This window comes from Patiria miniata, unplaced genomic scaffold, assembly GCF_015706575.1.
Source record: "Patiria miniata isolate m_02_andy unplaced genomic scaffold, ASM1570657v1 HiC_scaffold_20, whole genome shotgun sequence".
NCBI classification, from domain to species: domain Eukaryota; kingdom Metazoa; phylum Echinodermata; class Asteroidea; order Valvatida; family Asterinidae; genus Patiria; species Patiria miniata.
The window spans coordinates 18176615-18299201 of NW_024037059.1; the positions used below are offsets into that span (position 1 = coordinate 18176615).

Here is a 122587-nt window from a genome sequence, read left to right on the forward strand (position 1 = left end):
TCGTAAGCTCGCGATTTACCAGCCAAGACTGAGGGTCATTATTACTCGCTATGGCAACTGGGTAAGGAGTGGGTGCCGAACGATGACGGAAACAGCAACAGGGGGATTTAAAGAGATGTGCTTTGAGGGGAAATCCCTGATGATGATATGACCTATCAACGGAGCTACCTGTCCGATATAATACTGGCCCACCTGCATGCGGATTTCGCCGAAAATAGAGATTCGTTATTAAACCTGGAACACTGGACACATTCGGCACTTGTCACCATCGCCCAAGTCGATTCCCTCTTGTTTCCTTTTCTTTAGAAAGCATGGCAAGCCGACTTTGGTTTTTACATTGCAGACTTTAAATTACAATTGGGGTTTAATTAACATACATGGTGTCGTTTGAATGCATCTCTAGGTTTCGCAGAATACAAGGTTTCAAACCCTGTTTGTCTTTTGCCTCGGGGACATCAAGTATTCGATTCATATCCAAGCATCCACGATTCAGGTTAACCATGGCAGCCGAGACAGAGAGTGCATACCTTTTTTTCTCCCTTCACCCGCTGGTTCAGATTACATCAGTGAATGGAAAACCCGCAATCGAAGCGTCCCTGGCCGTTGTAGTGGCAAACGGTTTTGAGTATCGCCATATCCGATAGACCGTTGAGACGAAAATCGGTGTCGGTTTTCCAGTCGATCGACAGCCCTCCCTGATAATTATGTTGGATCTCTAGTGAAGTAGCGCGACAACTTGCGATGCCCTGATATGAATCTGTGCCAGTTCAAGAAGTCATTCCCTTGGTTACAGGACTTAGAATGAGCCATTTTGTGCCGAAAGAGCTGTTTGTAGCTGCCAAGCGCCTTAGGCACCCATAGATGTAATTATTTCTCGAGCGGCAGAAGATGTACCCGCGATAGACTGATCTACACTATCCGTTTTGGGCAATTCCAGCACTGAAAGAAAGTGCATTGTCAGTGAAAGAGCCAATTAACCATGATATCTAATTAACGATTCAGAGAAATGAGCCAAAACTCCAAGTCTATGATGATAAACGTATTTTTTAAAGCAGTTTCAGATTTGTTCACTAAGCTTTCAAAAGCTTTGTCATGGATATTACATAACGCTTGAATCGCTAGATTCGATATTTGACCGTTGGATTGTTTTCAGACACATTCTCTCAATTTGCAATGCCATGCACCTCTCTTTTACCGAGCTTAAACTTGCAAAGTTATTAGGATTGGATACTTATTTCAGAGAGTTAACCAGTTACCCAACTTGGTGATTTTTGTAAAGGGTAAATCACAAATCGTGGTTTTGGGTGGACCTTACCTGTTGAAGTGTTAGAAATTAAGGATCTATGGCTTTACCAAACGGAAGGTTGGCAGAGTAAGTGTTGCGAAAAGGTTGACGATAAAGTTCGCGCTAATAGGATCAGATATTAACTCACTTCAACCTTTGCAACGAAGATACGACTAGCTTTTAGCAGGTCACCATAGGAAGAAAATTGTGGTATCTCTAGTTTTTTCCTTCGGAGAGCGGAGATGAAAGTCACCCAGAAATATCAGCTATGCAAACAGCCAGGGTAAAGACTCTGAGAGCTCGTGGCGGTCATTATGCTTCGAGTGTTGGCGAATTGGCGCCGTGGATTCACGTTAGGAAATAAGAAAGAGGAAAAAAATGGCGGGAGAGGAAAAACATAATTGATTATTTTCGGCAATATTTGCTTTCCCGATATTGAGCTTAATGTGATGTTTTGTCTCCAAATATTGATGCTGACTATTGTGTTCGAGCAGCATTACATTTACCTTTAAATAGGATATTTCTTTAAGGTTCCCGTTGGGAAGACGGCAGAATAATGCATTTCGGGTTTGTGTATGTACATTTGAGGTTTCTCTGCTAAATCCAGTTGATGTGGGTTTTTTTGTAAATGATCCTGTATTGCCAGTTTGATCTGATTTACGTATACGGACCTACAAACCCGGTCGTCCCCAGTCCATTTAAATTTGTCAGAGTAATATCTCATGGTATGTACAGCTGAAGTGACAGTACAACTGCACCAATCGGTGTCTTTGCGTTGATTTGAGCTTAGAAGAGAAATTTGTGTATAATTCCTCGGTGTGGGTTAACGGCTTGGCAGTGCAGGGGCCCGACAGCAGTCAAATTAGATTCATTAGGCTTGCTAGATTCCGCTCGACCCGTTCAATTCACGGGGGCAATCGGGAAGGGGGAGAGAGTTTGCGATGGCGGGAGATTTATCATTTCATCAAATTAGATTTGAGCGGTTGGAAAAGAAGAAAGAGAAAAAAAGAGGAAAGAGAGAGACAGAGAAGGGACCGATTGGGGTGAGATTGTGTAGGATAGAGTGACTCCGGGGGAGGGTTCAGAGGTCTTTTTAGAGGGTTTTTTTCTTGGTTAGCGTGCGCAGCGCAACACGGGCACGCGGGGAGGGGCCGGTTTGCGCAGGGGTCGAGACACTTCAGCACTTATCTTCAGTAGACGAGAGCATATAGGCTTATGACGCTCGTATTATCAGCATACCATTGCAGCGCGCGTGGTGGGAGGTTTCTTGATTTATCGCACCGTCCATGCACAGGAACACGACAGCCCTCACACTTGATCAATTTATCATTAGCGAATTGTCAAACCTTATCCAATTTGTGAAAAAAATATCCCATTCTCGAACCATTAAAATCGTGTTGGCTATGTTCATTAAAACTCCTGGCGGAATTACGCACCGATGACCAGACCAAATGGTGTGATTTTACCACCGATCCTGGGTGGAATAACCACACCTTGACCCGACTCAGCAAGCCTGCACATGTCCCCTTCGTTTATTTATAAAACGCGCCAAAAAGGATCAACACTGTCAAGTGTGAGACCTTGGGAGATATAAATATTTATTCCGAAATCCAACTACTCCTAATTTCCCCGCAGTCGGGTTCTCCGCCGGAGATACCTTTCATCGCGCGTACGGGTTTGATTAAATTTTCTCCCTTGGAACCGTGCTTGTGCTGCCAGGGTCGGTAATTGTAGCCAGCATTATCGGCGGTTTAGGTTTTCTTGATGGATCTGAAGTGATCTTGTGTGTGATAATAATATCGCATCGAAAGGTGTGAGTCGTACTTTGCGTTGGATAAGTACCTATTTTAGTTTGGTTTTCATCGCCTGATTAACGTGTAGGGTTTCACAATCTATAAAACTTTGTTTTTCTTTCTGTGCACAGAACATACAACTCGGGGAAGCCATTTTGGGGGCTCGTTCAAACCGTTGTAACCTGAAATTAGTTTCACTAAGACTCATACGAATACTCATTAGCCAATGGAGAAGTCAAGTTGCCTTTTAAATATGACCTGCATACAAATGTGCTGTATGATTGACTATATTGACCATATTGAATGAATGTCAGTCGGTAAAAAAAAAAAACGAACAAAAATCACCGGAGGTATTTTCGCAACACTTTTCGGTCGCATTCAACTTTAAATCTGTGATGGAGTCATTTTCACCTTCTCCCCTGACTCCACGAGGTTAATGCCCGAACCTGGGCCATTCGCACGCACCATATATCTCATGCAGACTCGATTTTGATTTCATAATTCAATTTTCTCTCCTCGACTCCAGACGGTTTGGCGGGGCAGTTACAATACGATGATGACAGTGATGCTTTTGGTTACCATAAACTGGGGCCCTTTAATTAAATTGCTCGGGTGGTGGTTTTTACGGAGAAAGATCGAGGTCCCCAATGAGATAATGTGACATAAGGTGGACATCTGGAGTCGTGACAATAATGAAACATGAGAAGCGGTTCTTTGTGAAAGATAGACTGATGTTTTGATGTAATAATGGTGTGGTTTGTAACTGCGACATTGATTTGCAGCTGCAAAATTCTTAACCCAAGCAGGAACATAATAGGTCTCGCAGGCTGAGATTCTTTGAAGTTGTTTTCGTGTAAAACTAACAATTTCAGCTAGAGTTCTTTAATACAAATTTGTGATAAGATTATCATAGAATTGTAGTAGCCGATAAAGGCAGGCTTAGCATAGCATCGAGAAAGTCAAAATCTGTTACTTTTTTAAAAGTAACAAGAATTTTTAGTCAGGCTCAGTTGAAAATATTAGGATGAGAGACCTAAAATGAAAATCAGAAGGCCCTAACGAGAACTTTTAAACTGACTTTCTCGTCTCGTTCCGGTAAAATTTATTTCAGTGCTTCGGCATTGCTATACCATTATGAGGGACGACAAAGAAAATTAAATATCATCAAGTCATTCGAGAACCTTAACAACTTTCTTTGAGTGGTACAAACGATAAGCCTACATGAACCATTTCTGTACAAAGTAGCTGTTTTAAAAGTCAGAAATCCAATTGAAGACTGAGTTCAAATTGACCGTTTATTTTTATGTTTAATTCAGAGATCGTAATCTCTCAAGTGATGGAACCTCTGCCTCTTGACTACAATAATTGGTATCTGTCTGATGTAATAATATAGCTGTTACATCAAAACTCTCTTTCGTCCGATGCTTTTGGATTTATTATTTCTTCGTGATAGTACACTCGCATTTTCAAAGAAGAATTCGTCAAACAATCCCGCAAACTTAGGTATGGCTGCAATTCTGAAGGAACTGACAAAAACGAATGCGATCGTTTATTCTAGAATTCTAAGCCCTCTGTAATCGGGCTGGGTTTATTTTCACTATTCCAATAACTGATAACACGAATGGGAATTCATCTATCAGTCGCTGTCAACGCAGAGCCGTTGTCTCGTTCGCATCTTGTCATGCTCTGTGAGTCGTCTTGTGGGCTTGATTATTTTCTTGCTCGAAGTCAACGTAACATCTTTCCTGTGGTAATGCGGGGGCATGGTGGGTGGTACTTAGACCTTAAGAAAGATTTCCTCCTCGGCTTGTCCTGCTGTAGAGAAAAACCTCCGAATTAATGTTTGAAATAAGGAAGTCTAGTAAGGTGATTAAACAATTTTTCCATGAATTCTTACTCATGAGAAGGTACGATCGTCATGCAATTTATTATAACACCTTCAGGATGTCGGGGTGCAAATTGATCGTTTCTTCGGAGGAGAAAGATTAACCAGAACTGTGTTTGTTGAATTCCAATGCATAACGCTCAAAATGACCCCCCAAAAAATATTTTTAAGGGCTGAAATAAGATTTATGCGAAAACAATTGTCCTCCCGGTGCCAAATTTAATGCATGCTTTCTACGAAGTTAAAATTCCGAGCAGCATTTTAATCGTCAACACTGGCCTGCTCAGTCCATCTCTTTGTTGTTTACATAAACCGATATCGTTGAAAACATCCACCAGACTAGAAAAAACAAATTAGCGACCGGATATTGTGGATCAAGCGAAGCGCAACAGAAACGCAATGGATCATCGGAAAATTAAAATTGAGGTTTCAAATTCCAAGTAGGAAGACGTCCACACATGCCCGTATTGTTGCAATTAAGGCATGTGGTTCTTAAATGTCAGCCACGTTTTTACAAGTTTTAATATGATGGATGGACGAAATAGTCCATACCTGACATTTAGAGAATTTTGAAGTTGTAATGTAACTTACATTCAAAATACATCATATATCGTTTTTCAGCTATTTTGTTTTTTACACGAGGCGGCACATTCTCAAGATTTAGGCGTGGACTTTGATTTATCGTTTAGTGACGTACTTTGCCTAATGACAAACATATTCCGAACGGAAAAATACTGATGTTGAAGTACCACAATCGAACAAAATGACGTAAACAAAATTCACTCATTCTTCGAGAAGTTCAAATTAAAAATCATATTTATTGTGTGAAAGTTAAATTATTCAGCATTTTACTCTGCATTTAAAATCAGTCCGGTGCTGTCCGTGTGACACCATTCCCACTCAAGGATCGACTGGAAGAGAAAAGTGCAGACGTTACCGTAAGAGTGGCGTTCCCGCCACTTGACTAATTCCTTCATCCTTAATCACAAGGCACTGGTGCGGAAAATTGCCAGCCAGACGTTGCCAAGGGACACCCTTGAAAAAGGCGCGAAAAAGAAGCGTGCCAAATTTATTCCGAAAATGTACGAATACTAAATGTGACTCAGCGAGTAAACAAGGCTAACACAAGACGAATTACTATAAACAATTGGAATCATCTAAATTAAACAAAATTCTACTTTGCATTTACAAAACAAATTACATTTCGACATTTCGACTCCATGTAATATTCCATCCCTCCTAGACCTCGTGAGATTGATGAAAGTTGTCTAGAATGGGAACATCCCTCCCTGTCCTTCAAGCAAATTCCTCGTCTTTGATTTCAGCAACTTACTTTCTTCATTCACTCTTCTGACACCTAGTATTTCATCGGTCCATTCCATTCATTCTCTCCATTTTTGAGATTCACACACAAAAAAGTCAGCGTAAGAATGACCACAATCGAAGTCGTTGCCAATTTCACCTTGGTCAACTATTACACAAGCGGCTTTTCTAAGCTGTATGAATTTAGAACTTGGCCCCAAACTAAAAGGTCCAATTCTTTCTGACGCAAAGAGTCCAGCGTCCATCCTGATTGACCGTTCAGCCAGTATCCACTACCAATACCAAGTCCGTTTCTCCAGGGGTCGCAACGCTATACCAGGCTTTGATTAATACAACAGTGATGAGTGACGGCGACTTGATGGCCGTGTTTCTTTCAACGGGAGACGATCGCCTGGCCAAAATTCTTGACGGGATTTCCAGGCATCGGCCAAGCGTTTCGGTGTTTACGCCGTTCTTGGGTCACGACGCGCTGGACATTCGCACGTCACCGGCCGCAATCCATCACAATTGTTTGGCAATTCAGTGTTTGCCTAATGGTCAGCCAAGACAGAGACCGCTTACTAAAGTAAATGACAAGTGACATCTACTATTAATAATGAAGCAGAATCGTATTTGAAGCGGGGTTTTTTTGCGGGGGGGGGCGAAGAGTTTTAAAACTGTTTTAGCCGGCTGGCTTGTTTAATTGTTCGTTCTAATTTCCCGACACATGTATCCGTATCAAAGATTTTACACATATCACGTGAGCAAGATCTGTTTGGTGGAATTCTACTCCTTATTCATCCTCAACACCCTCTTTGGTTAAGAAATATTGTCCAAATTCAAGTAGAAACGTGTCCTAACCTATCTCTACTGCAGGATTTTTAAAACTGTTTTACACCTCTACAACTTATCATTAATCTTTAAGTGCCTCCTTACGACAATGGACAATTATTCCACATACTGACATGTTTAATATAGCAATAATGTGTTTTCATAAGTATTGACAGTACTTAATAATGTTTTATTTCATTACGAGACTATTACGCGAGGCCAGAGCCATTACTCGCACGGTGTGTGGTTAATAACCCGACCATCTGTACCTATTTCCATCAATCACTGCTCATCAGTCAAAGGGAGGAATGAGCACAGACCACGGTATACCACGCACGACCAGCTGGAGATGGTTAGAAGTCAAGGTTACCATAACAGATAACTGGCCGATGACTATGTTAACACATTCTAGGATACAAGCTTGGTTTAATTTCCCCAAATGAGAAACAAAATAATTGCTTTGAATTACTGTTAAATTTGGTTTGTTTAAAGGTCTGTGAAATACCGGTTCTTGATGTTGGGCCCCTAGCTTCTTGGTATAAAGAGTTTCACGAGCGATTCTCATACATTCAAACTGAAAAATAAAAAGTAGTTCAAAAGGACATTTTTATTGAAGAATTAATTTAAGTAAACTTTCATTGAACGGCAATCCATTTTATTTAGTTAGTGGACAATTTAACCTTTACATGTAGCCGAATACTTGGCAGAGTTGTGGAAATGTGATTGACTACAGAAAACTTGCACATTTTCGTGAATATGATTTAAAATATTCCCGGTGCCAAATTCGGAATACGAGCATTGCAAATTTATGACATACCACTCGGCCAGTGCAGCTTGTGTCCCTTGACGATCGTTTGTGAATACTAAATGATATTTATGACATATACCATGACCTTGACCATGACACATTTCTAATGTATATCGCGGGAGAGACGGCCGTTCGTGTAGTCATAACATAAACAGGATTGGCAGTGTATAATACAAATTGTAGGGCTCCGATACTATCCAGAATGGTACAAATACAGCTTGGGAAAACTTGTTTTGAGGACACCAAGCCACTCTGAAAGAATCTGCCAAAAGTCATGGCCTTCCAATGGCATTTCCATCAGAAACATGTTCCCTGCTGTCATCAAGGCGGATATCCTTGTCCTCGTTATGAACATTACAGCGCGATACCCACGGGGATACATGTCATATCAAGATACGATTTGCGAGATGTAATCGGATCGGATTTGGTAAGCCTTGGTTGATAAGGATACGTAGCCTTGAAAGTTGAGGGATGGATGCGGTTCTGCAATAATGTTCCAGTTCTGTTTCTTCTGCAACATAAAAAGCTGATTCCTCTGCGAATAGTGGCTCTCAATTTGCTTCTCGCCATTATCTCTTACGTGATGGGGGTGATGACTTCATTGTGCCTTAAACAATTGACCAATCACGTCCCTGCCTTGAGCCACGTGTGCACCTTTTCCAAAGGTCACGATACAAGGTTTCCTGATTTGTAGCATGTTAGATTGTTCGAGTTCAGTTTTTACTGTCAAAATCCCCCCAAAAAATGTTCTGTCTTTCTGGAGGCTTCTTCAATCTAAAGTATTAATATTCCCTTGTAAAAAAAAGTATTCGTGAGGATAAATTGTATTGCTAAACCGCATTATTTGAATTATTTAGGTCGTTCTGCTCAGTTGTCCTGAAAACGGCGTCCACGCGTTGAAGTAAGATCGAACTTTAATTTTGGTGGGAGAGAAACATTTCGATCTTCCTCAAAATTATTTGGTTTTAAGTTCACTTAGCGTGTTGTAATGGTACCTACTTATCCGATGCCCGTTTATTGGGCCAAGTATATCTCAAAACAAGATTAATAGGTTCGTCCAAACACGACCATCAATATTCGTCCAAGTATGTGCGGTCCCTCGACATTCGACCGGCCGGACCACAATGAAATATTCCCCGGGTCGTAGATTCCAGAATACTGGTCTCTTCTTCCAAATATTGGAAGTGTTGACTTCGGAAACGGAATTCCTGAGAATGAAATATAGCGTGAAGACTGTGATAAAATTTCCGGCAATTGTAATGGGCCAGAACTAGATGCATTACGCCCGTTTCTGGATACTATTTACGCTCTTCATTTTGGGCCCTCTCAAAGGAGAGAGAGAGAGAGAAAAAAAGAGAGAGCGTTAACTGTTGAGTAATATTCTTTGTGTTTGTTGGTAAGTGTGCTTTGGGACATGATGAATGTGTAATTACATTTAGAAGTTACGCATGGTTAATGTGGAAGGTATAAATGAGTTACGTGGCCTCGGTAAACATTCACCCATGAAACAGTGGGTAATCAATGCACTGAAGCACATGGACAGACCTATATACGGCTGAAGGTTATCCTGATAATATTACTATATTCTTTTTATATCCCAATAAGATGCCATTTTATTACTGCTAAAACTAGGCTACCATGAATTTCAAAAGAGTTACCTATATTGGTTATTTGTCCTAATTAAAAAAGACGCGATCTCATTTATAGACGTGTCTTAATTACATGCAGTCTTCGAAGTATGAACGCTGTCAAATTTTCAAGGTCATTAAGATGACTTTTTGACATTACGTCTCAATCATTATGCGTTCTATAAATGAAACTTGACGCAACCTTATTCCGTAACACGACAGCGCATTTTGCTATCTTCAGTAGATAACACATTATCTCTACGCCACAACATACCGCGCTGTGCGACACAGATATACACGCTCCAGCGATAACCATATACCAGGCTAGCCTGGTATATGGCAAGGACAGATATCAAGCAGAGACCAGCAGCACATTAGCCGGTTCCCATTTACCTATTAACCGCTCTGCTACCTCGGCCAGCCGCCAGGGACTTGCCACGCGAGTCCTGGGGACCGAGAAGCTAATCCCAGCGGGCGCTCATCTGCGCAAATATATAGCCACTGCTCACTCACACGAGTAATATACCAAGACCAATTTAACCGCCTCGATCAAAACACGCAGATAATTTGAGTAAATGGGGTGCGACAGAAATGACCGGTTTCGTTTTGCCTGTTTTCTGTTAATCGGTTGGGATAGTTGACCATTAGTGTAACGCTTCTTGTTCCTCTGTAGGTCTAGCGGATATTCCTTTAATTTTTAAAGTGGGGGCTTGCTTCGTGAGGAGCACAAATCTATTTTAAATGAAGATTGTTGAGGACGTAGGATCCACGCTGTCGGTGATACTACCGATTACCGAGACCCGAAGACCGATGATTGAAGTTGAACTGGGGCGCCCAACGGTCATTTGCTTTAATGGATTTGAAGAGGTTGCTGGTCCGACGGTTGTATTATGGTTTTAGGTTCAATTTGAATTAAACAATACTAATGAAAATTGAAATACAGTCCGCAATCAGATATACAGGTATGGAAAAGATCTCGATCCAAATCCACATGGATCAACTAAATAACATGTCGCTATGAATGACGATTATGCCAGTTTGGTGTTAAAAGCCATCAGTAACGTATGACAAAGAATATAAGGCAATGGATTTCCCATTTAAAATGAATAAATACTTTGCAAATTCAATTACAACGAAGCCCTGCAAGACTTCGTTGCAAATCGATATTGACATGATCCGCTGAGCACAGCCCATACACGACTGCCTGGAAAAAAGAAGGTCACAAGTAGACCTACATTTCGAGTGACCCTCTTCCAAGTACGTCCTAGTTCTTGATACTCAGGTCATTAGATGGTAACACCTCCCTAACACCTCCAGTAACAAATAGTCAAGGGTATGTTGTTCCTCAGCCCCCCCCCCCCCGACTTTGTTCCGGTCTGGTGTAGAGGGCACGGGAAGGTCACCAGTCCCATAGGTGATGTATTCTTTCACATTGCGTGTCGTGGTATAATTAACTCATTTTCTGCTTGATCACTTTTTGTTAAGGTAAAGAAAGGCCACGACATTAATGCTTTTGAAATTGTATTACAATGTATGCCTAGTTGTCGCACATTGACGATGCTGCCTTCACTGTAGTCTGACTGACCTAGAGTTCAAGTACGCGTGACCTGAAAAACGTAGTGCCTACCAAGAGTGTGTGACTATGTAAATGAGTTGACCCTCTGTCAGAGGTCATGTGGCTACTGACGCGCTGGCCGTTCTCGGACTCCATATCTGAATCAGAGATAGCCAAAGTCCGAATTTACTCGGCTACGGCTCCGGAAGACACCACTCCTCATAGACTTGTGTGTTACTGCCTGACGTTGCCAATCTTGAACTTGCTTTTTGTCTTGATCTTTTTCAGTGTCATCCTGGGATAGCTGCAGACGCCCTCTTTGACCAGCTCTATCGCAAGCCTCCGATGACCATGCTGCTGGGCAGCCAGTGCTCGGAGGTGTCCAAACACATCGCACAGATCGTGCCCTACTGGAATCTAGTCATGGTAAGTTCCGTCGTGAAATCACGAGATTTGACGAAACATGGCGAAAATTAAGACATATTCATAAAGATTTGTTCACTCTCACGCCAAAAAGAAAAAACAGCCACAACGTTTTAGTACAGAGTGAAGCAAGCAATTTCATGCATGATGTTATCGATAAGGTACAAGAATTGATATGCTGATACCAACATTTTGACCAGGAACATCGCGTAACTTGACCAATCAGGTCGCTTCGCTTTTGACAATTTGTCCAATGACACAGAGGCAAAGAGTCCTATGGACTCACGCTGACCGTAGACCGGTCTCCAAGACGTAAGTATATGCGTTGAATTTCTAGGATTCAGGTAAAGGCTATGACTGAAACAGAGGCCAAACAAAAACTAATTTGATTAGTTGGGAAATCAAGGATAATGCTTAATGATTATTTCGTCTACACAGTCGGTAGAACCCGCGGCAGAGTATTTGCCGATTCTCCAGACTCTTCTAAGTACATATTGTCTTTGGTGAATAATTCTTGCAAGTGACAAATACTCTGCTTGTCAAACTCTGTTTGGTTTGATCTCGACTTCATTCACTGCATCACTGATCGTACCCAACGATCCATGGCCAGCCGACTGCACTATCAGAGACAATTTCCGCGTCAGTCGCTCTTCGTGAGCTGAGTTTGGACTCATACCGTCAGAGACTCTCTGCTGGTGCCCGATTCGCGGGTAATCTGCCGGCTGTGTCTCATCCCATTCCAGTTGTACGGATACATTCGTCCTTGTCCCCCGTAAATGTTTCGTTGGTTCATCGAGTTTAAAAACATTCGTCTGTCACATTAATATTGTATTATTTATTATCACATTTATTATGTACAATACAAAAAAAATCCAACCAAATGCTATCAAAGCAGTATAGCTGGTCATGAAAATTACAAAAAGAAGGGAAAATCATCCCAGAAAAAAAAATCACAGAGCATGACTAAAGAGATGCCCGAGTGTTACAAAATTCCCCGGTACCCTTAAAGTCACCTGATACTTTTTCAAGATGGCAGGTTATATTCATCATGATCTGTTTGCATGCCCCGCATTTCAATGCATGCTGTCTTTAAGCAGGAGTGACGTGATTTGTGTATGCGGGGATGCTGGGCCACGACTTGCGCTCAGCAGTGTACTAGTTGACAGAAACTGGTTCCCGTATAACATGCACCCCGCGTCTTTCCAAACAACATCAAGACTGGTAATATTGTACATTTGTACATCCACGCGCAACATGGTGGAATGCCTTCGAAAATCGTTACATAGGTCGGACAGAGAGAGCAAGAATTTTGAGTCGTGCCGTGCGCCGTATGCATTTCATAACACCAGCTATATTGCAATTTAACAAGGGGCTATTTAAATATTAGGGTTAGTTATCTCTGAGAAAATGTGGACATTGTGTATTTAAAGAGAATGTTATGGATTGAACTCGATGGCTCATACTGAATGTATTGATAACAGTGATAGATTTCGATGTCATTGTCTAACTATACGATTTTTTTTTTGCTGCCATGTGGCCCAAACCAGTTAATTGGTAGCTTTACCCCAGTTTAAAGTAAAGTACCGCGATTCTTTTAAACAAAATGATCCTAATCTATCTTTTACAGGTGTCCTACGGCGCGACGTCTGTCACGCTCACCAACAGGGAGTTCTACCCGACATTTTTCAGGACGGTGTCCCCCGATTCGTCCCACAATGCAGCCAAGGCGGCCTTCTTGGAGTATTTCGGATGGTACGAGATTGCAAGTCTTATAGAAGAAGAGGAGATGTTCTCCCTGGTGAGTCGAAGCACTGGGGAAGAGGGTGATTTTGCATCATAAGGGAGATCAAAGTCGGTGTACCCAGTTCACTTAAAAGACTGTAATTTTTCAAATGCAGCCTATGCCATCGAATATTCTAGGTATAATTAACAAATTAAGCCAACAGAAAACTTGCAGATTCCGTGGAGTAAAACTTACTACAATCCTTATGGATACGAATTCAGGACAACTTTGACAAAGAAATGTTCCTGCGGCTCGAACTTCACAGGCCCTCAGTTAACAAAGCCGCCCGCTTATGTATCTGAGCAAATTTACCGAGTGTTTGTGTGAGATCCAGGATATCCCAGGGAGACTGAGCAAGCATTTTAGCCATTCCACAAACCCTCTCAACCTTTCCGCGCGCAATTTATAATCCCGCCGCTTTTTATAGTTCTCTTCATATCAGCCCGGACCCTTACCGTGGGAAATTTTGATTGATCGCCGTACACAAGGCATTAATCTTTGTGGGAAAAAAGCCATAACGTCGGTGATGTTTCCTAATGCGTGACAACAACATAAGGGTTTTGCCAGATGAGAATAAACCCAGGAACGGCGAAGGATTCTGCGAGTGCGTTATGGGCACTTACGGTTTTACTTTATCTGTACTTTGATCTTTAATATTACGTTCTCTGCTTGAGTTTATCTGTAATGTATTAAACGTTCTGCTAACACTGAAATACTAATTAGACAAATGCACTGGAGCCTACTTCACGCAGATATCAGATAAAATAACACTGTTTCAGTTTGCATTTAACATGAATGTTTTAAAGAAACCTCGCGCGCATGCTCAATAGTGTAGAAAGGGCCAAAATGTTTGCCGCCACCAAGAGTTGAAAATAACCTCCACTTCGTTCAAGCTTGGCCCGCGGTACAGCAACCTATATCTGATGCGCGCCCCAACTTCATACCTAAACGGAAACACAATGTCTGCAAGCCCTTAGTCCCAATCATATCAATTTTTTTCAATTATGTCTTAACCTTTACACCGGGCCTAAGGAGGGGCTCGGGGTATCTATTAGCCTACATTCCCGCATCAGAGAGTTCCCTCCTCCAGGTTCTGTTGAGAGGACGATAATCTTTCATTCTCGTTTTTCGTTTTTTTTTTCTCTTTTTCTCCCCTTTGTACCTGCCAGGCGCTTGGCCAAAGATTGCAAGCAATCCGATACAATGAACGATCCAAGTTTAGAACGAAATTAGCCTGCTTGGTGCAGTTTTGTCCCCCGGGCGGGTATGATATAGTCAACTTGTTGTTGCCGTCTGCTACGTCTTTCATTTCACGCGCTTTTCTGGCCTGTCTTCTCTTTTTCACTTCAACCGGTGTCGGTTCCATTCTCCTCGTCAGTGACCCAGTTTTCTGCGCGCGAGGCAAAATTCAATAAGCGAGTTGCATACAATATTTCCTAACAGGAGTTGATATTATCTAACATTTCAATTGACGATGGCAGTCAGTAATGTTTAAACTCATGTAGCATTGAAACGCTATGATTTCCCCCTCGTAATTTTCCTCACTAGGCGTCATTCTTAAAAAGTAACGTGAGAGACAGCACTTAGTTCAGTCATAAAACGCACGGAAAGTTGTTGCGTTTTGAGATGTTTAAGGTTTGACCTGTACCAAAATGTTTCTCATCAAAATCTGTCACCTTTTGTCAAGAAATACTTTTAGCTAGCTGCAAAGATTGTTGCAGTACAATGAGTTATAAATGCCTTTTTATGTTTCATTGTTTTCAACAAAAACGCTGAGTCTCCTGTCTTGCGATTCTTGGGATGTCATTTTGTTTGCTCCATACGTCAACTGACACAAACAGGCAGTGGCAGGTGGAGGACAGTTCATGACACCCTGATATCAAAGTAAAGATTATTTTGTTTTCTTACAAATCAAGCTCAACCATGACCAGGTGTTTGAGGTGTCACGTCGTTCGATTTTCCATTCACAAGAGTAGTGAATCGCCAATCCTGTCCGAACCGACCACAATGGTTCATGTTGTGACTAAAATCTCTCTCTCAAAGCATAGATTTGACCAGACTCCGCGCCAGGTGTTGCTTGGCGTTGCCCAGTTCGATTCTAGCAGACAGTGCCTGCAGTTCTGATGAGACTGTCAACTTTAGCACCACACAATCAACATCACTTTTTTTAATGCATTTTGACGAAGTAAAAAGGCTTTTTTTTTAAAAGTAGCTTGCTTGATAAAGGACTCACATGGAGTCATGCATTTCAGTAAAATGCCTGAGTCCCTTGTGTGAGGATGAGCATGGTCAACAACACATATAAAGGCGAAGACATTTCGCAACAAAATTTGCCGTTTTAGGTCCTATCATGTATATTGCATACAACATATTAATAACAAAATGCTACCAATGCCAACAAGTGTAAAGCAATTAGCTCGTACCAATATTACTCACGCGTTAAAAGGCTTCGTTAGTTTAAAAAAAAAATTAAATCAGAGAATAATGAATCATTTACAGTAAATTGAATATCGGATTGTGTTCTAGTTAAAACTGGTCGTAGTTCGCTTCAAGCGTTGACAAGTCTCGCCTGAATTCTCTAAATTTTCAGGGTAAAAATGACGCGAGCAACAAGAGCGAGTCAATGCAATTTCAACACCTTGTGAAGTTTTCCATTTTGTCCTCTAGCGAAAAATACGCAGGGCAAAGGAGCTTTTCAGCAAGAAAACCTCAATCACTGTCAAGGATTATGGCATTTGGCTTGAAAAAAAAAGGCGATCACAATGTCACTCGCAATTGTATCCTATCCCTAGGGGGTGGGAATTAAAACACGTGGGGATTGTATCGAATACAGTCCTACCTGTGCAGATGTTTGCGTGGGCTAGGGTATTGCGTAGGCCTACGGGGAGTTTCTGAGTGTGTCAATGAATAGACACGAGAATACCATTTGTCTCACTCGAGCCGCGTTCTCTCAAATTCCCACTTTTAGAACGATGTGTTTTTAATGGATTTCGTCCACACATTTTTGCGGGCATTGAAACCATAAATGTTGCGCTTAATGGGGGTAGGCCATGTTGCCTGGTGTCATGATGATGAACGGCCCGCGTGGGATAACGTTCGCAGATGTGGCGGGCTAAACGAGTCTGCCATTCCATAATGAAAAACGGATTCATTTCAAGCACTTAACGTTCAGTTCAGACTGGGCGAAAAATGACAACGAAAAAGGAATGATTTCTTTGAAAAAATAAACTGTTTCAGAAATGTCTGTGTTCGATTGCGTCATCAACATTATTTTCCATGATTAAATGCAATGCGTTTGTTTTGGTTTTGTTTTTTTGTTTTGCTATGCCTTTTCACATGAAATTGAAAGATGGTTACAGATAGGAAATTCCATTAAGTCGGCAGAATTCCCCAAATCACATAATTTGACAGCTATTAAGTACAACCACATGTCTGGGATAAAAACAAAGCAGCTATATCTCTACAGCATAACCAATGCATTAACAAAACATGTTACCAAATTTAGTTTCAAGGTTTTCATCTTCCTTGGCTCGCCCTTTGTGGCACTTCATACTGACACTGATATAAGTAAAAAAAAAAAAAAAAAAAAAAAAGATGACGAGTGCTAGAGGTGCTAAAATGTCGATACTTTCGATCGTAAATGTTGTAGCCATTAACACGGCATTGAGGTGAATATCCTCACATGGCAGTCGCCCGTCAGGTTGAATTTCAAAGAGTCATAAAACTGTAAAGATTGGTCTCGTCTGCCAAGTTGTAAAGGTCAGAGTCTGAAATGATGCGGCAAGAAAATGCTAGGGAAAAATTGTGCGTGTGTTCGTGCCATTCACTTGCAGAATGTATCGTAACTTTTTTTTTCAATTCCTTTCCTTGAAGGCACTGTCGGAGCTGACACGCTACCTACAGTCGTCCACTAACATCACGATCTCAACCTCACTCAACACCGAAGACGACCTAGCGGCTAAGATGCAACAACTCCAGGTGAGGAACAAAGACCCAAAGCCCGATGGAGGAGGCGGGTGCTGTTCTCATATGAGATTTTGACTCCTATGAAATGTGGATTCTTGTCCCTTAATATGGACCCTCAGCTTCACACGTGACTTGTCACTCTTCTACTTCTCTAAACCGAGACATGCGCAGTAAAATCAAGGAGTCCGTACATATTTAAATTCAACAGCACTCTCTCTTCCAACGAATATCATTGGCTGCAACTTCCAATCCTACACGACCATAATTTTACTCACTACATGTACACTGAGGCAAATCATTAATGTATAGACATATTTTCTTGATGCAAAAATTTGAACATTGATATGATACGTTTATACATGAAAAAAAGTAAAACTGCTACGTTTAATGATACGTTTATAGTTAAATAAAAAGAATAATTGTAGGACACGGTACTTCATTCCGCAATAGGTCTGCTCAAAGCAAGAAAGACATATAGGTCCACTAACACAGGGATGTTATTAAAGACTGAGTTAAAAAGAAGTGCCCCCAAAAAATAATAACCGCGTATCAATCATGTTGCCGTGGACGCCAGCACAATTTCACCGGAAGTTGTCATCGTCGAGTACCAGCGAACATCACGTCATTAACCTCGTTCACAGAGTCCGCGACAAGACCTCTTAATCACCGTGGTAATAATCAAACGGGTAATAATTACTCCAAGAACGGGCTACCGTGTTACTAGAACACGCTGCAGAGTGGTGGTCGAGGGTTGCCTGGTATCGGCACGTAATCCCCCGTCGTCTGATTGAGCCCTATCCGGTACTTCTCGTAGCACTTCTCATGCTCTCGTGTTGCGGAGTAGGGGACCGTGCCCAAAGGCCCGCCGTGGCGTTATCAACCGTGCTTAACTGTAAAGCAAATCGTACCTGCGCCATAGGAGGAAACCGAGTGCGAATGGAAAGCACATATCACCTTGGGTGGTTCTTAATTGGGTTGAGTTTTGCCGCGCTTTTTTTAGGTAAAAAAGGAACCATCCATCAACTTTGAAGAAAATGTTGAAGCGGCAATATTGAGATGTACATTCCTGATGAGCTTGCATGATGTGCATGGGTAAAATTGCTCGAGAGCAAAACAGAATGTCGATTTGTGGATGATGGATGATACGATCAAAAAAGTACACAATTTGATTGCGTCTACATAATAGCAAATCGTGAGTGAGCAGTTTTTGATATAAAGTGCAACGATAATAGCAGTAGCAAAGGTCTTTCCAGTAATCACGGGACGTGGATTTGGACATACACATTCTAAACCCATTACGTTATCGGCCTTGTATGGTAAAATATCATAGTTCTCACAAATGCTATTATTTTATTATTGTTAATCTCGGTGTTCTGATTTCATTGATATCTCCGTTTTTATTTCTGATCAAATGTTTGTACAGGAACTAGATGCACGCATTATCATCGGAAGTTTTCAAGAACGAACGGCCAGGGCTGTTTTCTGTGAGGTAGGAGGCTAAGTCTATGGTTGAAAGGTTGAACGTGGCCGCAAGCTCTATAAGAAATGCCAGGGACAAAATCTTATAAGCATGGCAAAGACCATGAAGCCTTGAACCAGGATGAATACTTGGTAGGAAAAGGTTGCGAATTTACTCACAACACTCAAAGGGACAATGGAACTATTACTATGATTCTATCTATCAGAGACAAAAACGCTTGACGAAAACAGTTTGGTAAAACTGGACTTCCCGGGTGGGATATATTTTATCCAACACTTACACCTTCAGCACAGAGGATGGGGGTTTATTTATTATCAGTTTAGGGAGATAATGAACAAAAGATAACATATTTTTGCAGTAAAAACCTTTAGAGGCTGACCTTTTTATCGTTCTTTTCTGTCTATTCCTGACTAGGCCTACAAAATCGACATGTACGGTTCCAAGTACGTGTGGATATTGCCTGGTTGGTTTCAGAGGGAGTGGTGGCGTGCCGAGATGGACACTGATTGCACGGCGGAAGAGCTGGCCAGGGTGGTGGAGGGATACTTCTCTATCGAAAGTCTGGATATCAATATCGATAACCGAAGCTCCATATCGGGACTTGTGAGTTGTATATTTAAACTAACAATTGCTTTGTTGTTTTTCTATGGTCTTTGAAGACCGCCTCTAGCTGTGTACTTAAGGGGGATTTGGACCTGTGGGGAATGTTCAACAGAAGAGCTGAAAGCAGATTGCACTTTAAAGCTTTACTATATATACCACACCCTTTGCAAGTATCGATACTTATAAGGCATGCATCGCAATCCAAAACCGCTTCAATTATTTCAAAGGAGTATTAAGTTCTCTGGGAAACTAGTTCTGAGATGTCCACACGTGGTTTGGCTCCAAGCACATTTTGATTCAGAGTACTAAATATCGATACCATTAATCGATACTTAAGTATGTGTCTCACTCGAGGCGCATGAAGTATTCGGTTTCGTGACCCATTTTGCAATTAAATTTGCCTAGTTTTGTGTACATCATCTGCACTAGTTTTGACACATTTCTCTTGGCGCATAAGATATCAATTTACGACAGTGCATCTATTATTAAATCGCACGTCTGAGCCGCAATACAGAAATCACATGAATAAACCACTACGCGTCGCCTCAAACCGAATAACCGACTTTGATACAATGGTCTTGCTTTGCCGCTCAAAAGTAATACGCCCATCAAGCACGAAAATCCGGCGAGAATTCAAAGATATCCTTTGCCATTTTCTCCTACCCCCAATGGGGATAGTAGTCTAGATACTAGCCCCGTCTCACTTTGGCATTTACAAGTGTAACACCGCGCGACCGTGTTTTCCAGACGCGCACTTCAGCACATCCCACGCTATTTCAGGCTTCGTCTGTGGCTGGATCATTCATGTGAACATGAGACCCTAACGACAGCCTCTCAAGCACGAAGTGAAAGCAGGCGAGATGCCGTCTTGAACCCTCTTGAAATGTTAAGATTACTTTCAGCCTCGGCTCGTTAGATGTACAATTGGGATGACCCACAAAAAGATCACTTTGCGTCTGCGGGGTTAAAAAAAAAAAGGACACAGTTTCTGTGACTCAACAATGTCCTTCGTATTTTTTTCTAAATAAAACAGCTTGAATAACAAATTTTAATTCGCAATAACATAGAAATAGTTATATCATGTTATAGGCTACATGTAACTATTTTCATTCCATTTAGGATTGTTTTTAGGGATTCATTTCACGAAAGGGTTACTATTCTAAAATAAAAATCTTCTTTTTTATCAAACATGTTTTAACAGACAGTTTCGTGTTCCTTTTTCATCAGACATCACATGCATTCGAGATGGACATGCTGAAAAGGGGCGTGAGCTCCGCCGGAAGCCAGGCCCCTAACACGTACGACGCCATCTGGACCATGGCACTCACTATCAAGTCCGCAATGGATCATTTGAATAGGACGGAGGCGGCCAATCAGAATGCTAGCTCGGCCCACGCGGGCCGCGGGGGGAGCGGCTTCACGTACGACAACCGACCAATGAGAGAGCTCTATACTAACATCGTGTCGGACCTGCGATTCACAGGAGTGTCGGTGAGTTGAGAAAAATCAAAACTCAAAAGTTACATTTACTTACCTTATATTATACAAATGAATTATTGTAATGTAATAGTGATAACTCTGATAGGACTCAGCAAATTCCTTTTTTTATAGACAAGTTCCCTTCAATCTTACTCATGTATCCTTTGTTTAATACAGGGACCGGTAAGGTTCAAGGGTCCGGACCGATACGGAGTGACGACATTTCGGCAGAATCAAGGTAAGTTGTTACTTAACAGCTCATTTAAAGGGACAAACAGCTCATTTAAAAAAGAAGTTACCTAAAACGGCCCTTGAGGTTTAAAAACAAGTCATCGAAAGTGTACTATCTGAACCGGGTTGATTGTTGAATTCTAATGTATAAATTATGTAGGAGAATTGAAGGCTTTCGTGGCATGTCCTGTATAACCGGCAACACACTTTAAACAGTTGTGTCAAGACAGTGTAAGCAAGTTTGTTCCTATTCAGTGCATATTTTCCGTCAAGTATTATAAGTATTATACCAGTCTTTCTGAGAATAAAAGGTGGACGTTGTCACATCCCTGTCTCAATTCCGATTTGGGTTCACCCTTGGATCAAAAACGTCTTGTGCTCGTTTCAGGTGGAGTCATGAAGTTGGTGGCGCTGTTCTTTCCAGAGGAGAAACGCCTTATTTTCGAGGGGAGGGATTTGACGCCCATCCATTGGAAAGGTAAGATTTTATCACTCATCCAGGCCGCGAAAAATGTAAAATAAATGAAGGTGTATACGTAAACTCTCAACCCGCGTTTTTGAGCGCCCTCTTGTGGCTGTACACAAACCGAGCTGTGTACAGCATACACAATTTACGTCATTAAGTTTACGCTTTTAGTACGAAATCCTGATGAAAAATAAAGAAGCATCTGCCATAAGTACAAACAGGGAGATTATGGACCACGAATGTTGTAGACCGTATACAATTACACTCCCGCTCAATATTTTGTACAAAGTACACACGGTCAATTGGCAACACCGCCCAGGTGTGTGTGAGTTCACTCAGTGGTTTGCCTTACCCAAGGTTTGGCTTGAAAGGAAATTACCCCGGCCATATGGGGGTGGTATTTCAGTTGTTCATACATTTGCGCAGCTGGTCTAGTGTTGTGTTAGTATTAGCCTCAGTGTGGTTCGTCAATATAGTCAATCGATCCACCACAGTGAGATTCACAAAATGACTGACAGTTGAGGTTTTACGTTACAAAAAATTAATTACAGAGTTAGTGCAATTTTTCAGTATATTCACGAAGAAATGTCAATGATAGAACGCCGGAACGGACATAGAATCACCTGCAGTTACATGAAAGTGGTACATGAGAACGGGTGTATCGTATTATCAAACAGCGGACAGCGTATACCGCTTTTTATACAACAAAACAAATATCAACGATGTTATAGTGATGCACTAATATACAACAGCGTCAACATATTTTTGGCTATGAGCCTGTATAGACATAGAGAAAGGAGTTTTTAACCCCAGACTTCGTTAAAATGCGACTTCAAAATGTGTCTACAGTTTTGTGTTCACTGTTTTTCTGTAAAGTTTACCTGCTCACCACTCGGTTGTAGTTTGTTTCAAAGCTTGCATCTGTGCAAACATTAATGTGTCTTTAATACGTTTTTAGAAGGTATGTTCTTAATGTTTAATTCGTCGGACTTAAGCATCCCGCATCCGGGTATGTAATAATGTATCTTCTCAATTTGTATCAATACCTCGACACTGAAAAAGCTATGATTCATAGTATCTGCAAGTTGTGACAAATCTACGCCTACATTGTCAAACCCCCCCCCCCTCGCTGAGCCAGCATTCTAGTGTAGGCCTACCCTGTCACGTTATCGATTTCAAATGGCTTTTTTTCCCGCGCAAATCCCTCATGCAACAGCACCGCCAACGATAACTCAACCATCGACCTAACCACACTCAAAATTCGGTCAGGTATGCCTAACTGAAGCAGGGGCATACCCCAAGCACGCATATTTTGTGAGCAATCGCAAGAAACAGGCGAGATCAAGGAAGAAAACGAAATTCAATTTGATGTTATAAACTTAGGGGATTTTATGAGCAACCCAAACAGAACCCGAAGCACCAGACTAAGTTAATAACGCGTTTGTTATTGCCGCATGAGAGCAGATATCACGTGAATATGTGTCTGGTTACCTGAAGGCCTCACAGCACATACACACAGCTATATTATTTACTCGCTTGAGTAAATATTATTACGAAATGCTTGGTTTTCAGAAATAATATCTTTCCCCTGCAACCATGCCGGTTGCGTATTATTAGAAAAAGTCATTGAAAGTGTGCCGCAAGAATAAGAAAACCTAGCAGGATAAAACAAATATCAATTGAATGGAAGGATTTTGCTCGTTGACACATAATCTTACAGCCGTATGGTATGCCCATAGTTACTGCCATAAAGGTGGAAAGCAGGGTAAACTGAAGTATGAAGAAACATCATAGCAATTGCGTCCCACAAAACCGACACAAATTACTTGAATGGAGGTTTGGAATATTTCACATTGATTGCAGACGATACAAGTCATCAACACGAAACCTAGATGTTGAACCACAAAGTCTGATTACTTTCATTAAAGCTCTTCCACTAATTTATTAAAAATGCAAATCACCAATTCAGTTCACATCGCTTTGATTGCACGACCCACACACGATGCTTAGGTCGAAATTAAAAAAAATCGATGCGTGTTCACGGCCTGACATCTCTCCCCTACATCATCACCTTCTCAAGTCGCATCTTGAAGATGCCTGAATGAGTTGAGAGGAATGGCCAAGAAGAAGAAGAAGAAGAAAAAGCCCTCATCAGGATTAGGCTGGACAAATATTACTCAACAAGAAGCTATTTGGAAGATGAGAAAGAGGGATTAAAGTCGGTTTTAATTCGATACAGGAATGCGTCAGAGTAGGGTTCGAGACCCTTGCATGCGTGGTATGCTGGCTTTTGGCGCGGATTGACGGGTGCGGATTTACATGGTTAAAGGTCTCCAAAAAATACTGTTAAAGGGAAGTTGCAGTACTCTTAGAAATAAAATTTGAGCTTTAAGTGGTAATAAAACGTGATATGTGTTTGAGGATCTACAATTTCTTATAATTCATGATCGTTTTCTTTTCTCGACATTTTTGCGACCTATTATTTCAAAACAATCTTATACCCGCCTTTCTAAATGCGTTTTTCAATCCGTTTAATTATGTTTGTTGCAAGACAAGGAATTAATATAGCCCTGTTGGCCTGAACACAGAATGGACTGAAAACGCGTTAATGGGCCCTTTGCTTCCATTCATCCTACATCCTTGATGTGTTTTGTTTGCTTGTTTTGTTATAACAATGAATATGCAAAAAAGATCTACTTTTTCGTATCCCTCTAGAACAAAAGCACGTACCTCAAAGGTGGCCGTAATGCAAACGATCTATATATAACGTGGCCTCCAAATAACGCTGCTTCTTTTATGTACTTGTTACTAAATTTAACATCATGATATCATTTTGGCTACCTCTGTCCTTAAATCTAAAGACATACTTGTTGCCTCTTTCTGTAGGCGGGGTTGTGCCAGTGGATAAGCTACTCGTCTTTGACCAACGACTGCGCATCAATTTCGCTGCTTACGTCACCACTACGATACTAGCGGCATGCGGCATGCTACTGGCATTGTTGTTTCTTCTCTTCAACATCCGATATCGGAAAACAAAGTGAGAAACATACACAAATATTAATGAGTTTTTGAAGTCACATAAATAAGCTTCGATGATGCAGATGTTTTAGAAATGAAACCTAATGGATAAATATCGAGGTAGGATCATCCATCTGTGTTTTGTTAAATTATGAACGCAATTCTCATTTACAGCGCAATAAGGAAGAGGTATCTCCTGCTTATAACCATGTGACTGTACTAATCTGAAAATCCAGACACAATATTGAATCAATTGTACATGTCTTCTCTTTTTATGAAGATTCATCAAGTTATCCAGCCCTAATCTGAACAACATCACCATAGTGGGGTGCATCATGGTATATGTAGCGGTCATCATGCTGGGTCTGGAGTCGGAGCGAGTCGGGATAGAGGCATACAACCCCATGTGCACGGTGGGTACCAGACTATAATCTTAAGCTGCCAGTTATATACAAAACCTGAATCCTGACTCCCGAACAGCAGGTCACCTTGGTTATAGGTAGAAATAGGAAATAACACACAATTGGTTACCAGTCTTAGTATTTCGTTGTATGGTACACTCATTCAAATGTATGTTTTACCAATCTCATTATCCCCGCGCTATTTCATTAAAAACATTTTATTTAGGATGGTTTGGTATTATTACACAAGTATTTACCTAAGGGAAATTATGACAACAAAAAGACAATATTTCTCTTAATTTTTAAGACAAAATCCCCGAACTTTACTCATTACGAATATTTAACTTTAATTCTTCAGTGCGTTTTAATATTTTTTTTAATTGTGATATAAATTCTCAGATCCGTGCTGCGTTCCTGATGGTTGGTTTCTCCCTCGCCTTTGGCTCGATGTTCGTGAAGACCTATCGGGTATACCACATCATCACACACGCTACCAGCCGAGTCATTAAACGAAAGGTACTTCTATAATAATCTCAAAAATAAACATCCAGTCACAAACACAAAAACAAATCCGGATTGCATGTCTTATAAAAGATATCACTATAAAAGATATGAACAATACAAAGCTGAATGTTTCCTTTTGGGAAACACTTGGGCATATTTAGTCATTTCAGTAAATTCAGTACAAAACAAATCAGTAAATTGTACCAAATTCCAGTTGCCGTTTACATCTCTTTTCATTTGCATTTGTTTTTTTTGTCATCTGCATGCTATAGATGCTTCACGAGTCAACTTTGTTCCTGATGATAGGCGTGTTGCTGATCATTGACGTCATTATCTTGACGCTTTGGAGCATCCTCGATCCCATGATTAGAGAAGAGGAACGCCTACCGTTAGAGGTAAATCAGCTATTTATCACATAAATAAAACACAGATACTGAGTTGGTACTCTGAAACAAAGAGTCCTTCTAAAAGAAAAACTGTTCACAGAGGCCACATCAAACTACACAAGACAACAAATGGTGGGACGAATGAAAGAATGCTGTCAATTTACGGATAACGGGACTACCCTACTAAACCAAAAACACTCCTTATTACACACGCCAGAATTTATCAGGTTCCGTCTGCGGAGTACGAATTGAGTAAAGTTGGTATTAACAGAAACAGTGTGTACTTTGGCCCGTAACTCCCCGTATACCTGTGTCGTCAATTGATAAACATTGCTCGAGGAACAACCGGCTCTGTGACTGAAGGACCGCTAATTATAAGAATTGCTACTTTAGGTTCATTTTTCGTTCCATTTCTTTTACCGATTGGACTCGCACGGTCGAGTACTTTGGCTTCATTCTACACATTAGTCTTCGTTACATCTGTCAGGGCTCCAGCTGCAATAGCGACCCTGAGTAATAGGAGGTTTCTGGCTGAAGTCAAGCCGATTTAGGTTTGTGTAAGTAGATTTGGAGGCCATTAACTACTACGCAAAGTCTAGGTGAACGAAGATTAAAAGGGATACTCAACTTTAATGTAGGTCTACATGTATAATAAAGCTTACGCAGTGCACCTAATACAGCCTTGAAAAGGTCTTTTTCCATTCCCGTACATGTTTTAACATAGAACCAAGCCAAATTGTACCATTCGGGTTCTTGATCAAATGCAATAAGAGAACAGTGAGCTCATTTATAGTCGTGGGCAACCCTCGCAAGGGGGCGTCCTTTCACGCGCCACAGTATTCCTGCCGATTTCTGTGTATTAAACTCGAGACCACTGTTTGTGACGATTCCTTTTATGTCGTATTCTCTTCCACCAGTCGTCAAACGATACTGTAGCCTTCGTCCCCATATTGGAAGTATGCAAATCGGAGAACCTGAGCATCTGGCTCGGCACGGTGTACGCCTACAAGGGCCTTCTGCTACTCTTTGGGTTATTTCTCGGCTGGGAGACGCGCAAGGTCAAGATACCGGCATTAAACGACTCACACTACATAGCGGTAAGTCCAGAATGGTTTTCTCATTTTACCAATGCAAATAATAACATGGCTTGTTTAAAACAGTAGTCAAACAGTTAGCAACCATACTTTAATAAAAGGAGTTATCTGAAGTTATCTGTTATCTGTGAATTCACACTTAATGTAAACAATTAAGAAAAAAAACATTGGCCTTTGTGAGATATGGCGGACACGATGAGGGCGCTATTCCGTTTTGGTAAATCGGCAAAAGAGTTTACTCACCTCAAAAATAATAGCACCGTCATGTTGTGTCCGCTACCTAGAAAAGCCTAACTGCATCCTCCGTAAGTCGAGATTGTGATCGCAAATTGCTCCATTTCGATCCGTAGGTTTGCGTGTACAACGTGACCATAATGAGCATCCTTGCCGTAGTGGTGTCCAACTTGATCACTCGAGGTGATCAGCTCACCACTTCGTTTGTTCTAGTCACCGTCTGCATCTGCATCACCACCACCATGACCCTGTGCTTCCTGTTCGTGCCCAAGGTGAGGTCAAGTTGGTGTTCATCGTCAAACCACTGTGCGGAATTGTTCTTTGAAGCCCACGCTAAAAGAAAACTTTTAGAGCGCAAAACAAAGAAATCTAAACAAAAATAAGTGCGTCACTTTCATCAATTCAATGTTCTTGATACGCGCCCGTGTTTCACAAATAAATCACGTTACAAACGATTACGAATCTCAACAAAACCAACGAGTACCTATCAGATTGCACTGATTATAACATTTAAGTTTAAAAATAACTATTTGTTTACTCTACTTTCCCACCTATTAAAAAATCATATGGTATGGTGGCCCCGAAGGGACTTGGACACATATTGAGCATGGCGTGAAATGTACTGAAAACATCGCGCGTCGCTTCTGGGCTACCATAATATAACAATTATGAAATGTATGTTTATTACAAAATGTTGAGAAACCATTGAGTATTTCTAAACTTGCCAGGTGTATACCATCCATGCTGTGCGGCTGGGCGGTGACCCCGTGACGAAATCCGTGGGGTTAGAGATCAAAGGTCGCACGCGACGCTTCGTGACAGACGAGACGACGGAGATGAAGGAGTCTTTGTACCGAGCCGAGGTGCAGGCCAGGGCCTTTAGGAAAGAGAAAAACAAGGTAATCATTCCCAGCATTTACCCAAATGGTGATTTGGCTTGCAAAGTTAGCTTCTTTTTCCAAATTTCGGCTCATCTCCCGGGTTCGGCTTCTATGGCTCCGCGCTGCATGTTCGTGTTCTAAAAATCGTCCGGGGCTGGAAACAAGTCGAGATTTGGGGACATTGGCCCAGCGCTGTTAAGTTGTCTTCTTTAAAATGTGAAAATATGTCTTTGTGAAAATATGTCAGGCAGTTTTGAACAGCTAATTGAATAGAATTTGCACTTACTTTTACAGCTGGACAATCGTATTGCCGAGCTAGAAGCCCAACTGAGATTGCTCAATAAGTCAGACGATGGCGACAGCAGCGGGAGCGAGGCAGAATGGGTGGGTGACCTGTGCCAGGAAAAAGACATGTACATGCTTTTGCATCTACCTGAGACGAGTATACAGGGTGCCGAACCATCCGAGCCTTACCAGAACCACGTGAAAGGTTTTGAGCACGAGGTTGAACTGCATTGCTTACTGCAGAGGGACGATTCGGGCCGTCATTCGTTGGACTCAAGAAGCGTCAGCACCTACACGACCGATTTGAATGAGAACCAGTGTTCGGTCACCGACGAGGACCAGTGGCCTGGTACCCCGTCCCCTGCGCGATCAGCTAAACAGCAACACGCTGATTTGTGCCTTCAGAACTCCAGTAGACCTTATCTCCAACACTTGCATGAGAATCCAGTACTCACCAGGCCACTGAGGCGACACCCGCCGTTGATTAAGAGCCTTTCCTCGGGCAGCTTGCCGCGGAGACACACACTGGTCTCCTCCATCGACGGACCCAACCGATGCATTAAGAACGACGCAATCAGCCGGTACTCCCCCATGCGGACAGTAGGCGGGACAACGAGACGTTCCCGCAGTACCAGCGAAAGGCGGGAGAGCGCGCGCTTCCACAACGAAGTGCGCAGACTCGTTGTCGAGATGCGCAGCGTACAAATGCGTCTACTGCAACTGAACGAAAAACCAGAAATGATCTACTACGTTTGACGCAGATTCCATCACCAGTTTGTGACCAATTACTAAGGGCAAAAACACAGCATTAAAGGTCTACCTCTGTGTCTCAGATCGTTGTCTTTCGCACACGGAATTTCATCGCTGATGAAGGAAAAACCACTTCACTTCGTGTGGTAGAATTCTTGTGCAGATCCACGAACTTGCCATGCAGTTAACCAGTTTTATATGGCATTATGTTAATCTTCTCTGTAAAAACCACTTTCTTCCTTGTTGAATACAATCATTTTCTTGAAGTCCAGTGAAAACGCCGCCTTCTTTCTCTGTTCTGTTGTGTTTAAAGAGCAGTTGCCACCAAGTTTATTTTCTGAAACACTAACCATCTCTCAGTTGGCTATCTGTAGGAAACGAGCACAACAAAAGCTTAGACTTTCGCATCTCTGTCCTTGGGCGCGGGAACTAGCAATTCCAATTCAATTCCAATTCACATAAACACAATTTTTATATAATAATAATAATAATAATAATAATAATAATACCGGAGTCTTATATAGCGCAACTATCTACCAACAAGGTACTCCAGGCGCTGGTAATTATGTCTACTTGTAAAGACAGGTAAATGAAGTTTATGAGAAATATGAGACCCTTTATGTAGCACCTTTATAAAGGGTTTACAAGGTGCTGCGGCGCATATTGCAGCCACTGCCAGAAACACCGGGGCAAACCCCTTCTCTTAGCGACAAGTGTTACTGGGTTCTTTAACGTGCACTACACAACACACGGGACCTACGGCTTTACGTCCCATCCGAAGGACGAAGCAATAATGGTAAAGTGCCTTGCTCATGCGCACAAGGACCATGCTCCCCGTCATGATTCGAACCCATGTGCCACGGCACTCGAGTACATACATAATAGGAAAGCAGAACTTCCCTTCTTTTATGAAGACAAAGTGCCAATAGTTCCTAAAACTCGCACAAATTAATGCAAAATGTGCATAAAGCAAAGAAACACCCACTCGGCTCAGAAGCAAGAGCCACATTTTGTGTAGGCATAAGGACACAATGCACGTTTACAGGCGCAAAGGTTAAGATTCAATAAAAAATATTTTATTTTACGTTTCACAACACAGGTATGTAGATGGGAGGGAATACTTACACGGGAAACAATAATTTCACAACTAATTGACACGATGACCTCTAGGTAGCCATGTTTGGTCTACTCACGTGACCTCGAGGACAAACGATGAACATGGCGCCCAAAATATCCGCCGTTAACAACGTTTGTTGGCCGCTGAGGGCGTTTTTATTCAGAGTCAGTACAAGGCCACTAAGTAAAATAATAACATTCAAGAAAAAAAGGTTTAAAAAGTAAGAATCAGTCTCAATACTGAAAAAGTATCATCCGTTCCCTGCAGACCATTACAATAACCAAAGTAGTAACAACGAAAAAAAAACTTTACGCGCCTCATTAAAATATATAGGCCTACGCAATTACTAAAACTGCTAACTACAAAATTTTAAACTCAAAATTTTGACAACATAATATTTTGAATAGATACACGAGTATAATAAGAGTGCACGAGTATATACAAATTCATCAACCAAAAACAGTCCCATTGTTGATGCCCTTCATTCTAAAGGTTCGCACTCTTTATTTGAACGTAGCCCTGACTGTGACGGTTGTCACCCATTGTTGTGTGCATTCGATATCAGCAAATACAATATGAACACTTTTGATAATTGTTCGTAACCAATTTTTTTTTTTAATATAATTCTCAATCTTTAGACTTTCCTCTTTTCTTAACTCACGACCTTCACGGCCTCCAGTATGTATAACAAGTTCCATTTTGCACCAATCGAAAATTACAGAATGCACCCTACGTTAGAATATTTTGCAATACATGTCAGTGGCGGATCTTGGGTTTTTTAACCCCCCCCCCCCTCCCATCTTGATCCAAAAGTGGATCCGCCCCTGCTGATTTTGTTATAAGATTTGAAATAGCTCTTCCCTTTCCAGAAGGGGGGAGGGTTTCCCGTTGGGGTGTATGTACACATTATTCAATTGCTGTAATGTTAACATTGGCCCAATCCGGAAAATTGCCCACGTCGAAAATCCACATGCCGAATGTGTTGACGCAGGCGTTGGCAATGAGGACGCAGATGACGTTCAGTATGAAACCAGTCTTCACCTGGGAAAGAGGTTGACAAATAATTCATTAAAAAAAACCAGAAATTAAGCAAAGGCCATAATCACATTTTCGTAAAGTATTATTTAAATGTAATTATGATTTGCATATTTAAAAAAAAAGGTTTTGTATAAAGCTTATAATTGCACAGGAGCTGCCTGAAGGTTTAATACTGTCTAGCCTACGTGAAATAAAAGGAGAAATGAATCAACAAAGGAATGTCTTAAGTTGTTATTGTCTACAGAAAGTCCACTCATTTAAAATAAATTTAAAAATATATAGCGTAGAAAGTTTTTTTTTGTCATTTAAAGTTAGTATGAATGTATATCTTTTCCGTCAGCATCGAACAAAAATATTTTGAAGATTTGATTTAAGTACGGTACATTAAACAATATTTAGACACAACATTCTGGGTCAAATTTTGTTTCAACCGATTTTAAAGGGGCTTGCACGTGTTATTCACTAATTTGTTTTTACCTGGAAATTTCGAAGTAAGTTATAAATAACGCAAAACGTACTTTGTTGCAGTCCTTCAGAACGACTTCAGAGACTGGTCAACGGGAAATAACATACGTTTGCCTGACTAAACCAACATTCTATGTGGGTCAACCTGAGTCGCTTCTGTTCGGTTTCGCTAGTCTGAAACGGGTGCAAGCCGCTTTTCTACTTCAGGACTATCAAAAAATAAAATTCTTGAGAAAAAAATGCGTGAGATTTTTCCCGCATAAACCTCATAATTACCATATCCATAACAGTGACTTGTTCATAGGCGAACGCGATGGCATTTGGGGGCGTGGCTACGGGAAGCATGAAGGCGAAGGAGCATGCTACGGTGGCTGGTAGCATCAGGAACAGAGGATTGACACCGATACTCACACCCTGACAAGAACAGAAGAATCAAAGATCAGTAAACTACTAATTCACAGTAACTGAGTCGCAAAATGCCAGACTTTCCCCTGACACGCCGAGGGAGAAACACGAAGATATGTCAATGGGTTGAGGGCATTAGCACCCAGAAAGATGTTAAGTTAAACACAACCAAATAAATCATCAATACAATTATCAAAGTAAAGATAATTTCAGTTATAAATGTCCCGCTTCCAATTCCAATAAAAATAAACATACCAAACTTTGCAGGTAGTGAAAACAGTGGCAAACCAAACCAAACGGAGCGCAGGGTATAGAAACAGGAATATGAAATTTTGACTCCTATGAAATCTTGTCTCATTTACAGTGACTCTAAACTTCACACGTGACCTATGATTGTCCTAATTATCTTCATGCGCAAAACAACCAATTTCATGCGCAATACAACCAATGAGTCCGTACTTCATAGAGTCCACATTAGGAACTCGCCCCAACGCCTCACTTTGCCAAAACTTACCAGTCCGCCGAGTATGGGAAGGAAGATGGTTGCCGTGGCCGTGTTGCTGGTGACCTCGGTGAAGCCCGCTATGATGACAGAGACCACTAAGGCGATGGCCCAGGGAGGGAAGTTGTCCAGTATGCTGAACTTGTCACCTATCCAATTCGACAGCCCAGATACCTGACGAGAAAGGGGTCGAGATTTTAGGGCCAAAATATTGGGGGTTTTTTGTTATTAATTTTGTGCAAAAAGGCTATATGGTGGACAGAATATATAGGAAGCCCTTTTTTGGTTTAGGTACACTCTTCGGTATGACCGCAAAGAGTAAGTTCGGGCGCCCTCCATAGGCAGCCATAGTTCGACTAACTTCGCTCGAACGAAAGATGGTTGGACTACTCTTGTCGACTATTTGGAATCGGACCACGGAGCACTGTTCCATCGCTGGTTACCAATAGCCGCGGGCATCATAAAGCACAACGGGGAGCAAGGACTGTCGATCGTTTGACTAGAGGCGTTCGCGCGTTGCTGTTACTGCGCAGGCGTATTCAAGTTATGGAAATCAACCACTATTCGACTCAACGTCCTCGCTCGAACTTCCTCTACATGTAAACCAATTCAATTAGCGCCCTCACGCAGTGTCCACCAAAATCTAAAAAGGCTTTATATTCAAATACATCATTCAGTTTTACCCTCCTGTGCCACTAATGAGTGATAAATTGTCTTGCCATTATGGAAGCTCTGCGCACCAGACTATTCAACTAAGACACACATGATAGATAAAGTTTCCCGTTTAATGTTCACTACAGCTGCGGCTACAGTAATATCATACAAAGGTGAATCGAATAATTTGAATAATTGGATTTCAAGAGCTAGGGCTACGTCTAGTAGGGATCGTTAAAAAAAATGGTGCGGGTTGAGATAATTATTATGTGTGTTTGGTGAAATATCCACAAATTAAATATTGTGATATAACCAGCTAGTTTCCCGAGCCGCATACCGTACCTGAACCATTTGTAATGGTTCCTATTGTCGGTTGTCAGTATGTTCCGCGTAGTTGTAATGGACGAAGACTTACACAATAGTTCGAGACAAGGAAATCGGTCGTCAAGGGTCGAGAGAGGGCGGTACCTACCTTGCATGCTTCGGCCAATGCAAAGCCTCCACCAAGCAGGATAATCACGAGCCAGGCCATTTTTTTATGAATGACCGGCCATTCCAGTAGGGCTGGACACGGGCCCTTCTCTTCCTTCAAATCCTCTAAAAAGAGATATAAAAACATATAAACAAAACCACTATTTTGTAAAAAAAATAATAATTTTGTCTGTGACAAAACGTGTTCTAAAGAAAGCTTGGTGGAAAACACGCGATCCACCTTCATTACTTGATGTAAGCGAATTTTCTCAAGTGACAAAAAAACGATGAAAATTGAGAAATTCTACCAACCCTCAGAGCTACGACCACAGAGGAACTTGGGCATGCGCGATGGGGACAAGAAGAGCAGTATGGAGACAAACATGGCTGTGGTTGAGTCAGTCACGTACCTGAAGAAACAAAAAGCACCGGTTGTATAAAGTCCGTCTTGCTAAAGTAGCCTAATCGATACACCGCTTCCAATATAGTTCCAGATGTCCTTACTCCTACCATGGAGCTTATAGCTCCATGCTCCTACTCAGTGTCCTTTGACGGAGTTCATTAGATCGTACAATGTTTACTTCATCATCAAGATAAGATGTGTAAATTAACTAAGCGATGGAGTGTAAATTACTTAATGTACAAGTCTTTCAATTTAGAAAACTGTGGGGGTTCAAAATCAATGCAACTTGGAAAAAGGTTAAAGTGGCATTCGTATCTTATGTAAAACTTTTAAGACTGAATGACTTGTTTTGGACCTGTGGTGACTTGACCAGGATTCTACAGGAATCTACAGTCCGTATACAAGTGTATTGGTTCTCGCTAAAATCACAGCTGTTGTGTATAATATATAACTTGCTGGGCCTATGACAATATTGGTATAATGAGTGAGATAGGGATAACATGTAGACTCACCCGTCGGCGAAGAGCACGGACCAGCCGGTAACGAAGCCCGGCTTGCGGGTCACCCACAGAACAATCAACAGGATGAAATGACTGAGGACTCCCTTCTCGGCAAACCTTCAAGAGACGAGAATTAGTTGCGTGAACATTCGAGATTTCCCGGTAACTGTGGGAAAATATGCAGGACAGGAGGGGCGGGAGTCGGGCCGAAGATCCAATCACACGTTCCATACATGGCTCTATGTAAATAACTAAATTTTAAACAACTCTAAATTATGTAGAATTAGTTTTTAGAAGAATTTAAGTTTGAGAAAAGGGATAATATTCTTACGACATGGGCCCGAGGTCATTGTACGCCTCGCGTATGACCTTGGCGGTACCGCTGTGATCGAGTTCGTGACCCAGCTTCTTGCAGCACCTAACACGAAAAAAATTTCAAAGAAATAAAAGACAGTCAGTATTGGTCAAAAAGACACCAATGCCACTTTGTCTTTCAGATTTCGGATAGCTCAAGAATATGAAAGGGTTACAACCAGGAGAACTTTTATTCAAGCGATTAAAGAAATAGGTTACAATGAATAAATTAGCTCGTCTACACGCAGCGCAACATTTTGCGACATTCCAATTTTTCAAACCGACTGAGTCGATGAAGATAAGCAGATGAGGTTGATACAACTTCTTCACGACAACGGCTGATTTATGATTAATGCAGAAAGTGGCAGCACTTACCATCGATCCACGTAGACTATCTGCAACCAGATCCATGTCAACAGCAGACAAACCAGCATAGCAGGTGTAGCGTATATCATCCACTCACCAAACGTCACCTCAGCCTCAGGACCAAACAAACTATAGAGTCAACAACCATAAGAACATTTGAAATCTCATCACTTGCTGTATGTACATGGCCGAGGGTCAATTGTTTATAACCGCCATTAAAAATAAACAAATAAATTGATATGCTATAAAGATAACTCCAACTCGGCACTGTGTAATAGAAAAGCATCTTTTGTGGGATAATATTTATTATTTTTTTGTTCCGGCAGGTCAACAATAACATCCAAGCTCACTAAATTTGTGATAAGTTTGAGCTACTTTACGCCAAAATGGCAGAGCTGTTTATTCCCCAGGGAGCTGAGATTTTCTTTGGAATGTTTTGTTGGCCCAATGATCAGGGGTAATAATAATGTATAAAAGTATTTTTGATCTTAGTTAGCGCTATATGATTGTTATTACTATTATTACTAAATTGGAGCTGTGTATGTTGGTTTGCTGGGTTTCACTAACACTAGACTCAACGCCCTATCAAGCATGCAATTTGTAGCCATAAAATAGGCCTTCCTACTAATTCAAAATTTAATAAGTTTACCTATTCAAACATTTTTCAGACAACTTCATTTCTTAAACAAAAACACGCATACAGTTTGCGTGACGCATGCCGTTTTGGTCCTTGTTTACCCACAAATTCCTATTTCATTTTTGACATTTGTTTCTTTAAAAGTTGACGTTAAAAACGACGATCATAAAAAGGCATAATAACCCTTTAAAACCGTGGGCTAACTCACCGTTTTCCTGATTTATTTTATTACAATATGAGGCGTAGAACATAAAATTCATTCCAGGTTAAATGAAATAAAGACTATAACGAGGTAGCCTCTGTTATGATAACGGTGTGTGCAGTCCTAGGCCATGCTCCTACCTGGTTACTTGGCCGGCGAGTACGAGGTTCGGACCCGTGCCGGTTAGCGTAGCCGTCCCGCCGATGTTAGCGGCGTACGGAATGCAGAGAACGATGCCTTTACACATGAGATTATAGCGGGCTTCCTGTTGAGATTCGTCCAAAAGGTTACGATTGCTGCTATGCTGGGGTTGCACCTCCGTACTGGAAGATATTATTATACAATGATCAATAAATGTTAGTGTTTTTATCTTTCAAATACGACCAAAAAACATTTGAACCCATCAACGAGGCACAGACGGGGCCTGAGCAGATAATAGCAATAATCAGGTGCTAAGCACAAATAGGCCGAGAACCAGTCACCAGTACACACTAGTATACGACCTTTTTAGCTGGTAACCTGTTGTCGCTGAGCAAATAATTTCTGTCCTTCGCACATGTCTGTAGGCTATAGGCCTATTTGACACATTTCTTGCTAACCAATTTGCTGAACCTACCTTCCAATAAACTGAATCTCCTCCATAACAATAGCGTCCTCCTCCGCCTTCTCTCTGTGTCTCCGCCCATTTGTGGTGGATATCTCATGTTCCGCTTCATTCTCGTTTTTCTACAAAAAAGTTATTGCAAAGATATTTTGATGTCAATGTCATGTTGTAAAGAAAAATATAACCAACTAGCCTATGAAAGGAATAGGACTACACTATCTAAACAAACATAACTTGACTCACAAACTGTCCATTTCCTGAACATAGGGGATATCGTAGGTGATCGTAACGAAAACGGCCTTTTACATTGAAATACTATCGTAGTACACAACATTCCTGGCCAATTTCATCATGGAGCTTCCAAAATCATAAAGGCATTGCCAAGAAAAGTTATTTGCTAAACGTAACAGCTGAAAGCCAGTCAGACAAAACAACATGTGTATACACGGCAGTCCTTGCAGTGCTTGCTTGAAGAATGCTAACTGCTTGATATTGACCGAACAATTGTACGAGTACCTGTTTCAAGTTGTCCAGCTTGAGTTGCTGTAACACTGCCTGGGCAATAGGCAGCATCATGGCAGTGGTAGCGGTGTTGCTAATCCACATGGACAAAAACGCAGTAATAATCATAAAGCCAAGCATCATCCTGAAACATAAGACAGAAACAATCACAGATACTCAATTTGTGGATAACTTGCAGACTTGACCAAGTCTAATTTGTGAAACGCCTTGAACGTCATTGTTACGTCATAAAGACTTTACGCGCGAGCCAGCCAATGGCAAGCGCGTTACTTAAAATAGCGCAGCGGCAGCCTATATCAACGCTTGACACCAAACAAACGCCGTCATTTTGTGTTATGCAAAATTTCTTTCGGACAGCGTATTTGGATCTCTCGAAAGCGATGCGATTCCTAGCGAAGAAACAACCCACAAGAACACCTGTGGTTGACTTGTCGGATGACGAAGGCCCCGTGAAACCATCTTGCGGGGTCTGCCGACTTTGGAAGCGGCTCTTCTGGAAGCACAGGCCACGAGTATCCCCGGCCTCAACACCTTCGGTCGCGGGGATAGGCAGACTGCCAGGCCGTCGGCGGTCTATGTGGACTGTCAACCAGTTGGCCGGCGGGCGAAGTGAGTCCGGACAGGGGGACTACTTCGTGACCCACTGGCCCAAGAGCCCTTCAACACCGGTGGAGAGTTTGGAAGTCATTGACATCACTGACAAGGAGAATGTGACCGTCGAGCAGGAAGTCGATCTGATGCTTGACAGGCCCCCTACTCCTCCAAACCTCTACCTGCGCGGCACCAAGATCTGCCCGCCAACACCGCCGATGACTGCCGGCAACAAGACCCTGCTGGCCCTCGGCAAACCGGAGAGCCAACTCTCGATGGACGAGGTCGAACAGATGATCCACATCGGTGAGGAGCTCAACGATCTACTGGCTGAAGTCAAAGGCATGTCACGCCAAATGGACAACATCATCCTGGAGCAGGAGCGAAAAGACAACTTCGCCAAGCGCCAGCGTGACACCCGGAACTTCAGCTTCGACGGCCCGGCCAGGGACTGTCCCCTGGCTGGGAAGGACGACGACTCCGTGGACTTCAGCGACCACGGAGACAACGACGACAAACACAACGACGGCGACGAGTCCGATACCATCTCCTGGGCATCCCTAGCTGCACCCAAGCGACTGCGAGCGGACAAGAAGACCATGTCTGCCCGCCCTCGTGTCATCAGGCAGGCTTGGGTCAACTGAACCATCTATGCTCGGACAGGATCGGCAAATCAGGACTGGACTTTGAACTTTCTCCTGTGAGCAGTCCACTGTCACAGCAGCCGGGAATGAGGCTTTCCATCACTCCACTGATCTCGGCTTGTCATCAGATCAACAGCTGGCAAAGGACTGAACATTTGAGAAAGAGGACGGACGGACTTCAGGACCACGACAACGACCACGACCACGACAGGGACAACAAGGAATCTGGAATCATCTGAACATCATCGGTTCCCATCTTGGCGATGCGACTATAAGATCAGGTCGATCTGACCGCCAAAAGAGGGCCTAACATCTAGTGTTTAGAACCAGAATCTAAGACTGGACTTTATAGAAAACCGAGTGAAAATCATTTTCCCTGTAGCATTAGTCATGGGTGGGGTTGGGACTGGTGAGGGCCAGGGCGCGACATAACCATTTGATGGTCTTTCTGTCGTGTCCGCTTCCTCTCTCCACCTCGGCTCTGCCCATTGATAACTTCAGGATTCCATCTCGAGTGAGGGAGACTGATTTTTTTCTCAAGCTACTCTGCTTTCATTGTGTCACTTAAAAAATGGTTTAATAAAAATGTTAGCAGTGCTGCTTAATATTGCGTGCTTCTTTGTGTATAATTTGTAATGTGTTGCTTTAATATCAGACTATTTACAAAGTGCAAAGGTCACCACAGACAATGCAACAATTACTTTCAAGAGTAACAAATAAATGGGGGAAAGAAAACACTAAGAATTCGAATATTTTAACAAAGAAAAAACTTTGGGAATGGTCAAGCTTCATGTTTCGGGTGATTAAGAAGACAGTGGCGTCGTTAGTGTAACAGTGTACGTCACAATGAAAATCCAATTGTGACGTCATGAAAACTGCTGCTCTTTCGCATCCGCGTAAAGAAATACGGGAAAAAAGCAACTGGCGTAGACATAAAACGTTTCACAACTACAAAATATTCGATTAATATTTCAAAGATAACTAACTTGTGTGCATGTTAAGAAACAATGCACAAAACTGCAATTAAATACAAGGTAAGGGCAAACGATTTCATTTCCATATCACTGCAACAAACATACGCATACTCTTATTCCCCCCCCAATACCACAAAAGAGGTTATTTGAGTAGTAACGAAGCAATGACTAGTATGCTATCAACTCAACAACTTTTACCTTAGTCTAAAGTTGATATCCTTTTCAGGAAGTTTAGCCAACTCGCTTGCATGTCACAACACGGGAGCAATAATGCATATTCAGCTTAGTATAGTAATCCGCTACCATAATTCATTGGAGTGGTTAGCCTATAAGTTTGAAAACATTGGGTGGCGTATTTCAAGACAAAGTCTTCTTAAGGAGCCTCATGAGACAGGGATACAAGCAGGTGAAACTAGAAAGCACTCAGAGAGCGCAAACCTCCGCCAAGGCTAAACAATTCCCCGCCATTGTCAGTACACCCAAAAGAAATACTCGCATAAATGGTGAGGAATCCTTTAAAAAAACACGATCAAGACCCAGATCCGGATCAATTCCAAAATCTAATCGAAGTTGTACCAAGGTTCTAAAACGTTTTGTTATGCACATCCGTCAATACCTTTTTGAGTTATCTTGTTTTTAAAACAGACAAACCAACCAACCAACAAACAAACATATAGGAGGTAATAAAACGCTGTATAGGCCTTTAATATTCGGCCACAGAGTGAGGTAAAATCTTCATTTTTGGAACTTGTGTAGAGAAATGAAAGCAATGACGTTACAAATTAATACCAGTCTGCTCCGATGAATTATTTAAACTTTATGATTAAACATACTCTATACGTTTTATGCCACATTTAAAAAAAAACGAACGTGAGGCTTTAGTGAATAAATGGTATGGCACCATCCCATTCAACTGTTCACAATTCATTAAATACATTCAGGGAACACTACAAAAATGGCCAACTTGTGCATAAGGCCCATAATCATTAATGGTTCAATACCCCCCCCCCCCTCATCCCCCCTCTAGCCACACCCACATTCCCCTCCTCACCATCTCGGCTTAGATCCCACCAGAAGGAGCACACCCAGCGCAATCCTCCGGTGCAGATTGCAATCCTCGATAGCCACAGCCACCATCAAGCCACCAAAGAAGAGCAGGTTGGTGTCCTTAAAGTACTGGACCGCCACATCCTTGGCTGGCATGACGCCGAAGGCTGGGAACAAGACCAGTGGGAGGAGAGCGGTCACGGCTAGGGATATGGCTTCCGTGCACCAGAATACGGCCATGATCATGATGCTGTAAGCCGTGTAACCGATCTGCGGAAGGAAAGAAAAACACGAACATCCCTCAGAGCTCCGATAATGATTGAGATCTACAATTTTACTGGAGAGTCGGAGAAAAGTAAAATAGGTTACACCAGGCCTGATTCGGAGACGATTCCGTGGATACCTCTTTCATTAGAAAAAAACGAGTACAGGGCTTTGGGTTTTAGCCCAAGCGTGACCCGGATTTCAACTCTCTTCTCAAAATGTAATCCCCCTAAGGGAGTTCATTACCGGTTGAATGCCCACAACCGCCAGGAAGCAAATATAGCATCACTCGAGTGAATGATGATTTTTTTTTCTAAACCCCTCCGAAGTGGCCTAAACTCACACACATTTTCAATAAATATGTTATCTATAGACAGTGTAACATTGTTTTGTTTACGTCCAGAAATGAAACCGTCTTTCCTTTTTTTGATCTTTGAAATTGGTGTAGTTTGGGATTTGACGAACCTCCCCTCAATCTTAGATCAGGGAGCGGGCCTGACTAATATGAACTTCATACATATATCGCAAATAGGAATGTGAAGCGAATTCAACGGCACAAGATATTCGCTTAGAAATTCGCGGGATTTGAAATGTGTTCAACTGCTTCAACGCAAAAAACTTGACGTAAAACGTCACCAATTCATGCTCACGTTCGTTTTGGCGCCGAGTATGAACCCCATGCCTTCATTGGGGAAAAGACCACGAAGAAGTAACGAAATCGGTAAGATATGGATTGTAGACATGGAAATATCATTTGGACTAAAGAGTGTGCATTTAATTGGCCCGATTCACTTCCATGCATTTCACATACATTTCATCAGGGGACAGCCCCCACGAAACCCGTGTTTGTTGATTGTACAGTATGTTTGCTCGGTTTGCTGTGATTCGCAACCTTGTTTATTCAGGCTTAGCCTACAATCCTCGAACTTATTTTACATATGTATTAAAAGCCATGCAGGAATAAAAAATATCGTCCATGGTCGAACAACAGTGGAGTGTTTCCTTATTCTATGGAACAACAAAAAGGGTCGAACGTTGAATGTGCTTGGGGATCACGTACTTTCATGTGCCGCGACCGGTTGGGGAAGTACAAACTCGGCCTCAACGTAACGACTCTAAAACAGCCCCGAGTAAACACGGCCGAAATGTACACCTCAACAAGTGCTTAAGCAAGGTCCCCCACCTTAATTGTTTCCCAAGAAATATAAAGATTTTTTTCCGCCTCATGACAACATATCTGCCGAGTACAAGTGGTCTCTACAGCGATACGAATATTTCAAGGGAGTATAATTTGACAGCGGGGACAAAATCACCTGCTGAACTCATTCAGTACCGGGGGTATGTCAATATGAGGGAATGATGTATAATTAGATAACACCAAGCTTAGCTTGAGTTTATTAGCACCGTACACCTGTGTTAATCGTGTAATTTTTTTTTTTAAGATCACAAAGTGTCGTTCAGAAAGTTTGATATTTGATAAGCGGTGCATTGTAGGCAACCAGTGTATTTGTTTGATATTTGATAAGCGGTGCATTGTAGGCAACCAGTGTATTTGTTTAAGCAGAGTGAAGTCCAGTAAAAACGCGTAAAATGAAGTAAATGACATACTGAGATTTGTACGCCACACAGCTTGACCATAATGAGAATAGGGCCTATGGATTAAACGTCGTGTGCAGTGGACATTCTGTTTTGCACAGGACAAACAGGAGTAGGCCTACATATGTATTAAAAGAGCTGATAATGTTCTTGTTTTGCTTTTTCAAGGCCAACGGTAGACAGATTTCTCTCCCCAACCGACCACCTGTCCCTGAAAATGTTTTCAAAAGTCTCACCGAATTGTTGAAGACGATAGGTATCGGGCACAGAATGAGAGGTACCAGCACAACAATGAAATATCGCCGGTTTCTCCATGCCAATGCTCCCGGGCTGGGTGGGGGCGGGGTCTGCGTTGGCTCCGCCCCTTGTTCCTCCTCCACCACGACTTGACCGACCGCCTCTTCCCATGTTGGCGGCGGTTCGTCGTTGGAACTCATCTCTACAACAACATGACAAGAAACTCAGTTTAACAAAAACTGAAGAAATTCACCTTACAACCTTTTGACATGACTTCAATCTTCTGCAAATATTAAACATACGAAAACGCAGCAAGTGTTACAGAATTGCCATAATGATCCCTCTTACTGAAAAAAAGAATCGCATGCGAATTCGCAGATTTTTAATGGTGACGAATGCATCTTGATAGTACAAGAATTATCCATTTATACAAGCAAATAATGGCACAAACTTGTCTGTGGTTTCTGGAGCGGCATTCGATGCAAATCACTGTTTTCTCTCGGGCAAAGCTCCAGCGTGTCTTTCGGATTGATAACATATACCAATGAAATACCTTACGGTAGGTAATGACGGTAGTGTACCAAAAACAAATATTTCCCGGATATAAAGTTCAAGGCCATAATACAAGATAAAGAAGTACAAACCTATTGTGAGTTACTGTCGAGAAAAATGGTGAGGAAAGCCACACCGGAAACTCAAACAGGAATATCAGCTGTGCCGAGTTCAAATGGCAAGAGAATCCGGCTGACTGGGCGTAACCGGTTCAGTGTGGTCCTCGTCTCGTTCACGGTAATCAACTTGCAAACCTTGCAGAGTAATTCCTAACCCTAGACCCGTAACTATGTCGATAGTAATCGGAAATATACACACCACAGGTTGCCAGTCCAACCATTGACATAGGAACCCAACTCTATTATCATGGTCCAACTTTATGTCTCACCTTTTATTTATCGACCAACAAGGGCAGTGCCTGTCAAAGCGAATACAGTGGCGTGATACCAACATTGGGTGCGTAACCCTCGTGACGCGCAACTCCCATACAATGGGTGTTCACATTTATTTAATTGAGTGACTCATTTTTCTAGTCTGGTTCCCAGACCAAAAGATTTTGACTATTCCCGATGAATCTTAGGTCCGGTAGCCTCCGGTAATACATTGTATTACAATTTACGTCACGTGACTAAAACGGGAGGAATTCCTCCTTTGCCGAAAATTTCCGAAGTTTGCCGAATTCGTTTCGTCGACAATCGGATAGCGCCCGAGTATTTCCGAATATAATATAGGTTTAATTAACTGCTAATTGCCTATTAATTTTTTTTTAATAAGTTGATAATTAATATTCATTGCTTTCATTTAGAAAGCTTAAAATTCAACGACGATTTTGTGCATAAAATATACTCGGATCGTATGGGCGAACTTTTTGCTGCGTCATGTACAATTTTGAATTTGACGACCGTTACTGAGATTTTCCAAAACTCGGTCTTCATTCGGCTCCGCCTGCTAACAGTGCTATTTGGGTGCCTAATTTTGAAGATTCCAGATCAAATTAGTCAATGTTATCTTACAGAAACATCAAACTGTATTATCTTAACTGTATGATATTACGAAGCAAGTGATTTATTTACAAATTTGATCAAAACATTAAAAGCTAAAAGTGATAAAACGAAATCGGAAACGAAGCCGAGCTTTGAAAAAGGGCCATCAATGTCGTCATGTTTATTTTTAGCCACGGAGGCTCCCTGACCTAAGATTCATCAGGAATAGTCAGAATCTGTTGGTCTGGGAACCAGACTATCATTTTTCGACGTCATTTTCGTGAGGGCGCCCTTACATTTGCTTACCGTTAGCTTAGTGTCGTAGCCCGAGGGGGGGGGGGGGGTTGTTAACCCCCCCCCCCCCTCCCAATATTTTTTAAAGACTCCACCCACCCCCGTAAAGAGTGCCCTCTAAAAAAAAAAGTGATCTTTTTTACCAGCGGGTTTTTACGAGTGTCCTTTTGCGAATTTCGCGCGAACGTCGGCAATAATATTATTGGGCCGCCCTGAAAAGCGCCACTATTGTCTGATAATGTCCTGATCGTCCGGTTTGAACAGCGCCCCATAATGGAGATGCTACCAGCCCCCTTATCCCCGCCCTGCAAACAGGACGCTGGGATACGCTGATGAATTTAAGCTCTGATTGGATAGATTTTGCGTGACCTGTGACCTGCAAGTCATCATGGCCACGACCCTGCAAGGTTTGATATGGTCGTTTAGACCGAGTCATCATCTTTTATTCCTATTCATATATATTTTTTTCGTTGAAAAGCTTAATAATGTAGGAAAATCTGTAAAACTTATCTGTTTTGTAAATGTTTAATTCCCGTCACTTGCTCAGGCCCTGTTTTGAATTTACGAAGGGTCAAATTGCATAATATGCGACGCTCACTGTCTGAGCATGGTCCGCAATGAAAAAGAAATCACATCCGGTATGGAATGTGTACGTTTCTATGAGGTTTTCTGATAGCATTTGTGCGCATTAGCTAACTGCGGTCTTTACCAACCCCTTTTCCTGTGAAGATTCTGTGAAGCTCATCAGCGTGTTCCCAGCGCCTGCATGGTGGGGGTACGAACGAACCTGAGCCCCCCAGTGATTCGCCATCGTGCCATTAAACCGAATCAAAAGTGTCCGATGCTCAACGGAATGCCATTGCTAATTCAGGCCGCGTCTAAATTGCTTGGCCCTGGCTGCAAAACTGAACACACAGCCCGAAGTAGCTGCAGCCGCTTCTATCCGCTCCGTTCACAAGTACCCCCTCACCGGCAAAGAAGGAACAGTTGGGGGTGACCGACCGACGCCATCTTGCTAGAGGTTGAGATCGCGCAAGGCATGATGGGAAACAACATGGCGCAGCAAGATCTCGTACCCATGGGAACGGGTTGATTTTGCCGCAACGTGCGGCCGTACCACTGCGTGTACATAGTAATCCCCATAGATATAGAACTTGCGCGTCAACCAGCTAAATATCCCGCCCGTCGTAGCTAGGTAAAAGGGCGCCCTCTTTGTTGGCGCACGGAGCCCATTGGCGCGTGACGGTAACTTCGTCTCGTTGATTGCGCCCTCTTCCGTTGATGTTTTTGGGCTGCCTGGGTTGATGTCCTGGGCCAAGACCACATTCCTTACTGCGGCAGTCGGCTACATTTCGCTTGAACATGCATGTTATGATATTTTGCTCAAAACAAAATTGGTTAAAGTGGTCAGAAATTGCCTCAGATTGCACCACAGAACGTCTAGATTCCCTGTCCCCACCCACTTCTTAAAAAGCGATTGAGCAGACGCCCTTGGTGAACAATACGTACTCCATCCAGCACCGAAGTACTGGGGCCCCCTCACGGATTGGAAGAATAGACAAAAATCGATATCTCCGAGACCCCGAGCAGAGTTTGTTCTGGATTACAGAGAGGTATGGTGAAATAGGTTGATCGTTCCTTTCTTGTCCCACCCCATTTTAAAAACCTACGTACCTGATGCAGCAAAATAAGGTGGGACGGGCGTGTACTCCGCGCGAGTTATCGCGTCCATGATTACTGCAGATCAGGCAACTGAACACTGAATTTGACCAAACCGGCTCCAGCATAGCAATGACAAAACATTATCCGGGCAGGATTTTGTGCGACAGTGCTGGGGACGACCAGGGTGCGTCCTTGAATTGCCTGGTGTTATTGTCAATGCATGTGTTCAACAATAAGTCACTCTTTGTATGTACAGCAATCTCCATATTACGGTGGCCCACAACTGTCACGGCAAAAGCAAAAGCGCCACGGCAAGCGCAAAAGCGCCGCGGCAAGCGCAACAGCGCCACGGCAAGCGCAAAAGCGCCACGGCAAAAGAAAAAGCGCCACGGCAAAACAAAAAGCGCCGCGGCAAAAGAAAAAGCGCCACGGCAAAACAAAAAGCGCCACGGCAAAAGAAAAAGCGCCACGGCAAAACAAAAAGCGCCGCGGCAAGCGCAAAAGCGCCACGGCAAGCGCAAAAGCGCCACGGCAAGCGCAAAAGCGCCACGGCGAAAGCAAAAGCGCCACGGCGAAGGCAAAAGTGCCACGGGTTTATTGGGAAGGGGCGCAATCATACATGCCGCTACTACATCAAAAAATAAAATGGGAAGGAGAATGGCCGCCACCAGGAATTCTTATTAAGCACAGAATTTAATTCTTTGAGAAGTGATTTTATGGCTGAGAAAATAGCAAGGCCAAGGAAAACCGGTCAGGAAATAAATCGTCGATATTAATTTGTTGTAGGATAATTATTATTCCAAGAGAGTTGCTGCCGTGAATCAGAGTTTATCAAGGAGTGGGACTCGCTATCAGCACCATCAGGGCCGTTCCTCATTTCTTTACATTTCTTGGGATGCAAACAATATTTACGAGGACGGGAGGCTCTGTGAGCTGATGCATTTTTGAAGACATTTTTTTCCCCTTCCGACTAGCATGCAGAGAAGAGTTCCGTTAATTTGAGCCTTTTTTCACAGGTGTGTATACCAGTGTAGGCACGAAAGTGAGCTGCCCAGAGTGTATGAGTTATTTTTTTTTTCTTTTTCAGTATATCATACACATCTAGGAAGTCGATTAAGTCTCTCCTGCAGGGCTGCGGCAGTGGGTGGGTAAGGCTTGTCAACACGTAACTCGCCCGCGGGCCCATTAGGTTAGAAATTCCCAGAGAGCGGGAATTTCAAAACTCTTCGCTGAACGTTGCTTGCACTGACCGGTTTCCTTGCTATTTTCTCAGCCATAAAATCACTTCTCAATTCATGGTGGCGGCCATACTCCTTTCCATTTAATTTTAGATGTAGTGGCGGCATGTATGATTACGCCCCTTCCCAATAAACACGACTGAGTTGAAGATAACTCACAAATCGAGAAATGGATCGTTCTATTAGACAGTTGCAACGCTTTCGACAGAGGAGGTTAGGTCGTGGATTTCATGTAAGGAACGTAACACAGGCGAAGACTTTGGATATAGAATAAGAAAGAAAGAAATTAACTTAAAAAGGGGGGGGGGTAAGGGAGAGACACTAAACAAAGGAGAAGTGTTATCGTTGAGATGCACAGTTCTAAGCTCTTCTATGAAAATTTGGTGGCTCTGAAAAGAGCCGTTTGCTTTGTTTCGAGTGAATACGGAACTATTTGATGCCGGAAACAAGCCCTCTTTCTGCCCTGCAGGCTGATTCTGCAATGATGTGGAAGACTGTCCACAGGGCAACTCATCATCGCTATCGCTAAGCATCATGAGGTCTTGTTCGGCTTGTTGGTTTCTTGAGCCGGGGGTGGGTGGGCCAATGAGTTCTAGGTTCTGAGTTAATTTCTTTTTTTCTTATTCTATATCCAAACTCTGGGCAGCTCAATATTGTGTGCCTACACTGGTATACACACCGGTGAACTCATGGGCGTCGCCAGAATTTTTTCTAAAGGGGGCAAAACATATTTTTCCCAAAAAATTCTTGTATTTCTGAACAAATTCCCGATTTCTCAGTTTTAGACGGGGGCAGGGACATTTTGCCCCCCCCCCAACTCATTCAATTTACACCACTATGACTTCGCGCCTCTTTTTCTTTTCTTTTTTTCTCTCAGTTTTTTTCCCCTTCCTTTTTTGTGTGCTATTCCAGGGGGGGGGGGGGGGGAAGCGCCCCCTTGCCCCCCTCGCGACGCCCATGGGTGAACTAAGTCTCAAATTAACGGAATTCTTCTCTGCATGCTAGTCGGAAGGAAAAAAAACTCTTCAAAAAAATGCATCAGCTCACAGAGCCTCCCGTCCTCGTAATTGTTTGCATCCCAAGAAATGTAAAGAAATGAGGAACGGCCCTGATGGTGCTGATAGCGAGTCCCACTCCTTGATAAACTCTGATTCACGGCAGCAACTCTCTTGGAATAATAATTATCCTACAACAAATTAATATCGACGATTTATTTCCTGACCGGTTTTCCTTGGCCTTGCTATTTTCTCAGCCATAAAATCACTTCTCAAAGCATTAAATTCTGTGCTTAATAAGAATTCCTGGTGGCGGCCATTCTCCTTCCCATTTTATTTTTTGATGTAGTAGCGGCATGTATGATTACGCCCCTTCCCAATAAACCCGTGGCACTTTTGCCTTCGCCGTGGCGCTTTTGCTTTCGCCGTGGCGCTTTTGCGCTTGCCGTGGCGCTTTTGCGCTTGCCGTGGCGCTTTTGCGCTTGCCGCGGCGTTTTTTGTTTTGCCGTGGCGCTTTTTCTTTTGCCGTGGCGCTTTTTCTTTTGCCGTGGCGCTTTTGCGCTTGCCGTGGCGCTGTTGCGCTTGCCGCGGCGCTGTTGCGCTTGCCGCGGCGCTTTTGCGCTTGCCGTGGCGCTTTTGCTTTTGCCGTGACAGTTGTGGGCCACCGTACCATATCAAGTACTGCACGGTGTAACGGTACGCATTCAACACCGGCGGAGTATAAGCCGGGCACCTCATGTGCAGTCCAGCCACACACAGTGCTAGCAGGGTGGATCCAGGATTTTTTTTCAGGGAGGCGTGCTGAAATGTAGACCGGTTATTTTCTCCAGATACTGAGGCCTCCGAACATGGGGGGGGGGGGGGGGGGGGCTCAAGCCAAATTTTCAATGGGGAGCGCATTTTGCTAGTGCATTTTTTTATGGAATTTTTTTTGGGGGGGGCTAGACAAAATTGGGGGGGGGGGGTACAGCCCCCCGCCCCCGTAGAACCGCCACTGCTAGTTTTCCTTCAAGCCTCGCTTTGGCTACGTTGATTTGAATGGCAAACAAATCAAGATGGCCGCAACATGATAATGTCTGCAGCAATTTCTGTGGACCATTTGCTTCCTAGATATGCTTCCATCAGCCACAAAAAAAAAACAGTTCCGCGTCAAGAGAGGTTACATCAAAACCACCCTTTTTAAAAAAATCCAAATTTGGTAACCATACATTAATGTAGCTTCATTTTGACACAACAGGGAACCTTTCCTATACTTCCGTTTTAATTCATTTTGTTTCTGTGGAGATTTTAGGGTGGCATACTTATTGGATATCCAGTACATGTACAGTACATGTACAGTACATGTATTATCCAAAACATTTTTGTTCGACGTACACTTCAGATGCGCAAATTTAGATGAGCTTAATTAGGATCCACTGTCGAATACAGCAGTCTTCATTTGCGGTAATGCACGTTGTTTGAGGTTTTGTTTCTTCACTGTTCTAATCATCACCAACGTCATTAATAGGAAGAACCTTCCCACGCTCGAGGTTGTACATGCGGGTGAATTAGACAAGTTTGGGAAACGGATAAAAACAAGATCAAGTTAACTCATCTCAAGGGAACGAACTTGAAATAAACAGAAGAGTATTCACTTCTTTGTTACTTTATTAAAACACCTTACACCTATACTTAGTACAACACCAAATTTTAAAAAAATGTTAAAATGTTTGTAAAGAAGACAAAAACATTACCGTTTACTAAATGTGCAAAAATCAAGATTGCAAATTAAACATTCCCGTTAAAATTGGTTGCTTTGTTTAAAGCCACAAATTACTGAAACTGGGCGAGAAATACATCGGTAGAATTTCTGAAACTGTTTCATATCACCAGATAAAATTTGGCCCCGTCTCGATTGCAGCACCCAAACAGTGGCTGATGCTGGATTGGATAAACAACTGCCTATAGCAAGCTCATACGCAATTTTCATAGACAGGTCAACATTTTATAAGAACATGGCAAAAAAGGAGTCGATATTTCAGGGGGTTTCAGTTAAAGAAACGGTTACGGCCAGCCTACTACTGAATACTGTAATTCGTCCGAATTACTTGGCTAGGCAACGGGAAACAACGCATGCGCCTTACGAAGCGGCTGAATCCACTTCCCATGCGCATGCGCTTTCTACGCTGGGCACCAGCCGCAGCCAAGTAATGCGGACGCAGCGCTATAAGGATCAGTGCCAGTTTGCAGTCTTCTTGACACTTCACGTGAACAGTTCATGATGCAAGGTATGCAGCTATCAGAAGACGCTCACGATAATAATTCCATCAGTTAATACTTGACAGCGAGGGCGCCACACACGGCCACGACGGCGACCAAGAGGTTAAAGGCCAGTGCGCCTGCGCTGTTGCAGAGATTGCCGGAACAGCAGTGCTGGGAGATGTAGTTGCCGGCGCTGATTTCGAACCTGTTCAGCTCCACGCATTCCCCTTCAAGAGCGGTGTGGCATGTTCGCATCGTGGCTGGAATGTCGCCTTCGAGAACACGTTTCTGGGGAAGAAAATAACAGATCAAGTCAACAACCTCAATGATTACATGTTGAAGACCTGTTGAAAAAAAGGTTACGTGTAGGCAGTAGTTATATCCACCTAACTCTTACATTAAAAGTTACAACTTAAACGTTCTTCAGGATTCAGGTATCTGCCCTAGAGAAGTAAATCCAACACTGCTGAAAGTGTCACTCTGCAATGTGTACCCCCTTCAACTTGACTTGGCCGATTAAATCCAATATGAAAATCTGGATAGCACAGTGGCTGTTCGGAGCTAGTTTAGTCGTCATCCGCTTTACTAGTCTGAAAGCCACGGTCTATTACATATGAACAGATTCGCTAATTAATAATTGCCTAAATATTAGGCAAGAGAACCGCATCTTGACCTCTAGATTTTGACCAATCAGCGGGCGCTTTCTATGTCGGGTCTTCGGTCATTCCCCTTTGTCGCTTCTAGACATGGATAAAAAATAACCCCGCTACACACCACAACGAAGACTTGTCAAGCGCTATTATTATGTTACGCCATACGCACGCGGCTGTTGTTGCATTACAAAACACTGCATTCAAGTTGACCAATCACAATTTTAGTCCTGATTTGGGAATGAAATAACGTCAGGATTTAGTAAAGTCGACTCCGATTGGCTGGCGCGCGGCTTGCATAAATCTGCATGTCTAGACATAAGATGTTATATATACAGGACTTGGCTCTGTTGATAACGGGTGATACCCAGACTACTATTATTACCACTCCCGGAACAATAGATTTAGACAGAAAGATGTTGTCTAATTGAAATGTACACTTTTCTATTCAAATAATTCATTATTTTGTATAAGCAAAAACAAAAATGGCAACAAAATATACGTATATCGAGTTTCTGTTTCGATAGACATGTTTTGTATGCTTAAACTATTTTTTTGATCGAGAGTATTTGGGACTGGCTCCCTTCCCCCATTTTCAATGGAGGTTTCTGAAACCAGCGCGTAGCTTCACTTGTTAGTACAGCTAGCAACGGTTCGGGCTATCGGTTTTTTTTATGGAGACAAGTAGTCTACACATGAAAACGTCTGCAGGACATACCGCGCATGAGCCATCGCAGGAAATCTTGCTGATGCCAGTAGCGCTGAAGGCATCGTCGCAACCTTTTTCTCCCACTTCGAACCCCAACACAGTGGTATAGGTGCAGTTGTAGCACATCAGATTCCCGGTGCTTTGTGCGTCGGCCCCGTTCAGGGTGAATGCTGTAAAGATCAAACCATAAAAACGGGTTAGAGACGTATGCAGTCACTTGATGCAAGGGCGCCCTCTGGTAGTTTTATTTCCCTTTTAGTTTCGATTCCCAGTTTATTTGGTTAGCTTTATATTCAAGGGAAGTTGCGCATCCAAGGGTAAACACGTTTTGGTTATTCGTGTCTTAAGGTCTCACTTCAGTGGGTTTTTTTTTCCAATGTAATACTTATTAATTACGTAATAATAACAGTGCACAAAATCACGTGAAAACAATACATGTACACAATGTACCCTGTTCTTCGGACAAACATACCTGCAACAACGCAGAAAACGGCGGCAATGGCGAAGTGATTCATGGCGACAGAGGGCGGTCTTTACGGGATACTGAAATAGAGCTGTTGATTAGAGAACACAAAGACAAGTAATGAGTTAATGTATGCGGAAATGAATTCACGCAATTTCCTCCGTTGATAGATTGAAATGTGTCGCCTGCGCCTGGCCGAACAACTGCAAGAATGGCGAAATCTCACACCTATAACACACCAGAGTTGACAAAAACAAAGGGCAGATTTGTAATCTAAGTAACCCTGTTCATTACAAAGAGAGAGCTGATGCAATATTCCGGCTACCGTAGTAAAAAGAAACGGGCCTAGTTTTCTTGTGAGACCATTTCGTTTGCAGATTAGACCTAGGCCTATTGATCGGTTTTGGGGTGGTTTTGGGCTGTTTTCACAGGCACTTGGTAAGGGCCAGTTTTTGCTCCCTCGTGTACTCGCCAGGTTCAGTGTGGCGTGACAGGGTTGTCTCCGTGATGAAGTTACTGAGCTTGCGCAGTGGTTGAGGCCCATGTTCAGAGTAAGGGAGGCGACTCGATGTGAAAGCATGTGTGCGCATGCGCGATCGCAAGAATGAAATTCCGTTATGGGAAATCGAGCACAGGGTCAATTCGTGGTCCAGTTGAAGAGGGCCGCTGACCGAAGGTGTATGGTATAACTGTCTACTGGGAAATTAACGAATATCTGGATTACGCCTACGCGTGTTGGATGTTTAAAAAAAAAATACCAACACAGCGCTCACATATCTTCACAAGTCATTTTGCTAAACTGAAACTTAAACATTGTCACAAATTTTAGCTTGGTTAGGGAACTGCTGCATGCTTCCGTTCTTGTATAGTATAACTGGGGAAAACTTACAATGAAAGGAAAACTGTATAGTTCATTGGGAATTAATACGATTATTACAAAACATGAAGTTAATTAATACCACTACCAGCATTATTGGAAAATCGTCGGTGAAGCGCACTTTTGACCGTAACAACATCCTAAGCTATCAGCTATGGTCTTCATGAGAGAAGGTCGTGCTATTATAAGTGTCAACACTTGAGTTGTTTAATGCATGGCGCATGGGCCCCATAAAATTATTGCCAACGTATATACTATATCATAATTTATATATATTTATATTTGATTAATATTTATGTGTAAAAGGAACCAGGGCCCTTATGGAAAGCAAGTTTTTTTTTAACTGATAAGGCCACCCTGTATAAATATGACAGCAAATAAAATAAATTATCTTGGTTGTAATAGTACCACCTCTAGTTCCAGTGGCGTAGCAAGGTCATTTTGATTGGGGGGGGGGGTAAAACAAATTTTAAAGGGCACTTGCACATCCGTGCTGAAATGAAAACACGTTTATTTCTCCGTAAAATCAAAAAGCGGGGGGGGGGCTTCTACAATTCCGTCGATGGGGACGCTGTTCAAAACCGACGATTAGGAGGACAATTAATATGTATGTGATGCTTTTCAGGGCAATACATGCGTGAAATTTTAATAAAAAAGGCAATAGGAACGGCCGATAGCTCAAAAAGGGCACCACGTCTTTTTTAAAAGGGCACTTGTTCAGGAAAAAAGGCACTTCTGAAAAAAGGGTACTGTTTACAAAATGGTTTTTTTTTTGGGGGGGGGAAGCGCTGGTGAAAAAAGGGCATTTGAATTATTGGCCACTGTTTATGTACACAGGAAAAGTCTCAAGCAGAAAGATGGTTCGAAAGCTTTGAGAGAAAAATGGGAAAGATTCCCATAACTTGCCACTAATTTTTCCCTTCAGTGACCCATCAATCATCAGAAAGTGATGTTATGTCATAAAAAGTCAAATCTAGCAGGGACAATATTGAAGCATTTACTGAGAAAACTGAGAAACATTTACTGAGACCGGTCTCATATAGGTTTGTGCACAAGGTGAAAAGTGATGGCCAGATATGGGAATCTTTCCTAATGTTGCAACCTGACGCCACCCTTTTCTTCATATATCAATGAAGGTCAGTCTTGCAAAAATGATATTAAGAATTTAAGACATATAACACATGATTCTGGGACTGAGAAACATTTCCAATTTTGTTGGGAAATACAAAATTGTCTAGGCTCTCCATAGACTTTGTACACAATCGCGGAAGTTGCGTCAGGTTGCAACACTTTTTTCCCCAAAACTTTGAAGAAAAGATTATCCCTGTTTTTTTTCCGAAAAATGGAATGTTTATGAAACATACATAATCTGATCATAAAGCTTAGAATGTATTCTTTCATATTACTTCCGTTCACCACGAATTAATACGACGTTCCGTTCAAACGATGTACAGCGTTTGTTAGAGCAAAATTAGTGCCTCAATTTTTATTCCAATTTTAAGAGGATAAAGCACACGCGCGCCGCGCTAGTTTTCATGTGGAGTCGATTTACCGGTCTAAATTTGCGTTTTTGATGTCTGTGAGTTCTCCGCACTGCGAATAAGAGTTTTCTCTGGTTGTACTATTACCTCGATTGAGAAAGAATTGCAAATCACTTTACTCATGGTTCAAAGAATGGAATTGAAGTTCAGGAATGAACAAACTTACCAACTGAGATGAATCACGTACTTCGTCAAGCTAGATACTGAAGTCTGACAACTGCGTTGGGTCTAATGGTATAATCAACGACTCCTGGCTATTTATATTAGGACGCGCGAGGCGTGAGCTCGGCAGGCGTGGCATGCAAATTACTCGATGTTGTATAAAAATCGATTCCAACATTTTTTGAATTTTTTCTCGAAACTCAAGTATCGTCAAAGGGTTGGAAGTGTGCATCATATTGATTGATTGATTGATTCTGGACAAAGTTATGAAACTCTGCGTTCATGATCATTACCTAAGTATGTAAATGAATATTCAAGCCCCGTAAAATAATAGCTCACGAAAGTCAGACGTCATTTTCATCCTGTGTTACTCGATACCAAGATGTCAGGACTCGATCCATTAGAATCGATTCTGATGGATGTGAATGACACCGGCGCTGGTGCATGTAGCCTTGACTAATGCCTGTTACGTAACGCCGACGGTGCGTAGGTAAATGTAAATCTCATCACTATACATGTATCGTACGTGTTCTCATAATTTTCACAGCAGGGTCCAAACCAACTGACAAAGCAAGTTGTGGATGAGGAAACATATTTCTGTAACAATGGTGCACACCGGTGAATAGGCCAAAACCCATCCGCCGAGCTCATAAATAAAAGTTATACCCTCAAAATAGTCTATATTAGAGAGTTCCGAGAGCCATAGAATTGGAGAATTATGGCATAATGAACCTCTGGCCCGGACTCGGAGCTTCCAATTCTGAGCATTTTGGATGCAATTGGGCTCGAAAGTGGCGCTATTTTGCCACGTTTAGGGATCGTTTTTCAAGATGGCTACTTTACCGCATTGGGGAAAAAGGGGGTCGTCTTCTTTGTGTGAATACCTCGAAAAGTCAACGGTCAATTATTAATCCACCAAAAATGAAAATAAAATGAAAGATGACGTGTTGATCATCAGTTTTCTGTGCAGCTTAATTAAATATGCTGTGAAAGTTCTGAGTATTTTTAAAAGAATTTTGAAGTATGGGCATTTAGCACTATAGTGTCTTAGTGGCGAACATTTCCCTCTAAGTTTATTATGGCAGTGTAATGGCGCAACTATTTTTGTTTGTGAGCCTGTTGAACGAGCACTTTTATAACAACAGTATACAAATTTATTGTGAGCACAAATTTTAACCTTTTTATTATGATGAGCAACGGCCAGTCACGTAGTAGTAACAACAAGGTAACGAGGCTTTGTATTTAATAACCTTGCGAGATTGTCCTGTTCAGTTCCATGGCTTTTAAGCCAGGGACAGCCATGCAATAATTGCAAGGACGCTGGTTGTCAATACATTCCTCCATGATACAACGCAGCACCATGCATGGAGGATAAAACGTTCACAGAAGAGGGCAAGGCCGTTTGACCAGAAAGACGGAGCTTGGACCATGGAGGAAGGAATAGATGCTTGGACGAAATAGATCCCCGGGCAATATTTCCCAGGCCGACACCTAATACCGACGTTTGTCGGCTAATTTCGTCGGAACATATGGACGGTTTTTATTACAAAACGAGGGTTATCTAGAAGAAAAACGGTGACTTGAAATGTCCATTATGATGCACGTGCATTGATGTATTAATCCATGCATGCCATTATAAGTACATGTATGTCGATCGTTGAGAAAGACTGTTTTCATTTATCCTAATTTAAGGCATAAACTCTCTTTCACTGAGTGTATTATCATGGTTGGTAGTATTACTTCTTTTGCTCTATACAAAAAAAAACAACGATGAATACGAAACGTTGTGACTAATAATTTGGCCAAAATTTGCCTGTTTCCGCGTAGTGTTTTTCCTGCATTGATTCAAGCAAGCACTTCAAGTAATGATTTCCCCTGCATAATTCGCGTCTAGTACAACTCGCATGTGTCAGTTTGGCTTTAATGATTTATCAAAGATCATGGCCGACTATATATTATGAGCTACCATGCCGCCCTGGCGAAGCCGACGGGTGCTAATCATCCGCAGACAAGACATTGCGATGGACAGAACCAACGGTCGTCACTTGTCAAGTTACGTAACACCCAGACAGAATTATGCATGCATGATTCGACTGGTGTTTAACAATGAAACCCAGGCTAATGAGTTCTTTACTTATATTTTTCCATGATGGTTTCACACTGAGCATGTTTTTTTATAATTAATTCTCCATGAACTAGTCGCACAACTAATTCGCATGGTTGTTTTGGAACCGTGCTTATTGTCAGAACGAATATTAATTAGTGTGCAGTAGGCCTATAATTTAATTCGCGTATAGTGGTACGTGCAAAACTAGCAGTATCTCTTTACCAAGCATATGCTTTTCTCGTCTCGGGAGACCCACGCATCCAACACCTCGGGGTAATTAGTTTTCACTATTTCCCGACAAACCATATTGTATTTGTATAATGTGATGTAGTCAATCATGGCATTATGCGATGTCGTCAATCTAGTATTATGTGGTGTTGTCAATCTATGTAGTCAATCTATATGTGATGTCGTCAATCTATTATGTGATGTAGTCAAGCTACGTCTTTGAACCATGGAGGAATAGGCCCATTCCGTTTTATCCAGACTCGTCAATAGTATGCTTGCGCAGGCAAATATAGAGTATAGGCTACATGTATCTGTATAATAACAGATGCAACCATGCGCATGCGAATCGCGAATAAAGCTGGCGGTTCGCGTAATCCTCCCACCATGGAGGAATCAAACATTCCTCCATGCTCCCACCAGAATAGTGGTCGTGACTACATGGAGAAAACTCCACGTCCTTTCTACTACGTGTGGTTCCTTGCTCTATGGACCGGGTACTCAGCCAGGGCGGATCCAGAACACAAATTTTTTTTGAGGGGGGGCCTAAAAAAAAGTGGGTCAAAAAATACAGCGTGGGGTTCTGGGCCCGGTGCTAGGGCCCCCAATTTTTTATGGATTCTAAATGCTCTGTGGTGCGATCTGAGGCAATTTCTGACCACTTTCACCAATGTTTTTTGGAGGAAAAGATGGTGGTGTACGCAGTGCCTGCCTTAATAGCGACGTCCCCCCCTCCCCCCCCCCCCAAAAAAAAATTGGGTTCTTTCTTTTGGGGGGAGGGGAGCCATGGCTCCCATTCCACCCCCCCCCCCCCCCCCCGGATCCGCCCTTGCTTCGGGCCTGACTTAAGACGCTCGGTCGATCGATACATCTCTCTTTCAATTAAGAAGCCATCATGACATGTCTGATAACGCAACTGTATTCATGGAGGAAGGAATTAACCTCCATGCTGTATTCCACATGCAGCTTGCTACGATCATGGAGGAACTTACTGCCATGTACTATGTACTACCACCGGGCTGATGAAGGCAGTTTGTTGAATAAACATATATGTACATGTACACACGGACCGACCGTAAGCAAGAGAATAAACAATTAGGGCTTGTCTAATCCTGCGGATCGCATCCCCCGGGGGGGGGGGGTCTCAAGGATTTTTCTGACAAAGACAACAAAAAGTGACAAATAAGACACACACAAAAAAAGAGTACAAGGACAAGACTTAAATAATGGAAGAACTGGACTACTGGGCACCAGTTCAGGAACTGTAATATGTGCCTTACCGCCTTCACTTCTAATGGAAAGATAACCGTTCGGGAATAATTACCCCACTGGCCTTGCTCAGTGGATGGCCTAGCTTATGTAGGTGCTTTCACGGAGGAAGGTCCTTAATTAACATCACAATACCAAACACCAAGCAAAGTTCCAGACCCATTTCAATAGCGGTGAAATTATGACACTTTATTACAAGCTTGATTGGTCAGTCAATGCACACAGAATATTACATAGTATATACATTCTCAACTTAAGCTGTATACAATAAAATATACAAATCGTGAACTCTGCAATATTATAAACCGTGTCAAGGCCCAGGTATTTGGCACAAAATCAAACATGAATATGCGGCCTTGTTCGTGTGTGAAATGTTCTTTCTAATCATGAATACCTTAGTGAAGGGAAAGCAATGTGTTTTGTGCCCAAACCTGTTTGACATTACCCTTTTTCGTAATGGATTAATCGCATTGATCGGGTTGGGATTGGCAGTATTGTTTCTTACTATATGTGCATGCACATGTACATGCCACTATGATAGGATATGTAGTGCCATATTTAAGGTAACAACTAAACACAGGCTTTTAGGGGTGCACTTTATTTCGTAAATGGGAGTAACTTTTACCGTGGTGTCAACACTAACTGATGTGGTGAAATTAGAAAGAAAAATGAGAAACCTGAAGATAACGACTGATAGCTACTAGGCAAAACAAAAAGAAGCCGACAGAGCAACTGAAATTTAAAAAAAACCTAAGAAGCATAGATGGATATCATTTTCTTGTAGTTTTTAATTCGGTTTTTGTCGTGTCACGTTCTGTGAAATATTTCATGTTTTTTGGGTCATACTTGATGTTTATCGCTGGCTTCTTTATCATGGTGTCTTGTCTTATCCTTTAATCCTGTGCAGTGATTGCTACCGTGCTGCTTGACTGCTGACCCTTGTCTTCTTGCAATAGTCATGGTGTTCATCAGTCTGCTTTCTTTAAAGCTATAGTCCATCATTTGTAATTAGTGCATTTTGTTCGTTTGAAGAAACAAAAGTGTTCAAAATCTAATGAAGGATACTGAGCAACTAACCTGATGAAGTTTCAGCTAAGCTTCAGCTGTACATTCCGAGAAAAGCAGCATTCTAAGATCTCAAATCAAAAGTTACTGAATCATGTTTTGAATTGTTTTGAATTGCAGCTATACGCGGCGTCGCGCACTGATCTGACGAATTATAACAACCGCGTGCGCGTGTGCGTCGTTCCAATACTTGTGCGCGCTGCGCTGAATAACAAAACGAACTACTAATTTAAATTTTCCTACGGTGCTTCTTAAGAATCACCGTTGGAAATGCCTTCTTTCGTTGATTACTTCAAAATGACAGCTTCCCAGAAAGAATAATTTCACAGGGAGTTTAGTTCCCTTACTATCTTTCAACCAAGTTTGTTTTTCAACAGTAATTACGCCAGTTACTTTTCGGATGGCTGCAAATGATGGACTATAGCTTTAAACACTCGTCTGATCTTAACTTCCAAAAGTCTGGTTTCTTAACATAAACATCCTGTTTCCCCCTTGTTGCTCATCCTTGGATCTGATGTCAAGAAGGTGTCTGGTTGTTTCCTGCTTATCATCAAGCCTTCAACGTGGCTTTCTCGTTTTCCAATCAAGAATGCTCAAGGTCTCTTGTTCTTTTTCCTGTTAATCCTCAAATCTCCAACACCATCCTAATCCCTTTCTTCGTGCTGTTGCTCTAATCCCACCGGGTCTTGCAAATGTACTGCCGATGATCTTAATCCCCATCCTCATATCTTAATCCCTTGATCCTGCTAATCCTCTGATCCCTCATCCGGGTGCAGGTACAATGAGGGGTCGTCAATCTTCCGCACCACAGCTGGCTTGAGACGCTCCGAGCACATGGGGCAGGAGTCTTCTGTTTCCAGTAAGCTATGTGGATAAATGAATTAAGACATTTATAAAATGGAAGTGCATGAATCATATGTATCACAACTGCAAATAAAGTTAGATCTTGTCAAAAGGGTACAGAGCAAAGTCCAGATTTTGGACTCACAATCAATCCTCAAATCTGCTTTTCTTCTGGTATCGGTGATCAAAAGATGACAATTACAATCGTTTAGAATATGAACCAAAAAAAACAATCAGCAAGCAAAGTTAGACAAAGAGAACACTTGAAACCTCTACCCAGGCATTTTGTTTATGTCAACCTCTTCAGACATTGAACAGATTGCAGCAGATAGTGAGAAGCTTCATACCTTGTGAGCTCGGAATGTAAGGCAGGGAAGTCACAGTTATGGCAGACAGAGAAGTCATCCCTCACCATGTGTTGCCCCTGTAGGATATACAGAGAAACAGGCCATAAGAATACAAACAATTCATACATTCTGATCCGTGTTCTTGTGAAATAAGCCATGGTACTCACAGTGACAATGCAGTAAGGGACGTTGTTCTTGCACTCTGGGCAGACCAGCTCCGTGTTTTCCAGGCTGTACTTGCAGTACGGGCACGGCGACGTGTCTTCCTCCTGCTCCGACTTGTCTGGTTTCCTGAACAATGGGAAAAAATATGGGAAGTCATCAATGGGAATTCATGGTACGGAATTGTGAACTTAGCCCACCCCAAAACAGATTTTCAATAGTTTCCAATTGTTCATGTCTATAACATACCAGCTTTCTAAAAAAAAAAATTGCAAGTTCCCAGCGTTACTAATAAACTGGAAATCAGCAGTGTTTCCACTAAAATTCAGAACTATTTAGTGTCTGTATTCCTTCCAAACACATAATAAGAAAATAAAAAAATGGTGGGGGAATTTTGTAAGATTCGAGGAATTAATTCAGAGAGGCCTCATGGCCTCGTATTGAAAATTGTCATGAGACACCACCAAGTTACAGGAATCTCACTCTACTTTACAAATTCAACTTATAGTTTCAACAGAGAAAAAACTTGATCCGTTTACCTAACAATTGCCTCGATTTTTTTCTTGTACTTCAGGTCGATGTTATTGCGGTACTCCGGCCTCATCAACATGGCTGCGTAGCTGAAGGAGGAGTTCTTCAAGCCAGAACGATGACACTCGATGACCGTGGAGGTCAAGATGGGAACGATGTCTGAAAAATTAACAGTCGTGAAAAATGATTGTGCCTTTAATAACACGAGTTTAGGGGAAACAATCCCATCCCTAACAAAGGAAAACGTGACGCTTTGTGTCCACAAGCAAGATACTTGACTGTGACTGATCAATGCAAATGTATCTAGATGGTCTAAAAGTGACATTGTTAATAATACTCACGAGCCGGGAACTTGCTGATGTTGTTAGCCACCCTGATTAACATTCTTGCTCCCTTCTTGTGGTCACCTCTCTTCACGTGGATCTTTAAATCGGAATAGCGGAAATCAGCATAAAAATAACAAGTGTTTGCCAAAATGAGATTCCAAGGCCAAAAAAAAAAAGTCTCCGGTTTCTGGTATGCGCGCGCGTCGCCGTAGCCATGCGCGTCGGCAAAATGAAAAAGTTTTTTTTCCAATGAAAGATGATGTCTCAAAACCGCCAAACTCACTGGTTTGACTGGAATTCTGCTGCTGCGCAATTTCATCGTGTTTTTAGATGGGGTTATGCTTGAGAATAAGCTTTATGTGGCCTCTCTGGACTCCCATATATTTGCACTAAGTTTAGTCGGGCACCATTTGCAGTCATCAGCCGACATTTGAAGCAAAAAAGTCGGGTAAAAAAAAAAAAAAAGCCGCGTCGCCGCACCACTTTTTGGACAAGCTCCATACCAGAAACCGGAGACTTTTTTTTTTGGCCTAAGGGCTGATTGCCCAAAAATAATTTATTGAATATTCCTTGAAAGCCTTCATTATTTATTTATTTATTTCTCTCAGCCAACAGCGAATAACTGCCGAATTACAGGCCGAATAAAACATCAAACATATATTACAATATAAATTTATGACAAAATTACAATGAGAAATATTATACACTAAAAAAAAATGATAACAATTATAAAGATGGCCCTGTTGTCGCAGTGATCACAGGGAGAACTCACCTTGACAAGGATGTAGCTGTGAAGGATCATGAGATTGCTGGCCATCTCAGTCGGGATTTTAATCTTCTGGCTCTTCAGCTCCCGATACATGCTGAGCAGAACATCGTGAGCGTTTCGATAATTTCCTGAAGAAAAAAAAGTACAATTTTGAGTGAACAATTTGAACACAGCAGTAAACACTTTCAATTTGGTCACAATGCAAAAATAGAACAATATTTTACAAGATTTGCCAAAAGTAGTTTAGGAATTTGTTGAAATATTCTAAATTACAAGCACAAAATTCACACAACTCACAACACTACCACTACTACTCCTGATGCCCTTGACCATCAATGGGTCGTAGTGACCTCCAACCTTCCCGGTCAAGGGCAAGAGACCAGCACTCGATTGGTGACATCTGCACAGCATCCGCAACCTGCTTAAGCCAGGTAAGCCGGGGATGACCACGAGGCCTAGCCTGGTCCAAGTGGCAGGCCGTTGCCCAAGGTGGAACTGGACGGCAGCATCAAGGGCAAGACAGGCAGATTCACACAATAGATAATATCTTTCATCACATGTGATGACTTACCAGCGATCTGTTCCTCCCTCGCAATGATGATCGCTGTCCTGGCTGCCTCTCTGTACTGCTTGAGGGCCATGTACAGACGGAACAGGTACTTGGCATCCTTGGGCATGCCGTCTGTCTCCCCCATCAGGTAGTCAATCAGTTGATGGGTCAGCTGGTCATCCTTGGCACGGCCAACCTGGGAAAAGAATGGATGGAGGGGTTAGAATTCTCCTGACAAAGTTACCTTATGTCTAGATCTCGGTATATTACTGGTGCTTCGAGTGATATTCCCCATTCCAGTTGAGTTTGGGAGCATGTAAAATGAAACTTCATCATATTGGGATGTAATTTTGCTACATAAACGATTACATTTCTTTTAACACGATAAAACCTCTTTAGAAGGGCCACCTGCCAAGGGTAATTTCACTGTTATGTGGGACTTGTTGCCGAATTGAAATTTAAAAAAACCGGGCATTTCTTTTTGATTAATAAATATTCAAAAAGCTATGTTGGTGAAGGGCAACACCCGATGTTGAATCTGCACTTACCCAACGATAATTCCATCCTAAAAAATTAACCTAACCAAAAAACCCCAGTCAATTCAATGGTTGAAGAAGTCTTCTTTGAAATGCTCAAAAGTGCAGGCTCTGTGTTTTTGACCCTCTTTCAGTGCCTCCCAATAGGTATCAAATGAGCATTTTAAGCAAGTCTGCAGATGATGCAAGATGTCCTGGGCTTCACAGATGTGAACCAACAGTAGATGGAACTGGACGTCAACTCTTTGTCAAGTACGTGGTACTGATTATGTTACTGAATTAATATAAATCTTCATCAAGGGTTTGGGGAGTAATTTTCTCACGGAACTTCGTTCAACCTTGCTGAACCTCTGAATAAAGTTCTAAGACGAGAAGCAAGACAGCACACTTACTGTTTCAATGGCCATCTCGACAGCCTGGTTGTCATCGTTGGTGGTAGGGCATTTCAAGAAATGCTTGAGAGCCCGTCCATACTGCTGACACAGCAGGAAGAACTTGCCTGCCATCAGATGGTTCTTCTCATTCTCAAAGTACAACGCTATGCTCTGGTAGTCCTCCTGGGTGGCATCTTCGCCTGTGAGAAAATGGGAGACAATTTTTTTTTTCTAGTCTTTAATTCTTAGCAAAATATATTTTGCCAGTTAACCTGAACTTCAAGTTGGTGTCAAATACTGACCAATAATTCTTAACACTTGGACTATAGAATTAAAGTGCTTCAATCTGACGAAAATGAAACAACATGCAATTAACAGTGAGCTTGATATTAGTGTGATTGATTTTAGCTGCCTTGCGCCGAAATGGCAGCATCAAGCTTTATACTCCCCAGGGAGCTGAGATTGTATTTGTGTTTCAATGGGCCAATGATCAGAGGTAATAATAATGTACAGCACTTTGGTCTTAGTTAAAAGCATTGTATACTATAAGTACCTGTTATTATTATTCACACATGAGCCTGTCATCTCAAGCAGGAGCCATTTGGAGACGATATATTGAATTGCATGCAAGAAGTTTATCAGAGGTGAAAATTCTCTCAGAATCTGAAACAAGGAGGCCTCTACTCAGGCTGCATTGATTGAAAGGGGTTAAACCCAATTCTGTTACTGCCTTGAGTACTACATTATTTGGTTGCTCCTCTGTTCCACATTAGTTTTCTTTGAAGGTCATTGCAGCATGCTCACCCACCTTCATTGCTCTCTGTGATATAGAGTGGAGTATCATGAGGATGAGTGTAGCGTCAGTGATGAAGATGATGACAGTGAAGATGATGATGGTTATTAGTGGTGGTGTTAGACATGGTGCATGTGTACAAAAGAAAACAAATTCAAAAGAACCATGTGTCAAACAAAGAAATCAATTAAACTTTATGCCGGTGAAAAGACAAAAGTTCACAAGAAAGTCTGGTAGGTTCAGACTATGAGTTGATCTTGAATAAATGAAAGGAAATACACACTGCATATTGGATTCTACAAGAGATGTGACTGAGTTTGTGAAACGTTATTTGCAATAGCATGATATATAGATGCTCAAAAACAAATGGCACAGAAATAAGTTTTACATGACATAATTCTGTTAGCATTTTTGCAACCTTAGAAGAAAACCTGTAAATAAATTCCATCACACGCCATTCCAATACAAGTTGTTAAAGAGGTTGTGGAATGCTCGAAGACATTTCCGTCATTTTTTGGGTATATGTAGCCTAAGGTGTGATGAAATGAAAACGACTATTTTTTTCTGTCATAAAATGAGTACAAAGGGTACTTTTGAAAGCTATTTTTCAGGTCCTGTTTCGACCCGAACGTGCAATTTGTGTAAAAGTCGTCGTTGCGGGCAGCAAAGAAAACACAGTAAATCGTGACGTAATAAACAGGACTCGTTTATGCTACTCTGCATCGGGAGTCCTGTTTATTACGTCACGATTTACTGTGTTTTGTTTGCTACCCGCAACGACGACTTTTACACAAATTGCACGTTCGGGTCGAAACAGGCATGACAGGACTTGAAAAACAGCTCTCAAAAGTACCTTTTGTACTCAATTCATGACAGAAACAATAGTCGTTTTGATTTCATCACACCTTAGGCTACATATACCCGAAAAATGACGGAAATGTCTTCGAGCATTCCACAACCTCTTTAATGAAGTCAAAATGTGTCTGAGTAATGACCATATTAGTATTGCAAAACCAAAATGTTACAATCTCATTTAGGAGTGTTAGTTGTAATTTAGAAAAGCAAACTGAATGATCCAAGTTGATGAACGTACCGATGATATCGGCATATATCTCCATCTGGTTGTGTTGTTGAGCCAACTGGAAGGCCTCGTCATTGCACTTGGACATGACCAGGAACTGGATGGCTGAACCAAAGTCATTCAACTTCTGGAAAAACCTGAGGACAGCAAACAGCCGAAGTGTGAATATATAGAAGAGCAATGCCCAATGTTATTGCTCTGCTCGTTGTTTTTACTGGAAGTTTTCTGCACGTTGAGGGTTTTAAGCAAACTGCAAGAACCTAGAAACAAAGCCATGAAACAAATATCTTAGGGCAAGAAAGTTCTTTGGTGTCTCTTTGGCAGTGGGACAATTTTGTTGATTGTTCCACAGTCTCCTTACCTTGCCACCATCTTGGCTCCTTCTACAGAGCCTGTTTCTCGGACGATGCGCACTGCTTCCTCAGGGTTATGAAGGAAATCCAACTGAATTCTATCAAGAAAAAGAAAAGATCCTCAAATAAGTATGTTCAGTTATGGAGTACCGAAGTGTGACATCATTTAGAACCAGAAAATGTAGTGTAAACAAATGGAGTACGCGCGCGTGTTGTTTCACGGGCTGAATCACGCGCTTAATGTCTTTTACACACATTTTGTGCACATGACGTATTCCCCTCCTTACTCCATTGACCAGTAAGCAGTATTCTTCAAGTCTTTGGGAACCAAAAGTCCATGAAAAATCCAGGCTGTACTTGCAGTACGGGCAATTAATAAAAGTCCATCAGACGCACCCAGTTTTAACATGCTAGACCCTTCAGCTTTCATTTTTCTTGTTGGCTTTCTGGTCAATATCAATTATTAGTTCTAAAGAATTTACTACAATTTCGTTTCTAGCTTGCAACAAAACTCGTGCCCCAAGCAACAACATCAACACTCCCAAATAAGGAAATGAAGGAAATCTGAAGTGAAATAAATCCTCTAACTCAATCACAGAACCCATAAAGTTGTCATCTTTACCCCAAAATGCTCTGTGGTATTTCAGTGATACAAAGGAGAGTCTATTATTTCAGATACCTGATGACGTTGTCCCAGTCTTTCGCGTTCTCGTAGGCCAAGGCGGCTTCCTTGTGTCGTCCGTCTGCCTCCTTAGCCTTGGCATACTGGATGTGGATCTTGGGAGATGTAACGTTGGGCAGAAGCTCACCAACTTTGGCCCTAAAAAAAAGACACCAAGAAAATGTTATAGAAAAGGGACCTTCAGCTGATCGATTGATGATTGTAGCTTATCTGTCTTGTATGATGAAAAAATGAAACTCTGAGCAAGATCTTAGAGAAAAGTAAAGGCCAGTTCAACACTGTTTAAAACAGCTAGTAAGCACAGAGTTAGGGACAGATTTTATCCGTAATCACACAAACTTGCTAAGAGCCGAAAAACTTCGGTTTACAATCAACCCAGTTTATTGCTTTGCGAGAAACTCTCGTAAGCACTAATAATTTTCAGCAGAAATAATATAAGACCAAGGTCACAAACACATGTACCAAGTCCTGCTTGAAAACACGTTAAACAGATTTGAATTTTTTACAAAATAATTATGTAAACCAAACTTGATCCACTTGTTTGAGACCTACCAGTTTTTGCTGCGTATGTACACCGACGCTGCCTTATCGTAGTACTGTCCTTTCTCATACAGCAGCGCTGACTCCGAGTACTGCTTCATGCTCTCCAAGATGGCGGCACAGTCTCGCTTCAGGATGCGGCTAGGCATCTTGGTTGCCATGCCGACGCCACGTCGGATGTCACCGACACGGAGGGACATGCGGGCCACGCCTGCCGCACAGGCCTCATCATGTTCCCGTTGCTAAACAATATGGAAAAATTCAATCAGTGAAAAACTTAAACTGAACTCTTTTTAACCTACCTAGCATATTTTAAGAAAAGTGGATTATAAAATTTGGTGAAAAAAATACCTGTGTATGACCTCTACTTTCATACGACTCTCTAATATTTTCAACTTCATTCCGTTTTGGGGGGTCAGGAACACTCACAGTAGTTGAACAGCAAAAAAATATAACAAGACTTTATCATACATTCCTGCTTGTCCATGGAAAATAAATACATTTTGTAGATTTGTACAAGTACATGTACATAAATTGTGGATTCTGAGGAATGACCACTCGTTAGTAATACTATGACTTTCATTATTACCTCTTTGTCTCTCGTGACACCCTTTTCATAGTGCGCCAGGGCATTCCCATAATCACCACTGAAAAGTAAAGCACAAAAACGTTTTTATAAAAAAAATCATAACTATCATTTGTTTTTCACTAGCTTCATATTAAGTGCTCAGATGAAACAAATTCTCATATCATTTGCATACCCATTAAGTACTTTTGTATAAAAACAAACATGCCTTCCACTTTCATACTTTTTCAACCAGAAATATAGATATTCAACGAATTGCATATCCACCCCGCAACATTGCAAGAAGTTTTGACATTGGTCAGCTTACGTGAATTCCAGCTGTTGTGCATATTCCTTGGAGATGTATGGTATCTGGGCAGGTGACAGTGTCTTGGCCAACTTGAGTGCCTGGTCCCAGTTCAGAAGATCACGCCTCATCTATAAAAAATTGAAACAAATAAAAATATAAGATTTAGAAGGAAAAAAAAGACATTACTTAAAACCTGATTTTTAGGCGGGAGCTGAAAAGTGCTTGTTTCAAATATAAAGGGACATGAAAATAGCAAAGTCTTCATATATCATCTCAATGAAGGTCAGTCACTGCAAAAATGATAAGACATGAATCTGGGACTGAGAAACATTTCCAATTTTGTTAGGAAATACTTAGGAAATGACCCTCCATAGACTTTGTACACAACCGCTGAAGTGGCGTCAGGTTGCAACATTTTTTCCGTAAATTTTGTAAGATTTTTCAATGTCTAATCTTTGGTGAATGAAAAAGATCCGTGAATGCATCTTGCAAATCGTTTGGCAAAATTAGACATGCTGAAACTGGTGACATTCTAATTTTGCAAACCCCCTCCCCCCAAAAAAAATTCATTAAGCAAACCTCAAGAGCCGTAATAGGCCGACTAGATGCCAGGAAGAGATCCTGAGCCAGGTTGAAGTCACCCTGGAACATTGCCAGATGGCCCGACAGTAGATTGCGATCATCAATGCCCTGTGGTCAATGAACAAACAAAATCAAATACAAGTTAGTACTGTAAATGCAAGCCGGCTTGGGTAAAAAAAATCTACCGCCAGATGAGAAACAAAGATTATTTATACATAATTCATTGAAAATATGACAACTTGCTTCTTGGCCTAAGGACGTTTTTTCTGGCAACCATCATTGAAAGATAAGGATCAACTTATGCACAGAATAACTCTGGTACCTGTGTCAAAAGGTTTACTTTTTCTAGATGGGGAACAAAACATTTTTTTATTCTGAAAGAACAGCCATCTTTTTTTAGAATGTGGTTACAAAATACAACACACAGAAACAATGGTATGATTCTACCGAGGATTGCATTTTGTAAATGCTCACCATGATTTTCTGTATTGAAAGCACCATCCCTGCCTCTCCAATGCTGCGGTAGACCCGAACAGCTGTGGGTATAAAGTTGACAAAGAAAATAAACTATCAAACTTCAGTCAATTCATGGATTTATGAGTTCCAGTGTCAGATCTAACATAAAATGACAAGAGAAAAGCAGAGTGAACTAGGACCTACCAAACTCTAACTCCAAGTGAGTCACCGCTGCCTTGGCGAGTTCCCTCCACAAGTCCTTGTTGCTGGCCAACTGGCACAGCATCCAAGCCTCCTTGAACCGCTTCAGCTTGATGCTCTTGTCAATGGCTACCTTCAGCTGGGGGATAAGGTAAAAAAAAAAGTACTTGTAATTTCTAAATGATCATCGAACATTTCCATCATCTTAAAGTTGAAGGGCAGCCAGTTCAAATGGATGAGAAATCCTGTCTAGATACAAAAGTCATCCAAAGTGCATTGAAGTTCAAACCAATATTTTAATAATAACCCCTACTCCAATTTAATTACAACTAGGCTGTTGGACATCACATTACACCACAGCCATGCACCACCATATACCACAATATACCACAACTGTAGTACATCTTGGAGCCACACTTTATAACTTTTCTGTCGTAGTTAACTTGTAGCATACCGCGACATACGGATGATGTGCGCCATAATATACCACAACTTTTGATTGGTGGAACTCACATCACGTGACATTCATTATTACTGCCATTCACGCCGGGGCTCAAAAAGTACTATCCGACCATGGGGAATGGGAAATACTATTGAACAGTTAGGATCGATGCTTGTTCCATGACGCGTTATTTGTGTGCAAATGCATGCTGACGCGCGCGTTCAACGTTGCGCGTACGGCGTATTGTTCCAAAGAGCCAGCGCTACAGCGTTGGGTTCAAATACATTTCCACCAATTTTGTAATGAAATAAAAGTTCAAATATCAAATGACAAGGATCTATATGTCAGTTATATAAAACAGATATAGAGTGGCTTTAAATTGTGAAATGGGAGGAATATTATCGCTCGGTAAAAATCTGGACTTTTCCAGTTCACTCGGCTTCGCCTCGTGAAATGGAAAAGTCCAGATATTACCTTGCGATAATATTCCTCCCATTCCACGCTGAGCCACTCAATATTTGTATACTATCACGGATGCCCCCTTCAATGGCAAAAGCAACATGCTATCTATTGTTCAGATCATCCGTCAAGTGGCATAATGGTTTCTCAACAGGAGGGGGCCCTGTGCGTGTATATCAATCACGTGCCCAGATCCGTCTACAGAGAGCCATGCACACAACAGCTGTGATAAACCATACATGGTCTTCCAATATCGCTGGAATCCAGCATGGCTGGTAGCATGTGAAACTGGGTGGAGTGAGATATATAAACTTTCATAGTGTCAACAGCAATGGCCTTACATCGTCTGGCTGGAGATCGTGGGGCCTCTCCAGGAAGTTGTGCGAGTTGAGCTGTACCATCGCTGTCTTGCCACTCTGTGTCTGACACGTCATCTCTCCGTTGTACAACATCAAGGGCTGCTGGGCAAAGGGTAGCTTGGTGGTGCCAGTAAGGGTCACTGCAGGACCTGAACAAAGGGTAGTCAGATGATGACTTTGGGGAACAACCTGCTTTGTTTTTTTATTTAAGGCTGCCGATATTTTTTTTAATGACAGTCTCTCAAACAAGAGAAGGGGAGAAGTTTGCAGATACATCAGATGAAGTGCTAAACGCTGACTAAAGTAGTGTGGGTCAGAGAACCACAGTATGCTTTATAAGACATGCTAGGGGAGTGTGGCCTAGTGGTTAGGGTTCGTGACTCATGATCAGAGGGTCAGGGGTTCGAATTCAGCTGCTGGTCATATGTTGTGTCCTTGGGCAAGCCACTTATCCCCACTTGCCTCTCTCCACCCAAGAGTATAAATGTGTACAAGCATTAGCTGGGGAGTAACCTGCCATGGACTAGCATCCAGTCCAGGGGGAGTAGAAATATTCTCAGTCGTTTCATGCTACTGAAACCGGAGATAAACGCCAGCCTAATGGGCCACATTGGCTCGTGACAGACTTGACTTTACTTTTGTTTTAACTTAAAAGACATCAGAGCACATTCATCAAAATGTCAAGTGAATACCTCTGTTTTTATTTCACAGAACACTGTTCTGTTTGTACTTATAATGTGGGACTTGTAGCTTTCTGTGGTAAAGTCTTTGAATAACTGCTTAAAGCTGGCCAGAAAGCATGGTGCTTATGTCCCTGAGCAAGACACTCTACTGCAATTTCATCTCAACCAATAAGCACGACTTTAAGTGTGGATATAGTTAATGCCCCTGAACCTTCAAAAGCACATCAGGTAATTGATAAATTCAAACTATCATCATTTTACCTACCTCTCACAGTCTCTCTGGAATACAAGTAGGTGTAGAGCTTATCCTCATCGTAAGCTACAAAGACACCCTTGTCGTACGGCCAGTTCTCCCAGAGAATGCCCTTCACCGTGGGTGAGAAGTTGGGAATCTCCAATATCTGGTCGTTGACCTGCAAACAAAGGTGAAAAGGTCAAGTGGCCGACCAAAATAAAGTTTGTTTACATAATAGTTAAATAAATAAGGCTTGTGTTGTACATAAGATATGTGGCCTTGTGGTAAGGGTTCATAGCTCATGATCAGGTCAGAGGTGCAACTCCAGCTGTTGTGTCCTTGGGCAAGCCACTTCACTCTTACTTGCCTCTCTCCACCCAGGAGTACAAATGGGTACCGGCACTAGCTGGGTAGTAACCTGCAATGGATTGGTATCCCATCCAGGGAAATAGAAAATATTCCAAATCATTTCATATAAAAAAAACTTGAGATAAATGCTGGTCTGGTGAACCGTAATTGCTTGGGACAGACTTTACTCTTACTTACCGGATTGTACACAAAGCCGTCACTCTTGTCGTCAATGAAGATTAGTCTGGTGCCGCTGGGGTCAGGGAACACTCTGCGGATCCCCACCTCGTGTCTGAACTCGTTCACAAACTGCCAGTCCTCCAGGTAGAAGAACATCAGCTCTCCAGTCTGCGAGGAAAATTAAAAAAAAACTGAAAGTCACAAAAATTGGATGCAAGCTGTTAAGAGTCACTACTTGTCAAATCACACAGTGAACAACATGAGACTTATTCTGGGGCAGTAGTATACTGTGTTTTGCAAATGGCTCTAATGCAATGATCGGCAGATACATGAAGATTGAATGTACTGACAACTTTCTTGTGAGTACTCACTGATGTGCCGTAGATGAGGAAGTCGGATGTTAGTGCGTGGCACGTGATGCCTCCCTGACCATCCTCAGGAAACAATCTTGTCTCTCTCTCCTCATTATCACCTGAGCCTTCCGCTTCAATCTGATAAAAAAATTGAACTATTTAAGAGATTTATAATCAACAACACCCGACGACTATAAGTCAATTCAGCAAAGAATTGCTAAAATTATCATCCAATAACATCTTTAAGGGTCTATGAATGCACGATTTCAAAATCCAGAAAAGTAAAAATATTGCAACGTAAGTCCGGGTTACTTGAAGGGCCTTAGGAAAATAATTAAAACTAAGACTTGCTAATTTAATCCTGGTATCAAAACAAAAATTCAACATTAACAATTTAGTATTTACGAAATCTGCACAAGTCATAAATCTCATCAAGATTAAGAGCCACAAATTTTTATGGAAAAAAAAGAGTTTTCTTTTGACTGTAAAATTTGATACACAAAGGGTGTTCACTAGGGTAGACTGCAAAATTAAACAAACGGTAACGTGAGGTTTAACCCTGAGGTACCCTGTAAAAACTCAGCAGAACCTCACAAAACCTCAAGGTAAATCTCAAATTAACGCCTACTTAATAATTATCGCATTCTCCCCTTACTTACCAGGTGCAATTGAACGCTGTTCTCAAAGTAGACAGCCGCATAGTCGGCATTGAGGCACATGTTGATGATCGTGCCTAGATACTCTCTGTCTTTCAACTTCTCTGGCCCTGTCAAGAGAATACAAATCATGGTTAGTGTCTAAAACGTCTTCAAAGAAACCAAATTTTCATGCATACAGTTTGGTGATTATCAGTGATGATGCAAAATTTTCTCCAAAGGAAATGGATGAAATAAGAAGTACAAGTCTTGCTCCCTCAAATAACATTGACAATTAAAACAAAAAATAAATAACATTATAATTTCAGTCATAAAAAAATTAGCTTCTTTGGAAAACAAGGCAGTAACAATGAGACTTTTTTTTGAACAAGGTGAAAAACATTTCAAATTTAACAGAGAGATAAACTGCATATTAAAGAAAGTGTTATAAAGAAAGTGTTAATATTAACACTAATTTTACCACCCGTGATTTCCCTGCTGAAAGGTTTTCACAAAATCTAACTGACTACACAATAGTACAGTACCCTGTATTAAATGTCCTTCTAAGCAGTTTGTGGGCAAAATGAACATCATCACCTCCCACAAGATGTTGGCCGTGCTTGGTCCTTCCTAATTGTCTACAGTACAATTTGTCCTAACCCTGGACACAGGCCACTGCTTTATAGCTAACTCTTCATCAGGTATTAATAGCATTATCCTTGATGGATCTCTCACACTGAGAATTTTGTCAGGGGCAGTACAGGCATGAAAGCACTGGAAACCACTAATTCTTTTATTCACTGGCTGATTGTTCAGCATGTCTTGAAATCTTTCAACTCCCCCCTCCCCCCCCAAAAAAAAATGGCATTAGTTGTAGCTGCATACCCCCAATATACTTCAAATAAATTTCCTTAAAAGAAACGTAAGTGTGTGAACCCTAACAGGTAAAAACATAAAATAAGGCACTTCAGTATGCCAAATGCGCATGAACACATCAAGATTTGACAAATTTTTTTTTTTTCCCCCCACTTTTAAATTCATATGTAAATGTACTTATTTTTGACGTTTTATTACTGTGTGAAATGTTTGTCCTGGCGTCTATTTTATCTTTCTTGTTTTTTTGTTTGGTCATAGTTAGAATATATCATGTTAATTTTTCTTTTCTTTTCTTCTTATGCATTAAATTTCAAATATTATCCTTTTCGTTTTACAGTTAACATGATTATTTTAGTTTTATCTTTAATTAACTGATTACTTTTTAAGATTTTATCCTATTTTATACGGGAAGTGGTTCAAGATGGACTGTACAGTCTTTCCACAACCTGTGACTTTGTCAAAAAATTATAATAATAATAAAAATAAACTATTCGCCATATGCATGCAAAATCATAAAAGGTATCAGCAAAATAAAGAAATTGTCTTGTTCTGAAGTATGCACAACATTTTTAAAAATGTCAGATTGACAGCAAAGCGTTTTTAGGTGTTTTGTATGCCCCAACTTTGTGCAAACGAAACTTGCCTTCATCTCTTTGATGGCATGAAAATTGCAAAATCCAGATTCGTCCTTACACATGTTACAGTTGCATGCATTTATCTGCCAAGTTGATCATGGAGTAAAAGATCGTCATATCTTGATACGCGTATGCGCATTTGCAATACCGATTTTGGCTTATTCAAAGTGCATGATGAAATTATTGCATTAATATCATCACAATTTGACGGCCAATTACTAGTCACATCATGGCAGCTGCACTCTTTGATGCAATTTACTACTTAAGTAGATTCTAGAAGGACACCACTTGGGATCCAATCATTTTCTGCACTACTGCAACCACCTGTGATTTCACCTTGTGCGTACCACTGACAAACATCTATAATTGTCCTTCTGTCATGGCTATATTTGTACGTCTTTTATTCTCAAGAAGAGAAACAGACCAAAAAAACCAAGAATACATCAAAAGATATGGGAGTTGCCTAGCTACAACCTAAGAATAAAAAAAAAAATATCCCTTAATTACGTCTTTAGGGTTTGAAGCTAGAAGTATAAAACATGCTCGGTATGACCAGAATGCTCTTCGGTTCATTAATGGTCAAAGCAAATGAAAGATTACATTCTATGCAGATGAGTTGTACCATAAGGCTTTTTATAGCTCCATGGACTAACACATACACATAGGATTCATGGTTGTAATGTAAAGGAGTAATAACTGAGGTTGCCTGTTATGCACAAATATTCATTAAAGCTTGCAGCTTGGGATGAAATCAGACAACAGCTCTACTTTATGAGGCTATTTATTGTATTGAAATACACTTTAAACAAACTCACATTTTCTAAAATTACTGTATCAAATAATTCAAACAAAAATAGATAATTCAAACAAAAGGATGCCTTTGTAAAAACAATTTATGAGTTATGCAAATAACAGTAAAAAGAAGAACACTTTAAAACTGAGTTTGTATCTCGTAAAATATGCAAAACAAAAAAACAAGGATTACTTGTGTGAATATTTAAATTAATCTGGCAAATTTGACAACAGAAAATCAACAGCTGTTAAGAACATGGTTATTACATTGATTTTGAAAACTCAACTGAAATTATTTTGTGACTTACAGTCTTCCTCTGATTCCTCTGGTGGCTCAGTTATTGTTAACTCTGGTTCTATGTATATAGGATATTTACTAAGGTTATTTTTTTTGTGGGGTTTCTTGGTTTGGGTCATGTGGCGTCAAGGTGAATTGGGAAGGATTGGGATGTGTAATGATGTACATGTATTGATTTTCTACTCTCTTGAAATTCAATAGGCCTTGTGCATTAAGGCGGAAGTAGAGAGCAGTGGTTTGGTATTGCTTGGTTAGGCATGATCGGATTTGTGCAGTAACAAATGACATCTTCTGAGGTACCTGCAATGCACAAGGTGTATTCCTTATATTTGCTCAGCATTTTCCCTTCTATTCAGTTGAGGTTTTGCTGGCTCCTCCGGCAAACTTATCTCAAGATTTTTTTGTGTGCATTTGTTCAGGATTCCTAGCATAGAGCGAACAAGTGTACGGCAAAGCTGATTAAACACGACTTGCTTTGAAGTCCACGCTTCTACTTAAACATGTGCATTGGATATGAGTAAAATGCAAGTACAATATGATATTGTACAGTTTAATTTCGCAAGGTACTATTAAACAAACACCAAACTGCTGGCTATGCACGTTGTGTCAACATCGGCATGCGCTACACAATAGAGAACATTTGTAACTGCACTTTTCACAGTGTACGGGCCTGAATGCATTTCCTTGGCAAAAAGGGGAAAGTCCTGTTTGTTTAAATTTCCATGAGGCAAAAGCATAGGTCATATAAATGCCTGCCACACCATAGTGACCATAGGGTCTAGCCATCAAGCAATTCATCACCAGAGACAAATCCTTATTATGTTTATTTTATTCTTACCAGGGTATTTTACTCTCTGAAATAACAATTTTTAAAAAATACCTTGTATATAAATTTCTATATCCAAAGCTCAATTCTTGATGTTTTTTTCAAACTTCATTATCTTATATATCTACAGTGTAAGTCATCCCATTGTTTCCATCAAAATATCCAGGGTTTCTCTATTCAATTGTTTTGGCGGGGTTTTTTTTCAAGTTTATTTTTTAAATATACAAAACAATTAGCATTCAGCAACTAGAACACCTCATATTGGACATAGAGGTGTAATGTGATATATTACAAAGATACATTACCTTTTTCTCCAAGCAGGTAGAACCAGGCCCTGTTGTTCATCCCCACTGCTAAATGGTAGGGTCCGAGGGCGACAAAGTTGGGCTCAACTTCAATGTTGATAGGTATGGACGGTTCCTGTTGAGAAGAATAATTTATAAGATTGCAACTTATCTGATTTCTAGGAAAGATTCTTGCTGTTTAGACAAAATGGAAATATGTAAAATTAGAATCTACTGCTTCAAAAAAAATATGGTTTCTGCAAACTTTGAGCAAAATGAATGAAAAATGGCACAATTGCACAATGAAGAGATACATGTATAAAGATAAGACCTCTATGTAGTACCAAGTGGCACGTTCAAAGCTGAAGCTGTGAAGACAAATGCAGCGTAATGTCAAAACAATCGAGAGCACTGCGTGAAAATAAAACAACAATGTTGAGCTGGATTTCTGTTGGTATGGATTTCTGTTGGCATTGATGTTGCAATGAATTTGAAATGAACAATGCTTATTTCAAACAACAGATCGAATGTGTCAATGATCCAATTTTAAATTGGCGGTTTATCTTTCTATTTTTAAAAGATTTGAGATTTGTACATTTAAGCAACAGAAACCAAGAGAATTTTACAGAAGAAACATCAAACTTTACATCAATATTCAAAGAGCTATTTTGGAGAGATCTACAAGTGTGTGAAGTTTGTACATGTAAGTGTATGTCTTGAATTACAACAATAAATTACCAGTAATATGTTTAGGTTCAATGCTTATAAAAAAACTGCTTTGAAAACATGCAAAGATATGCACAAAGTAGCAAAGACACAGCGCAATACACTTTCAGCAAAATGTTGAGAATGGTGAACACTTGAACTACCGCACAACTGAATGACCGAAATAGAGATCTAACGGAATAGAAATAGACTTTGTCAACTACAGATGACATTTTGTTGAAAGTTGGAAGATGGAAGACATGAAGAAAATTTAAAAAGAACACGAAACTTGCCTTCCGGCGACCGACTCGTCGCTATATTTTTCAAATTTCATGCGAAACATGAAAATAAGGTTAATTCACATAATAAATTATTTGTTTATCATAATGACTGTTTGTTTTTCATCTTGCCCCCCCAAAAAACAAAAAAAACCACACAATCTGAACTTTACAAAAAGATCGTGTGGGATCAAGAAATGTTTAAAAAAAAACGTTTTAATTACTAATCCAGTGACTAAATTAAAGAAAACAAAACAGCGTGGAATTTTTTTTTGACTGTTTATGAAATGTTCAGTTTTACAATGAAAACCAACTTCACTCCTAAGTGTTCTCAGCACAGGCACCTATAAATCTGACCCCCAAAAAACGAACAGTGACAAGTTAGTATCATGAATCATCACTGTTTTCTCAAACGAAGTGGCTATCGTTACGGCAGCCGTTGTTTAGCGCCCTCTACGATACTTTTTTGATACGCACGCAGGTATATAATTATTTGTTTCCCCACGTTTTAGCGAGCAGTGCGACAGCTCAGTCGATAGAGGGTAGGATTTTGCACCGCGAGGTTGCGGGTTCGCGTCTCAGTTTTGCACTCGGATTTTTTTCCTTTTCTAACATGAGGCTTTGGAGGATTTTTTTTTTAAAGGGAAATAAAGTCCGAATTTCATAACGTTCAAATTCACTTTTTTCCTTCTAATTTTATATTTTCTTCTCATGTTTTTATAAAAGTTGCAGTCTACCGTAACGATAGAAAATGGGAAATGCGTTACGGCTGCCGTAACGATAGCCACTGCGTTTCTCAAAAGGTGAGACAGTATGGAGAACATGTGGACTAATACTGAAAGGAAAGATTAACGTATGTATTTCAGTGTTTATTACTAGATGTTTTCAGGGGAAAAAATATGAAGCAAATGGGTGCTTTTTAGTCTATTATTCAGCCCGATGATCCTACTTTTGCTTGGCTTTCATAGATTCACTAATTTAGAACCTTATGATTTGAATCATTAGCTAATGCATGAGGCAACAGACTGGTGCTTTATTTCCTGCAGCAGGTTTTAAAGATGTTTTCTCAGCAATTTGCTGCAAAAATCTTTTTACATGAACAGCTCACCGGTGACAGAGTTGGTGGGAACAGCTGTAATTACACAATGTGGATGGCTATCTAACACTTGAACACACCCTTTTGATGGACATATCCTTTGACTGAAAGAGTAAAAGTGTTTATTTGTTTTCTTTTAAACATGACAAAACAATCAGAAATACCTGTTCGACTTGGTTCACCACGGTGACCTCCAGCAGAGAGGTCAGGAAGGCCAGTCTGGTGCCCTGGGAATCACCCAGGACAGGCAGCTTGGTAAGGTAGACGTAGAGATAGCCTCGGGACGAGCTGACCGCCATGAGTTGACCATCATCTGTCCAGCCCACCTGACCCAGGCCTTTGGTCTCCTCATCCAGGGTCACGATGGAGTAGACCTCCTTCAGGTCGGAGAGGTCGTGGATCTTGACGCTACAGGATGAAAATTAAGACGTTCAGGAAGAGCAAAGATTGACCAAGTTGAATGGCATTATGAAGTATGATTGTGAATTGGTATGTTATTCCAACTAGCACAGGACCTTGTTACTTGTTCAATTGCAGCTGTTAGCCGCATGTTATGATCTTAGATAAATGTTAAAGATATCAGTTACTTACAATTATAAGCCCGACGTTGATTTGACTACCAAAATTATAAAACTGTGATAATAAGTTTAAAATTATACCAATTATTTAAACATGAGCCACTCATCAGTAAGATCTAATTGAAAGATCCACTATTAGAATTAGGATTAGAATACATTAGTAGGTTTTCTATTAAATCTCACAAAACCTTACATCAACATTACGTAATCTCCACAGGTCACCAAGACATGATGCAATGCAGGAAAATACGGTTACTGAAGTCTTAATTTTGCACCACTCTTACAGTAGGTTCACTTTTACATAGCCTCTCTTCTTTTTAAAAGTATCAAAATTTTCTACACAATGATAAAACTAAATGAAGGTTGATGATACCTGTTATCTCCACAGGAGGCCGCCTTGTTGAGAGCCAGGGATATAGCGATGGACGACAGGTGGTCCTTGTGGTTGCGCGCTTGAAACAACTCCTGGCCAATCTCCTTGAGATGGGTGGAGATGACGATGAAGTAACCATTGGAGAAACCCAGCATGATGTAGCCATCACCGTACCTGCACAGAAGAAAAATGGGTGATAAAAGCTGAATTCATTCCAATCAAATGGTTGAGTGGATATAAATTTCCAGTATATACAAGTTGCAAATATTTTTTGCAAGAATAAAAGTCTACTAAGACTAGGTCAAGTAATGGCTAGTGTTATCCCTGGCCAGAATGGTGGATGCTCAAATTAAATTTTGAAAGATAAAACATTTTCAAAATTCTTAGACATTGAATGTCCTCTTTGTTCAATTCAGAAAATTGGAAAAAGTTGGTTGCAGTAGTATTGAAACACAACATCAAATCGCTGTACCATTTGTAGGCAACAATGGCTCCGTATCTCTGCTGAAATGCGAGCTCTATCGGATTGTCTGGATCATCGATGTTCAACAGGAACAGCGTCTTCTTGCCGACACTCGCACTTATCTGCAAAGGGAACAATCAGAAGGAAGTTAGGTAAATTGTTTCATGATACTCTAAATTTAGCCAAGAGGATGAAAAATTGAGAGTGAAAAGAACAGTCTAGTGTGAGAGAGAGGACAGGTTTTCCATTGAATACTCACCGTGGTTTCTCCTTGCGAAGTTCTTTCATCTGTCTTCATTTCTGAGAACTGCAGGTCGGTTGGGTCCATTCTCACAATAGTCTATAAAAAAATTAAAAAGATAAAATTTCACCAAGGGACACCCAAGTCAGTTACAGGAATGTTACATCCTGTTTGCACCTATATGAGCTGGTAAAAAAAAGCAGCGTGTGCTCCCATTTGTGGACCAGGGGTGTTATCTAATACCGCACTTATAGTAAATAAAATGCTGTACGACAATGTATAAGAGATCCAAGTAGACAGTGGAAAGCTCAGTCAACTCGGGTACAAATTGGTGTGAATTTGACCCATAACAGATCAGGTTATGAAATTGTCTGGTAAGTAATTTCTGTCATTTTTAAAAATCTTTGAGTCTTACCTGTTTGAGCGTGTCCCCCTCTGCGTTGCTGACTGTGATGTTCTTGTCTTCACTGCCCAAGGCCAGCAGGTTCTGAGAGCTCCAGGCACCGCACAAGATCTTCTTGGTGTGCTTGCCAAGTATCGGCACTTTCCTGAGAAAGAATACCACAATTTACTGATGTGGTCTGTAGTAAATATATTTCCACCACAATGATCCACAACCACGTAAGAAGTATTATCCAACCTAGTTGTAATTTTTAAATGGCCCGGACTTCCATTTTATATTATTTAGAGACTGGATTTGTGAAATGCGGAAGCTCCTGTTCAATACTTCTTTTGAGGACATGGAGCATTCTCAGTGGGAATAAGCAGCATTCCAAACTGGGATGAGCTGTTGCCAACATCTGTTGTATCTTCCCATTCGAAACAGATGGTTTCCCAATTCCAAGCATTCTCAATGTGCTTTTTTTTTTAAATATTTGCATCATCTGCTGCTTCAGCTTCCGTAAATTTTAGGCTCCTGACTTAACTTCTCTATATCTTCCGCTTCAGAAACATCAAATTCATCAACGTTTACATTATTTTTTATTCAAGGCGGACATTAAAGGCTTCTTAATGGTTCTCAAGACAGTGATGTAACCAAAACAAAAGTGAGGTTTTGGAACTCTCTTAGTTTTGTTTTGAGACTTCCCTTACCTTGATGTCTGGTGGTTGTATATCAGCAGGTTTCCCTTGCTGGTCCCGATGGCCAGCTGGGGGCCCACCTTGGACCACAGCAAGAAGCACAAGGAGTCCTTGAAGCCGCTGTCGACCTGGCCAGTCCGGTGGGTGTTAGCATCCCACAGGAACACCACGCTGCTACGGTCACAGATCATGGCCAGCGTGTCGCCGTCCTTGTCCCAACCGAGGCCAGTGCACGTCCTGCAACAGTGAAACGTTTGAATGATTTGTGACAAACCGGAATTTTGATTTTGTCTTCAAAGTGTAACGCTGGAATACTAGGCTGATGTCTACCCAACCATGCCGGCAAGACACTTGAGTGAAGATCACATTCTTGCTTTTTGCGTCATTAGCATAATATATGCAGGGAGCACTGTGATTGGTTCATCAAAAATTTGAGAGCAGTCTGGCAAGTCCTTGCATTCCTTTCCCATGTAGCAAGTTCGTGTTTGAGAGAAAGGGCAACGTTTTTGTTCTTTGGGGGACATGAGACAAAATCAAGCCAATGTTTTTGCAGCCACTACATGTAGCTTTGTAAATAAGAAGTACAAGGGGAAGTTTAGCTGAAAGCAGACAATAAGTTCCGTTCCGTACAAGCCTGTGTCTACAGGCTATGGTCAAAGGAAGCTTCTTTCAATTAGGGGTCAGTAAGACCCTCTTACTTCTTAGTTCTGGAAGTACTCACCCAGGCAGGCTGATTTCATCTTTGAGTTCTCCGTGCCTGTCATACAGATTTACTGAGTTGTTGAGACCAGTTGTGGCCAGGTAGTTGCCAAGCGTTGTCTGCCATGCAAACTGTATCTGCCCTGAGCCATGGGTCTTCTCTGAAAGGGTAAAAACCCGCTGCAATGACATGAAAGAAAGTGTTTCAAGCAGCAAGGTCCTGTTTTCCATCTGTCTGACGCAAACTCAGCAATTTCTTCATGCAATGTACTAGAGACGTGGGCAGTTTGCACTTTGAAAGTTTTTAAATTGCTTACATTTGCATGTCGATAAAAATCATGGAGAACTATTAAAGTTAGGCCCTATTTCCAATTTGAAATTTATATTAATTAAAGTTTCTTCTTCTTTTTTACATATTTTGTAAATTCATTTTAAATTTTATTCAGAAAAGAACTTGCAATTGTTGCAGTTCACTCGTATCGACCCTTTTTCTAAAATAAAAAAGGACTGTAAGGGAGGGGTTGCAATGAACATCAAAATGGAAAGAACGTTGCATCTCGAAGCCACATTTTTTATCATATGCCCTAATAATTAGGGCCTATTTCAATGAAGGTCATTGACAATGACATTGCAAAATGTTGAAAAGACATGAATATGGGACTGACAAAGTGACATGACTGAGAAACATTTCGAATTTTGTTAGAAAATACTTTGAAAATGCACTCGACTCTTGATAGACTTTGTACACAACAAAGACACTTCATTCTCTCCATCAAAATGTTTACTTGTTACATTCAGATAATAACAGTATAACACTATATCTACAACAATGCCAGGGATTCATCCGTAACGAAGGTGTCGTGTCGGAAATACATGCCTAACCGCTGCATAAATTCTTTGCATATGACATTCCACCGTTGTTTACCGTTGCTAGCGAGCAACGTCGGGCGGCTAAATTTTTCGGAAAAACATTGCCAGTTCAAAAGACATTCATGTTCCTGCGCAAGAAAAGGTATCTGGTGAACTGAAAAATCTTTTTACAAAAATCCTACCTTCATAGTGGAATTTTAAACGGTTATTTTATAAGTAAATACGGGTCATGTCTTCGACATCAGTCTTCACAAATTCAGCTCGCTGCAAGTATTTACTCCCATCATGCATTGCACCAATCTCAATTAACGTGGGCGGGACTTACCCGAGGGGGGCTGCTCGCTTGGCCGCACCGCCGGGGCGGGGGGAGGGGGGGGGGGGGCAGGGGTGAGGAGGGGTGAGGAAAATTGTCACTCAGGGGTGTCGCTAGAACATTTTCAGTGTGGGGGGTGTCGGACCAAATTTGCCGACAAGTTTGCGTACAAAACACTCGACACTGCCAAAAAAGGGTCCTCAAATTTTACAAACTTGCCGACAGAAAATATTATGGGAGGTGTGAAAGACAAAATTTGCCGACAAACTTGCAGCGAAAATTGTTAAAAAGGTCCTCAGATTTCAGAATTGCCGACAGTAGGCCTAATATAATATACAAAAGGCCCTCAATTTTACAAGTTTGCCGACAACAATTATGGATTTGCCGACAGATATTTTGAATGGGGGTGTCACACCCCCCTCTAGCGACAGCCCTGTTGTCACTTTCCATAAAAAAAACCAATATCCTCATTTTCAATATAAATTTATGGTTTATACAGAAACGAAATCCACGTCCAATTGGAATACACTACACAAATCTGTTGCGGTTTTCTAATTCTATTGTGTTCAGTAATTAGCACGTGAACTTGCTCTCGGGTGCATCCCAGTAAAAAAAAGAAATCCCATAGACATCAGTGTTAAATCCCCATACTTCAAAATTCTTTTAAAAATACTCAGAACTCTCACAGGTGTTCAGGCTGCACAGAAATGATGATCAACACGCCATCTTTTTTTTTCAATTTTGGTGGGTTGACCATTGACTTTTTGGAGAAATTCTAACCCACAGAAGACCACCCCTAAAACGAACGGTGGAAAAGTAGCCATATTGAAAAAGGATCCCTCCACAACATGGCTAAAAAAACGCCACTTTCGGACCCAATTGCACCCAAAAATGCTCAGAATTTGAAGCCCCAATTCCAGGCCAGAGGTGCAGTGCCATGCCTTCAATTCCCCAATTCCGAGCCTCTCAAACCTCCCTAATATAGAGAAATTTGAGTGTACATGTATAACTTTTATTCATGAGCTCGGCGGACGATTTTTTGGCCTATTTACTTGGGTGTACCCAAGTACCCCTCGGGGCGGGAGGAGGGGGAGCAAAGTACAAAATGTGTAATGATCTGTCACAATGCAGAGAACAATGTGTTCGACGTTCCCTTTCAATTTGTGTTTGTTATTATTTGTTCCAATTTTACTGGATTTTGTTAACGAGGGAATATTGTGGATGCGTTCGTGTACACCCAAACGACAATAATTATGACATAAATTTAAAAAATATATTAAGCGTGAGGACACTCTGTTATGTGCTGCATAATTTTCAATCAATTTTTATTTTCATCCGCGGTTGTATCTTCTTCCACGGGTGCGATAAACCGTGAAATCACCTCCCAGTGCCAGGATTGTGATCATGATTGTTTCCGTATAGGATATTATTGTTGAGAGCAATTTTCTACTCCATCGTGTTCGCCTCAATGGAGGGGTAATTTATGCCAGCAGCTAGATTGTCTACAATTTTGAGTTCTGGGCAAATGCAAGTTGAATTTCTGAGCTGATACATTGGCAACATTAACCCCGTATATAGTCCAGACAAGATTTCTATATCACCCGCTAAGCGTTATCCGTCCTAATCATAAATTGTTTTTTTTTTCTTCTTAAATCGACATGGTAAAATGAAAACAGAATGAATTTCTTGTGATTGCATAAATTTCTCATTTGCTCCAGGGCACATGCCAAGATCAAAATAGAATAATTATTATTACGGCTTCTTGCAGGGTTGTCTATTGTGTCTCGTCTAAAAACGGGGGGAAATCCCTGAACAATTCACATAATAAATGGGGAAGTAGAGGTTTATACAAAATGACGCAAGCATATAGAGATGATTCCAATTATGAGGAATTCCCTGCGTGCATTGATTTTTGTTAATGATGTGTTCAGTAATACAATCGAATGCCTCATTAGGCCATAGGCTACACACAAAAATCCTCCCCTTGAAATGAACTGCTTTATTTGTGGTATTCATCAGGTTGTCGCGTTTGCCACTTGAAGTTGAACATTTGTTTTGTCGTTGCGTATAATAAACGTCTCCTTTAAATTTTTGCTTTTCGTAACCCACATATCCAAAGTGGCCGAGTTCCTGTGATGGGTTTAGCTCCGGGGCAGTCACCGGAACCTGGTCTAAGGATGCATGCATGCGCACCCCGCGTCTGGGAGCGGCAAGCAACGGAAAGGCTCAAGAGATTTGCCGAGAGATTGGGTGACGGAAGAGGCTCGGTGAAAGATGCGGCGTGTCCGGTGAACATGCATAGAGTGTGTTGCAAAGATTGCGGCCGCGTATGGAGATAATAATCAGGTTAGCCGTTCCGCCAGGTGATGAAAAATATATCATTAGCAAACATAATCCAATCAACTTGGAAAGCCAGCAGAACAAAGGAGAGGGGTCTAGTTTTAAAGGAAAACTCGATTGGAATAATAATGACCTGGGTATATCAATTCCGTATTCTATACTTCCCTATTCTGTGCGATTCTACACTCAATATAGTAAGCATGCTTAATAATGGACCGTTTGGCGTGCGCAATTTGATGTCGCAGAAATCCAATTATTCATCAATTGGAACCGCACACTGGCGATTGCATATTCTAGACACGTCTTGCCTTCAGCATTTTAGTGAGTTCTGTATTTTTCCAGTTTTGTAGTTCAAAACCAGTATATGTATTTCCAGAAATAAAACTGCTGGTTTGACAGAAAGGCATATTGAACGGGCCTTTATAGGTCCCGTTCTATAATCTATTTAGGTCGGCTGGGAGGGGAAAATTAGTGCTTTGTGCCCCATTTATTAAAATACCCAGCGTCTAATAGGTGCCATATTGAAAGATATCTGCTATATTTAGCTGTGATATTTACATTAGATGTTCAATGGAGACTCAGGAACGTAGGCCTATACATACATGGTGGCAGTGTATGCTTATTCCTCCCTGTATGTGTTAGGTACTGCACAAGTTCGTCATGAATGGTTTATTGTCTTATGATGTCCGGTCCATCTTTAGAGAAACAAACCCCAATAATCTGAGAATCGTATTCTCGTCATATTTTTATTCAGCAACAACATTCCCTAGAACTTCTCACCTCTATTTTAGGAGCCTCCGAGGGAATATGTCTAATTCAGTACCACATTAATATTAAATGTAATGCCCAGGTCATTTTTATCCTTTGGCCATTCACACAGCTATAATTATGTGTCCTTTTGAGTGGCAGTGATTTTAATATTTTGGAATACAGTATTGCGAGAAGACACGTGTAACACTGGCAAAATTAATGCTAGACTCTGGAGCAAGGTAAAATTCATAATTCACTCACGGATGGCACTCATCTCTTGAATCTTAGATTGAGGCCGGAAATGCTATTGTGTACAAACATTATCCAGGCATTAACTGACACTTAATTTACCTTGACTGTTGTAACCATGGCGCCATCGGCCTTCGTGAATCGCGGATCAACCCTTGTTGGTAGCGAGATGCCACAGCTTCGGACGGCCCGTAGTCTCTCCTCCCATCCCCGCCGCTCTCCCACTGTAACCGGTGCTGTGGCAGAGGAGGAGACTTTGGACAGAGAAGGCTTAGAGACGCTCTTCTTGTCAGAATTGGAGACAGGTTTTGAGGTTGATGGTGGTGTTCTTGTCTTCTTGTCGGAGCTGGAGACAGACTTCGAGGTTGATGCTGGTCTACCTGAGGATGAAGTCTTTGTGCTTCTGAATCTGAAAAGGGAGCCGGCGGCTCCGTTGCTCTGTTTCCCTGCCATGATTTATTTTGTCTAAGACGTATTAGTGTCGGACCATAACTAGGTCAAAGTTCAAATCATTTAGCCTCATCTATAGCACAGCAGCATTTCAAATTTCAAGCACACCATCCGCAACATTTTACTTACATCAGCTGCACGCCATCTCATCAGTGTGTATATTAACTCCACAGCCCACAGGTTCGGATAGTGCACGGGTCAACACGCCAACTGAAAGTCACCATCAATTCTCGTATCCGTCCACGGGTCTCTTTAAGATTCCGATGTCACCACGTCATCATCACCGGTAGCTCTGCAAATTTTATCTTTGGATACTCGGCGGAGGAGGATGCGGTGGTATTCCACGGTGGAAGCGCCGTGTGCGGTTCACTGAGAGATGTTATGCATTTTTCCTCACACACGAATATAAGTAAACAGTCACTACCCTCAGATGCAGTGTACTGCGGATCATTTGATTATATACTCAGCTGAGACCTTAGCCCGTTATTCACAGCATGCAATGGTACACTAGGGGAAAACAGCCGTCTTAATGCATCATTTAGTGCAGTTTTCTCTCGGAGGGTGTCGGGGCAGTGTAGTTGCTGTCTCGAACGGAACAGTGATGCAGTCTCATTAATGTTAGCGCGCGCTGATGTGTCGGCTATCGAGTTTACGTTATTAAAATACATAGGTATACGGCATGGCAATGATCACCAAGTTCCCTGAGCTGAGGACCATAATCCTAACTGTGGTGGAGTTGACCGCGTACATCCCATATATACGGTCTTGACGACGATTGCGATTGCTTGCTGACGTCATCGTGCCAATTAAGAGCTAGACTAAAATTACTCTCTGAACACCTGCGGACAAGACTGCATTCAATTCAAGGCACGAATTTCAACACTTTTTAACACTTATCCTGGCTTTTAAATGCAATCGGATTTTAGATATTAAACAAAATCGAAATCTGTTTACTGTTAAAAATTAATCTTATAAAGAGAGAAGTACTATTAGAAACTTGGACAGCTGTTTTTATTTACTAAAAGTTTCACTGATTTGTAAATAGCCGCGTTATCTGGTTACATGACATACGGTAATAATATTAATGAAAATTTATAAAGCGCCGGTATCCGCCGCTAGTGGCGCTCATGGCGCTGCACTGCCTAACAACCAAAAAACAATAAGAATAAAGATCGAAGCACCAGTGGTTGACTCGACCCTCCACCCGTCAAGATGCAAGGTCATGCTAAAAAAGACGGCATCGTCAAGCAGCAAGCAGAAACAAATTCAACCAAATGCTTCCCTGTGCAGGTAGGATTTTAAACTGTTCTTGAATGTGCCAAGTGAATGTGCCATGACTGTCATGTTGGAGTTTACTGATAGATGTCATCACGGTAATTTTATAGTAAAGGGCATTTTTCAGACCGTTAATTTTTTTTCATGACTTCTATAGGATAAGTATGAGTCCATCAAGGATGATAACGCAGCATCTGACATTCCAGTGTCTGTAAGGTTTTCGACATCAGCGTATTTTCATGACTTGCAAAGCAAACCAAGATGTCTATATTTCGCATTTGCGTTTATATTTAATCAGCTTCATCACTTTTCCTTTAAAAAAAAAAAGCGATTCGCTCTCATTCTGGCTCATCATGTAACAATTGTTTTCTAACAAAAGAGGGCGCTACATTGAGGAAGTAATATCTGCAGTGATATTAGCACACACATGACACATCTAGTCCCGTGCTCACGATGGATCGGACGGTAGTGTCGTGGAACGTCATCTTAATTTTCTTCATTTTGGTGGTAGTTTCGAGCACTTTTGTCAGTGGGCTTTCACCGGAAGAGGAACTGTTTCACAGCTTCATCATCAAATATGGGAAAACATATAGAAATGGGTCGACAGAATATCAAAAACGTTTCAGAAATTTTAAGGTAATTGACCAATGACCAATGTTGACCATCTGACCATGGAGGAATAAGAACACATATTCCTCCATGATCTGACCATGTTGAAAGTGTCATCATCGATCATGGCGTCAGTCATTTAAAATCAGGAAATAACTTGTTACAAATACAATAATATGTTAGTTTTTTTCAAATAAAATCATTTGAAATGCCTAGGGCCTACATTGATATTCTAAGGTGCGATTTTGTAAATATTAGGGGGGGGGGGTATTTTTCGGAAAGATTCCCATATCTGGCCATCAGTAATTTCAATTTGTCCCTTAAATGACCTATTGGCCATCAGAAAGTGATAATATTTCCTAAAAAGTCAAAATTAGCAGGGACAAATTTTGAATTTTTACTGAGAAAACAGGGTGACAAGTGATGGCCAGATATGGGAATCTTTCCTATTTTTCTTTTAACCAGCCTAACGCGTAACACATAATTTGTTACTTTTTTTATTAACATGATGAATATTCTCCCCATTTAATTTTAAACTCACAGGAAAGCCTAGCTCGACACGGGCAGTTGAACTCCTATCGCACCAACCCCCAAGATGCATTCTATGGAGTGACACGATTTGCTGACCTGACCCAAGAGGAGTTTGCATCCACTCTGCTTGGTGGGAGGGCCGGGCGACGAGTTGCCCTGGCAACCAGACCCAACTTGAGAAATCTTGTGGAAAAACCCGGACCGAAAGAAGGCATTCCAAAAAAGTTTACTTTGTTAGTATCCAGATGCTGTTAATTGTCCACATTTGTTTATTGTCTGATGTATCGTCAGAGCCTTTATAAGTATGGAATCTTATTTCCACACACCCCTCTTTAATTTGCGTTTGGCAACGTGCGCGTTGCAAAGCGTTATCTGCACAGATTATCGAGGATCGAGGATACACTGATACACAAAAATGTACTTTTGTACCATTATGTTAAAATCTTATTTTATAATAAATTTGCAAACATTATGCATTGATTTGGCCATCCATTCATGCTACTGAATCAAAAACACATTATTTATTATGATATTTAGTTTGATATTAATACTCTGTGAGGGGTGTTTGAATCCTCAGTACAGCTGGCATATCAATCACCTCCAGTCAGAGCATGGCTATTTCAAATTAAGGGGAGTCTTTACTGTTAACAACGGTCACTTGATTGATTTTGTCTGCTGTGATAGGGTACCTGAATTTGCCAGCCAGAGAGTAAGTGTTTTGATTAATTAATGTATTCTTCACAATAACAAAGTACTTGTCAAACCTCTGAGGTCTGTGATTTCTTCGTCCTTTTCAGACAAGGAAGAAATCCACCTGTATTGACGGCAATTAAGGACCAAGGATCGGTAAGTTAGCAACACCACAACCACCACAGACGCATATAACTTCTCAGTTTGAGAAAGGAACACTCATGGAAGCTAGTCATTAAACATGACATACATTCAATAGAACAAATGTGATTTAGATTTTTCCCCATTTTGTCTTTCTACATTTTCAACGCTGTCTCATCGTCTGCTACTCGTACTTGGTACATGGAACCTCAACAGTGCGGAGGATGTTGGTAAGTTGTCTAGAAGTGCAAGAGTCGCTTTATACCTACAGATTGATAGGTTAAGGCCAAGTAAAAAAAAGTGTCAGTGTCATTTAGGCTTGTATTGGTCTACAATTTATTTTCCGATGAATTTGTGGACTTTTTTCGGTGTTTTTTTTTACTGCATTTTTCAAAAATAAAAAATAATAAAAAAATCCAGGCGGCCTCCAAAAAGGAAGCGGGGCGGGAATGAGAAACATGCTTTGTTTTTTTACTTCGCCTAATAAAAATGGATACTTATACTAATATCAAGTGCTTTCCATTATTATTACCCCTGATCATTAGGCCAATGAAACATTCCAAAGACAATCTCAGCTCCCTGGGGAGTATACAGCTTGATGCTGCCATTTTGTTGCAAAGCAACAAAATCAATCACAATAATCATCTCTGCCCTCACAGGTACCCATTTACTCCTGGGTGGAGAGAAGCAATGAGTGACAAAGTGCCTTGCCCAAGGGCACACGCACAATAACCCCAGGCTTGACTCGAACCCACAACCTGCAGAATTACCCACAGACCATGAGTCCAGTGAGACCACGAGGCTCTGCTGTTGTCACCACAAACACAGCAAAGTGGTACACAATGCTTGCCAAAAAAACAAACCAGCAAAGGTCAGACTGAACAGAGAGTAGCCTGTCTCAGAATAACTGGGCAAATCTTTAATTTTTTTCCCCCTATGTAATTTATTCAGGGCTTTTAGTATCGTGGAGTGTCTTGAGACGCAGCATGCCATGGATACTGGTACCCTGTACGACCTGAGCACCCAGCAAGTCATGGACTGCAACAACGTGACCAGTGATCATGGCTGCAAAGGAGGAAGCCTGTGCGGCACACTAGCCTGGCTCAATTCCAGCAAAGAGAAAGTAGTCTTAGACAAAAATTATCCCTACAAGGAGAAGTCAGAGACGTGCAACAAGGCTGCTGCGTATGTATTTTGCTTTATAGACCAATCACTGACAACATCACTGTACACCATAGGGTTATATTAAATTACTAGAGCGCTAACTCTTCATTCTTGCACGCAGAGACGCTTTGAAGCCGTCCCGGGCGCAGACATTTTGAATTCATGTGCGTGTTTGTAGAACATAATCAAATTAGATGGACTGAATTTTGAAAGTGTACTCTAAATGCAACGCGCAAGTAGAGGGTATGCAAAAAAACCCACAAAGTCACGGTAATCATCTGCAGCGGAGACGCGCTCGCATTGCGCTTTTTGCGTAGAGCAAAATGAAATGCTTATTTGCTGATTGTGCATTGCGGTTTTGGGTGTATCAGCTTCGATAACGCACCTGTATAGAATACAAACGCAGATATGCAAATAGCCGTACAAAAGCCGTACAAAATGTTGAGGTTTCCATAGGTTTGTGCACAAACATGGATGCGCCCAGCAGGCATCACTTTGTACAATAGTCAGCTCTCTAGTAAGTTAATATAGCTCTATGATGTACACTCAGTAGCTGTAAGCTTTTGCACAAAGGAAGTGGGCTGTGATATTGTAACTATGTCATGCCCAACTAGACCACTGGACCAAACTGAAGTTGGGGCATTCCAAACTCAACATGGGACCATCCAAACTAAAGTGTTCAATCTTGAACGCTTACGTTGGGACCATGGTCTAGTTACGGACATAACACTATCAGTGGTACAGTCACTGGATCTGTCTATAGAATTATTTTGGGGAAAAAATGGCCAATTTTAGTGAATACTTTTTTCTTGTCGGTAACATTTTTTCAGAAAAAATCAGAAAAATAAAGTACTTGAAACGTTTTCAATTTCTGTAGGATGTGAAGTGGTCCATTAACTTGGAAATATGTAAATGTTTATTTTGGTGCGTTTAATATTCAAATTTGTACGGTTTGTTTGATTTCTTCTTAGATCACACGGTTTGGTGTACCTGAAAAATTATACCTGTCAACCGTAAGTATTGACTTGTAAGAACATTTTACTATTTGTCAAAACCGGAGAAATGTCCAAGCAATTGGAACATTTTGTTTTGATCAAGTCTCATAAAGCATCTGCTTTGCAGCAAGGTTATAATCTTAGGCCACAATAGATCTCTCTCATAGGACGCCATCTTCACAGAAAAATTACAACTGCGTGTTCAACGCCGTTACCTGTGTGTGCGCGTAGTATGCAAAATATTCTAAACATGCGCACGTGTTGCTCGAAATTTCTTCGAAATACGACGCAGCCGATGCGCGTCACGAAAATTTGAAACCCAAAATGCCGATGCACGTGGCAATCTGTAGAAATCGACTACATTTAAGAGAGACCTATTCAACTACATTGATTCAGCACCAGTCTGATCAAAGGAAAGCAATACATAGTTTGATTATTTTTTTCCAGAAATATTCGTATCCTTAATGTGTTGCAGATACGTAGGTAAAGAACAGGAGATGGTCTCTCTGGTGTACGCTCATGGCCCGTTGCTGGCAGCGGTAGACGCGACATCATTCCAAGACTACATGGGAGGCATCATCCAGCATCACTGCACCGATACATATGACAACCATGCTGTGCAGATTGTCGGCTACGACCAAACAGGTATGATTTTTGTTGGACCCAAAAACCTCTCTTGTCTGAGTCACTGTCTGGCTGAGTCACTTAGTATCAGGGGGGTGAAATCTCAGCTTTAAAGCTGATTTCAGCTTTTTTTGTTTTGGATTTCAGCTTTTTTCCCTCACTTGCTGTGTACAAAAGTATAGGAGATTTCCAAAGTTCAGTTTTTTTGTACACCTTTTCCAGCTGGTTGCTCACACCCCTGTAGTATACATAATGTTCTGAACTGCGTAAAGAGCCTTTCAAACTGTCTACAATCTCCATATCCGAACCCGGGTCCAACACTGAGATTTCGGAACCCATTTTACACTAGCAAGAATCCAAAACGGCTTTTACACAGGTCTGGCGCTCTACACGGGTAAAATCAAATTGGGTCAGGACCTGGGTTGAGAAGCTATACCCGGGTAGAAAATAAAAAATCTACAACTAACCTGTGTACACACTGTTGTAAGTGTGAACAGTGTGCCTTGCCTGCTCGTGTTCGATGCTATGTAGCTAGAAGAAATCTGTGAAGGGTATTAATGATGGAAAATGATGGAAAATTATCGATTGAGTGAAGGGAGGAAATACCCTGATTTATATTCTTGGGAAACCATGCAGTCAGGTAGGGACTGAGGGACCCAATCCACATAATGAATCAGACGGGATTTGACTCCTCGTCATAGAAGTGGAAGGCAAAGAAAGTATCACTAATGTTCATCAGTCAGGATTGAATACGCCTTAATAATAACTGTTTCATTCCATGATAAGGATGCAGTGGACGAAAGGTCCAATAGCAGGTTTGATAGAGTTAACTTTGGATTATGGTGGCATGGGTGGCTTGTTTGTAAAGCACTTGCTCTCACCGCTGTGGCCCTGGTTCGAATCCCATCCTTGGACCATACATGCCATGAGTAGAATTGTGCGTTGGTTCTCTCCTGTGCCATGAGGGTTTTTCTCTGGGCCCTCCGGTTTTCCTCCCTCCGGAAAAATCGAACACTTCGATCTCTGGCTGTGCTCCGTGGTCATATATGGGTCGATGTGGCTGGCTGCCAGAAGCGCCTTTACATGCCAGCAGCTCGACCACGTTGTAGCCGTGTACTTTGCAGTTCAGCTTCTCAGCTTCAGCTTCTCAGAGTATTAAAGGATGATTAGCCTCCCAAATTACTGTTATTATTATCCAAGTGTCCAAGTTTCAGTTGATTTCAGGTATTCTTTCTAACACCCTTTGCCTTGACATTACAGGTCCAATCCCCTATTACATCCTCCGCAACTCCTGGGGTGCAGACTGGGGACTCGGTGGGTACCTCCACATCAAGATAGGTGGTAACCTGTGTGGCATTGCCAGGACTGTAGGCAGTGTGGATACCAACTAAGAGATGTCCCTGCCACAAGTCAATCACAAGTCATCCAGTCTCGTGGACAAGCTTTCCAGTTGAACTGTAGAAAAAAAGAATTTCTCAGGCATGAAACTTTTCCTCAGATCGGCTGATTTCCTCGTTTGTCACTTCACACTTTTGTGCTATAGACCATTTTCATATTGCGGCCATCTTGAATTTTCCGCATTCAAATTAATGTAACCAAAGGGAGGCTAGAAGGAAAAATAGTCTGGTTCCTTTTTGCACACAAAAAATTATCATTCAGTACTTTTATTGGATACAGGGAACATGACTGAAATGGTGGCAGCATGATAAAGGTCTAGTGAAGTCTTCAAAAGCTTCGAATTTCCTCTCTCTGTTTTTGTTTACTTCCCAGCCATATGCATGATTCCTTTGTCAGTGTTCATCACTTGAACCTCGCTTGTGGATTTGACTTGTGATTCATTTAACTACAGCTCACGTCCCTGGTTCCCTGTCCAAGATATGACAGTTCCTTGCAAATAACCATTTTTTTTTTAGATGGATTTTGGATTCCATGTTTTGTTGCCTACTTCATACCTGTGTGCCTCAATCTGGTTTCAACTCGGACAATAATGAAGAGATGGAAAAAATGTATATACCAAGCAAATAACCTTGATTTTGTACTCTATATTATATGCCTGAAATAAGATTTAAAGAAAAACCTACTTAACTGGACATTTGATTTGTTTAAGGGCTTAAAGATGTATTCCTTGTACTATATTCAAGTTGCACTTCAAAAATGGATTGTTTTTTTCAGTTGCTATATTCCAAGCAAAATGAGTTATTCACTTTTGAATGAAACATTGAACCAAAAAGTCCACCGACGTTTAGTTATTAAATGAATTGTTCACAGAACTGGAATTATGGGCTGCCAGACAATAATTCGGCTCTTGCAGGGAGACTTATTTGTGCACAAACTGAAAGCCCTTTTCTCAGAGGGCTGCAGACACCAAAAATCAGAATTAAGAATTTTTTTTTGTTAAAACAAAACGTTCAAGTTGAACATTTGTTTGGGGAAAAAAAATGCATTTTTAAATGCAATTTTTGAAGACCATGGGGTATGTGTTCATCCTTAACTTTTTTACAAGCAGGCAAAGCTGATCGTGTAAGGTAAAACGAACATACATGAATAGTGCTAAAATTCAAAGCTTTCTATGCAACAAAAACCTATCAGCTACTCTGATGGGTATGTTATTTAGTATTTATCATGATTTTACATGAAATCTATTTTACTAAGGGAATAAATATGTGCTTGGCTAGTTTTAAATAAGTATGATTAAAATTGGCTAGGAACCTTTATCCCTGTCGAGCCAGAGGTGAGGTTCATTATCTGCGGCCAGGCCCCCAGCCGGTTTTAAACGTACTTGTTCAATACCGGCCAAGCACATATTTATTCCCATTCATAAATACCTTTCAAACAGTCACAAGTCAGAAATTCACAGATTTTCAACAATTTTGTTCAACAATTTTACTCCACGTTTTGTGAACACCCCTCCGGCATTGTCTATATGTGCCTCACCCGTGTAGTGCTAAAAATCTTCTTATTTGGAAATTGTACATCGTACTGCGTGATGTGGCGCAGAACGCAGCAGTGCTTTATCATCGGTTTAAAACCACCCACGTGTCTCAAACTGTCTCAGGTATTTATGAATATAAGATAAATATCAACTCCTTCAGAGTTTTCACTGACAGAATTGTGCAGTGCCATGATTTACACAGATTAACTTAAGTAGTGTTTTGTCTATCAGTACTAAAAAAGAAAATATGGACGATTTGTATATTTTTTGTGAGGAAAAAAATGAAGAAAAAAGTGATTTTAAATCCTTATTTTTCATTTGTCTTAAGTATTAAAATATAATCGGAAAAAGATTGGCTTTTGCTTAAAAGTATGCCAAAGTATATATTCAGATGTGTTCTAAATATGGAATGGCTTAAATAAGATAATTATTGGCGTGTCTTTGAAAAATGAAGCTAAAAGTGTAATGAAGACAGTAAGGCCATTAAATGAAAGTGAATACATTACTAAACGTGCAAATTCCGCCACCAACAGCTGTGTTCAGATGTAGTCTTGACTGGATTTATTTTGTACTCTTTATCAATTCCCATATCAACTCCACTTCAAGAACTCATTGACTCCTTAGTTATAAAATGTATTATTTAGCTGTATAATTTATTTTATTTCTTTCTGGTAATGAAACCTGAGGATTCCTCAAAAGCGCCCTAGGCACTGTAGCTCGAAAGCCTGAAGAAAAAACCTGTGGAGAGGTGGGAGGAAAACCCCAGAAAAAGATTCTGGGGGAAAACCCACGGAATTATGTAGGAACTGAAAACCCAATCCACATGTGGTCCAGGCAGGTGAGGAAGGTAACCGCTGTGCCAACCTGACTCTAAAACTCATGATCGATCCTGAGGAGCTTTCAAAGTTGATGGTTTTTTGTTGTCCTTGTCAAATTTAAAGAAAATTAAACTTTTGGCAATGGGAGAATCTCTTACTAATAAAAAGGCAAGAGGTGAAATTATTCATCATGCAAGTTTGAACCCAACCTGTACATTTTGCTGTGTCCACTAGCAGGATGCTGCTGTAATATAGCCTCCCAACCTTGGTGGGGAGGAGAATTAGTGACTAGGTTTTGTTACTCCAACTCCAAGCAGTTTGAAATACCTGAACATCCTCCCAACTGATTAAAAAAATATTTTACAAAGCCTGCATTGCCTCTAAGATGCTGCGGTTAAGAAATCACATTCACAATAGGAAACTTGCTCAAACGCATGCAAAGTTCTAGATTTGTCTTGTTGATGTACAAACAAAATTGAAGCTGTTTTTAAATTATTTATTAACAAAAAAAACAGAAAAAGGTAGGGCTCTCCCAATCCTGGGACAAATCAACAAAAACACTGAACAAGATATTGAAAAACTTTGTGCAGCAAGCACTTTATTTAGTTTCTTCTGTTCATGAAAAAAATGCCCATATAAAAAAATACAATATTTACAGAAGGAGGAAATGAGAGTGGAAAATTACCCTGTTTAGAAATTAAAGAGAGCATATTAAAGGACAATACTTCTGAAGAGAGCACCGAAGTGAATACGTCACATGCACAAAATGTGTGTAAAAGACATTAGTGCGTGATTCAGCCCAAGAACCAACACGCCCGCGTACTCCATTCGTTTGCACTACACTTTCTGGTTCTAAATGACGTCACACTTCGGAACTCAATTACTCTTGAACAAAATCTTGTTCAATATCAAAGGCAATAGCTAAATCATAAAATTGTGTGTATGTGTATCAGCAGCACGACCAGGGCTCTCACCATAGGAGGGCGGAGGGGGGGGGGTTTGAATGTTACAATGTAGGCACTGCGCCTGCACACCCCCCCCCCCCCCCCACGTTGATAATGTGTGTTATCAAGTAGCTTGTGTATATCAATACAATCACAAGCCCTGTGCTTTTAGCAGCCAAAACGGACACAAAGGTGGAAAGTTATTTGATTTAGTACAGTACTGAGAAATACTACAATATTTTTACTTAAAATTTGTTACAAATGCAATTAAACAAGTACCAACACATGCTCTTTTAACAAAGCATAGGAAGAAAGCGTACAAAATCTGCACGGCAAATCTTGCAAATAATACTAAAAACACTCAAAACTACCGACCAAATTGCCAATGCTAGGATGACACTTTGTAATGAAGCCTTGCGACCATGAAGGGCAGAAGAATTGGTGACTGGGTTTTTGTTACTCCAAGCGGTTTGAAATACCTAAACATCCCCTTAACTGATTAAAATATATTGCCAACAGTCCATATCAAAAAGTTAGGCTGTCTGAAACGGGCTTCCAGAGCTACGGCTACGTCTATTGTCAGCAGGTACCCGCGTATTTTCAATGGGCGCAGACCTAGACCTAGCCCTAGACAGCTGATTCGGATGCAGCCTAAGATGCTGTTACTCCATAAGGTGAAAATGCATTCCATATCAGAAATTCAGAAAATATTTCAGATACCACTTGATATATACAAACAAATGTTACTAGTACAAAAAAGGGAATATACAAAAATACTGCGTTGGTTTTGAAGCATTTTTCTTACTTTGACAACACACCCGAAAATATCATTATTATTAATACATGGCAGTCTTGTAATGTGAAACAGTAACTCAAAACTATTTTCAGAAGACACTTTATCAACCACAAATAGCAAAAAAAATATATGTTCATACTTTTATCACAAATGGCCAACTGAACCAGTACTTGTAAAACACCAGTTTTTCAATATTTTGTGTACATGAATTAAAAAATGAAATCTAACTTGATAGTTCCTTAAAAGTGTGACCTGACTCATGAATGATTGTAACACTGAGAATCTGAATGCATTCATTATCAAATAATACCACAGGATTTTAAAAAATGATCAACTGAAAATTTGAAAAAACTTGCTGGCCTTTTCTAAAATAAAAATCTACCCTGTGTGCAAATAAATTGACAGCAATGTAGAAACCTTCAGAAAATATTACTTTTAAAGTTTTGAACTTTTCTTATCTCTCTGCCAGTAATCTTTTAGTTGTTCAAGTATAAATTGCATTCAGGTTGTACAATTCTTTATGGAAAATTGTCGACAACTGAAGAAAATTATTGGTGGCCGATAAATTTAACACCTCGTTTTAATCCTCATAGTTAGGTAATTTAGTACATTAATTATGTCCAGACTATAGTGCTTTCAGTTAAAACAGAAATGACATAATATCCATTTTTATCACACACCCTCTTGAGAAACAAAATGACATTAAAAATCTAAATGTTTCACTTCACAACCCCTGAAAATCTTGGAAAGGGCATTGCGAAATGACGAGGTAGACAACTTTTTTTTGGTAAATATACTCGATGTTGTGATTAGTAAAGATAGAATACAATACATTGTATTTTTCCCTGTAATGCAATTGTGCGTTCCAGTCTCAACTTTAAAAACATTCACATCAATCAGAAAGTTTGAGAATATCAGAAAGTTTGACCATGGCACCCGCCATATACCAATACTGACGAGAATACAAACAGCATCAGGTTGTATCTTAACACAATTTATTTCCGGAATTTAACTCGGGAAACCCTGTATTCCTGCATTGGCACACTGAAACAATATAAATCCATTAGTCTCCAAACCGCCCTGCCTGTTACTCCCCATACTGCCCAAAATCGCCCTGCCCACTGCCCTGCCTGTTACTCCCTGTACTGCCCCAAACTGCCCTGCCTGTTACTCCCTATACTGCCCCAAACCACCCTGCCTGTTACTCCCTGTACTGCCCCAAACTGCCCTGCCTGTTACTCCCTGTACTGCCCCAAACTGCCCAGCCTGTTACTCCCTATACTGCCCCAAACTGCCCAGCCTGTTACTCCCTATACTGCCCCAAACTGCCCTGCCTGTTACTCCCTATACTACCCCAAAACACCCTGCCTGTTACTCCATGTACTGGGGCTGGGCCTGTTACTCCCTATACTGCCCTAAACCGCCCTGCCTGTCACTCCCTGTACTGCCCCAAACTGCCCTGCCTGTTACTCCCTGTACTGCCCCAAACTGCCCAGCCTGTTACTCCCTATACTGCCCCAAACTGCCCAGCCTGTTACTCCCTATACTGCCCCAAACTGCCCTGCCTGTTACTCCCTATACTACCCCAAAACACCCTGCCTGTTACTCCATGTACTGGGGCTGGGCCTGTTACTCCCTATACTGCCCTAAACCGCCCTGCCTGTCACTCCCTGTACTGCCCCAAACTGCCCTGCCTGTTACTCCCTATACTGCCCCAAACCACCCTGCCTGTTACTCCCTGTACTGGGGCAAGCCTGTTACTCCCTATACTGCCCCAAACCACCCTGCCTGTTACTCCCTGTACTGCCCCAAACCACCCTGCCTGTTACTCCCTGTACTGCCCCAAACCACCCTGCCTGTTACTCCCTGTACTGCCCCAAACCACCCTGCCTGTTACTCCCTGTACTGCCCCAAACCACCCTGCCTGTTACTCCCTGTACTGCCCTAAACCGCCACGGCACTATTGGATTCATCAAGGAATAAATACAATATATTACAATGAAGTGCAAGTGTTAATTGGTTACCTTGAACATAAAAGCCATACATGTGCTATAAGCCACTTGTGCATAGTTTGGTTTGCTCTAGCAAACTTCAGCCTTTTCAATGAAGTTTTATTTAATACCTTAGCAAACTATATGACATAAGAATCTTTGTTTAGGAAAGTGTTGCCTTGCCTTTAAAACAATTTTATGAAATTGTTGCACCTGGTGCAAATTTATTTGATTGAACTTGACATCATCAAACTTGTTACAAAACCAAAAATGGTCCCCTGTATTATTGGACACACTGCTGCCTTAACATTGTTGCCTTATTGCAACATGGCAATTTTGTGAAGGGCAAATTAAATTGAATTATACTAGAGCCTTAATATTTGTGGGGTGAAAATTGTCCCCTCTTAATTGGATGTACTGCTACCTTTACCATGTTACCTTATTGCAATACGGTAGTATTTGTGCAAAGAATGAATGGAGTGGAATTGTGACCTGTGACATATGTGTCAATACCAAAAAGGTTTCCTTGTACTTTTTACTGCATTCTGTACCTTCTTCACTTTAAACCTCATGATCTGTTTCCGTTAAGGAAACACTGAGACTCTCCACATGCACATGGAGGTTCCCCACATTCCCATTGACCTTGCCGTATGGAATGGACAGCCGTCGCTTCATGTCAGATGTCAGGGTCGGAATGTACTTACGCGGCAGCAGGAATGTGGACAGGTTGAAAAGATCGACGAACACCTTGTAGCGATCACTAGAAAAAATGAGGAAAAAAAGGTATCAAATATATAAGCATTTTATGAACTCAAGAAGTCTGTTTGTTAAAAAAAGTCAACTGTTGTGGATAGGTAGGGCAGGTGGGGGTTAAAATTTCTAAAAAGTTGTTGATTTACACAAGATAAAGCATAATAAATAATCATTTATTTAGAAGGCCTGTACTACTTGTGTGTGAATATGTATGTTGTTGAAGATCTTTACCAAAGTTTCAGCAACGTCGATCACTAGTCAATCAAAAGTCAAACATAGGTAATGATCAATGAAAGCGGAATGCCTTTGTTACAATTCATCCAAGTTACGTTTGTTCCTTGGCGTGAGAATGGATGACTTGTGATGGGCTTTTGAGGATTTGACAACAGCTTGGATTTCTTTTATAATTGGTTACCAACCTGGCTGTAGCCTTCAGATACATGTAACCTGAGGAGCCACCGGTACCCGGCCTACTGCCGATCATCCTCTGCACCAATTGGACATGATTCACTGCATGAAGAAAACATGCGGGAAAAAAACCATTGAAGCATATGGTACCCAGATATTCCAAGGTAACAATTTCAGCCAAAAAAGCTGAACTATTTAGTAGGAAGTTTCAACTTCTTCAAGTACATTGTGCTAGTACATGTATCCCAAAGCTATTAAGACATAGCTCTAATAATAAATAAATTTAAAATGAAAACCATGAATATTTTACTGTCAAGCACTCTGCTAATGTTTTTATACTGCAAAGTAAAACCTTTGTGAATTATTTTTTGAGATCGGTTATCTTGATGTAAAAGGTACTCACATCTCCATTTCATCATGAGAGAGTCTAGGTCCATCAGCAGGGTCAGAAACTGGAACGGCTGGCTGAAGCGAGACTCGTCGCGATACAAGGAGATGAAAAGCGCCCCCTGGAGTGCCTTGTGGGAGAACCGTCGATCTCCTAAACACATAAGATTCACAATTTGTAATCCGGTCTCGCAATCTGGTCCGGTGTAAGTCTGGCGAAAAAAATCCTCAAACAATTCTGATATGAACGTCATAAAAACCACTATTGTCTGATACACTTGTCAAAGCCGGTCCATACGAATAATTAATGCAGACTGAAATGGATGTCACAAAACATTAACACCAAAATCTGCCGCAGTTAAAATTCACTGTGTAAATGACTTGCCATGATATCGTGACAAATTTGCAGTTTCATTCAAATTTGTGTTCAAGAATAATATTATCTGGTCTCGGCATTTAAACCCTACACGATTGTCTTTGGTCTAGGTGCTGGAGCGGATCAAGGTTTGGATCAAGAGGGGCTTTAGCTGCCCAGATGAGGTTTAGCACACATTTGCTGGGTTTTTTTTCGGCATGATTTTCCTATTTTTTTGTGGCCCAAGAGGAGTTCAGACCCGCTAACCCCCCCCCCCCCTTCCGTTTTTCCTGACTGACTTACCCCTGCTGACCATGTTGTTATGCTTCTCGACGTCAAAGACTGACGCAAAGCTTTCTTTGGCTATGTTGTACTCCTGCATCATGGCCTCTTTCTGGTGCTCGTCCTCCAGCTCCTGTTTCGAAGAGGGGGAAATTTATTTCGAAAAAGAAAGTGTGCGTGTTCTTCGTGCGAGCATCAGGCTCCTTTGGAAATGCTTGCATGAGTCCCTCCCAGTGGTCTACCCCAACTTTCTCTTTGTAACCGTTGAGGGAGTATTTTGCGCACGGAGTCTATTGGGCCCAAGGCATTGTGACCCTGAAACAAGTGACATGTCAACTGGATGTAACCTTACCAACATATTTTAGATTTAAGAAACCAATAAGAAACTAATTGTAATTCCTACCTCAACATCTCTCAGCATGTCGCTCATCATATCATTGGCAGCAGCTTGGAACTTATCCCAGAAGTTGAAACAATCTCGCTCCAAACCAGGTGTCCTCTCCAGCCATTGCTTCAGAATAAAAAACACATACAGTAAATTCATCACCCGAGTTAACGCTGGTCAGGAAGTCCTTGTTTTCCTATTGACCTATCGCCGTTTGCGAGTTAGCCACGCCCCTTAGACAACCCTATGGAGTTTTTGTACACTATGTTTTGTTTGTCTCAGATTTTGCGTGTTCCGCGTCCATTTCTGTATCATGTAATTGGACAAAATTTCACAAGCTGCATTGACGCGATTCTAATGGGACTCTAACGCGATTCTAACGCGATAGGTCAATTGTTAACCTGATCAACACATCCAGACAGTTGTGTAGCATATTTTAAACTTTTGCTCATCTCAGCTTGACCACTGCCATACCGTCGTAGGGTTACCCTTACAAGCCACGCCCCTCGAAGTGACTTCCTAACGCCACCCGTATGGGTGGCATGGGTGGCTTGTGCGTAAAGCGCTCGCCTCTCACCAAGGTGACCACGGTTCAAATCCTGGCCGCGGATTGCATGTGAGTAGAGTTGTTTGTTGGTTCTCTCCTGTACCACGAGGGTTTTTCTCCGGGCCCTCCGGTTTTCCTCCCTCTGGAAAATTCAAACACTTTCAATCTCAGGCTGTGCTCCGTGGTCATATATGGGTCGATGTGGCCGGCAGCCATAGGCGCCTTTACGTGCCAGCGGCCCGACCACGTTGTAGCCGCGTCCTTCGCAATTCAGCATACCAGCTGCGAGTAAGGATGATTAGCCTCCCAAATTATTAAAAATTATTATTATTAAAACCCCCAAAACAGCCTTTGAAGCCTTCCTTGAAATGATAGCATTAAAGTACCAAATATGAAATACAAGAAATGTGAAAGTACGGCGAACTCTTACCTGCACTATAGACAGCAGTGAGGGTTCAATCTCTGCCTGTTTGATTTCAGCCAAACGCGCACCGTGGTGTGCGTGCTCGTAGTTCTTTTGTGCGTACTTCACACGCCATTCCTAAAAGTGAAGTTAGTGAACAATACTTCAATCAAAATCTATCACTGGATTTCTTAAAAAAATCCATCGAAATTCTCCATGCTGATAATTTATAGAAGTAAACTTTTGTTTGAAAGGAACTTGAGAACTTTAATACCACCGTACGCTTTCTGTTCAGTTTTACAAAAATACTGTCTTCGCTATTCTGTAACTATTTAATTTTTTTTCTTATCATTGCCAACTTAGAAAGACGTGAATTATGTCATGCCAGAAAATTATAAATTGAATTCGTCAAAATATATTTATAGGGCAGTCAAAACAAAAAGCACATAAAAATTATCTTTACAAACTTTAAATCCCACTTCAAAATGCAGCTAAAACCTCTGAATTTTAGTTCAACCTGCAGTAAAACTCAATGCTTCTACAGAACAAACTATCTGTGTTTGATTTCTTTCTTTTTTTTTTTCTTTTTTTAAATACCAATCTGCATCTGTTAAACAGGTGAAGTCATCCACAAAATTGAAGATAATTGCCCAATTTAAAAACACTCATGAACTGTAACTAATTTTGATCAACATTTAGAAGGAAAAATCCTCACATCACAATAACCTTTGTTTTTTTGTCAAACCCATCTCATGCATGAGTGCTTTTAACGGAAGCTGTTTGGTTGAACAAACTAATTGGCGGAAGAGGGATTCAAATTCAATTCAAACTCATTTTGTCCCCCCACTAAATTTAATACTGATAAGAGCGAACTACATGTATTCAGTTTTCCATACCGTTTTATTTGATGTTTATAATAAACAACTTTAATCTGACCTATTTCTACAAAGGGCAGTAAATAACCACTGCCATTTTAACAAAATGTTAATTTCAACTGCTTGGAAAATTATTTCATTTATCGGTGACACAGATGAGTCAACACCATTTCCAAATTTTAATTTGTTACAAATAAATTCATTGATGAACATTGATGAAAGGGAGGATCCCCTGTCCATTTTGGGTGTGGCACCCTAAAATAACAAATTTTAAAATTGAATGGATCATTTGTTAGCATTACATAAGTTATGAACTTTCCAATGAGACAAAAGATGAGAAAAACAATTAATTGGTCCACACTAAGGCCCCCCAAAAAAAGTCTCCGGTTTCTGGTATGGAGCTTGCCCAAAAAGTGGTGCGGCGACGCGGCTTTTTTTTTTTTTTTACCTGACCTTTTTGCTTCAAATGTCGGCTGATGACTGCAAATGGTGCCCGACTAAACTTAGTGCAAATATATGGGAGTCCAGAGAGGCCACATAAAGCTTATTCTCGACCATAACCCAATCTAAAAACACGTTAAAATTGTGCAGCAGTAGGATTCCAGTCAAACCAGTGAGTTTGGCGGTTTTGAGACATCATCTTTCATTGAAAAAAAACTTTTTCATTTTGCCGACGCGCATGGCTACGGCGACGCGCGCGCATACCAGAAACCGGAGACTTTTTGGGGGGGGCCTAAGGTATCACTTTTTTTCCAATTCAGCTTTTGGATTAGGAGCATTCTCTAAATTAGACTTAGACAACACACAATGTCATGACAACCCAGCCCTGTATTTCATCATCAACATGGAATGAGTGCCATGTTAACACAGACCATGTAGGGGCTGATATTGAGCTACTGGTTTTCTGGCCTGATGACTAGGGTTAATACGGTGAAACGCATTGAGACATTGGTATAAAAAGTACAACAGTATTACTTCAACTCACCGGTTTCATCCCAAGTCTGTTTTCCAGGATCCTGAACTGTTGGCTCTCGAACCCCGAGGCTGGGGCCAGGAAGGTGCGGAACTCCAGGAAGTCCATCGGTGTCATGGTCTCCAAGATGTGAATCTGTTCCACTACAATCTTCATACCAAATTAAAGGAAATTTAAGATGAGAGTCTGGACCCCACACCATAATGATATATGAATTTCAACGCGTTATCAACTTCTGTTCTTATGCCATACATGTACAGTAATTACAACAGATTTTCTATATGCAATTTGCATAAATTGAGGGCGCTCTTACACAGTTTCATGCAATGACATCAGGCAGTGTGCGATGTGCATCACAAAAAACTTTTTATCTTTACAGTAAAACATTAGGAATTCTTTTAAAATCCTGGAATCAGGAAAAATCTTGACAAAACATCCTGAAAGCAGGAAAAATCCTGTAAAAAAAAATCTGAAATTGGGAAAAATTCATGACAAACCTCACCCCTGAGACGATAGGAAAATGAAATAACCAACCTTCATGATACTGATGACACGTCCCATACGCTGGTTGATGACTAGCTGCTTCCTCTCGTCATGCTGAACCCGGCTGAACAGGGTGCACACCGAGTCAATCTCATACAGAATCTGTTTGAACCACAGCTCATAAACTGCATTGTTTGGTACAGATAAAAAAAATATAAACTCATGAAATATTATACTCAGGACACATGCAACGTACACATTTTATTAAACAAATAAAATTCATTCACATAGCTTGAAACTTAACTCGGCACTCACCCTGATGTATGATGATAAAAAGATGTTCATCGTGAACCTTGCAACCCTGTTGCTCCGACTCAAGCACCTGCGATTTCAGGACCTTGTCCAGGTGCAGGTACTTGTGATAGTGCATGGCGGGATTTTCGTCGTCGCTGGTAGCCGCTGCACTTTTGTCAGCATCACCACTACCGCCGCTGACATCTCTGTTGTTGTTATTGTTGGTGGTGGCATTTTTCGGTCTGTCACAAAGGCAAATTAAAGATGCACAGTGCAATCAGGCAAATGAAATTAATCGTTACTTTGTGATGACAACCAACATAAACAAAAAGGAACTGGGACACAACTAAGAATGCAAAGTTAATTTTTTTTCAACAAGCGACGATCGACACTTAACCATTTGGAAAGTTTACCGGCTTTCCGCATTGGACTTAATTTGGTCAATTGACAACGGCCTCCGTACATTTTATCAAAAAATGTCTAATGTGGACACGGCTTTAGTTCATAGCACCTAGCAATCTAATGCCACACTTTGAAAGAACTACGTATCTATTGGGCAAAGGTGGTTTTCATAATTTTATATGAATTTAATATAAAACAGAAAGCATTGTTTGTGAATTCCATACGAAACTCCATTTCTAGCAGTGAAAAAGCTTTTTTGAAAAATGCCATCGCAATTAGTAAAGGCTCAACTGTTTGCCCTTGCAATATGCCCATACTTTGTGAGTAGGCTAGAAAATACAGCAATTTCAACCAAATGTATTACATGCATGTGTAAACCAACCTGATCATTTTCCCCAAGAGCGTTTGGTTTTAGGTAACAGATCAAATAAACGGACAGATACATATTTGTTACTTTTTTATGAACTTGCGTGCATGATTATACTAATTCACTCAACCCTGTCATATCCTTGGCCTATATTTAAAAATGCACGTAGGCAGCACAAGGTGAGTATTTGTTATTGAATGAACTCAGTTTTTATTAAATTTGGTCATTGTTATAAATATTCTGGCTGGTACCAGTAGTCCAAAAATTGAAGTTGCACAATTCAAAATAAAATCAATTTTGAAGTGGTTCTCAATGACATTACTAACAACTAATCTCTCATTATCAAACACATAGGCCTAATTGTTTAACATTGGTAACATCTGGGTCATTAGCTAATAGAAACCAATTTACCAGTCAATTAAAGGGATTAGACGCCAACTGTTTTGAGACTGAGATGTGATCCGTATTATTTCAGGGGAAAAGGACACATTTTGAGGAAATTTACAAATTTAAGCAGTGCTAGTCATTAAATTGGACATCACTTGGTATTTATACCGGTACTTCCCAATCATGCAACTTATTCTGGCTGGTACCAGTAGTCCAAAAATTGAAGTTGCACAATTCAAAATAAAATCAATTTTGAAGTGGTTCTCAATGACATTACTAACAACTAATCTCTCATTATCAAACACATAGGCCTAATTGTTTAACATTGGTAACATCTGGGTCATTAGCTAATAGAAACCAATTTACCAGTCAATTAAAGGGATTAGACGCCAACTGTTTTGAGACTGAGATGTGATCCGTATTATTTCAGGGGAAAAGGACACATTTTGTGGAAATTTACAAATATAATCAGTGCTAGTCATTATTTGGACTTCACTTGGTATTTACTTCCCAATAACGCAACTTGTGCAAAAATAATAACTCTAGTCGGATAGAAAAGGTCTGATCTACTACAGTTCATATGAGTTCCATTAAGGCACGGATGGGGACAGGGATGGGGGGGGGGGGCAGGGATGGGGGAGGGATGGGGGACAAGGGTGGAGTACATGGGGTGGGGTGGGGCAGTGGAGAGGGGGTGGTCAAACTAACCTCGGTCCTGACATGAATGGACAACTCATTGTGAAAATTTAAAGCTGTGATGCCTGTCTCCAAATTAATCAACTCATCCACTGATTCTCTGTGGAGGTACAACGAGAAACAAAAAGAGTTAAACAAAACCCTGAATTTCAAACAAACTGAATTAAACACAAAAAATTAAATACTCTTTATAATCTATTATGACTACCCTTGTTCGCAGCAATTTTCAGGGCAAAATATTGTGTCAATACCAAATACAAACAAACAAATAATCCAACCGATCTACCGACAACCAAAGGAACAACAAACAAACAAACCAACACCCCACCCAACAAACAAACAAACAAACAAACAAACAAACAGATGTCATAATGTGATGCTTTGGTTTCCTGTGTGTCGGGGACAACATAAGAGACACGGCGAATGTACATTCTTGGTAACGATACTTCAAACTATAAAACAAAATTAATCATGGTAATAAATGCAACGACCTTTCCTATAACTTTTTTAATCAATGCCAATGTAAATGATATTTACATTTACAATAGCATATGTTCTAAAAAGTTTATGAGCCTAGGCGTATAAAACTAATTGTGCACACTCATGCAGTTTGGCACTGACAGGTGTAAGACTCCGAGTGATATAAAAAAATTAATAAATAACCTGTATTGTTATTTTGGCTTAACAAAAAAAAAATGTTTGTTAGGTACATGTGGATCACGTTGTAACATGCACACTTTTCTTTTCAGGCAAACAGAACGGAGCAACATTCCACTTGTGTCAGTGGGGGTAACAAGTTCAAGCAAAACGTCCCCAAAACATATGGCAGTGTTTAGGTCAGCTGGATATCAAGTGACTGGGGCCCAATTTCAGTTGAAGCCAGAAAAACCCGCAAAATGATTAACCCTATCCATGCCCTTTTGACATAGTTGGGGACCTTTTCTGGAGAAGCCTGGATATCTGGGGCCCAATTTCAGTTGAAGCCAGAAAAACCTGCAAAATGATTAACCCTATCCATGTCCTTTTGACATAGTTGGGGACCTTTTCTGGAGAAGCCAAATTTTACGGTGTAAGAGGGCAAAGTGCATTGAGTAACATTTAACCTGGCAGATGTAGAGCGCAAACAAAACCAACTGTGCAGATTTTTTTTTTTTAAGAAAACCAAATCAAGTGTAGGAGAACAGCTTGGTGTCCGGCATTTTGGACCTCAAGGTTCAAAGGGGCCATGAGATGAACTTTGCTCAGTAACTCATTTTGTGCAACTTACTATTTTCTCTTCATGACATCCCTTAATTTTATTGGAAAGTACACTTCTTTAAACATTTAATACTTTCCATGCTTTTTCAGACATCTGAGGGCGCTGGTGCTGGTACGGAAGAAACTGTTCAGTTTAGGGGTTTTCTGTTCAAATTTTGAACCCAAAATGTTGCTCATTGAAAACATTTGTGAGAAAGGTTTGTTCATTGGTTATACTGCCATGTTCTGGCACAACAACGCATCACTAAAGGAAAGATCATTTATGATCCAAAGTTCTGGCAAATTTTGGTGCTGAAATAGCTGTAACATAAAAATCTGCCTTACAACATCATGACATCACACTTTTGCTCATGAATATGGAGATTTTCATAAGCATAAAAAAAAAACCAGTATCATTTGAAATAACCTTGAAAATGGCAAAACAAAAATTGAAAATAAGGCTAAATGGTTCACAAAGGTGAAATTTGAAGGATTGCATGAAAACATATTTAAATTGCATGTAAACATATTCCCTGAAATTTGTTTTACATACTAAAACCCATCCTGAATCCTCCAAAATCCACCACTGCTCACACTAACATCAGGAGGCATCAATTAAGTTCTAAAAAAACAATATGCTGATCTCTATAAAACCACTAGTATGCAACCTATGAACTATATACATTTGTATTCACGGCATGTCTGGGCAGATTGTGGTTTTGAGCATAACGAAAGCATCCCGCTTCAAACTTCCAAAATGTGAAATGATACACAAACATGGTAATCTCATTGAATATGTGTGAAATTTTGGAAACCAGACGTGATATGAGGCCACGTTCTTTATAAAAATTTATGAGTACCCTCAATTTATTCGACTTTTGCAAAAGTCACATATATACAGAGTACTCATAAATTTTACACTGTGTGAAACTTATACACACAGTGTAAGGACCGGGCAAGGTCAGGGATTGTATTAGGCCCACACAGAGTTAGGTATGCTCTGACGCACGACAAATGTTGGATCCCTGCCAAGATTTTAAGTTTGTGGAAACTCTGACTGCAAAAACAAGTAATTTGGAAAAAAATGTTGGTTGATTTGGGAGCTTTCGATACAAAAATGCCAACATGAATGTGAATGTCCAGAACTGTCAAAAGACAAACTGGAACGATTAAAAGACATCTACATGAAGCTGGACTGACTTATACTAAGATTAACTGCATTTTTTTCTCTCACTTCATTTACAACATACAGCTGTGGCGGATGTATGGGGGTAGACTGTCTTTACCTCCCCCCCCCCCCTTTGCCTAATAAAATTAGAAATTCATGCAGAAAAGATGCAAATATTCAAAATATGTTCGAAATACGACGCAGCCGATGCGCATTATGCAAGTTGACACTCAAAATGCCGATGCACGTGGATGGTCTGTAGGAAATGACACCATTTGAACGAGACCTATAGAAAATGAATTTCCTTCGCTGCATTTTAAAAAATAAATTTCAATTTTCAAAAATATATTTAGGCCCTAATGTGAACTATAAATAATGTGTATAAACTGGTGTAAAAAAATTGCATGAACACACGATATGCATTTTTTTTAAGGCCAGTTTATCATACACACGACTCCATATAATTTTCATGCAGTTTTCTAATTGCACATTCCCCTGCCTTAGCCCCCATAAATGTGGCCAATCTACTGGACTACCTCTGTAAATAAAGGCCACACTTGGAACATGTACCCGAAAAATGTGAAACTTTTTCAAGTTTTGATTTTCACATTTAGACTTTGTAGTTTAATTACGCTTTAGAAACACACTCACCCTCTTTATAGCGATAGAAAAGAAGTCCTGCCTTTCTCAGACATCTATTTATCGTGTAATTTCCAGATTTGTTTGCACATGTTTGCGTATCTAAATTCCAACATCGAAAAGATGACGCGCGTGCATCATCGTTTCTGCTGTCAGTCACGTAGACTTGATCGACTATGTGACTGACACCAGAAACGATCCATCAGCACAGCGTGATCTTTTCGATGTTGGAATTTAGATACGCAAATGTGCAAACGAACCTGGACATTTCACAAAAATAGACAACTGAGAAAGGCGGGACTTCTTTTTCATCACTTTAAAGAGGGCGAGTGTGCTTCTAAAGCGTAAATAAACTACAAATAAAGTCTGAATGTGAAAATCAAAATTTGACGAAGTTCTACATTTTCGGGTACATGTTCCAAGTGTGACCTTTATTTACGGAGGTAGTCCAGTAAATTGGCCACACTTATGGGGGTAATGCCTGCACTAATGCCTGTGACACTCCTAGTACTACCAAACACACACAATCATGAAAATACAAACAACAATACCATGAATACAAATATCAACCTAAGCTAATTAGTCAATCAAACGGAAATCCTGTTTGTACTGTAGTGTAGATGTTGGGCAAATGTTGGGAGAAATTACCAAAACTTCACAATTCACAATACATAAACATGATAAAAAAAATCGAGCTTCGGGAACATCACAGCAAATTATTAAACACAGTCATTGTATTATTGCTATTTGCCACGTCTCGTAAACATGGAAAGGTGTTAAAATGGATAAAAACAAATCGTTTTAGTAGTTGCGCCACGAGCTTTGTTTGCCATCACCATTCCGTTTATGGATTCGTACTCACACGTCATACATGCATACCGTGTATGCGTCGCTGCAGCGCTAGCCTTCATACCCGGTACTTCGTGTTCGTGACCACTAAAAAAGTACGAACATGATGAATAACATAGTTTACCTGTAGCTCTTGTTCAGTTCGATCAAGTTGTTCTCTAGCCCAGAGCCGATCCGAAGACAAATTTATCAGTCCATAAACACTTGTTAACAACAAGATAAATGGGTAGAATGTGAATTTATACTAAACCCGATGACCGATATTTCCCACGTTTTCAATCGATGACAACAATTGCGCGAAACACCGGTGTAAGCCACGTGACGCGTCCTCGTGACGTACATTGTATTTACATTACTTCCGGCTGATTCCCACGATATAAAATTGCGCAGTGAAGCCCCAACGCAGCGTGGAAAAAAAAGTGTTTTCCACGATGAAATCGATATGTCACCACCTTTTGACAATTGAGGGCGGGCTGTATAGTTCTCTGTTGATCTTCTGATTTTCCAACATCAGTGTACATCATGTCGTAAATTTGCGCCCATTTGATGGGTTTTTAAGTTGTAAAAATGGACAGGTTTGAATGGGGAAATGGAAATCTTTTGCAGGGGGAGACCCAAGTGAAGCAGCAGCATGGGGTTAGACTTCACGACGGGACAGACAAGGTTTGTTTAGCTTCGTAAAACTCACCATGTCCCTCACTGGCACAGTCAGACAGTTTAATACTGGTGACTTTTAATACTTGCATTGCCCCCTTGGACATATTGGGCCTTGTTAATGTTCGGACGACATGCATTAATGGGGGAGGGGCGTGGGTCTGTTTTATTTCCTGCATGGTTTTAGGGGTGGGCATGGTGACGGATATTTTGAAAGTAGACATGGTAGAGGATGAAAGAGATAGTAAGGAAAGAAGGAGTAATGCAGAATACCCCGCCACTCGGAAAGATTTTCCCTCGGAAATACACCCTAGCATTGCCTAGGTTGGAATCACTGGAAAAGAAACAATTTAAGTCCATTGCCAGCGCCTACGGCTACGCGGATACTATAAAAGTGGGTGTCTCCTTGAGAACGAAGCAACACAAAATGAATGGGAGTTGCTGAAAAAATATTAAGTCCAAACCAACTACCCTGTTGCCGGCTACGCGGATACGGAGTGGGAGTGCAGTGGAGCATGACGCAAAGTACATACATGTAGCACTGAGAAGGTTTATTGAGGGCAATCAACCGTGACTCCGTAGCCGGCTACGAGGTGCATAGATCGAGTGGCAGGGTATTGTGCAATTGTGCCGGAAAGAATGTTGCTTCTTTACGCCTTACATCATCTGAATAAAGTTCAGTCATTACAAAAGTGTTGACAATATATGAATCTGGGAGCATTGAGAATTAACATTTCCAATATTGTTAGGAATTAGTTAGAACATTTTCTTGACTCTCCATAAACTTTTCTTCTCAACCGCTGAAGTGGCGTCAGGACACTTCATTCTTTTCAATAATAACTTATGAGTTGTGTATTTTATTCTAACACTTGCCCTGGCGTGAAAAGTTAAAATAAACTTAAAATATAATGTGTGCAAATTCGTTTTCTTGACACTGTCAGACTGCTTTTGATCGAGGTATCATCACACTCACAAGTCATCGCTTGATTTGGACAGATTCTGTGCAACAGGTAAGAATTAAATAACCCCCAAATGTTAACAATAGTAACATTTCTAAACATTACAAAGATCGCAGATCAGACTCGCAGACAATAAAACTGATGTGTATTTATTTGTTTGATTTTTGGCAGACCACACTGGTAACTCTGCCTTTGTCCCTCGTTCTGTATGCTGAAGAAGTTCCAGCAGGAAGAGGCAAAAGGTGAGACAACTCTTAAATTGTGCAAATAATTAAGGGGATGACCCTAGTCTGAAAATAAGGTAGTGAAAACCTGCAATACAAGAAAATAGACTGGAACATCATAAACAACCAGTCCAACAACACTTTTGTACTGCATCAATCAACTGTGTCAAAAGAAACATCTGGTACCTAGTCTCTTTTACTGCACTCTCTCCATAGTCATCATGTCATGCTACCAGACTACAAGGGCGGATCTAGGGGGGGGGGCCAAAGGGGGCCATGCCCCCCCCCCCCCCCCCCCACCCCCCAAACGAGACCAATTTTTTTTTTTTATGTGACATCGCAATAAAGGCAGGCAATGAGTACACCACCATCTTTTCCTCAAAAAACATTGGTTAAAGTGGTCAGAAATTGCCTCAGATCGCACCACAGAGCATCTAGAATCCAAAAATTTTGGCAGTTGTGGGTTAGAGTCCAGCCGGGGTCATGGTGCGTGTGCCCTTGAGCAAGGCACTTTGTCACTCATTGCTTCTCTCCACCCAGGAGTAAATGGGTACCTGTGAGGGCAGAGATGGTTATTGTGATTGAATTAGCTTGCTTGCGCCTAACAGGCAGCATCGAGCTGTATACTTCCCAGGGAGCTGAAATGGTATTTGGAATGTTTAATTGGCCCACTGATCAGGGGTAATGATAATACTGCAAGCACTGTGATTTAGTGTACTAATAAGAGCGTTCTTAAAATGCTGATTATTATTATTATCATTATTATTTACTTCTGTGACTGTAGACTGTAGGCTAGAATTGCTAAATTTGTCTTCTTCACAGTCCCCGGGTAGCCTTTCATCTTCACCCAGCTCCACCCAATAAACCCCCTGGACCCGTCATGATGAGTGCTCACTCATACATTCAACTCAGCTTCAAGGAAGGAGGGGAAACAGAGGTTTGTTCTGTTCAACGTCTGACGTTGTATCTGACAAAGCGTATTGGTCAAATTATTGAAACATGCAGGTAGATCGAAGGTATTTTTTTAATAACTTTCGATTGTCTAGATTTTCTGAAAAACTCTGAATGTAACAGCTCTTGGAATATATTCCTTCTAGAAGGTATAAACTTTTTGTTTTAAGTCTTCTTCCGGAATTTCGTATTTTACTGATTTTAAGTGAAAACGTTAATTTCCCATATTCAGGTCAGTTACTGATCATCATATCTCAAAATGCAACTGTAAGGCCAGTTGGAAATTCAAATTAGCATTACCCTGTGCTCTGATCTGATTATTTTATCGAATAGTTTGTAGACTGGCACCCAGTGTTTCCTTCCTTTGGTTTTGTTTCAGAATTAACATTAAAAATAATGGCTTGCCATTTCAGAGTTAATTGGTGGAGTGTCATGGCCTAGCGGTTAAGAACACCGGACTCATGCTCTGGTGTTTCAGAGGCAACAGTGGCGTGGGTTCGAGCCTGCCGGGTGGACACTTGTGCCCTTGAGCAAGGCATTTAACCATTATTGCTTCGACCTTCGGATGGGACGTAAAACCGTAGGTCCCATGCGTTGTGTAATCCAATGCACGTAAAAGAACCCAGTGACACTTATCGCTAAGAGAAGGGGTTTGCCCCGGTGTGTTTCTGGTCTCCTGTATAAACTCCCACGCAGAGTATTTAGGAGATGAACCAACCAAGGTGGAAGTGTGTTCAATGAAACCTGCTCCTATCCATAGTTTTTCAGGTGTTTGTCGGAAGAACTATCTAGGAGGCGGTGGGAGTACATGCCAACCCCAAAAGCAGCTGGGAAGGTGGGTCAAGCCTTTCTGCTTGGAAGTAGTGAATACATCGTATTGTATTTTGGCTGAAAACATCGTCCAATTCCAGCAAATATTAGCCAATCACCAGTCGCATGTAGGATAAATCCCATGGCATATCGGTTGGTAACCTAATATTACTAAGCCAGTATATTCTGTGCTTACAAGCTCATTGAAATTGGCCTTATTGATGCTTAGAACAAAAAAAAGCTCCCAAAGCTAAGCACATTTTTTTAGCGTAAGAAAGAAAATGTCTGTATTTGTTACCCATTTTAAAGCGCCACAGCAATCCTTCCATGATGAAGCAATATTCAACTCCAAAAGTGGTAGCGGTGTTTGTGTCCTGGCCTATTTTTTGGCACCTCTTCTCTAGAATTCTGAGGATTTGAGAATACTTACCGGCCTTCTTTGATTTTTCTTGACAGCCCAAAGCAATCCATGCTGGAATTGTCGGCATTGAGCGAAATCTGGAGAAAAAGTGGAGGGACACTGATGAAAATATATCCCAGGTAATTGCAGTAGAACATGTAATGATATTTTTTACGGAAAACCTGCAATGTTTATCACTGTGTGTTGTTTTTTTAATCTTCAGGAATAAAGCCAGACCCTCATTGCTTTTATAACAGTGCATTTAGAACAGTATTATTTAGAGTATGGGGGTCGTTATTATGGGGGGCCGCTGTGTATTGTGATTCTGTGCAAAAATCTTTGACGATCGTTTAATTTCTTCCTTCTAGGCCTTTGAGGACCTAAACAAGTTGATGAAAAAAGTAAGTGCATGACGTTTTAGAAATATTGGTTTTAAGAATCTGATACGACATTCATATTTTGCATTGTATCGTTGAGAAGACGCATGCTGATTCAGGTTCTGGAAGTTTACTCAATACCTGGAATTTGTTGTTGTTGTTTACATGTTTACAATTCATTAAAAGTAAACCTAGGCAGTTTGTTTGCATTTGTTGCTGTTTTGATTACATCAAATTTTCTTTCTTCTTTTTTTTTTTAACAGGCAAAGGAAATGGTCGATCTTTCCAGAACAATCGCCAACAAGATTAAAGACAAGCAAGGAAGTATCACGGAAGATGAGGTGAAATTTTACATATTAACATCATTTCATGTATCCATAAAGTAGCCATAACCACTCTTAAAGAAGAATAGTTTCAATGTTCAAATCCTTCTGTGCCCATCAAATTGTAAATTCTTGAACTTAGACTCATCAGTACAATTTGAACCATGGACCCAGCAATTGATTAACATAATTCATACCAAACTAAACGAAGATTTTTCTTTTCTTTCTATATTCAGACAGTACAATTCAAGTCCTACCTGCTGAGCCTTGGTATAGCCAACCCCGTCACCAGAGAGACGCATGGAACGGGCACCAAGTACCACGAGGAATTGGCCAAACAACTGTCAGATGTACTAACTAAACCAATAGAGGTATGCCCAACCCCAACCCCAACCCATCCCTTAAAGCTATAGTCCATCATTTGTAATTTGTGCATTTTGTTCGTTTGAAGCAACAAAAGGGTTCAAAATCTAATGAAGGATACTGAACAACTTACTTGATGAAGTTTCAGCTCAACTTTAGCTTCATATTCCGAGAAAAACAGGTTTCTAGGATCTCAATTTAAAATCAAAAGTTGCTAAATCATGTTTCAAATTGTTTTGAATTGCAGCTTTACGCGAGGTTGCGCACTGATCCAACGAATTATAGCAACCGCGCGCGCCTGTGCGTCGTTCCAATGCTTGTGCGCGCTGCGCCGAATAACAAAACGAACAACTAATTTAAATTTTCCTTTGGTGCTTCTTAAGAAGCACCGTTGGAAATGCCTTCTTTCGTTGATTTCTTCAAAATGAGAGCTTGCCAGAAAGGATAATTTCACAGGGAGTTTCGTCCCCTTAATATCTTTCAACCAGTATGTTTTTCAACAATAATTACGCCAGTTACTTTTTTGGATAGCTGCAAATGATGGACTTGGGCTTTAAACATCTTGTTTCTGTAGATAGATACCCTTGTCACAAACTACTGGCCAATTTACTCTGTAAACTTCCCTCCTATTCCATGTTCGTCATTTTGAAAATCAACTTTTCTCATTTTTCAACCTTATGTAGGAAAGTGGCGGCATGATGGCCTTGTCTGATGTGTACTGCAGAATCAACAGAGCCCGGGGAATGGAGGTAGGGTTCCAGATTCGATAAGCAGGGCATTACAATATCATTTAGTAGGGCGCCTTACTTTGAAGTGACTTTGTACGATGGGCTGTAATGCTAATTCAACCACAAACTTGGAACAAAAAGTCCATTTCAGAAAACCTGTCAGGCAACTTTTGGTCTAATGCCTCACTCTTATTCCCTCTGTGATTTTGAAAAGGCTTTGTTTTTGATAATATCCTTGTTTGATGTCTACAACAGCTGCTTTCTCCCGATGATCTCGTGGATGCTTGCCGACAGTTCGAGGCCCTCAGACTGCCCCTCAGGTTGCGGGTTTTTAACAGCGGCGTCATGGTGATTGAACTGGTTTCCAAGGGAGAGGAGGCCATCATTAGACAGACAGCGGAACTGGTAATAGATGTCATAGATCATGAATTACCACTTGAGGGCTAATATTGCAAACTTGTGCGCAAATTCAAAAGCACAAATGGGAATTGTTGTTCGTAAGAAAGATGTTATGAAAACCTCCATCAAAAAAATACATAGAGTGAAATCACAATAAATCAAACCTCAAGGGAACAGGTTAAAAATTTGACTTAAGCAGAGTTTTCAGTTAAGCAGGGCCATATATCATTGTTATACTACTGAACGGAATGGCTTCTTTGTTTGACTTAACAGTTGTTTTGAGTTATCAGAGTTCGACTTATCGAGATTTCACTAAATCACATATTAAAGTGACGGAGCTTTGCAGCATGTTCTGAGAAGTTATACCTTTGAATGTCCCTTACTCTGCAAAAAGTTTCAAGACCCCCTAAAAAGCAGCAGAAAATAACCGGCGTATAATTTTGAAATAGTGTATTGTTTTGTTGACTGATTTGGGGCCATGAACCTACATCCTTCTGGATCTGTTTTCTTTGCACTGATGTCGTGACCATGGTTGAAATTTTCTCGTTCTTTTCAGCTGAATGAAAAGAAGACTCTGAGCCCAGACGAGCTTTCTCAAAGCACAGGCATATCCATCTTACTGGCCAAGGGAAGGTGAGTGTTGGTCACAGAACTTGTCAAATATTTCGTGGATTCGTCAATCGCAATGGTAGAAAGGGAATGAGTGCACCTGCTGGAGAACATTCTAGGTACATTCAGGATTTCAGTTGGCTGCGGTATTTGTTGGACTTAGAGTTTTGGTACATTATGTTTAGTTTATTTCTCATTCAAAATCAATCTTAGGTATTTCGATCATACAGATTTTTCACTTGGTTTTCGTTCTTCAACAAGGATAGTGTAGAGAAAAGTAATGCCAGAACAGTATTGAAAAAGTATTGCGGGTTGGAATGGCTCTTTTGAACCTATGTGCCTCTTTTTTCAGTTGTGCACCCCCCCCCCCCCCCCCCATTCTGTAACCCTTTTCACTCCTAACTCTTAGTAAATATTGTATCATTCTCATTGTTACCTGCATTGTTTCATTTGCTTGTTGGACAGATTGTTGGCAGCTGAGGAGGCAGGCCAAGCATGCCGGGACGAATCCGTGGAAGGAATCCGGTTCTTTCCAAATCTGTTCCTGAATCCACCAACCAGATGATGTTGAAGTGTTTTGTTTTTATTTGTAAATCTTAGTCCTTAACATTTGTTAAAACAAGGCTTCACGAGGCATTTATTTGTCAATCATGTATTGCTTTTTAGCAAATACAAGCATTAGTGTCAAGCATCATGTGCATGGCTGTTGACCAACTATTCTATTTTATTGCCAATACAAATTCTCCAATATATAGTTTAAGCATCTAATGCAGTTTACATAATATATAGTGGGTCTATTTGGTATAGTTCAAGCACATGTTGTAAATGGGTGCTTTGAAAGAAAAGAAAACACTTAAATTCACAAAATATTGAAAATATTGCGAATTGATGACATTTATGAAATAAATAAAGTTGACCTCAGCTTCCGTTCAATCGATCGTGCAGATAACAATTAGGTAAATTCAAAAGCGGGAGTCTGTGACCAGACTATTCAGTGTTTGGTACCAAGACGTTCACATAAAATAGTGAACGTGGACTTACATGGTCGATTGTTGGCTGTGCACAACTTTGGCATGAAATGTTGAGAGTTCTGTTACCGTGCATTGTACCAGGGCTCAATTTCATGGAACTGCTATTCAGAGCACAAATATCTGCTAAGCTGAAACGATGGGTCACCAGCCAAATGCCATGTGGTTATTATTGCTTGTGACTGGTCCTCGATCATTGATTTTTGCTTCAAAAATCTACTGAGGTGAAAGACCAATGAGGGTAGGCCTACATCATGTTGAAAACAAAATTCTTGATAATATTTTATTTCTTCACTTTGACTTTTGCATTTGGCTCATAACAACAAGGTATTTTTTCACCAAATCATAAATCATAGTTACATCTAAAGCCATTGTATTGACAATTTAACATTGTCGCGACTGTTTGCAAGTGTACAGTAATAAAATGTATTAGCAGTTTACAGGCAACCAGGGAACTGTCCCTTCATTTTCATGTCTGTTCGTCAGTTTTTATGTCTTTGCCAAAAAAGTATGGTAGTACTAAAGAATGAAATAATATTTATTATAATCTTGACTTTTTGTGGGAGTCGTGATATTTAATGTATTTGCCCTTTATACTTTTTGCATTAAAAACAAAACCAAATCCTTAAGAATATTTGGACAATGATGCGACTGAGTATTAAGTCTATGGAACTGCCGGTTTGAACCGGTTTGATGCGGGTCAAATTTTCCACCCGCCAAAAATGTGAAGTCAGTCACTTGTCTTCGTCTGCCAAATTTTATTTAAAATGAGCAATTGTTTTAATCCAATCAAGTTGATCGGATTACCCTGCCGCGGTCACCCTCACACTTCTGACCAATTGTAATAGCCCATTAGGATGACGTCATTCATCTTCTATCGTCTGATTCTTATTTATAAAAAGTAGGGCCTTGAGTAAAATTGAAAATACTTTTCCCTCCAAATTTGAAGAGTTTCACTAATTTGTTTTTAACATTTATACTGTTAAAATTTATATGCATATCTTAGTCTTAAATAATTATGAATTTTCAAGGCAGAAAATCACGGAAACGGTGGAGCGGAGAAATACGATCAGGGTGATCAAACCAAATAGCCACGATACGCGTGCAAAGTAAACCTTCCTGCCTTTTCACTCCGATCTCGCGTACTCCGCAGCTGAATTTCACAGAGAACGGACCGTTGCCATTTTGCTCTTCCGTTTGCGTGCACAATTTTGGCTCTTTTTACATTCAAATTGTACCCTCCGTCGCACAGGGGTTTCATTAACTGAGTGGTCTTCCACTGCAGCCCAGCGAGTGGAAATTTGTGCTACAAACCAACTTTTCGCGAAAGTATTGACTCCAGGTACCGAGACCTCATCACCGACCGTACTGCTGCCAGCACCACCATGACATCGGCACCTCCCAGCGGAGACTCGTTGAGTTGACATGCCTGGTGAGTCGCCACATTTGGAAACGTACCCAGAACCACTTCGCCTTCAAGAATTAGTCAATGGTCACCTTGTGTTCAACTTTAACATGAAAACTGAACTGAAATTTGACGGAACACTTGACTGAATGAGCTTTAGTAGGCCCTTGAGCTTGCAGCTCGTTCCATTTGGAACTTGAACTTAATTGAACTGGTGAAAAATGGCCGCGTATTTTGAACTTTTGTATAAACTCATCTTGTCACAATTTTGGAGGTTGTACTGCTCAAGCTTGGATGTTAAATTTGATCAGGAATTGTCGGCTTCGTTAAGTCTGTCACAACACAAGAGCAGAGGTGAGTGAAACTTTGC

At 41.0% G+C, this 122587-nt stretch overlaps 7 protein-coding genes across 12 annotated transcripts; 3 read left to right on the top strand and 4 right to left on the bottom strand.

The window, feature by feature from the left end:
• Positions 1-11380: 11380 nt before the first annotated feature.
• Positions 11381-29676, top strand: LOC119727156 (gamma-aminobutyric acid type B receptor subunit 2-like). Its single transcript, XM_038199020.1, has 16 exons — positions 11381-11513; positions 13138-13308; positions 17167-17271; positions 18683-18748; positions 19154-19342; positions 20570-20833; positions 20999-21059; positions 21441-21530; positions 24405-24555; positions 24817-24949; positions 25337-25453; positions 25714-25836; positions 26745-26924; positions 27272-27427; positions 27884-28054; positions 28331-29676. Exons 1-16 carry the CDS (start codon positions 11433-11435, stop codon positions 29075-29077), a joined length of 2805 nt encoding a protein of 934 aa, XP_038054948.1. The 5' UTR covers positions 11381-11432; the 3' UTR covers positions 29078-29676.
• A 449-nt stretch (positions 29677-30125) lies between these two features.
• On the bottom strand, positions 30126-46367 carry LOC119727693 (solute carrier family 13 member 5-like). The gene is made up of 14 exons (XM_038199705.1): positions 46168-46367; positions 42664-42866; positions 40572-40837; positions 37306-37435; positions 36802-36911; positions 36326-36508; positions 35356-35475; positions 34958-35044; positions 34639-34743; positions 34036-34133; positions 33725-33849; positions 32611-32772; positions 31968-32105; positions 30126-31229 (listed from the first exon to the last, which is right to left on the bottom strand). Exons 1-14 carry the CDS (start codon positions 46223-46225, stop codon positions 31095-31097), a joined length of 1920 nt encoding a protein of 639 aa, XP_038055633.1. The 5' UTR covers positions 46226-46367; the 3' UTR covers positions 30126-31094.
• A 3646-nt stretch (positions 46368-50013) lies between these two features.
• On the bottom strand, positions 50014-55193 carry LOC119727694. Its single transcript, XM_038199706.1, has 4 exons — positions 55036-55193; positions 52461-52542; positions 51998-52158; positions 50014-50917 (listed from the first exon to the last, which is right to left on the bottom strand). The coding sequence occupies exons 2-4, from the start codon at positions 52501-52503 to the stop codon at positions 50699-50701; spliced, it is 423 nt and encodes a 140-aa protein (XP_038055634.1). The 5' UTR covers positions 52504-52542; positions 55036-55193; the 3' UTR covers positions 50014-50698.
• A 3601-nt stretch (positions 55194-58794) lies between these two features.
• LOC119727695 (WD repeat-containing protein 19-like) lies at positions 58795-83781 on the bottom strand. Of its 3 annotated transcripts, XR_005270999.1 has the most exons (33): positions 83669-83781; positions 82639-82796; positions 81930-82154; positions 81253-81385; positions 80856-80936; positions 80606-80718; positions 80134-80307; positions 79347-79590; positions 77125-77239; positions 76004-76051; positions 73417-73523; positions 72776-72895; positions 72423-72572; positions 71907-72054; positions 70941-71107; positions 69702-69837; positions 69516-69577; positions 69039-69149; positions 68478-68587; positions 68174-68231; positions 67597-67826; positions 67042-67182; positions 66371-66460; positions 66022-66146; positions 64154-64335; positions 63247-63421; positions 62679-62803; positions 61922-62003; positions 61589-61739; positions 61055-61178; positions 60888-60964; positions 60130-60561; positions 58795-59620 (listed from the first exon to the last, which is right to left on the bottom strand). XR_005270999.1 is itself a non-coding variant. In XM_038199707.1 (32 exons), exons 1-32 carry the CDS (start codon positions 83672-83674, stop codon positions 60444-60446), a joined length of 4086 nt encoding a protein of 1361 aa, XP_038055635.1. In that variant the 5' UTR covers positions 83675-83781; the 3' UTR covers positions 60054-60443. The 3 variants fall into 3 exon arrangements, 2 of the variants coding, with proteins under 2 accessions (XP_038055635.1, XP_038055636.1); XM_038199707.1 differs by lacking the exon at positions 58795-59620 and having other exon boundaries at positions 60054-60561; XM_038199708.1 differs by lacking the exons at positions 58795-59620; positions 76004-76051 and having other exon boundaries at positions 60054-60561.
• A 5489-nt stretch (positions 83782-89270) lies between these two features.
• On the top strand, positions 89271-97081 carry LOC119727696 (cathepsin O-like). The gene is made up of 8 exons (XM_038199709.1): positions 89271-89499; positions 90016-90236; positions 90801-90849; positions 91051-91064; positions 91786-92019; positions 92970-93011; positions 93469-93638; positions 94878-97081. Exons 1-8 carry the CDS (start codon positions 89317-89319, stop codon positions 95006-95008), a joined length of 1044 nt encoding a protein of 347 aa, XP_038055637.1. The 5' UTR covers positions 89271-89316; the 3' UTR covers positions 95009-97081.
• A 3863-nt stretch (positions 97082-100944) lies between these two features.
• LOC119727698 (tryptophan 2,3-dioxygenase-like) lies at positions 100945-113395 on the bottom strand. 3 transcript variants are annotated; one of them, XM_038199710.1, is made up of 11 exons: positions 113112-113394; positions 109108-109195; positions 107265-107485; positions 107001-107134; positions 106479-106616; positions 104646-104756; positions 103687-103794; positions 103305-103416; positions 102663-102800; positions 102271-102361; positions 100945-101858 (listed from the first exon to the last, which is right to left on the bottom strand). In XM_038199710.1, exons 2-11 carry the CDS (start codon positions 109134-109136, stop codon positions 101660-101662), a joined length of 1281 nt encoding a protein of 426 aa, XP_038055638.1. In that variant the 5' UTR covers positions 109137-109195; positions 113112-113394; the 3' UTR covers positions 100945-101659. The 3 variants fall into 3 exon arrangements, with proteins under 3 accessions (XP_038055638.1, XP_038055639.1, XP_038055640.1); XM_038199711.1 differs by lacking the exon at positions 113112-113394 and adding an exon at positions 113001-113023; XM_038199712.1 differs by having other exon boundaries at positions 101727-101858; positions 102156-102361; positions 113112-113395.
• A 54-nt stretch (positions 113396-113449) lies between these two features.
• On the top strand, positions 113450-121246 carry LOC119727699 (vacuolar protein-sorting-associated protein 36-like). 2 transcript variants are annotated; one of them, XM_038199713.1, is made up of 13 exons: positions 113450-113650; positions 114583-114651; positions 114772-114842; positions 115647-115761; positions 116536-116610; positions 117042-117125; positions 117354-117386; positions 117626-117703; positions 117922-118056; positions 118732-118797; positions 119032-119181; positions 119732-119808; positions 120250-121246. In XM_038199713.1, the coding sequence occupies exons 1-13, from the start codon at positions 113555-113557 to the stop codon at positions 120347-120349; spliced, it is 1149 nt and encodes a 382-aa protein (XP_038055641.1). In that variant the 5' UTR covers positions 113450-113554; the 3' UTR covers positions 120350-121246. The 2 variants fall into 2 exon arrangements, with proteins under 2 accessions (XP_038055641.1, XP_038055643.1); XM_038199715.1 differs by lacking the exon at positions 116536-116610 and having other exon boundaries at positions 120250-120349.
• Positions 121247-122587: the final 1341 nt, after the last annotated feature.

Coding starts and splice junctions, on each gene's coding strand:
- LOC119727156 (XM_038199020.1), top strand. CDS start 11,433: ATGACCATGCTGCTGGGCAGCCAGTGCTCGGAGGTGTCCAAACACATC. Junction 19,343..20,569: donor GAAGCTCCATATCGGGACTT/GTGAGTTGTATA, acceptor CTTTTTCATCAG/ACATCACATGCATTCGAGAT. Junction 25,837..26,744: donor AGGAACGCCTACCGTTAGAG/GTAAATCAGCTA, acceptor CTCTTCCACCAG/TCGTCAAACGATACTGTAGC.
- LOC119727693 (XM_038199705.1), bottom strand. CDS start 46,225: ATGGACGCGATAACTCGCGCGGAGTACACGCCCGTCCCACCTTATTTT. Junction 34,744..34,957: donor AATGACCTCGGGCCCATGTC/GTAAGAATATTA, acceptor CGTCTCTTGAAG/GTTTGCCGAGAAGGGAGTCC. Junction 33,850..34,035: donor CTGTGGTCGTAGCTCTGAGG/GTTGGTAGAATT, acceptor ATCTCTTTTTAG/AGGATTTGAAGGAAGAGAAG.
- LOC119727694 (XM_038199706.1), bottom strand. CDS start 52,503: ATGAATCACTTCGCCATTGCCGCCGTTTTCTGCGTTGTTGCAG. Junction 52,159..52,460: donor CGTTTTCTGCGTTGTTGCAG/GTATGTTTGTCC, acceptor TGATCTTTACAG/CATTCACCCTGAACGGGGCC. Junction 50,918..51,997: donor CCTGCGATGGCTCATGCGCG/GTATGTCCTGCA, acceptor TTTCTTCCCCAG/AAACGTGTTCTCGAAGGCGA.
- LOC119727695 (XM_038199707.1), bottom strand. Junction 81,386..81,929: donor TACAACCACCAGACATCAAG/GTAAGGGAAGTC, acceptor ATTCTTTCTCAG/GAAAGTGCCGATACTTGGCA. Junction 69,838..70,940: donor ACGATCTCCAGCCAGACGAT/GTAAGGCCATTG, acceptor CTTATCCCCCAG/CTGAAGGTAGCCATTGACAA.
- LOC119727696 (XM_038199709.1), top strand. CDS start 89,317: ATGGATCGGACGGTAGTGTCGTGGAACGTCATCTTAATTTTCTTCATT. Junction 92,020..92,969: donor ACGTGCAACAAGGCTGCTGC/GTATGTATTTTG, acceptor ATTTCTTCTTAG/ATCACACGGTTTGGTGTACC. Junction 93,012..93,468: donor AAAAATTATACCTGTCAACC/GTAAGTATTGAC, acceptor AATGTGTTGCAG/ATACGTAGGTAAAGAACAGG.
- LOC119727698 (XM_038199710.1), bottom strand. CDS start 109,136: ATGAGTTGTCCATTCATGTCAGGACCGAG. Junction 104,757..106,478: donor ACAGACTTGGGATGAAACCG/GTGAGTTGAAGT, acceptor CTTCACTTTTAG/GAATGGCGTGTGAAGTACGC. Junction 103,417..103,686: donor ACATGCTGAGAGATGTTGAG/GTAGGAATTACA, acceptor TCTTCGAAACAG/GAGCTGGAGGACGAGCACCA.
- LOC119727699 (XM_038199713.1), top strand. CDS start 113,555: ATGGACAGGTTTGAATGGGGAAATGGAAATCTTTTGCAGGGGGAGACC. Junction 117,704..117,921: donor GAAGTATCACGGAAGATGAG/GTGAAATTTTAC, acceptor TTCTATATTCAG/ACAGTACAATTCAAGTCCTA. Junction 118,057..118,731: donor TACTAACTAAACCAATAGAG/GTATGCCCAACC, acceptor AACCTTATGTAG/GAAAGTGGCGGCATGATGGC.